This window comes from Podarcis cretensis, assembly GCF_951804945.1.
Source record: "Podarcis cretensis genome assembly, chromosome: 12".
In the NCBI taxonomy this organism is placed as follows: Eukaryota; Metazoa; Chordata; class Lepidosauria; order Squamata; family Lacertidae; genus Podarcis; species Podarcis cretensis.
This window is the reverse complement of record NC_137181.1, coordinates 44688856-44820057: the sequence shown is the minus strand read 5'-3', so window position 1 is coordinate 44820057 and position 131202 is coordinate 44688856. Positions and strand designations below refer to the sequence as shown.

Sequence of the window (131202 nt, the reverse complement as noted above, 5' to 3'; positions counted from 1 at the left end):
ACTAACACTCTGTAAGGTGAGTGAGGCTGAGAGACTTCAGAGAAGTGTGACTGGCCCAAGGTCACCCAGCAGCTGCATGTGGAGGAACGGAGACGCGAACCCGGTTCACCAGATTACAAGTCTACCGCTCTTAACCACTACACCACCTTGGTGTAGGGACAGATCAGCAGGGATGACCCAAGACATTTTGGCACCTGAGGCCAATCACAAAATGGCATTGCCAGGCAAGAAGAGGTAAGTGACTATCTACATCAGGAACAAGGGTGGGAGAAGACCAACAGCACAGTCACAAAGGGGCCAATGTAGAGGAGGAATAGTGAATCTGCTGCCCCTTTGGATCCTGCCGCCTGAGGCAGCCACCTTGCCTTGCCTCATGGATGGGCAGGCCCTACAAATCAGCATAAGCTAGTTCTCTAGAGGCGATGCTTCCATAAGTGGAATAACTCACTCTGCTCACCTGACGTTCTAAGCAGGAAGTGTCAAGCTGCCCTTTGGTAGCTAAGAGTTGCATTTGGTGCCTATAGTGGCATCTAGACCAAAGTCTTGTTGCGGTTAGCGTGCACCTATGGGAAATGAACATAGCTTAGAATGCTTAATTCTGCTGCCAATTCAAAAACAAAAAGATAAATAAACAATGTCAATTTAAATGTAAGTACATGCAGCTTAAAGAGTGCATGCAATTTCTTCTCCATTACTTCCGGCTGTCAATTAACATAGTCATTGAAACAGAATTCATACGAGAAACATGGGGCGGGAGATGGAATTACTAATGTATGCAGATTTTGCTCAGTATTGCCTTTAATGCGCTCCCGCAAAATAATTACTAGTGAAGTTTGCGGCTCTGCAGGCCACGCTATGATTGCTGCAGGAGCTGCTGTGATTATAAAATCCATTACCATAATTAATACAATAATTAGTTTACTGAGAATCATGTTTAGAAAAGAAACGGAACCCGCTGTATTTATATATTATTTTATTAAAACACATAACTCTGTCTCATCAGAGCCAGCTTTCAAAAGGAACCAATACACCAATAGGAAACTAGTCATCAGAAAGCTGTCAAACTGACCCCTAAATCATAAAAAAGCAATAAAAGAAACCACGAACAGCTACCAGCAAACAGCAAGTCTTCAAAAACTGCCCAACATAAAAGTGCTGGAGTGGAAAGCAGGGAGGTAAACACTAGGTGGCGCCAGAGCTAACGAATGATAGTTTTGCCCCCATTCTCCACCCTGCTGAGTTTTGCAATGACTACACCAAGACTTACGAGCGGGTTTTTAAGTAGAAAAGGGGCAGATTGGGACTAGCTGAGGGCAAACAGAGGTTGGCAGTGCAGTACCCTATTTGTCCAAATACACCAGCCTTGCCCTTTGCAATTTCATTGTACACGGGTTGTACATTGACAATAAAGGTATTAATATTGCCCCAGGAAATTGAACAGAAGTAGGCTTCTCGTCACTAAAGATCATGCCAACTTCACTGGTTGCTAAGCAACACCTCCCTTCCTCCGCCTCCTCTTGGTTAGCTGCCTGACCAATAACAGAGTTGACCCTTGTTACAAACTGAATGATTCTTGCTGTCAAACTTCCAATATAAAGTATGATTTGCACACACAAATCTCAGGTGCAATACATTTCCAGTCAAAAGGATCAGGCAATGTGAAAGATCTCTGCCCAAGATACAGTGGTACCTCGGGTTAAGTACTTAATTCGTTCCAGAGGTCTGTACTTAACCTGAAACTGTTCTTAACCTGAAGCACCACTTTAGCTAATGGGGCCTCCTGCTGCTGCCGCTCCGCCGGAGCACGATTTCTGTTCTCATCCTGAAGCAAAGTTCTTAACCTGAAGCACTATTTCTGGGTTAGCAGAGTCTGTAACCTGAAGCGTATGTAACCTGAAGCATATGTAACCAGAGGTACCACTGTATCTGGAGAGCCACTGCCAGTATAACTAGATGGGCAAACAGTTTGACCTGTTGGGAGGTAGCTTCTTAATGGTAATAATGAGTTAGGAAGAAAGTTTTCCATCACATTAAAAGTAGTTTGCCATTTCCCACAACTTTATGCTAGTGAGCCTCGCTTTATGCTATCGGGGGGGGGGGGAAGATTCTTAAACTGCAGTTGTGATTGACACACTAATTAAAGGCTGCCGGCAAAAAAAAGGTATGGAATACATCTATAGGATGACAACGGCATGCAACCAAGTTGATTGGAAAATGTGTTGGAGATATTGCTCTACCTTCTTTTCAAGGCCAAAAGAGCTTGCAGGTTTATTCCCCAAGCCTGGTCTTAACATGCCTTCATTCGTTGTGACAACACTTGTTTACCTTGTGATGTCAAAAGAGTCTGACAGTAATCCATTGTAATGAGTCTAACACCCGATATGTGCCTTTGAAAATCATTGTGCATTTTTCATGTTAGCCTATATATATCCAAACACTTCTTATAGGGAGGATTACTGTGATGACTGAGCAGCGAAAAGAATAAGCAAATCCGAACATGATCTGAATATATATTTGGTACAGCCTAAGATAGGGGGACGCAGGTGGCGCTGTGGGTTAAAGCCTCAGCGCCTAGGGCTTGCCGATCGAAAGGTCGGCGGTTCGAATCCCTGCGGCGGGGTGCGCTCCCGCTGCTCGGTCCCAGCGCCTGCCAACCTAGCAGTTCGAAAGCACCTCCGGGTGCAAGTAGATAAACCAGCGGGAAGGTAAACGGCGTTTCCGTGTGCGGCTCTGGCTCGCCAGAGCAGCGATGTCACGCTGGCCACGTGACCCGGAAGTGTCTCCGGACAGCACTGGCCCCTGGCCTCTTAAGTGAGATGGGCGCACAACCCCAGAGTCTGTCAAGACTGGCCCGTACGGGCAGGGGTACCTTTACCTTTTACCTTTAAGATAGGTGTGCCTTGCATATCTTACTAGTTTAAAGGGGCTCTCCCAAGAGTTGCTTTGGCCATCGGAAACCTTCACAGTTCTCCAGAGATGTCCCCCTCTGGGGGTTATTTGGGGGCTGGAATGAAATCTCCCTTCTTTCCCCTCTGTATGGAAAACCAGCAATGATGTTAAAATGTATGAATGGATTTCATGTGGCTGGGCTTTTTTTTAAAAAAAATTAAATTAAATTAAGACTCCTCCACTCCCCTTTTTCTATATATGAAGGTCCTTATGACCTTTTACACCTTTTTAAATCAATTTCTACAGGTTGCAGTAGAGCCTTTCACCAACTCTTACTTTTTTATTTTTTAAGATGCATGTTTACCGCCAAGTTCATGCCTTCTTACAAATAATAATAATAATAATAATAATAATAATAATAATTTATTTATATCCCGCCCATCTGGCTGAGCTTCCCCAGCCACTCTGGGCGGCTTCCAATTGAGTGTTAAAAATACAGCATTAAATATTAAAAACTTCCCTAAACACGGCTGCCTTCAGATGTCTTTTAAAGAGAAGATAGCTGCTTCTTTCCTTCACATCTGGTGGGAGGGCGTTCCACAGGGTGGGTGCCACTACCGAGAAGGCCCTCTGTCTGGTTCCCTGTAACCTCATTTCTCGCAGTGAGGGAACCACCAGAAGGCCCTCAGAACTGGACCTCAGTGTCTGGGCAGAACGATGGGGGTGGGGACGCTCCTTCAGGTATACAGGACCCAGGCCGTTTAGGGCTTTAAAGGTCAGCACCAATACTTTGAATTGTGCTCGGAAACGTACTGGGAGCCAATGCAAATCTCTCAGGACGGGTGTTATGAGAGTTACCAACACTCTCATTTGTTGTTTCTGCCACAAGGCATAAACCAAGCAAGAATGAAATCATTCAAACATAAGCAGCAGAACACAAATAGGGACACAGGAAATCCATTTATACTCTCCCAGGCCACTGGTCCATTTAACTCAGAAGGATTTCAGGCCAACCTGGACATGCCTGGGATTTAACCTGCATGCAAACAGATGCTCTTACCACTGAGCTACAGCCATCCAACGAGATCTTAACAAGCAAAGAGTGACTATTTTAAATGCCCTCTGTGTGGAAGAGGGATTCCTTTGGAATCCATGAAAAATTGAACCAAATAAAGCCGTATCAGTTTCCCCCCAATGCTGAAACCAACACACCAATGCATGAATGGATCCAACTTTTCACTGCTCCCAGTTCACTGGAGCCAGTGTGGTGTAGTGGTTAAGAGCAGTAGACTCGTAATCTGGGGAACCAGGTTCGCATCTCTGCTCCTCCACATGCAGCTGCTGGGTGACCTTGGGCCAGTCACACTTCTCTGAGGTCTCTCAGCCCCACTCACCTCACAGAGTGTTTGTTGTGGGGGAGGAAGGGAAAGGAGATTCTTAGACGCTTTGAGGCTCCTTCGGGTAGTGATAAAGCGGGATATCAAATCCAATCTCTTCTTCTTCTTCTTCCCACTTGTACCCATTCATTCCTGTCTTTCATGCCATTCAATGGCAGCAGAGGTCTTTTCCGTGGCTGCCTCAACTTTAGCTTCCTGCCACTCCAAGTTTCAGCATTTCTTTTGGGCTCGGGATGGGTTCACCAATGCCCATATTGCAGCCCTAGAGAAGACCTCTGCTGCCATAGCAAGCAGCACCAAAACACTTAAAGCAGGACTACACAAGCACTACGACAACACAAATGTAATGAGGCAAATGTGGTTTATGGAGAACAGCAAAACAGATGTGATTATTTTTTTTAAGAGATCCTAGCAGAGTAACAGGACAAAACTGCTTTTCTTTCACTTCCCAAGTGTGGAACTGATTTAACATCTCCTTGGTAGCTCCTGCAAGCACAGCAGTGTGGTCTACCCCTCCTTTACATCACACTCAAGTCCTTCAACATCTGTACTGTACTATGATCCAAGTCCTAAATAACTTGGGCACGACAGAACTCGGGAGCACAACTTCACTACAACCGAGGAGGAGTCTGAAAGCATTTTCACAGTCTACTCCCTCCCAAAAACCCTGGGAGTTGCAGTTTTGCAACAGCACTACGAAATCGGGACTGGTGAGCTTTCCACAAAAACATGTTTCCTCAAACCCTTCTTAGCTCATAGTTTTGACAAGCCGTCAGAGTCAAAACACAGTTTAAGACACAAAAGAAAAGAAATAGTACCCATGTGGTCTGTGCACTTGTAATTATGTGTTTTCCCCCCCATCTTTCAATCAAGAATACCGTATTTTTCGCCCCATAGGACGCACTTTTTCCCCTCCAAAAATGAAGGGGAAATCTGTGTGCGTCCTATGGGGCGAATGCAGGCTTTCGCTGAAGCTTGGAGAGCAAGAGGGGTCGGTGCGCACCGACCCCTCTCGCTCTCCAGGCTTCAGGAAGACATCCGCAGCCTGGGCAGCCCTGCAGGAAGTCCGGATAGCAGCCTGCTTCCCGGAGCGTCGGGCACCCTGAAAGCAGAGCGCCCGGCGCTTCGGGAGCACATCTGCAGCCTGGGCAGCCCTGTGAGAGTTCTCCGCAGGGCTCCCCACGCTGCAGATAGCAGCCTGCCACCCGGCGGGTGGAGCGCCCTGAAGCAGAGCGCCCCGCGCGCCGGGCAGACATCCGCAGTGTGGGGAGCCCTGCAGGAGTTCCCTGCAGGGCTCCCCACGCTGCGGATAGCAGCCTGCCGCCTGAGGCAGACATCGGCCAGCCCCACAAGCTCAGGGAGGCGCAGCGCCGTTCCTCGACCTGGTTTGGTTTTCCCGACCTGCTTTTGGGGGGGAAATAAAGGAAAAAAAAAATTCCTTTATTTCCCCCCCAAAAAACTAGGTGCGTCCTATGGGACGGAGCATCCTATGGGACGAAAAATACGGTATATCCAAAAGAGTTGAAACCATATAAAATATATTTTCTCTCTCTCTGATATTCCTAAAATGGGATGCTGTAATACACACTTTCACCAATTAGGCAGCCCCACTAGTTAGATTTACCTGATTGTGTTATCTATATAATCCAGAAGAACAAAACAGTATATAATGCAATTCTCTCTGTGTGTAGTGTTATTAACTTCTTTCATTCAGCTTTCATACAAACCATCTCCTTGCTGAGTTTGCCCTTGAAATCTTTTCTGCACCCCCCCCCCCTAAAAGTACCATACCTAAAATGAGAACACGCCGGGAGCGAGCGTAGTCATCAGGGTAGTCATCAAAAGTTATTGACCTTACACGACCTTCCCTGTACAGGGGACCCAGCGAATTGTTTGAAACCAGACTCCGAAGCAGACTCTCTGACACCACAGTTTCCAAATGAAAGGACTGAAGGGCTTGTATGTGTAAATTATTCATCCCGATAATGACCCCATGCATAATGTATACCTAGAATTCCCATTTTGCAGATGGCGGGATCAGAACCTGACACACAATTACTGCCCCGAGACCACATAGTGCACTTTTTTATTATTAAAAAAAGCTGTGCGAGTTATTTAGAACTTCAGCGTTCCTTGTCGATGTTTAACCCAGGTAGATAGTCGTGTTGGTCTGACGCAGTCAAAACATATAAAAAAAATTTTAAAAATTGTCCAGTAGCACCTTGTTGTTGTTGTTTAGTCGTTTAGTCGTGTCCGACTCTTCATGACCCCATGGACCAGAGCACGCCAGGCACTCCTGTCTTCCACTGCCTTCCGCAGTTTGGTCAAACTTGTGTTGGTAGCTTCAAGAACACTGTCCAACCATCTCGTCCTCTGTCGTCCCCTTCTCCTTGTGCCCTCCATTTTCCCCAACATCAGGGTCTTTTCCAGGGAGTCTTCTCTTCTCATGAGGTGGCCAAAGTATTGGAGCCTCAGCTTCATGATCTGTCCTTCCAGTGAGCACTCAGGGCTGATTTCCTTAAGAATGGAGAGGTTTGATCTTCTTGCAGTCCATGGGACTCTCAAGAGTCTCCTCCAGCACCATAATTCAAAAGCATCAATTCTTTGGCGATCAGCCTTCTTTATAGAAACATAGAGTTGGAAGAGACCACAAGGGCCATCGAGTCCAACCCCCTGCCAAGCAGGAAACACCATCAGAGCACTCCTGACATATGGTTGTCAAGCCTCTGCTTAAAGACCTCCAAAGAAGGAGACTCCACCACACTCCTTGGCAGCAAATTCCACTGTCGAACAGCTCTTACTGTCAGGAAGTTCTTCCTAATGTTTAGGTGGAATCTTCTTTCTTGTAGTTTGGATCCATTGCTCCGTGTCCGCTTCTCTGGAGCAGCAGAAAACAACCTTTCTCCCTCCTCTATGTGACAACCTTTTATATATTTGAACATGGCTATCATATCACCCCTTAACCTCCTCTTCTCCAGGCTAAACATGCCCAGCTCCCTTAGCCGTTCCTCATAAGGCATCGTTTCCAGGCCTTTGACCATTTTGGTTGCCCTCCTCTGGACACGTTCCAGTTTGTCAGTGTCCTTCTTGAAGTGTGGTGCCCAGAACTGGACACAGTACTCCAGGTGAGGTCTGACCAGAGCAGAATACAGTGGCACTATTACTTCCCTTGATCTAGATGCTATACTCCTATTGATGCAGCCCAGAATTGCATTGGCTTTTTTAGCTGCCGCGTCACACTGTTGGCTCATGTCAAGTTTGTGGTCAACCAAGACTCCTAGATCCTTTTCACATGTACTGCTCTCAAGCCAGGTGTCACCCATCTTGTATTTGTGCCTCTCATTTTTTTTGCCCAAGTGCAATACTTTACATTTCTCCCTGTTAAAATTCATCTTGTTTGTTTTGGCCCAGTTCTCTAATCTGTCAAGGTCGTTTTGAAGTGTGATCCTGTCCTCTGGGGTGTTAGCCATCCCTCCCAGTTTGGTGTCATCTGCAAATTTGATCAGGATGCCCTTGAGTCCATCATCCAAGTTGTTGATAAAGATGTTGAATAAGACCGGGCCCAAGACAGAACCCTGTGGCACCCCACTAGTCACTCTTCTCCAGGATGAAGAGGAACCATTGATGCGCACCCTTTGGGTTCAGTCAGTCAGCCAGTTACAAATCCACTGAGTGGTAGCATAGTCAAGACCGCATTTTACCAGCTTATTTACAAGAATATCATGGGGCACCTTGTCAAATGCCTTGCTGAAATCAAGGTAGGCTACATCCACTGCGTTCCCTTCATCTACCAGGGTTGTAATTCTGTCAAAAAACAAGATCAGGTTAGTCTGACATGACTTATTTTTCAGAAATCCATGCTGACTATTGGTGATCACAGCATTCCTTTCTAGGTGCTCACACTGTTTGCTTAATGATCTGCTCCAGAATCTTCCCTGGTATTGATGTCAGACTGACTGGGTGGTAATTATTTGGGTTCTCTTTTCCCCTTTTTGAAAATAGGGACAACATTTGCCCTCCTCCAGTCTGCCAGGACTTCGCCTGTTCTCCAGGAATTCTCAAAGATGACTGCCAGTGGTTCTGAGATCACATCTGCCAGTTCTTTTAATACTCTTGGATGCAGTTCATCTGGCCCAGGAGACTTGAATACATCTAAACTAGCCAAGTATTCTTGTACTATCTCCTTAGTTATTCTGGGCTGTGTTTCCTCTGCTGAATCATTTGCTCCAAATTCTTCAGGTCGGGCATTGTTTTCTTTATCGGAGAAGACTGAAGCAAAGAAGGCATTGAGGAGTTCAGCCCTTTCTGTGTCCCCTGTTTGCATTTCACCATCTTCTCCTCTGAGTGACCCCACTGTTTCTTTGTTCTTCCTTTTGCTACGGACATACCCATAAAAGCCTTTTTTGTTGCTTTTAACCTCTCTAGCAAGCCTGAGTTCATTCTGTGCTTTTCTGACTTTGTGTCTACACGTGCTGGCTATTTGTTTGAATTCCTCTTTGGTGGTTTCCCCCCTTTTCCATTTTTTGTACACATCCTTTTTTAATCTTAACTCAGTTAAAAGTTCTTTAGATAGCCACCCTGGCTTCTTTAGGCACCTTCCATGTTTCCGTCTTATTGGTATTGCCTGAAGTTGTGCTTTTACTATCTCCCTCTTAACAAGCTCTCAGCCATCATGAACTCCCTTTCCTTTTAGTATTACTGTCCATGGGATCTCACCCAGCACTTCCCTAAGTTTTATGAAGTCGGCTTTCTTAAAGTCAAGAAATTGAGTCCTAGTATGCTTGGCTGCTCCTTTCCTCCTTTCTTCTTTCTTCAGAAGAGCATGATCACTCGCGCCTAATGATCCTTCCACTTCTACCCCACTAACCAGGTCATCCACATTGGTTAGGACCAGATCTAAAATGGCTGTTCCTCTTGTTGCTTCTCCCACTTTCTGGACAATGAAGTTGTCTGCAAGGCCAGTGAGGAATCTGTTTGACCTAATGCTCTTGGCTGAGTTTGACATCCAACAAATATCCGGGTAATTGAAGTCCCCCATTACTACTATCTCCCTTCCTTTTGCATGCTTGGCCATCTGTTCCAGCTCTCACTTCCATACATCACCACTGGGAAAACCATAGCTTTTACTATACGGGCCTTTGTTGGCAAGGTGATGTCTCTGCTTTTTAAGATGCTGTCTAGGGTTTGTCATCACTTTTCTCCCAAGAAGCAGGCGTCTTTTAATTTCGTGACTGCTGTTCACCATCTGCAGTGATCAATGGGTATGGTAAACCTGTTTATCATAGTAATTGCAGTCATTAACTAATAACTATTTGCAGTTATTAACGGTAGTCAACAGGTTTACCATACCCATTGAGTCAATCAAAGATATCCTACTACCCTCCTGAGAAAAACCCCACCCCACCCTCCCACTATATATAAGGGTCTGGTGACTTCTGTTTCTTTGTATCTGAAGAAGTGTGCATGCACATGAAAGCTTATACCCAGAACAAACTTAGTTTGTCTCTAAGGTGCTACTGGACAATTTTTATTTTTTTATATGTTTCAATGTTTAACCCAGCCAATCCTCTTAATCACAGAGGCTGTTATGTGCAGAACGGGTATGAAATGAACAGAACACAGAAAAGGGATACTAGTCTCTTCATTTGGACTGCTGGAGAGAAATCTGATGACCGAGTCCACCTGATGACCGCTCCTCCTCTGAAAAGAAACTTATAAAGGTTTTTTTTTAAAAAAAAAAAAACAGATAAGGGCCATTTAAAACAAAACCATAACCTCATTTAATCTAAAACATTTTATTTATACAAAAATACGGTAAGTGCTCGAGACGCTCGAATAAACAAGGTTATATACGTTCACATTCCTATTTTCATACAGTGAAAGCGTTCCGTGGAAGAATGGGGGAAAAAAATCCCTTTACATGTAAATAGTACAAAAGAAAGTTAAAAGAGTTGCCAGGAGCTACTGGGCGCTCTCTTAGTGTTTTCCGCTGCGTGACAAATATCAGGCACAACGCACACAGCGGAGACCCAGGGGCAAGTCTACGCTGCCAATTTAAACCAGTACTGAATCAGTTTGAGCCTTGTCTCGGCAAGTGACGTTCTGGGACAAACTTGCCTCTGAACCTGGGAACTAGCCTACAGCCATGAGGACCAGTAGGCTGTTCATAGCCTTTTATCTCATGTGTTTGTCTAACCTTCTTCTGAAACCATCTCAAAGTAAGCTTCCACCATTTTCAGTTCAGGAACTCTGGGAACTTACTCTAAGCCAGAGTTGTGGTTATGGAGGAAGGCCTGAAAGTTATGCCAGTTCTGAAACTAGTGGTTTAGATCTGTAAAGCAGGTGGCACCCTAACTTTCCGGTTTGTGGGGCAAAGCTCCTCCTCTTCCTTTCCTAGCGTAGCAGTTTTTCAGTGGGAAACCCCACTAGATGTCACTCGCCCCCACATCTGCTTAGGAATATGATCCCAGTATAAACCCGTCTTTCCAGTAGCTCCACAGTTCAGTACATAGCCTGTTGCTATTAAACCTCGACTCCGTTTTAATTATTGAGCTCCTGCCCCACTTAATGCTTAAATATTTCTTTAAAAATTAATATAAAAGCAGATGTAAAAAGCTTTTAAAAATAAATATTTCCCCCTATAAATTTATAATTCCTATGTGAATATACTTCTCTCTCCCCCCCCTCCCCAATTTCCCTATTATTGGATACACAATAGAGAGAAAAAAGAAATGTATCTGTGACCTGTATGATAAAAGCATTGCACTTGTAATACTTTTCTGGAGCAAATCCCTGTTAGAAAACAACATCGAGGCACAGAAGGTGCCTGAAGTCGACTGCGAAGGCCCTCAAAACCACGACACAATTTGAGCAGCTCCGATGATCTCGTATGAAAATACTGACGGTCAAAATTCCATCATTTAAAAATTCCTGGTGAGGCCAGCTCCAAAGCTAAATATTTTGGAAGACTAAAAGAATGTAAGTCATGCCTGTGGGGATCAGTTTAGGAATGTGCTCTTATTTGCCAGAGTTCTGGATGACTGCAGGCAAGGGTTGCTCACAATGGCGAGTTAAGGAGGACCGAAAGCGCTGCATGTCTCCAGAGCGGGGCAAATCTTTTTCCAAGGCATCGCAGACACCCAGACACTCGGGGAAAGGAGTCCACGTCCTGTTCCTCCTTTTGCGCCGGGCACGAAATCAAATGTGAACTTAAGGGCTCAAGGAACGAGACATGATGTTACCAATCCCAGAAAAGGAGGGAGGGAGGGGGAAGTCTACTTTGTGTCAGAAGGCACGGCAAATGCAAAACATCTGTTTCGATTATAATTGGGCCCTGCCTGATTTCAGAGAGCGAGGCTGGGGAGGGGTTGGGGAACCTGCCCTCTCCCCAAAGCAGGCTACTAACGGGAACGGCAAAGTTCAAAGAAAGGGACGGGCAGAGGACTTAATGGTCTTTCGCACAGGCATGAAGGTTGAGTGGGTGGGGACAACTTTCCAGATTCAAGGAGAAGGGTGGGGGAAGAGGAGGAGGAGGGGAAGAATCAGACCAGTAAGATCCACTGAATCAACGCATCATAAACATACAAGAACCAGCTGAACAACCATTGCATAGTTACATGTTAAAAGAGGCACTAATATGGTCCAAATTCTCCCCCCCCCCCCCAACTGCAGAAATATTGTTTTTAAGGCTCCGGTGGGATGAATAAGGCACTTTTTCTGCCAGCATAACAGCAGGCGTCTTGCATACGATTCCTGGTAGGATTTTCCTATCTATACCTAAGTTTCCTGGCAGTAGCACCTTAAAGACCAACTAAGTTAGTTCTTGGTATGAGCTTTCGTGTGCATGCACACTTCTTCAGATACCAAGCATGCACACGAAAGCTCATACCAAGAACTAACTTAGCTGGTCTTTAAGGTGCTACTGGAAGGAATTTTTTTATTTTGTTTTGACTATGGCAGACCAACACGGCTACTTATCTGTAAGTTTCCTGGAAGACTCTTTGCAGAGATTTGCTGAGTGTGTGTGTGTGTGTGTGTGTGTGTGTGTGTGTGTTTTTATATACATACATACCTCTCTCTCTCTCTCTACATACATAAAGTTGCTCTTTGATAGTTATCTACAGGCATCGATAAAGTGCAAACATTCTTGGCATTTTGTACAGTCTCATGTTCTCAGGAAGCAATGGCGTCGTTCCTCCTATGACACGGCGAAGGACGCCGCTTTGCCCTCTCTGGAGCTGCGGGATGGAGGGAGAGGCAGGAACCTCAGTGACACAGGAAGTGCATCCGAGATTAATCGCCTCTTCCTGTTCCACTCATGTGCACATGGAACACAAGAGCAGCTCCTCTCTCTTTCTCTCTCTCTTTGGTTTCGTGGAAGTTTTGTCTTGTAGCAGGCTGTTACTTGGCACTGTTCACAGAGCTCTCTTCGGGGATCTTTTCTTCCGAACTGCTTCTTCCGGAGAGCGTGTCCTGGTACTCAAAATCATTGAACCGCTCAGCTACGCACTGCGCAGTGAGACGCGCCTCAGGGTCGTGGTCCCAGCACTCGACAAGCGTCTCGCAAACCTTCTGGATGCCCTGAAATGCGCAGCAGAAACAGTGAACACATTTTAAAACACCTGTACGTCAAAGCACTCAGCTAACATAAGGCAACCAACTCGCAAGAGGTGAACATTTATGCAGAATCTCCTCACACAGTATTGGTGCTACTGCGCTGAAAGAAGGCTTAGTGATGCTTAAGAAATTACGGTGCACTAAACTTACACCATATGTAAGGCAATTATTCCAGAACGAGAATCCCACTGTTGGGGCCCTATCCTCTAATCAAAGGGTTAATCCCAGCCTCGTTAAGTCTGGATGTACTGCTGGCCTTAATGACACGAGCACTTGTATAGTTGCTTCCCTCTGGCTCAGACATATTAATTCATTAATAGGAACGGCAACGCTATCTGGCCTTTTATTTCAATGGAAGGGAAGATGTAGCAAAAAGCAAAAACCAAGAAAGAGAATGGTTCTTCCCTTGGTGATGTGATAAGCAACATTAGAACCGGGTTAGAATGAAATCTACTATCCTCTTTTCATGTGGTTTCTTTAAAAAAGAAGAAGAAAAAGCTTCACAACGTTCTGCATTAACTGCATAATTTAATGGTTGATGTTGACCAATGTCAACAGCACATCCAATATTGAAAATATTAATTTTCTTGGTAATTTTCATATTAAGGACATTCAAGCTAAGTTAAATATTAAAAGGATTAACTTGAAGACAGTAGTGCAGCAAATTTCATTCAGGAGGAGGAAGAGGAGGAGGAGGAGGAACGCTCTGTAAAATCCATTTTGGAATTTCATTTTATGAATAATGGGTGCGTACACAAAAATGCAACTGCGGAGGAAGAAGATGGATATGGAAGAGCTACTACAGCACACACAGAAAAGTCCTGTGGGTTTTGAAGCTTTGCAAAAAGTACCAAGAGTCTTAAGGGACAATAAGCAAATACCAAAGATCAATTCACAGTGTAATTTTGACATACCCAGTCACTAAACTGACTGGATACCCCTGGTTGCCGCAGGTTGCCTAAATATGCACTGCGTTTTAATGTAGTTAAGTAAAGCTCAATAAGAAAATGCAAAGTGGGAGGAGGGGATATCATCAGGAGACACAGAGCTGTTGCCGACAATCCTGTCACCCTTCAGTAGGATTGGAGCCACCAAATACAAGCCAATATGCCAGGCAAAAAGGACCTGCTCTCTTACCTGATGGTTGAGCCATGAGTTAGGAATCTCTGGCCGTCCCCTGTCCCTCAATACGTTATCCTTCATGCTTTCCACACAAGGATGCTCCCGTACTTTAGAACCAAACGGTGGCTCATAGTCTTTCACCTCTGTCAAGAGAAGGAAAGGAAAGAGACGACATTTAGACTTGAAGGCCAAGATTCTGGTGGAGCCAAGTTTTGTTCTCCTTCACATAAGTGGAATCTGACGACGTCTTATACTTTGTCGTTTGCCCAGCACCACACAAACACAGGATTGTAGCTCTCTATTTCCTCTAGTCCTATTTTCTTCACTTCCAAGATCTGCCTAGCTGCCTTTTAGTAAGGTAAAGGTAAAGGGACCCCTGACTGTTAAGTCCAGTCGCAGACGACTCTGCAGTTGTGCGCTCATCTCACTCTATAGGCCGAGGGAGCCAGTGTTTGTCCGCAGACAACTTCCGGGTCATGTGGCCAGCCTGACTGAGCCACTTCTGGCGAACCAGAGCAGCGCATGGAAACACCGTTTACCTTCCTGCCGGAGTGGTACCTATTTATCTACTTGCACTTTGACGTGCTTTCAAACTGCTAGGTTGGCAGGAGCAGGGACCGAGCAACGGGAGCTCACCCTGTCGTGGGGATTCGAACCGCCGACCTTCTGATCGGCAAGCCCTAGGCTCTGTGGTTTAGACCACAGCCCCACCCGCATCCCTTTTAGTAATATCTACCTAAAAGAGATCTATATGGACCTGGGCGGCTTCACCTCCAGTTCAAAACCGAGTTTGAAAAGTCAAAGATTCTGTCGATCAATATTTGAGCAAGGCACATCCAGGCCAGATAAGCAGCCAGGGATCAAGTCTTGTTTCTGTTTGCTGGGGGATGAGAATTGACTTTGGCAATGAGAAACAACAAATAAAACTAAAATCAGAAAACCAAACAAGCCAAGGCAAAAATCACAGGATCCTGACAAGATTTAAGTCCCAACTATCTCCATGTGCATGTATAACTAAGGCCCAGCTCAAAACGGGAGGTCTTGCAGTACTTCAGGTAAATGCTAAATCTGGGTATTTTTTTTTTTTTTTGAGATTTTGCCAAGAAGAAGGGGTCCCACAGCTGTGGAACAGATTGAGGACAAAGAGAGGGACTGGGGTGGCGGCATGTTTTAATTTTGTTATTCAGGGTGTTGTGTACTTCAAGTGGAAAAGTGCTATCATCAGATCTACTGTTATGTAAAAACTATGTTAACCACTCAAACATTCATCTGAAGAGGAGCAATTGCAGTTGATTTCCATATAATGTAGGAATTGTTGTGCTTTTTTTGTAATGTATGTAGAATTTACTCACAAGCTGAATTAATCTCTTGCACTGGAACCAAGAGATTCGTCTTTTCTGCTGCTTCCCCAACGCCACGCCCCACCCCAAGTAAGCACTGGGGGAAGCTGGGAAAACAATACTACTAATAATGCAAGTTTAAGAAATGTAGCTAAGCTGTAACGACAACCAAGTCTGAAACCCTGAAGTAATTTGAACTGGCCAAGTCACACTAGCCCTGCATTCAAAGTAACTAACATTATTGTGCTGGTTTTACTGGTTGCTAACACTTCTATTCCCATTTCATGTACCTTCTTGTGTTACAGAACTGTGGGTTTTGTTTTTAAATCAACTTATTACAGGTTGAGCTAAATTTTAAATGGTGGGGAAACAACTGTATTCCGATATACCGCTTCAAATTTTGTCAACACGAAACTCCTGCAATTTCCTGAGCTGGCGATGTTGCAAATGGATGTTTTACGGAGACGCTAACATGGAAATGAGCGAAAACTTCCGGTAGATTCCACTAGATTTCCAGAAGTGGCTTTTGCATCACACAAAAACGTGGACATGAACAGGTAAGGAGACATAAAGAAGATGGAATAAAGTGCTGCCTGAATGGAAAGTCTTTGCCTCCACAACTGAGCTACAGCCCTTCCTTAGCTACAGCTACAGCAATTATGACAAAACATACCTACAGCACATCAGTAGCATTAAGCACGACTACTGTAGCACATGAAAACACCCCACAAAACGTAGCCACAATGATAGCTTGGTTAGATAAGAAACCTATTTTGGGTCTGCTTTGTTTTCTCTAAGTAGCTAAATACTTTCCAGTCAACCAATAAACTGAAGTAAAATACTTAGGGGCCCTCAGACAAAGCGACTGTCCCATTCTGGCTTCTGTCAGAACTGGCACCTGTGATTTCTGCACCTTTGCATGAGAAAGTATAGATTGGGTTCTATTCCAATGGACACCGTACAGTCACCAAACACACAATTTGCTTCTGAGCACTGATAGCCTACATATATATCAGGCAGGCTGGGCGAGATAATTCTCCACTATCTATTTTTGACATGAAAGGATTCAGGACAGAACTGAAGCACAGACAAAAAACAGACACAAACCCTATTTCCTGGAGCCAGCCTAAGGAAGCAAGTGTGACTCAAAGCACAATAAAGGGCATTTTTAAAAGTGCCAAGCTTACTTCTGACAAAAGGGAGGAAGCTAATAACTTTGTTAAAACAACAACAACCACCCCTTGCATATGGTTGTTACTTCTGTGTAACGCCTATTCAGAAGTCAACAAGGCATATCTAACCGGGGGGGGGGGGGGGGGGAGAATTGGAGTTGATGCACTTAATTTTCTTTTACAGGAAGACAGTTTGTTTTAAAAGCATCACGTTTCAGAAATATAATTGGAATTGTGGAAATACAGTGGTCATGCTTCCTCTCAAGTCTTCTCCATAATTTTAATTAAGTGTTGAAACTAAAATTTACATACATTGGCTTTTTCTTCTTTTGTCATTTCCACAAAGGTTTGCTGTGTGTATTCCTGATTAAAAGCACACGAATCTCAAGTTATGGTAGACAATACAGGCTGGTAGCTCCCTCTTCTCCACAGAAATCTGACCCAATGCTTCATACAGGCAATAACAAACTGACCACAGATTTATGCTCCAACACCAGAAGCTTTTAAAATGAAGTGCAGAACTAGTGCTTTTCAAAAATATTGAGCCTCAAAACTCCAGAGCTCTTTCCCGCAATCAGCTGTGTACCATTTTTCTGTACATTTACGCTTTAACCAAAAGCAGTGTTTCAGTCAAGCCAGCAAATCTTTCAGGCAGTGCACAATTACTTAGAGCAGCTCAAGGAACAGAGGCCATTTTGAAAGGTATTTTCCAGATTATTCCCTGGTAACCTTGCTGATTCTGACTGATGTCATATGCTGGCAACAAAGGACTTGAAAATAAGCAGCTCTTAGAGGGCCTGTCAGATCACTTAACTCTCCCCGTGCTTTTCTTTCTCACAGTATCCATGTCGGCTGCAAGGGCAAAATGCTTGGATGGAAATTATATTTCTCACAAAGCGTAACATCTGGTACACAGCTGTTGTGCTGACTGAAATGCCAAGCTAAAAGGGTAGTGGAGCAGTTCGAACTTTTCCCCAAAGCAGAGTTGCTGAGTTTCTAAATATGACTTCTAAATTATATGCCGGCAAAACATCAAGCAAACTGTACCCGTTTCCCACACTTCAGCTCCTCAGCAAGTAACAGAGGGGCCTTCTTCTTAGGCTGATTCTTCACCTTCAGCGACACTGCTATTTATAGTGTCAGCATACAGATTAAACGCCATGTGTGTTTTCTGTTTAAAGTCAACACTAGGTATGGAGGGCTGGGACACTCCAAAAACTGCATTCGGCAAAATCTTCACTTTGCCACCCAGGCTTTGCAAAGAAAAGAAATGTACCTGCACCATTTCACAATTTCATTCCCAGCCCAGATACAGAACCCCTTTGTTGTATGGGGTTTAACGCACCATCTAAAAAGTAATACTGCTTCACTAACCAAGCACATTGCTTTTTCTTTCTTCTCCCACAAAAATCCACCTCCCTGCCTTTTATGAACACTCCCAAGGGTCAGTTTACGGATTTGCCGGGTAAGGGGATAGGATTAGGCCAGGTGCAAGGGTCTGAGTCATTGCAGGGGAAAGTGTCAAGTGTCCTGGGTTAGCAAGCTTAATGGCTGCGGTGACAAAATGGAGGCCAGTGGAGGATGCATGGCTCAACTGGGTGAACGTATTTGGAATCCAAGATGCTATTGGGATTACACTTGTATTATGAGACCAGACCACACTTGGAATACTGCGTCCAATTCTGGGCACCACAATTTAAGAAGGATGTTTACAAGCTGGAAGGTGTGCAGAGGAGGGCAACCAAGATGATAAAGCATCTGGAAACCAAGCCTTATGAGGAGCGGTTGAAGGAGCTGGGTATGTTTAGCCTGGAAAAAACTGAGAGGAGATACGATAACCATCTTCTAGTATCTCAAGGGTTGTCACATGAAAGAGGGTTATTACTGCTAGATGTGGAGCTTCAGCCCGTCTACGATACCAAACTGTACTCACCAACAATCAGCTTGGGGGAGAACATGTTTGGGGGAGAAATTAATGGCACAGCCATGGGCAGTCATGTGGCTCAACAGACGCCAACACATTCATAGCTGACTTGCAAAACTTTCTCAGCTTCTGTCCCTAACAAGCCTCCTATGTCTAAGGTACATAGATGGCATTGTTATCACCTGAATTTGTGGACAAGAGACACTGGATCAGTTCCACCAGGACTTCAATAACTTTCATCCCATCGTAAACCTGAGCCTAGACCAGTCCATGCAAAAGGTTCACTTTCTGGAAGCCATCTGACCACAATGTGTATTTACAGTGGTGCCTCGCAAGACGAAAAGAATCTGTTCCGCGAGTCTCTTCGTCTTGCGGTTTTTTCGTCTTGCGAAGCAAGCCCATTAGCGGCTTAGCGGATCAGCTGATAAGCGGCTTAGCGGCTCAGCTGATAAGCGGCTTAGCGGCTCAGTTGATAAGCAGGTTAGCGGATCAGCTGATAAGCGGCTTAGCGGATCAGCTGATAAGCGGCTTAGCGGATCAGCTGATAAGCGGCTTAGCGGCTTAGCGGCTTAGAAAAAGGGGGGGAGGGGAAAAAACCCGCAGGAACTCGCAAGACATTTTCGTCTTGCGAAGCAAGCCCATAGGAAATTCACTTTGCGAAGCACCTCCAAAACGGAAAACCCTTTCGTCTAGTGGGTTTTCCGTCTTGCGGGGCACCACTGTATGTGCTTCCAGCTTCTACCCAGAACACACCACAAAATCCATTGCCTATAAGTCAATCCTTGAAACACAACTGTATCCGTTGAGACTTACAACTTAGGAATTTAAAACAGAGGCTCACAACTTGGAGAACTTAAGACAGAACCCCATCTTAAGAATTTGTGTCAGATGCTCCTCAGGCTACAATATCAACCCAACGAAGTGCCATAGCAGAACAAAGGGCAGAACAGCACTGAGGAATAATGTACTAAAGAACAGAAGAACAAGAAGAGAAAATGATAGAATGCTACTTGCTGCCATTTATAGCTCCCAGCTGAAACCACTCCAACCATCAATGATCCACAGCCCACATTGGACAATGATGCTTCCCTCTCTCACTGGCCTTGAATGGTAGGGCTTGCTCCTTCTTATAGAACACCCCCTGCCAAAATAAACAACAATCCCAAACCCTAACACAACTACTCACTAGCAACAACAGGCCCTCCATAACAGAGGTTTGGACACAGGGCCCAGCCCTCTGTGGCAGATTCAGATGACAACTCTGTTCCCATGTCTACTATGGCAACACCATACCTTTTTTTATTATTTCAGGGCCTAACAATTTAATCTGCAACATCTGGGCTTCAGTCACCTGTTCCTCTTCTAGGTGTGATATACGCCATTATCCACCAGCAATGCCCTTTTGCATTCTACACAAGACAAGGAAGGCTGTCTCTATGCAAGAATACATAAATGAGTACAAATCTGCCATCAGAAATAGCAATACACTGGTACCTCCAGTTGCAAACGGGATCCGTTCCGGAGCTCTGGTCGCATCCCGAGGAATTTGCAATCGGACCTGCCACTTCTGCGCATGCATGCGGCGTGGTTTAGTGCTTTTGCACATGCGCACGCAGTGGAACCCAGAAAAATACTCTGGGTTTGCCATGTATGTATCCCAAAGGATGCATCACCAGAGGTGAAGAGAACTAGAGGTACCACTGTAGTCCAAATCCCATGGGGAAACACTTCAACCTCACAAGAAGCTATTGACTTGGTTCACACATCAGAAGAAGCTAAACGATGGCTTGCCAGGACCATGTGAATGTCCTGGCTCCTGGAGAAGGGCTAACACATACTTTGCTCCTCCCCAGTCTTTTTAACTTGAACCTGTAACTAAGCCAAGACTGGCTTTGCATGTTGTCTGAGCAACAGATCTTGGTTAAGTTGTCTCTCTTCCTTAACTGTGTTAGAAACTGAAATATGAAAGCTGGGAGCTAAATGGCACCTTAAACAGAGGTTATGGGCGCAACAACAGAATGTCTAGGGGTGCTTTTTTTATAACAAGAATGCAAAGCTGAAAATGAACGAACTGCAGCTAAAATATTATGTTTGTTTTTCACATGGTCTAAGTCCTTCCCCTGCCCACCCCTCTAATATTCGTAAGCGAGTCTCTTCTCCAGTCTCTGAGTAGCTGGAAGTAGGGAGGCAGAAAAAGGTCCCTCTTTCCTTCCACTCTGCTGTTTTAATCCGAAATCTTAGGCTCAGTACTGCGCCCAGAGCTCAATAACTGCTGGCGCCAATGAAATTCCCTGTCACAAAATGAGCCTAGAACAATGGGAGTTTCGAACACTGTTCCTTAGCCATGATCTGTAGCCAAGAAGAAACTCTGGCTTGGTGTCATGGGTAAGCACAGTGACTTTAGCATTGCCTTCCTGGGGTAAAGGAATTTCAAAGGGAAACTGCAACATGCTTAAATTACAATACAAGAGGTTTGACGCTCTCTCTTGTGGACTGAACCAAGGCAAAGGATTTTTAACACATTATGTGTAATCATTGGCTTATCAATGCCAGGATGCCTGTGTTAACAACTGTTTTGTGAATTACCACAGATAATTAGGTACGTATGACTGTCTGTAGCTTTCGGCATTTTGTTTCCCTCTGACCTCATTGTTAACGTTCCCCTCCCTCCCGCCGGTTTCCTCAAGCCATGCGTACGCATTCCTGTAACTCAAGGATAACACACATGCTTTAGAGGAAGTGGACTATAATCTCGAAAGTTTATGCCATAATAAATGTGCCAAAAAAGGAGCCACAAGGCACTTCATAGCTTTTGCTGCAAGAGACTAACTATGCCATCCTTCTAGGGAAATACATTTTCTACAAACATTATAGTCTAGAAGAGATGCATTTCCTGAGAGTCTGCCACGTAAACTGTTCCATACATATATCCCATCAAAAAAGTGAACGGTCGGTCTATTTATACCTGCATACTTTCCTGTCTTACTGCAGGTGCATAACGTTTCACAGTTTGTATGCTTACAGTTGTTATAATTTTATATTGTTACTATTCTACCATTACAGTTAAGGTGTTGTTACTAGAATAGAGGGATGCGGGTGGCGCTGTGGGTTAAACCACAGAGCCTAGGGCTTGCCGATCAGAAGGTCGGCGGTTCGAATCCCCGCCACAGGGTGAGCTCCCGTTGTTTGGTCCCTGCTCCTGAAAACCTAGCAGTTTGAAAGCATGTCAAAGTGCAAGTAGATAAATAGGTACCGCTTCAGCGGGAAGGTAAACGGTGTTTCTGGGCACTGCTCTGGTTAGCCAGAAGCAGTTTAGTCATGCTGGCCACATGACCCAGAAGCTGTACACTGGCTCCCTCAGCCAATAAAGCAAGATGAGTGCCGTAACCACAGAGTCATCCGCGACTGGACCTAATGGTCAGGGGTCCCTTTACCTTTACTAGAATAGAGTGCCCTATATCGCTTGGGACCCAAGTACCTAAAAACAGCATGTCTCCCAATAGCATCCATCTCAGGTCTTGTGATTGGCAGGGGAAGCTCTGTTGGTGGTGTCTCTGGGTGGCTATCGACCAATAGACATGGACCAATGACAGTGGCTTCTTAGTGGTAGCTCCCTGTTTGTGAAATGCCTTCCCTGGTGAAGTGTGCTTGCCTCCCTTCATCATTACAGAGCAGAAGAAATTTAAACACATTTCTGCCTACCCAGGCATTTCCACTACATTTTTAATTGCTTTATTTTAACTTTTTTGAGGGTTTGCTGCCCTGAGCATCTCTGGGAGGAATACATGTAATAAAAATAAATACATAAGATTGCAGGGAACGGCCACACTTTGCACCTTTTCGGGGAAATCCACACTGCTTTATCTCATTTAGCAAAGCTGCCCTAGTTTTATTTCTCGTATGGGTATAATATCGATCATCATAATAGCTTATTTTGGCTGGCTGGCAAGGTTATTTTATCAGGAACGTGCAATTCCGTGATTATTAATTCCCCAGCACTGCCCCGTTTGGCACAGGTATTGCACTCTCGTTTGCTGCAACGTGATGTCTTATCATCTAAAAATGAATCCTTTTTAATGTTTTTTTTTAACGTTTTTCTCTTTTTTTAGGAGGGAAATTTATAAGGGACTTAGATAAAGTAGCACACACTTCCCCACCCCCCAATCTTTCCTGGCAAAAGCCCGATTATTTTAATTTCAGGCAGCTCTGCAACTTCCTGAGTGGAGCACTGCTGGGAGAGTGCTTTTCTTTCCCTAGGCATTATTCCAGAGTCCTCAAACAGAAACAGGAAGCGTCATCAGGCATCAACAAGGATGAAAGAGTCTTCCTCAACAAACAGAACATCCATGCCATAAAAGGAGCATTCTGTAGAATGCTGCAAGCCCAAACGCTAAGGAAGGAAAGTAATAATAATGATGATGAAAAGTATCTTACCAGCTTTTCTGTTTCCTCATGAAACAAAAACAAAACACAAAGCAGCAGCAGCAGTAGTGGCGAAGGTCAAACCAGAAACTTAGAACTGACCTTTGGAAGACCTAAAAGTGTGTCTCCGTCTGAAGAATTTTAAAACCTACCTTCCTCCCAGCCTTGTCAGCATGGAACACCTGTGCTCAGAGACCTGTACAGGTTGCCGATTTGCAACTGAGCTGAGTTCAGAGTGCGACTAACAGCATATACAGCCCTCAGCAGCTTGGAACCAGTTGGCTTGTGAAACAGTCTGATTTCATAATAATAATACAGCCGTACTTTTGAAGTCGAAATGAATCTCTTCTGGAAGTCCATTCGTCTTCCAAAACATTCGGAAACCAAATTGTTCGTTCTGATTGGCTGCAGGAAGCTCCTGCAGCCAATCAGAAGCCATGCCGGATGTTCGGCTTCCAAAGAACGTTCGCAAACTGGAACAGTCACTTCCGGGTTTCGATCGTTTGGGAGCAAAAACGTTAGAGAACTAGGCTGTTCGAAAACCAAGGTATGACTGTAATGATAATGATAATTATTATATTTCTACCCCACCCATCTGGCTGGGCAGCTTACTGGTTCAGCAGTTTTAAGAAATCTTTATATATATATATATATATATATATAAAACACACACTTTGGAATCTCTGCCTATTGATACTCTTTTCAGTGCTTCCTAAAAACATTTAGGTTTTAAGAAGTGGTGCTCAGTGGTTCTAGAAATGGTTTCGAATACGAATACAGATCTAGCCCAGGAAGCTGTATGACAGATCACCTGTGTGAATCACACACTACTACTCCAGGCTTCTTGAAAGAAAAGAGAAGGGCTCATGTTAAGTAAATTAATAGTATTTTGGGGGTGGGGTGGGGAGGATTCCTACAACCTTTAAAGCTAAGTAGCATGTAAACACATAAAAATACAACTCCACAAAGGAGCACATGAAACAAACCTCCAACGCTGTTGCAGCGAGATGTCATTTCCCACAGAACCAAAGCCATGGAATATACGTCAGTTTGTTTGAAGGACTCGACGTTATCCAAGTTCATTCTGGATTCCAGGACTTCGGGAGCCATGTACCTTGCTGTGCCAACCTGTTAGCATTCACAAAATGGTTAAAAAATTATTTTTGATGGAGTAACCCGTTTGACTGTACACGTTGAGCTTTCTGTGCTTGTTTTTTTATTATTAAAACCTGCGATCGCAAGGTTTAACCACTACCCTTAATGATATTTCAACGTCTTGTAAGCACGAGTAGTTGACAGACATTCATAAATGGAAAACAAGAGTAAGGAGTAAAGAGTCACATTTTGTGGACGCTATTAGGGTACGGAGCAAAACCTATCCCTGCATCCTGAAAATTGAGATTTTGCTGACAAAGATCATGCGCTGCAGGGGGTTGGACTAAATGGCCCCTGGGGTTCCTTCAACTCTATGAATCCATGCAGGGGAGAAGGATGTGTGTCCCTTGCAATAATTAATTGTACAAACCCTCCCCTCCAAACACATTCAAGCCATCACAGTACAGTGGTACCTTGTTATTATTAATTATTATTAGTAGTAGTATTAAATTTTATTTATACCCCGCCCTCCCCAGGCTCAGGGCAGCTAACACCGGTATAAAAACAATTGATTGAAATACAACTTAAAAACAAAATTAAAATACAACATTAAAATGCAGCCTGATTTCAGTAGGAACTCAAATCAAAAACTTTTTTGGGGATGAAAACGTCAAGTCTTCACCAAGGCCAACTATCCAGACTGGTCCTACGTGGGCCAGAAAAAAGCCAGGGAAGTCCCCAAATAGGAGTTCCATCACAGAAGGAAAAAGGAAGAGGGGGAGGGGAACAATTTGATTCCAAGCCAAAGGCCAGGCGGAACAACTCTGTCTTACAGGCCCTGCAGAAAGAAATCAGACCCCACAGGGCCCTGGTCTCATGCGACAGAGCGTTCCACCAGGCCGGAGCCAGTGTTGAAAAGGCCCTGGGCTCTGGTTGAGGCTAATGTGACTTCCTTAGGGCCTGGGACCTCTAGGGTGTTACTATTTATAGACCTTAAGGTCCTCCGTGGGGCATACCGGTTCGACTTCCAAAACGTTTGGGAACCAAATTGCAGCTTCTGATTGGCTGCAGGAAGCTCCTGAAGCCAATTGAAAGCCGCAGAAGTCGCGTCGGACATTCGGGTTCCAAAGAACGTCCGAAAACCAGAACAATCACTTCCGGTTTCCGATCGTTCAGGAGCCAAAACATCAAGACTCCCAAGCCATTTGAAAACCAAGGTACGACTGTAGTGGACATTTTTGCCAAGCCCTGTTTTAAATCCTCCAGCTTTGGCTCTTGCCTTGCTCCTCCCCTCTGCCCCTGTCGTACAGCTCACCTGCCCACTGTTTGCCAGGTCATCTACGGAGAGGGTGGGATCCAGCCGCAGCGACAGCCCAAAGTCACAGAGGCAGCAGGTCAAATCGTTCTTCACCAGGATATTGGAGCTCTTGAGGTCTCTGTGGACAATGGGCGTCTTGGGTCGGCCGCAAGGTGTGTGATCGCTGTGAAGATGGGCGATCCCTCGGGCCAAAGACCCGCCCAGCTTCCAGAGGTCCTCCCAGCTAATGATGTGCTTTATAAGGTACTCCTGCAAATTCCCCCTTGCGTGGAAGGCAGTGATCAGCCAGTACTGTTTGCCTACATCCGTCTTGCGCTCCTCGGCCGTGAGGAACTGCAGGATATTTTCGTGCTTCAGGTTTATGTCAGAGAATATGTCTTTCTCTGTCTTCCAGGAGACGTACTCTTCGTAGGAGAAGATCTTGACCGCCACGGTTTCAAACTGCTCCGATGTGTTCTGTTTCAGTTTAGCCTTGTAGACTTCAGCAAAGCGCCCTTTCCCCACCAGGGTGTCCAGCTCAATGGGCAGGAGCTCAGTATTGTGGTTGATGTTATTGGCGCAAGTGGAGCTGATGTCAGAGCAGTCGTCGTCCAGCATGATGGCGCAAACATCGCTGCAGTCTTTATGCTTCCTGGACTTCACGTTCTTCTCCCATGCCTTGTTCAGCTTCCTCCTCCTCTGGATACGGTAGCAGTAAAAGATAAGGATCACGGCTTTGGCAATCACCAGCAGTGGGACGAGGCTTATCAGCGCAACTTTGGAAATCACACTGACCACGTCTTCGTCTGGTATTTCAGTGATATCTGGTAGAAAGAGATAAATAATATTGCTGAAGCGTTGATAAAAGATGCTATGGCAATAGAGGCATTTTACTGTTAGTTAATACTGTAGTTCACTTTAACCTACTACCAGAATCAGCGAAAACTTCGCAATTCTAGAAACCCCAAAGGGGGTAAAACGTCTGTTTCTCAGGCATCATTCAACGGTGCCACTCAAATCCCACTGAATACATACCAAATGGGGTCCTTTGTACATACAGTGGCAAAAAACAAACAAACCACCAGTTCAGGCAATACTGTTGTTACTTTTTCTCCTCTATTTGGGTAAAAATAGATTTGGGCAAAACAAGGTAAAGGTAAAGGGACCCCTGACCATTAGGTCCAGTCGTGACTAACTCTGGGGTTGCGGCGCTCATCTCGCTTTATTGGCCAAGGGAGCCAGCGTACAGCTTCTGGGTCATGTGGCCAGCATGACTAAGCCGCTTCTGGCGAACCAGAGCAGCGCATGGAAACGCCATTTACCTTCCCACCAGAGTGGTACCTATTTATCTACTTGCACTTTGATGAGCTTTCGAACTGCTAGGTTGGCAGGAGCAGGGACTGAACAACAGGAGCTCACCCCGTCACGGGGATTCAAACCGCCAACCTTCTGATCAGCAAGTCCTAGGCTCTGTGGTTTAACCCGCAGCGCCACCCGCATCCCGGACAAAACAAAGGGAAAGGGCAAGTTTTGCTTACTTGAGCATTTTGTGTGCTTACATTTATATGCAGAATGTGGGTCTGGACCATTTTCTCACTGCCGCAAGACTGGCGAAAAGTGATTCTAGCCAGAACCTGTACAGAGATTGTAATTCCTTGTCGCTATCGGTATGTGACAGTATTTAGAAAAAGAGGAAGCTGTCACAGAAAGACTTTGTTTCATAAGCCCCTTGTTAAAAAATAACAATAAAAAGCTGTAAGAAGTTTAGTCTAGACTAAAGGATGTGTCATCATTATTGTTATGACCAAGTTAGTTTAGCAAGCAAGATGTATACTTTGGAGATTATGGCGCGTGTGTGTTTGTGTGCATGCAAAACTCTCTCTCAACAGCTGAAAATCTAGTCTGAGTAAGAGGCACAATGGAACTTTCAACCACAGTGGAATGAGCAGCTTGTGTCATCACATACTTGCGTTTTCTATCCAGCAATTCAGTTCGCAGCAGAAATTTCAACTATTTTGAGGGTGGGGGAGCCAAAATGCTTAGGGGAATACCACAGAGGCATTTGACTATTTTATTTTACTGTATTAAAATATTAAACATTTTTTCCCCAGTAAACTAAAATGTAATCAAGAGAGGAGATGCTGAAACAAATGAACACATGCATAAATGAGAATAAAAGCTTTTTTAAAAAATAATAATAATAATAACAAGTCAGCAGTTTCCTACAAAATGACACAAGGAAGTGAAATTTTTTTAATGAAGATTCAAACTAGGGCTGAACTACATGTTACATGTTTTAAAAAACAACCCATAGCCTGGCACACACCCTTTTTTTTGTACAAGAAAAACTGCTTGGAGAACGGTTATTAGAAGCAAAAAAAGGAAATGGAGTGTTTAACACCCCCTCTTGCTGGAATTGTCTGAAATTAAAGAAAGATTTGCAGTCCCTGGGATGATGGGTTCAGCATAGACAAACACTTACTGGGGGTTTTCCTGGGTTATTTAATGTCACCCAAAATGTATGACTACTCCACATTTAGTGGCCTAGCGAAAATATTCAAACGCTTTAAATGGGGTCTCAGATGGAAAGCTTCATTCATCTCAACTAGGCTTCACAGGATTTCAGCATGCCAGCTGCTGGATAACTGCCCACTCGGGCTTTTATGAACCACTTTCATGGCATTTGCCAAGCAGCAGATGCACCACAATACACACTTAGCTTGTTGCATGTAGCCCAGGAACTGTTTTGTCCTCTAGGCTGAATTCTGGACATCACATTGGGATTGTGGGAGAGAAGGGGCATTTGTTGCCAGCTCTGGGTACTCCCATTGCCCCATGATGACTGACCCTGCTTCTTTGCACAGAATAATACACCGGAATTTGCCACTAATGCATCATTTTCAGCAGCGAGTCACAAAACAAGCAAAGTCCAGATTCATCTCTAAATGGCTCCTGTGAATATCTGTCACTTTAAGAGAAGAAAGATATCATACAGGAAGTGAGGACTAGAGGTGGAAAAGTGACAGAAAGCAGCAAGCAAAGAGAAAGAGAGAAAACTACAGTAGTTTGTGACTGAAGCAACTAAGCAGTTTTCTTGAGCAACAGAAGAACATCACACCTGTCCTGCTTTGAAGATCTTCAGGGCTACTTGATTAATGATGTATTGCCTTGGCGGTGGCCTTTTAAAAAGGAAGTTATTGGCTCTAAGCCAGCTTTTAAGTCTGCTGGTTGACTGGTTTACATACATACAGTGGTAAGGTAAAGGTAAAGGTACCCCTACCCGTACGGGCCAGTCTTGCCAGACTCTAGGGTTGTGCGCTCATCTCACTTTATAGGCCGGGAGCCAGCGCTGTCCGCAGACACTTCCAGGTCACGTGGCCAGCGTGACAAGCTGCATCTGGTGAGCCAGCGCAGCACACCGAACGCCGTTTACCTTCCCGCTGGTAAGCGGTCCCTATTTATCTACTTGCACCCAGAGGTGCTTTCGAACTGCTAGGTTGGCAGGCGCTGGGACTGAATGACGGGAGCGCACCCCGCCGCGGGGATTCAATCCGCCGACCATGTGATTGGCAAGTCCTAGGCGCTGAGGTTTTACCCACAGCGCCACCCTCGTCCCCATACAGTGGTACCTCAGGTTAATTACTTAATTCATTCCGGAGGTCCGTACTTAACCTGAAACTGTTCTTAACCTGAAGCACCACTTTAGCTAATGGGGCCTCCCACTGCTGCCGCACTGCCAGAGCACGATTTCTGTTCTCATCCTGAAGCAAAGCTCTTAACCTGAGGTAATATTTCTGGGTTAGCGGAGTCTGTAACCTGAAGCGTATGTAGCCCGAAGCATATGTAACCCGAGGTACCACTGTACAAGCATAATTTTATTTGTATGATGCCATTCCATGGTTAAAACCATGCTCAAGGTGGCTTTCAACGTGGAAAAAAATTACACAAAGATGCAAACGTAACAAAAGTAGTCATAAAAAATAAATAAATGGAACATTGAAAAGTACACAAACAAATAAAACCATTTCCACATGAATCTAAAACAAAGGTCTAAAACAAAGATACAAAGATTTAGGACCACAAATTTAGCAACAAAATCCCTAAAGAAAACCCAAGAGTCTGTTCAGCAGCCTCAGCTTTTGTAGCTAGAGTCAGTCAGGACCCCTCCCTCCCAGGCCAGGTGGGAAAAGGCCTGCAACGCAGGGAGCAAGTCTTCCAGGGCTCAAACCCTTGATTTAGGACACAGGAGGGGAAGCTCTCAGCCCCGGGTCTAACCAGGCATCTGACTTTGTCATTTGGGGCAAGCCACACCACCCAGTGCCAGATTTATATATAAGCTAAACAAGCTATAGCTTAGGTCCCCACTCTCTTGGGGTCCCCACAAAAAAATTAAAGGAAAAAAACTAAGATAAGTTCAACAATTACTTTGATAAAATACCGTATTTTTCGCCCTATAGGACGCACTTTTCCCCCTCCAAAAATGAAGGGGAAATCTGGGTGCATCCTATGGGGCGAATGCAGGCTTTCGCTGAAGCTTGGAGGAAGACATCCGCAGCGTGGGGAGCCCTGTGGGAGTTCCCCGCAGGGCTCCCCACGCTGCGGATAGCAGCCTGCCGCCCGGCGCGAAGAGCACCCTGAAGAAGAGCGCCCCTCGCGCCGGGCAGACATCCGCAGCGTGGGGAGCCCTGCCGGAGTTCACCGCAGGGCTCCCCACAAGCTTGGGGGACAGCAGGGAGGCGCAGCGCCGCCATCCCGCTGTTCCTCAACCTGGTTCGGTTTCCCCGACCTGGTTTTGGGGGGGAAATTAGGGGAAAATTTTTTCCTTTATTTCCCCCCCAAAAAACTAGGAGCATCCTATGGGACGAAAAATACGGTACGTATTTTGTTATGTGCAAATGGCTTTAGATATCTATTAGGTCCATAAATTACCATATATTCAACACAAAAAACAGCAACAATTTGTTGTTGACAAAGGACAGCTGGGCATATAAAGGGCCCCATTACCTTCAGTAGCTTAGGGCATGGGTAGGCAAACTAAGGCCCGGGGACCAGATCTGGCCCAATCGCCTTCTAAATCCGGCCCACGGACGGTCCGGGAATCACCGTGTTTTTACATGAGTAGAATGTGTGTTTTTCCTTAAAATGCCTCTCTGGGTTATTTGTGGGGCATAGGAATTCATTCATTTCCGCCCCCCGCCCCCCCCAAAAAATATATATAGTCCATCCCCCCACAAGGTCTGAGAGACAGTGGACTGGCCCCCTGCTGAAAAAGTTTGCTGACCCCTGGCTTAGGGCCTCATCAAACCTAAATCCAGCCCTGACACCACCTGTCGGTTATCTAACACCAGGCACAAGAATCTGGTATCTTCAATCTAAGCACTAATTGTCAAAATCAGAGATCTCTCGTCTTCGTTTTTAGCATTAAGAACCCCAGTGCTACACTCAGAGAGGCTTATCTTGGATACAAGTCTCAGCTGCTGGCTTTTACTGAAAAACCACAGGCAGGCTGAAATCGGAATCATCTGTCAAAAATGGCCCACAGAGGGTGGGTTAGTACTAGATCTGGCCTTTTGGCTGAAAAAGACTCCCTAGCCGTAATTTAGGATATGGAGTTAGATGCAGACTTTGGCCGCAATCCTAAATCCACGTATATGGGACTTTCTTCACTGAATTCAACAGGTGGCAGCCTTATTCATACACAAAGTAGACTCATTGAAATCAAAGGGACTTGAGTTTATGCTTCTGTTCACTTCGCCACTTTCCCCCAAGAAAACCCATGGTTTAGCGCTGAACAGGAAGAAACAGAAATCAGATTCTCTGCCGATAGCTATTTGTTCCGATTTAGTACTAAAGAGCGAGTTTTCTAGGGGAAAGCAGTGGGGGTAAAACTGCCCAGACCAGAGCCTAGAAAGCACGGGACAAGCAGAAAACGGTTCGGATCCATGCTTTGAAAGAACAAGACAAGCAGAAGTGTGGATAAGCTCAGAGTCTAATGAAGTATGGCGGAATCTGGATCAAAGCCATTGTTTCTAATGAACAGTTGCTGGGAATCCCAAGCACAGCGGAATGATGAGGAGTACGTGCCACATACTCTATATTATTTTACTTTATTTACACTTCAAAGCTGGTAGATTACAGAGAAACATCTTGCCTCTGCCGGAGCAGAGAAAGCATCCTCTCTCCTCTGAAGCACGGAGAGAAACACTGTGTGAACAGTGAAAAACAGGAAACCAGTGTACGTCACATCCAGTCTCCTTTCCCGTGAGAAACTCCAACAGCAATTGACTGTGGAATGTAAACACCTGTCTCGTGACAAGCACTTTCGCTGCACAGTGAAGAGAGCAGAAACCAACATCCTCCCCCTTTCTGTGAACATCACTGGGCAGCGTGTTCGTACAATATCAGTACAAACCCAACTTCTGCACATAGGTACAGTGTTGATCCCTTGATACAATCTTGGACAATACATCAGCAGGAATTTCATTACCTGGCATATAGGACACCGTTATGAGTCCCTTCTGAATACGTTCCCTAGCATGTTGCAACTTCAATTGCAAGTGCTTCGTGCTTTGCTTACAACCTTCAGAATTCAGCAAAGCCAAACATGCTTTGTTGTCCTGGTAAACCTGGATTGGACATTTGACAGGAATTTTCATGTCTTTGCACAATTGTAACAACCATTCACAATCTTTGAGTGAGTAAGACAGTGCATTCAGTTCAGCTTCACAAGTACTTAAGCTAACTGTTGTTTGCTTCTTGCATGACCAATCAAATAGACCCTGATTGTACATGTAGCAAACTCCAGACGTGCTTTTCCTGTCTGTAGTGTCACTTCCAAAACTTGCATCTGCAAATATCTCAAGACCACCAGACTTCTGATTGTTAAATCTCAGTCTGTAATGCATAGTGCCTTTCAAATACCGCGCTATGCGTATCAGAGCTTTCCAATCCTTAACACTAGGATTGTTGACTTGTCTGCTTAGCAAATTACAGCTAACAGCAATGTCTGGTCTTGAACATCTGGCAATGAAGTTTAGCTTGCCTAGCACACTTCTGTACAGTGTAGTGTCAGAAAATGCTTCTTCAGTGTCATCTACCTGATAACCTGTTGTCATCGGTGTGTCTACAGGGTTAGCATCCATCAGGTTTAGTCTGCTTAACACATCAGCAATTTTCCGTGACTGGTGTACTAGAATGTTACCATCTTGATCTCTCTCTATTTCCAGAGATAGGTAATTGTTTACCTCACCAAGATCTTTCATGTCAAAGTGCTTTTTCAGTTGAGCTAGGGCGTTATTGTACATTGTGACATCCTTCCAAAAGAATAAAAGATCATCAACATAAAACAAACAATACAGTTTCTTTTGCCCCTCCTCTTTGACAAATACACATGGATCAGCTTTCCCTTGCTTAAAACCTAGAGAAAACAATACTTCAGTGAGTTTTGTGGGCAAACATCGTGCACTTTGTTTGAGACCATAAAGGGACTTCTTCAGAGCACAAACATATCCCTGTTTTACCTGTACGCCATCAGGTGGAAGCATATAAAGAGATTCACCTAGAGATCCGTACAGAAAAGCTGTATTCACATCATGGTGACTAATGTGTAGATTCTCCTCTGCAGCTAGCTTGAGCATAAGTCTAATGCTCTCATACCTCACTGTGGGTGAGTAGGTCTCGTGATAGTCTTCACCTGGTACCTGTGCAAAACCTCTGGCTACCAATCTGGCTTTGTGTCTGACTATCTTGCCATTTTGATCAGTCTTCGCTTTGAAGACCCATTTGCTTCCAAGCAGTTTCATTCCTGGAACTACTGGAACAAGTTCCCATGTTTTGTTCCTTTCCAAGGAATCAAGCTCAGCCTTCATGGCATTTAACCATGGCTCAGCTTCCTTTGAATCCAAATCCTGGATTTCTTGGAAACTTGAAGGTTCAAATACCTTCTTGGCGCTTTTAACAGCTGTTACTGCTATCTTAGCAAACTCATCAGCAAATCTCTTTGGAGGTCTGCCTTTTGTTGCTCTTTGTGACCTGCGAATTAGCCTTAAGTCTTCAACACTCTCCTCTTCCTTCTTAGGAGAAAAGTGACCTATTGTGAACAATGGTTCTTCCAATTCCTGATCAGAGCTTTCAGAGGGTCGCATAGAGGCTTTCGCACTCTTGAAATCCTCTGAATCACCCGATTCAGTTTCAGACTCAGAATCAGAACCTTCATCAGTGGGTGTGGGTTGTTGCGGTTGCTTTTGACTATCCTCAGTCTCATCACTTACATCAGGATAACATTGGAAAATTCCCACATTCTCCCCCCACTTGGCATTGTACTCAACACTTCTTGTGAGCTTAATTGTCTTAGAGTCAGTCATCATTATTCTGTAAGAACCTTTCTGATAACCTAGAAAGATACCATGCAAACCACGCTTGTCTAACTTGGAGTTTTGTGGTGAGTGAACCCACATGTCAGAACCAAATGTATGGCTTCTTGCCAAACATCTTCTCATAGGGGGTACAACCAATCGCTGAAGATAACCTGTGATTATAACTGTAAACAAAACACGAGAGAGATTCGGCCCAATAACTCTCTGGAAGATTGGCATCATGCAGCAAGGTTTTTAACCCTTGAAGCAATGTTTGATTTGCCCTCTCGCAAAGTCCATTCTGCCATGGCGAGCGAGGACTAGACAAATCATGTTGAATTCCTTTCTCAGTCAGAAAAGCTTCAAACTGCTGAGAAGTGAATTCCCCCCCACGATCAGTGAAAAGAATTTTTATCTTCTTACCATGCACATTTTCCAACCAAGCACAGAATTCCTTGATCCTTGGAAAAGCCTCTGATTTCTGCTTGAGATTGTACACATAAATATACCTGGAAAATGCATCAATGAGAACCATGAAGTACCTATTTCCACCCAAAGAGGGCGCTAGTGGTCCAACCAAATCAGCATGAACAATTTGGTATGGTTCTGTAGCTTGCCTACTAGACACCTTACCTTTCGCAGCCATTTTCACCTTGTTTGCTGCGCATGCCTTGCACTTCATGTGGTACCTGCAGGGTTTAATAGTCATACCTTCAACCAAGGCAGGCATTTTAGATACTGCCTCAAAATTCAAATGACCAAATTTTCGATGAAAATCATGAATACATTCTGCATGCAAACTTTTGTTAGTACCTGCAATGCAACAAGTTTCATCCTGCACAACATCATCATAATACAAAACATACAAACGATCAACATATTCAGCATGCAATACATAATCATTTTTCTTTGTGATGATGCACCTTTTGTTCTTAAAGGAAACGTCAATTTTCCGCTCATTCAGCTGTCCAACGCTGAGCAGATTATGTTTGGCATCTGGTACGTAAAGCACATCCTGTATCGATAAGTCCAAACTGTGAAGAACAACAGTTCCGTAGCCTTTACTGGGGATTGTGTGGTCATCCGCCTGGTGAACTGCACCTTCCTGCGGTGTAAAAGACATGAACAGTCGCTTATCGTTGCACATGTGATGGGTTGCAGCCGAATCAACAACGAAGAAAGATCTAGACGTCTTCTGGACCTTTGCAACCTTTGGAGTGAAGCGTGAGACCATTGCCTTGTGCTGCGTTGTCCTGGACACCGGACCTTTGCCTTTGCTCTGGCCTTTTCCACACGATGAGCTTCCGCTGCGCTGCTCTGTCTTGGCCCTGGGATATCTGCATTCCCTTTTCATATGGCTTAGACGTCCACACGAGTAGCATTTCACTGCCTTCAAAGCTTTGGCGCCATCTGGTGGTTCCACTGCACTCTGGGATGACGGCTGTGAAGACTCCCCCTTACCCATGCAGCTATCACCCTGGCGGTCTGCTTTTTTCTGAATCATGGCAGTATCACAAGCTACTCTGAGCTGAGCATGTGGCTGATTGGCATCAGATTCCCCATTTGCATCAGCCAGCCTTCTGCAGCTAGCCATCATGACTCTGGCATTAGCCTTCTGCATCATCTCTGCTGCATTAAATCAAGCTGCTTTATACAAGCTGTGTCTGTGCTGCTTCAAACCTCAATCCAAAGGCAAATTCAAAAGTGCTTTCTCTTTGCTGCCTTAAATCAAGCTGCGTCACTGTTTTCTGCAGCTGCTTTATTCCAAAAGCACTTTGAAAAGTTACTTTCAGTTTCCCCCAGCATAGGAGATTGTTCCTTTGAGCCTTTGCCTGTGCCCAGCAAAATGGCCATAAAAGTTCAGAGTCCAGCCATAAAGCCATTAATTAGAAGCTGGCAGGCTGCCCGGAGCATGAGCACATACCTCATCAATCATCTTGACGGCAGATACCGTCCGATCCGTCCCTCTGCATTCCGATCCTTTTGCCGGCATTCAGATGACTGCGTCTTTCTTCTGGGCCCATAACCAGAATGTTGAATTTGCAGTGTCCCAAGCACAGCGGAATGATGAGGAGTACGTGCCACATACTCTATATTATTTTACTTTATTTACACTTCAAAGCTGGTAGATTACAGAGAAACATCTTGCCTCTGCCGGAGCAGAGAAAGCATCCTCTCTCCTCTGAAGCACGGAGAGAATCACTGTGTGAACAGTGAAAAACAGGAAACCAGTGTACGTCACATCCAGTCTCCTTTCCCGTGAGAAACTCCAACAGCAATTGACTGTGGAATGTAAACACCTGTCTCGTGACAAGCACTTTCACTGCACAGTGAAGAGAGCAGAAACCAACAATGGGGACTCAGGTCCTGCTTGCATGGTGAGGCCCCAGCCCCCCTAGCTCCCCCCGAAATAAATACACAAACACAAGTATTGGGATAAATAAGGCCACAACTTTATTGGTTAAAGTTGTGAGCGGTTTGGCTTAGGCAGTTGGGTGAAGCAAGACTATATCCTGACTCCTGTCCGACTGCAGGAAGTTTCTTAAGGGTCAACCACCAGAAGGGGGATCCCTATGATGTACATCAATTGAGCACCCCCATGGTCACCGTTGGGGTCATGGCATGGCCCTAGCCCACGCCCAGGCTTCGGACAGGAACCATACCCCCACTTTGACGTGCTTTCGAACTGCTAGGTTGGCAGAAGCAGGGACCGAGCAACGGGAGCTCACCCCGTCGCGGGGATTCGAACCGCCGACCTTCTGATCAGCAAGTCCTAGGCCCTATGGTTTAACACACAGCGCCACCCGCATCTCTATAATAAGACTTACCCAATGCCTAACCACCAATCAAGCCAAAGGCTCGCTGCCAACACCCTCACACCTACAACCAACAATGCCCTCCATCATATTGGCCTGCCAAAAATCAATGCCCATGTCCGAAAGGTGAACGCCATTGTTACGAAGCAGGGCCTTCTGGTCAAACGTGATGGCGGGGTGCTGGGAGACATGGGTTTTTGTCATTATCACACACCCCTTCCAACATTGTTCCTTATGTAATCTCCTGTCTGTCATCTTCCACTTTGGTATAGCAATTGCCCCTGACCCAGGGGTAGACATCCTAAGGCCCAGGGGCCAGATGCGGCCCAATCGCCTTCTCAATCCAGCCCATGAATGGTCTGGGAATCAGTGTGTTTTTACTTGACTATTTAAAATGCATCTCTGGGTTATTTGTGGGGCCTGCCTGGTGTTTTTACATGAGCAGAATGTGTGCTTTTATTTAAAATGCAACTCTGGCTTATTTGTGGGGCATAGGAATTCGTTCATTCTTATTTTTTCAAAATGTAGTCCGGCCCACCACATGGTCTGAGGGATGGTGGACCGGACCACGGCTGAAAAAGTTTGCTGACCCCTGCCCTTGACCCTCCAACACAGTCCAGCAGCAAAGGAAGCATTCCTCCCAAAAAGTGGTGGTAGTAAAAAAATCTCTCATCTCCCCCACCCTCCAATATGCAAAGCTGAAACAGTAATGCAAGTCATTCTTAATCACGTTAAGTATGCCTATGCAAATGACACAGTGTCCAGAATTCAAGCCCAAGCCACTCAAATGCATGTACTTTTGTTTAAATAACAAAAGACTCCTTTTCGACAGCTTTAGATGGGTGTAACTGAACATCAGGCGAGAAGGAAAAGAAAACGATGGAACAAAAATAGCTCTGTTGGACTTCCCTGCCTTCAGTTCAGGTGTGTACAAAGACAGCCATCACACTTGCCTGTTCCGATTCTCAATGTGCTGCAAACTGGCATGTGTTTGAAAAGCTTACTAGGCAAGTATATTTAGAAACTGTAGCCTCCGTGTCAACATCGCGCTACAGATCCTCTTGCTTCTGGGGTTTTTGTGAGTTTTAGGGTAGGGGTTGCCCCTAGAGGCAGGGAATCTTGGGGATAGTGGATCATACTGGTACTCTGACAATAACTGTACACTCATGGACTATTATAACAAATGGACCTATCGTGGCAGAGTATAAACCAGTTGCAAGCAGATGTTAAAACTGCCACAGATTATTAAAGTATCCAAGGCTGTTTTGTTGAGTGCTGATGAATTATTAAGAAACAAGACGATATATATAATGTATCCTCTAACTCAGTGTTTCCCAACCTTGGACCTCCAGCTGTTTTTGAACTACAACTCCCATCATCCCTGACTAGCAAGACCAGTGGCAAGGGATGATGGGAATTGTAGTCCAAAAACAGCTGGATGCCCAAGGTTGGGAAACACTGCTCTAACTTGTATAACTAGTATCCTTCAACTTGTATACGTTTAGCGTTATCTGTTACTGTTTGCTAATAATTTTCTGGAACGAATCGATCACTCCAGACTGGCTACATTTCCCCAGATGATGCACATTAACCTCCATTATTATAATCACCTCTGGTTTGATCCTGCGCAAGTTGCTGAAATTACTGTTTTGCCAGTGTTAGTTACACCTTAGATCCACCTGCAATTAGCAATCCACCTGTCTTAGCAGTGCAAATTCTATCACGTGCGTCAGCCAGGGGAAGATTATTTCATTTTATAGAATTCAGTACCAAGATTGGCAAAGCTCGCTTTTTCAAAGGATGAGAGTTATCCTCATAAATAAGATTCCTCTTTCCACTCTCCCATTTCAGTATTTTGAAAAACGAAAAACAAAACACAGAGGTACATTAGATGACCTGATCCACCAAAGTCCTTCTTATGGGGCGTGCATTGGATAATTGATTAAGAAAATGTATACATCGCTTTAACATTTTTGGTAGATTCCCCCAATCCTTACCATTTGTAGAAACTTAAAAAAATCAGAATACAATACAAACAAATAAAATAATACAAATAAAGACCAGAATGCAATAAGTGCTTTGCTCCATAAATTCAAATGGCACCTAAACAGGAGAGCACCCTCAATCATCAAAATAGGCCTAGGAGAGCAACTGGATTCTTAGAAGACATTTGGAGCTTCAGAAAGAGCTTCCTGGATTTCTTTTGGGAGAGTATTCCAGAGAGTTAGCACTGCAGCTGAAAAGGCCTATTTCCAGGGTGTTTCCAAACATGGCGATCTACTGGCCACCATATGGCTAGCAGAGTCCCTTCCGATTATGGTAAACGTCAGTCTGACCTACAGTTACATACTGTTGAGGATGTTTTAATGCCATTGGTGCAAAGCTTATAAACAGAACCGAGAACTATATAAAACAAACACACACACACACACACAAACCCCCAAATGAGCAGACTCGTTGTACAAGTAAGAGGCTGCAACCCTTTTAACACTTGAGGTTTAACGTAGTACTTCTTGGAATGACGTTAAGTGAATTAATACTGTAAATTCCAGCTCTAAAGGAAATTACACTGCGCTTACGATCCACCCTTAAAAATAATCAAGAGCACAGTTTCCCAAGTTCCCAACAGCCAAAGCACACTTTTTTTTATTTGAATTAAAACTGATGATACAATTCAGAGCAAAAATGAATAATATTTACTTTGGGAGATGTAAAGGCAAGTGCCACCCACGTTCCAAGGGGCCATGGCCTGTTTTCCAGCAGAAACTGCCGATGTTGGATGTATCCTGTATCCCTTGGAAGTGGGCGGCATCTTGTAGGATACAGCCATAATGACTAGGAACCATTCATAGTCCTGTTCTCCATTATGGTTTAAAGGTAAAGGTAAAGGTACCCCTGCCCGTACGGGCCAGTCTTGACAGACTCTGGGGTTGTGCGCCCATCTCACTTAAGAGGCTGGGAGCCAGCGCTGTCCGCAGACACTTCCAGGTCACGTGACCAGCGTGACAAGCTGCATCTGGTGAGCCAGCGCAGCACACCGAACGCCGTTTACCTTCCCGCTGGTAAGCGGTCCCTATTTATCTACTTGCACCCAGAGGTGCTTTCGAACTGCTAGGTTGGCAGGCGCTGGGACTGAATGACGGGAGCGCACCCCGCCGCAGGGATTCAATCCGCCGACCATGTGATTGGCAAGTCCTAGGCGCTGAGGTTTTACCCACAGCGCCACCCTCGTCCCCATACAGTGGTAAAGGTAAAGGTAAAGGTACCCCTGCCCATACGGGCCAGTCTTGACAGACTCTGGGGTTGTGCGCCCATCTCACTTAAGAGGCCAGGGGCCAGCGCTGTCCGGAGACACTTCCGGGTCACGTGGCCAGCGTGACATCGCTGCTCTGGCGAGCCAGAGCCGCACACGGAAACGCCGTTTACCTTCCCGCTGGTAAGCGGTCCCTATTTATCTACTTGCACCCGGAGGTGCTTTCGAACTGCTAGGTTGGCAGGCGCTGGGACCGAGCAGCGGGAGCGCACCCCGCCGCAGGGATTCGAACCGCCGACCTTTCGATCGGCAAGTCCTAGGCGCTGAGGCTTTAACCCACAGCGCCACCTGCGTCCCTCCATTATGGTTTAGTGACCATCAATCCTAATGGTGCGCAAGAAGATACAGTTGATGATAACTCAGCCCACCTTCCAAAATACAACAAACACCATATTTTTCCGTGTATAAGACGGTGGTTTATTAAAGAATGTTAAAAATTGGGGGTCATCTGAATACTCATTGCAAAGCATTGGAAGGCGCAAGACCTACCCACCTTGGAAGAATGGCAGATGCAAGTAATGGACTACATGGAAATGGCGGAAATGACTGGCAGAATCCGAGACCAGGGAGAAGAGTTAGTGGAAGAAGATTGGAAGAAATTTAAAGTCTACTTACAGAAACATTGTAAAATTTCTGAATGTTGATGACATTGAAATGAAATGAAGGGGTTCTGGTAATAAGGTAAAGATTATGTAAGAATGGACTGATTCTAGAAGAAAGCTCGAAGTTAATGAATTTGCTGAACTAATTTTTAAGTGGAATACAAAAAAGGGAGACGTGAGGAAGTCAGGAAAATAAGTTAATCAAAGAGGAGAAGATAAAAAAGAGGGATTACTGTTTTTTTTCTTTATACTTGTTTTTTTTTCATGTTAATTGCCTGTATTTTTTGTATTCTTGTATTTTTGTGTTTTTGTATTTTTTCTTGTGTCTCTTTATCGTCTGTTTTATAATCTTTTTATTGTTAAAACTTAATAAAATATCATTTTTAAAAAATTGGGGGTCGTCTTACACATGGATAGTGCGGGGGGGGGTGATTGGTGGCAGCCCGTGGCAGCCACGAGCAGGACATCGTAACCGGCGATTGGGCAGGTGATTGGTGGCTGTGGCAAGGCCTGCTGGCGATTGGCTGCTGCTGCAGTAACTGGGCAGGCGATTGGTGGCTGCTGGTGGTGAGTGGGCAGATGATTGGTGGCTTTGTTGAGGCGTGCGATTGGCAGTTGGCAGTGGCGGTCAGGAGGGTGAATGATTGTCAGTAATCCACCCCCCCAAAAAAAGCTCGACAACTCTGGGCAATCCCCCCCCCCCATTTCCTTAATTTGGAGTCCCCAAAAATAGGGGTCATCTTATACACAGGGGTATACACCTGGAAAAAATATGGTATTCACACCACCAATTTATTGTGCCCCCTCATTTGTCACTGCCAGGACACCACCTTTCTCAAACATCATATACCTCTCTGTTTTGGGGGGCATTATTCAGTCTAGAATTCTTGTGCATGTATAGGCGCATGAATGCATTGATGTGCTCTGGATATTCCAATCCTCTCTGCTCATTAACACTTACATGGTAAGGTTAAACTGAAATCTAAGGGTGGCCTCATAAGCAAGCTACAGTGCTAAGTTCGTACACAGGAAATTATTTAAATTCCTTTCCTATTGCCCCTTGCTTGTGAAATGTTTCCCCTGCTTTTTACCTTCCCATACTCCTTTCGAGCATCTAAAGCCTTAGTAGTTCACCTTAGTTGTTTCTGAAGCTTACATAATCCCATAAATGGGTGAGAGAGGGGAGATCACGTCGCTCCAAGAACAAATGTGTTCTTCAGAATTACAGTAAATCAGTACACCTGCAATGATTTGTTTAGCCAAATTGCCCGACAACTACAAATGACGAACATTTGGGCAAATTATTTTTAGCGTGTAGGCAATTTGCATGACAATCCAACACACTGTTTTAAAAAAGTAACTTTTCCGGCTCAGCTGAGGTGCCTGTAAAGTCAGTTTCTAAGCAACGCTCCTGACAGGTTAAGACTTCAAACTAAGCTACGTGTTCAGAGAAGTCACAAGAGAAGGCAGGCCCTTCTCAAAAGGGAAGCAATTCAGAGAGATGATGGGAAATCACATGTCTGAATGCTCAGCACCTCACCCTGCCAGAAATATACAGAAAACGAAGAAATAAGCTAAGGAGGCTAGGGAACTATTCCCCAACACATGCTGCCCACATTTGTAATGTAACGGTCAACCACTGTTTGCAACAGGAGACGGGTGAAACAGAAGTTAGTGACTCAGCAGTGCACACCAACTATGGATAAACCACAAGAAGCCGTGTGAATGCAGCCAGGGAAGCAGCCCCCCATTCATTGTGAACTGGTTAAGTTTTAAAGAGACTTGATTTTTTTATAGGCTTTGGTTATGCAGGAATGCAAATATATATATCTGCAGCAGAGGCGTGTGGTTTTTTTTTTGAGAAACCCATCAATAATAATGATAATAATAATAATAAATAAACACAAGATTATAAATTCCTCCCGGAAAATTATGCAATACTTGTTCTTTAATTCAAGATAGTAGCTGGACACACAGGACAAAGAGAGTAAAAAAGAAACTCTAGCTGGATGGGATGTGGGTGGCGCTGTGGTCTAAACCACTGAGCCTCTTGGGCTTGCTGATCACAAGGTTGGCGGTTCGAATCTCTGCGACGGAATGAGCTCCCGTTGCTCTGTCCCAGCTCCTGCCAACATAGCAGTTTGAAAGCACGCCAGTGCAAGTAGATAAATAGGTACCACTGTGATGGGAAAGTAAATGGTGTTTCCGTGAGCTCTGTTTTTGTCACAGTGTTCCTGTTGCGCCAGAAGCGGTTTAGTCATGCTGGCCACATGACCCGGAAAGCTGTCTGTGGACAAATGCCGGCTCCCTTGGCCTGAAAGCAAGATGAACGCCACGACCCCATAGTCGCCTTTGACTGGACATAACCATCCAGGGGTCCTTTACCTTTTACCTCTAGCTGGAGCTAGAATGAGGCATGGTGATATGGGTGCCTCTACTGATGGACCAGAAGAACAGATTGCACCCTCTTACTCATAGGGCTTCTCACCTGCTGCTATTGCTGCCGCTGTTACTGTTACCTACTAGCCATGGAGCAACCCGTGGTGCTCAACAGGACTTCCCAGGCCCACCCCACCCCAATCTAAGAAAGGGGTCCCTCCTCAGAGCAAGCCACTGTGGCTGAGTTGGCCACTGAGGGTGCTTGCACCGCTACTGTAAGGTAAAGGTAAAGGGACCCCTGACCATTAGGTCTAGTTGTGGCCGGCTCTGGGGTTGTGGCGCTCATCTCGCTTTATTGGCTAAGGGAGCCGGCGTACAGCTTCCGGGTCATGTGGCCAGCATGACTAAGCCGCTTCTGGCGAACCAGAGCAGCGCACGGAAATGCCGTTTACCTTCCCGACGGAGTGGTACCTATTTATCTACTTGCACTTTGATGTGCTTTCAAACTGCTAGGTGGGCAGGAGCAGGGACCGAGCAACGGGAGCTCACCCCGTTGCGGGGATTCGAACCGCCAACCTTCTGATCGGAAAATCCTAGGCTCTGTGGTTTAACCCACAGCACCACCCGCGTCCCGCACTGCTACTGTAGCAAAACACAAAAAACTTAAGGTTCAATGTTGTTAAGCTTTAAAAAGGTATTTGCTGCAGCGGGAGCAGTGCGCTCTTTGTGGCCACTTGCATCCCTCGCTCTGAGGAAGGACCCTTTGCTTAGAGTAAAATGTTAAGAGGATGGCCTCAGAAATATTGTAAGTGGCAGCAGAGGAAGTAAGAGCAATGGCCGAGGGAGGGGGGCAGAGACAAGCAGGATTAGCTGGGGAAGGGAGAGAAGTGAAATCCAGCAGTGCAGAAAGGCAGCAGAAGCAACGTTGCTGCAAATGGCACACAAGAGGCCCTGAAAATGGCCGACCAGTTTAGGCAAAATAAATGCAGGGTTCTTTTTTTTTATACATAAAGACAATAAATTGCATTTACGTGCATGAGAAGTGTAGCTTTCATCTCTTTCAGATGGATGTCACCAGCTAACAACCTATTTCAGTTAAAATTCATAGAATCATAGAATTGTAGCGTTGGAAGGGACCGTGAGGATCATCTAATCCATTGGTTCCCAACCTGTGGGTCCCCAGATGTTGTTGGACTACAACTCCCATCACCCCTAGCTAGCAAGGCCAGAGCTCAGGGATGATGGGAGTTGTAGTCCAACAACATCTGGGGACCCACAGGTTGAGAACAGCTGATTCTAATCCAAAGATATGCAAGAACATGCAATTGTCCTATACAGTGGTACCTCCAGTTGCAAACAGGATCCGTTCCAGAGGTCCAGCCGCATCCTGAGGAATTCGCAACCAGAGGTGCTGCTTCTGCGCATGCGTGGTTTAGCACTTCTGCGCATACACACAGGGTGCGGTTTAGCGCTTCTACGCATGTGTGTGCAGCAAAACCCAGGAAAATACTTCCAGGTTTTTCGCATATGTATCCTGAAGGATACATAACTGGAGGTGAACGCAACTAGAGGTACCACTGTACAGGGACTGAACCTGCAACCTTCACATTATCAGCACCATGCTCTAACCAACTGAGCTATCCAGCTGGGAATTCTTTCTTTCGGCATGCCACATAGAATCTCACACCTTAATTTCTACTTTTTGCTGCTCCCCAGTCCCCATTTTGGAAAGAAATGTTCTCTCTTAGCCTTTCCTTCCAAAATCGGGGTGTTTCTTTGAAAAGAGTTATATAAAGAGCTACTAAAAGCACATTGGCATTATACTTTGCTTTTGAAGACAAAGTTTTCCACTGTAATACCACCACGCTCAAAGTTCCAGTTTGTGCAGGTCGTCTGCCAGACTGACACAATTTGGTTTGGCAAAGGAAGCCCATAACCTAAACCAACAGATACCACTCAGTCTCAAATCTGTTTCCCCATGAAAGTCCCTCACCACAGCTCCACATCTCTGTATAACATTTAACAACATGGGATTGTGCAAGCTTAAAAGAGCATCAAACTGACTCACAGAGTGTGGTTAAAAGTTGCCTTTATCAAAATGAATCACATCCATTTCAGCACATGCCGAGTTCCCATTTTCCCGCCCACCCAAAAAGTGTCAGTTTAAAAATAAAAATATACGAGACATGCAGTCTTTAGATTTAATTCTACCCATTGCAAATATTTTCAAATGACAAGTTGCTTGGGGGCTCTCAATAACTACTATTACTGACAATCGTATTTAAACATGGAGAAATGTGCCTTTAGAGAGACTGGGGTTAGAAATCTCAGCTTCCACAAGATTAAGGATGGCAGTTCCTTTGTAACTCACCAGTTGTTAGGAGTTATTTAATTAAAAAGGAGTGCCTAGCATCTTTGAGAAATTAGAACCTGTTTCTGCACTCATGATTTTTTGTCTCTTCGCAACAAGCATACACACCTTTCTCCTTATTTAGACATAAGCAAGCGTTTCAGTACATCTTTAACTGTTTGGCATTTCAAGCTGATAGTAAGCTTTTAAGGAAAACCAAACAGTGGTACCTTGGTTCTTGAATGGCTTATTTGTCGAACAAATCGGCTCCAATGCCACAAACCCAGAAGCAGGTGTTTCAGTTTGCGAACGCTTTTCAGAAGCCAAACGTCCAGCGCGGCTTCCGATTGGCTGCAGGACATTCCTACAGCCAACTGGAAGACTTGCCTTGGTTTCTGAATGGATTTGGGAGTCAAACCGACTCCCTAAATGGATTAAGTTCGAGAACAAAGGTACCACTGTATACTTATATATACACATACAGTGGTGCCTCGGGTTAAGTACTTAATTCGTTCCAGAGGTCTGTTCTTAACCTGAAACTGTTCTTAACCTGAAGCACCACTTTAGCTAATGGGGCCTCCTGCTGCTGCTGCTGCCGCGCCGCCAGAGCACGATTTCTGTTCTCAGCAAAGTTCTTAACCCGAGGTACTATTTCTGGGTTAGCAGAGTCTGTAATCTGAAGCGTCTGTAACCTGAAGTGTATGTAACCTGAGGTACCACTGTACACACAAACAGTTGGGGGAGGAGGGAAGCTGGGGGCAAAATCCCCAACCAAACAAAATGCTTTCAAAGACCACTCACATGAGGGGAACTCACTTTGCTGGTATTGACAAACCAGTAGTTGTTTAAATCCAGCTCTCGTCAGACTCAGCCAACATGGATGATGGATGTTGCAATCCAACATATGGGATGGGTCCCCTACCTTGGCTATAGATAAAACGCATGGCCCAATCTTATCTGAATTAAATACAGCAGAAAGTCTATGCAGGGAAATGCACGCCCCACTATAGCAGCAAGAGCACACATGCACAAGACAAGAGTCACATGAAGGGTACATCTGGATGACAGTCCAAAAGACAAAATTATTACAGGCTATTATCCAGTTGTCTGGAGGAGCAGAGGACCAGCTGGCCACAATGTTCTGCTCAGAGTTAAACACAGACAGGAAACCGCATGTCTGATACTGTAAAAATCGTTTGTCTTCCTGCCATGGCTAACCAGGCAAGCAACCCAAAGGGGCTGTTTCCATTTAAGAGGAACACTAATCCACAACAATAAAAGCGGGATGACAACGTGCCAGTTGTCTTATGGAGGGAGTGCAAGTGCTGCAAAAGGAAGTTTGGGATTTCATCTGAGCACGCTCTTAAGTAGCCAAGCTCTGCTCTGGAGGCACAAACACCCTGCACTAAATCTGGAGAGGCTCTCTTGAATACTTCCTAGAGGAACGTTCCCTATAACATCCAAAACACCAGCCGTTGAAGGCAGCACCAAAGCTCAAAACGTCTCGAGGCTAGAGCTGGAGGGCAGAACAAGGTATATTAGTTTGGGGGCGATAAGAAACAGGTTTGCCTTTTTGCTGGGAGGAGAGAGAAAGGGGAGAAAGAGAACCAGAGCATGAAGAAGAAGAAGAAGAAGAAGAAGAAGAAGAAGAAGAAGAAGAAGAGTTTGGATTTGGTATCCTGCTTTATCACTACCCAAAGGAGTCTCAAAGCGGCTAACATTCTCCTTTCCCTTCCTCCCCACAACAAACACTCTGTGAGGTGAGTGAGGCTGAGAGACTTCAGAGAAGTGTGACTAGCCCAAGGTCACCCAGCAGCTGCATGTGGAGGAGTGGAGACGCGAACCCGGTTCACCAGATTACGAGTCCTCTGCTCTTAATCACTACACCACACTGGCTCTCATGCAGAAGTAGGTGATATGGAATATGGCTGGGTGGTATCTGGTTTTCAACAACGTGATATATCACCTAACTAAACATTGCAATATATCACGATGTCTGAAATAAGGATGGAGGCATGTAGAGGCATTGGCTGGCTTCATGGTTTTCCTCACATTGTGATTTCTGCATAGTGTGCACGCACACGCGCGCACGCACGCACACACACCATGATTTGTGATATATTGCCAGGTCAAAAATTATGAAACTGATATCACAATATGGACCTCAAACCAGCAATGGACAATATATCGCCCAGCCCTAGTAAGGAAGATCTCCTGGAATTGCCAGCCAAACTACAGAATACTGCTATTTCCCCCTGAACATTACATATCCAGGATGAAGACTGCCCTGGTGTTGGAAAAGCTGGTCAATTCTAATTCATCTTGGGCCATTTCTAGATGACTACCAAACCTAAGCACACTCAAACCAACCCCTCCGTCCCAATTAAATGTAAAGCCACCGCTTTTCCTGCTCAGTTAACATCTGTTGAGTTAGGGACTGCACTCTAAACCAGGGGCAGGCAACCTAAGGCCCATGGGCCGGATGCGGCCCAATCGCCTTCTCAATCCAGCCCACGGACGGTCCGGGAATCAGCGTATTTTTACATGAGTAGAATGTGTCCTTTTATTTAAAATGCATCCCTGGGTTATTTGTGGGGCACAGGAATTCATTCATCCCCCCCAAAAAAATATAGTCCGGGCCACCACATGGTCTGAGGGACGGTGGACCAGCCCACAGCTGAAAAAGGTTGCTGACCCCTGCTCTAAACACATTTGTTGGTTCTCTCCTTGTGGGTTTGTGAAGAAAAATGTTGCAGGATTGAGCATTTGAGACACTTTCATAGAGTATCAGTCTTTTAATGGTAGAGGTGCATTAGATGATTGATTGACTAAAGTCTTTCCAGGAAGCAATGTAGGTTATCCTTTTCAGAGCAACAGGAACTACTCCAAGGGAGTTTTGCAAAACACAACAGCCTTACTAGAAATGAGAACACAACTTTTGGTGTATTTCTGGGGCAAATTTTGCAAGCACCGAGACAGGAAATAACTCCAACAAGCCGACTGTACCGGGTTTGTGTAGTTTAAGCAGAAAACAAGTACGATCTGACTAATCTGTAAGAAGCCAGCCAAAATCTACAAGGGTGTGTTGGTTGGCTTGGGAATGCAGATCTCATAGCACTGACATATGATTAAAATTACTATTAGTCAAGTGAAACAGAGATGACTCACAGCAATAAGCACAGCCGGACTATGTGTTTCATAATTTGTTACACATTAGAAGCTATCAGTCTCTGCTGCACATATGAAAGGGAAGTGTGAGCATCTGACATGCTCTACACACAGCATACACAATAAACAGATGTAGAGAGCATGCCACAAATTTCAGCCACAAGCTCAACCCACGGAGAAAGCAAAAACAACAACTGAGGTTTACTGCAGGGATACATGGGTGGTACAATTCCCAATCCATCTGGGAGAAAATAGGAGTGGCACTGATCCCACCCATGCTAAAGAAGTAAGAAGAATGTACATTATATTTGGGGCACTGTTATGTACTGAAGTTCTCACCCTGGCCAGCAGGGGGATACTGCAGATAGTTCAGGTCCACATATGCAAATAAGGGATCAAAAGTGACGTTCAGTGATTGGATAGTTACAGAAAGCTGTTACAGTTACGTTGTACTGGAGCTCTATATAAGCAGGCTGGCTGAACCCTTCAGTTCAGTTCTGTTCTGGCCTGTGAATAAACAAGAGCTGTTTGAAGAATTGCTGTGTCGTCTGATATGTTCACCCACAACTTAACAGGCACCATCAGTGAAGAAGAGATGCTGTTTGGCTTGTCAAAGTACTGCGTGTGTGTGTCCAGTTGAGAGCTTATTCATTTAGAATTTAATTGCTTCTTCCCCCACCCCTCTCAAAATGCTTAAAGCAATGTGCAAAAATAGCACAAGTTACAAATAAAATAAAATCACCACTCACTTCATCATTAAAGCCAATGGGCAGCATTCAACTCCATTTTGGGGTTATCACAAGTATTAGTGCAGGCATAAGCAAACTCAGCCCTCCAGGTGTTTTGAAACTACAATTCCCATCATCCCTGACCACTGGTCCTGTTAGCCAGGGATGATGGGAGTTGTAGTCCCAAAACATCTAGAGGGCCGAGTTTGCCTATGCCTGGATTAGTGCTACCACAAAGGGTGGTAGCCTTGTGCCATCTCCAAATCCATTCTGGAGGATGGGGGGGGGGACCTAGAACAGATTTAGGGAGTGCACAGGGGCAGCAGAGGGAGAGATTGCTCTGTCAGTGCATGGAATTCCCCTTGCACAGCAGAACAATCTGTGTAGTGCTACATTTAATACAACCCAACATCATAAGGTAAAGCTAAAGGGACCCCTGATCATTAGGTCCAGTCATGGCCGACTCTGAGGTTGCGGCACTCATCTTGCTTTATTGGCCGAGGGAACCGGTGTTTGTCCACAGACAGCTTCTGGGTCATGTGGCCAGCATGACTAAGCCACTTCTGGCGAACACGGAAACGCCGTTTACCTTCCCACCAGAGTGGTACCTATTTATCTACTTGCACTGGCATGCTTTCAAACTGCTAAGTGGGCAAGAGCAGGGACCGAGCAACGGGAGCTCACCCCGTCGTGGGGATTTGAACCGCCAACCTTCTGATCAGCAAGCCCTAGGCTCAGTGTTTTAGACCACAGCACCACCCGCGTGCCACAACCCAACATCATAAAAACTACTAAAAAGCACCAACATACAGCAGTGGCAACAGTTACACCTAGTTAGTTAGCTCTGAGGTTTAATACTGCATTTCAGGCTGCATAGCTCAGATGGTAGAGCACAAGGCTCTTAATCTCAGGGTCATGGGTTTGACCCCCACAGTGGGCAAAAATTCCCGAATTGTGAGGGGTTGGACTAGATGATCCTCATGGTCCCTTCCAACTCGACAATTCTATGGCTCTCATCAGAGGTCCTCTGTGTCTCGCCACCACTACTGCATTGCCACCATGAAGGTGGCCAACAAAGCCATGCAAAGGTGTTGCAAAATTCCTGTTTAATTCTCATACATTTCTATAAAGTACCTTCCAGGTGGTTTTCTTCTACAGAGATGGGGAAACAGAGATGCTAATGAAATCATTAAAGTCAGCTACTAGCACATTATCTGCCTGACTGCCCTGCCAGCACCGAGATAATGCACTTCATTAAATAAGGCAGACAAGATAAAAAAATGCAAGTTTAAAAATTTGGCCCAACGGGGCTCCTAATCTGGCCTATGAAGCCGTTCTATGCAAGTCATTCCTGGTAGTCCCACACTGGATGCAACGTCAGGGACTCACGCGGCTACAAAGCACGACTGAGGAGGCTGGCGCACGTGTTGTGCTCACGTCATGTACACAAGCCAGGCGGAGTGCAACACGTCACATGGCATGTGGTGCCCACATCACACAGCATGCATGCGTAACACTAACACTGCAGACCTTAAAGTGACAAAATAGCTCCTCATTTCTGATTCCTGCTGAAACACCTCTGGCCTTTTCTACTGTGACAAAGGTTAGGATGTTTCACAACAGGAAATTCTATTATGAGAGGATATCCTAAAAAGAACACACACACACCCCACAAACACCACACCCGACAGCATAACGGGAAGGGGGTAAGGGGAGGAAAGCAAATTAAAAGACCAATGCATATTCAAAACGAAACCTTTACACACACACACACATAAAGGCTTACCTGAAAAAATAAGCTCGTTGTTGCATTCTTCCTCTTTGCAGGAGCACATGAACAGCAAACCACCATCTCCCTTCATCTCTTTCATTATACACTTATCCGAATTGTAGTCACTCAAAATGTGCCCGTGCAGCTTTTGTGCGGGATTATGACATATTGTTTCCAAGGTTATGTTTTCATCATTCTTCCTCCTGTAAAAGAACAGGATTTTTTAAACAGCAGCAGCAGAAATAATCAAAACAATGGCAACATGAAATTGTGTGGCTATTCCCTCCCCCCCACAGGTGGAATAAATGAAGACAACGGACACAGAGTTTTAGGTTAATGGGCGAAAAATGGCCACAACTTTATTGATTACAGGAAAGAAGGGTATTGGCTTTAGGCATTGGCCCTAACCGACTATCCGGTCTGACCGGGAAGGGTTAAACACCAACAGGGGGAGCCACCCGAGATGCATATCCCTAGGCGCTCCCCAAGGGGTTACCGCTCGGGGGCGCGCTTTAGGCCCTAGCCTCCGTAGGTTTCGGACGAGGCGTCGCCCCTCGGAGTCCTTTAACGAACTACCCTTCAAGCATTGGGGGAGGTGATGGCATTCCTCCCCCCCAACCTCATCTGCATGATAATACCCCGGCCAATGCCTACCGCCAAAACCGAGGGAGTTGTGACGATTTGCTACGAGGTAGGCGAAAAAACCAAGTGGCTCACAAAACCAGCCAATTAGCCAAATGGAAAAACTCCTACCAGGCCCCTTGCGGCGACCAGCCGAAGCCCATAGCAAGGTCAGTGGCAAAACCTAAAGGGCGGGTGGGTGGGAAACTGCGTCGTCTCCAGGGAAGAAAGGGGGTGAGCCAGGGGCTGCCCTGACCTTAAGTGGCCCTAGGAAGGCCCGCCCCTGCCGCCAGCCAATTGGCTGGCGCCACAGGGTATGCTAATTGGGTGAATCCCTGTCTCCTGCGAGGCTGACACCAGCCTCGCAGAGTGTGGGCGGGGTCGTGATCCCACAACCCCCCCTCCTCCTGAAGGTCGGAAGGGGCACTGAAGGTAGAGGGTAGAGGCATTCAAGGTAAAGCTAGCCAGTTGTCGAGTCTCATATAAACTTTGACAATATCGCAGCTACAACTTCTCCATAACTTATGCTGGGTTAGTTTTGGTGCCGCTGCTTGGGGGCAAATGGTTCGAAATGCATCTTTCCAGAGTGACAGTGCTATCCTTCACCAGAGTGAACTTAATTCTTTCCAAGATTTGTCAGCATGGAGTTTTGTGCCTGTAAGTCATCTTGGGAACCAATTTGGATGAAAGGTGAGACACAGGGAAGAATAAAAACAACGAAAACAAAAATGCCCTGCATTCCGCCTGTTCATCGCATAATTCAGACTTGTACAACATGTGTCGCACTAAGATAAATGCCATGTACTGAGGTCTACGTGATGTTTGCCCTCTCTCTTTCTCTTGCAATCTCAGACAGGTGTTCTAGGGAGCCTTGTCTAGTTGTTTTGTCCAACATGATGGATCATGGCTGATATAACCTAGAGATGCAAAAATCCCTAGGGTGTACATCTCAGATGTGCCCAACATCAGCCTGACATATGAAGCTGGCCAACTAGCAACAGGACCACAGTTCAAGGTAACTTTCAGCTGATTTTTAAGTCAGTGAAAGCCAACTGCCCGATAGGAATACAGAAATTTCAGAGGTGGCGTTTCCTGGGTCTGCACAAATGGTTGCAAAGTTGCTCCAGACACAGGGGGCAACATTTTATGACCCATGAAACCAACCACTAGTACAACGGAAATGTGTGATTTTGTGATATCATAGGATTCATGCAGGGATGTAAGAAGACATCCCTGTTTCCATTCTGCTGCAGTTCAGCTTCCAGCAAATCCAGTATTCTCCCCCATCTTGCTGTCCACTGTGGTGGAATTCACGTCCTTAATTATCAGTATGTTATTCTACGCCAGTCATGCCAATGCAAAGGAAACACAACACAAACTGGAGTGTGTGTGTTTGTGTGTTGTCAATTACTGGTATGTATTGTTTGCAGACAGAAAACGGCAGTAGTAAATACCAATCATATTCATTTAACTGATTTCTCTTGCAGAGATGGGACCATTGAGCGAGCATTGGCAATTTCCTCTCCCATTTCCGTTGGAATTATCCGGCATCCCCGGATATAGGTGTTTGCAAGATATAGATGATCATTGTTTCATCCTTCTCCTATTCTTCAGGAAGAATAAACTAACCTAGTTTATTTATAGCATCTGATGTCTCTGCATCTGTGTGTTTGAACTTTTAGTAGGAGGAAGTCTGGCACTCCTCCAACAGTGCCACACCCTAGGACCAAACCTTTCTTCCGAATAAGATAAACAGGCTCTGGAAGAACCAATACCATCTCCAAAGCCTCACCCCTTCCTCCCTACTTCCTATGCAAAGGCGAACACTACAGCAGTGACTAGGCTGTTCCCCATTGGGGCTTCTGCCAGCCACAGAGCATGGCAAAGGCGACATCAAGTGGTTAGCTGTGTTCTTCGTGGGAAGTCAGGAAGGTACCTGGTCTTCAAGTAACTTCCCAATCTGCCTTTCCTCGCAGTGCTGGATTTACGTATAAGCTAAACAAGCTACAGCTTAGGGCCCCACTCTCTTGGGGGGCCTCCGAAAAAATTAAAGGAGGGAAAAAACTGGATGTATATTTCCAAAATATAAGATAAAAAACAAATGAAATAAAACCTACATACAGCAACAGTGTTTTGTGTTGTGTAGGCTCCTATGATGTAACTAATGGGCCCTGCCTGCTAGCCTGCTCCCTAAAACATCATTGGTTTGTTCGTTTCAATATATAGAGTGCCTACATTCTGCATGGACCGACTGCATGGCAACATGTGCAAATGGCTTTAGATACCTTAGCTGGGTCTGGGTCAGGGTCAGGGTCAGGGTCTTAACCCGAGGTACTATTTCTGGGTTAGTGGAGTCTGTAACCTGAAGCGTATGTAACCCGAGGTACCACTGTACTGCAGTTTGTTCTTTCCTTTGGCTTGTGAAGGCAGGTTTTCAGGCAACTTGTATTTTATATATAATTTTGCACAGCTGGATGTGTAACTTTGTTCCAATGTTTCTAATGCTGACATTCTATAGCATGTTATCAAGGACAGAATTATATATTTTAGAAAGGAATTTAAATATAAAGAAGGATCTGGCGCCTTTGAAGAATGACACTTCATCGCTGAAACGGTGATTGGTACAATGCTCATTTTTAATCTTGTATCCGTTTGGAAAATTATCATGCTGCCGATCTTTTATATTAGTATAATATAGACGTTGCCAGTATGTATCTTAGTTTGTGCAGATTTTGCACATGTACCAGACATCTTCTTTGACTAGACACAAAGGTAAAAGGTAAAAAGGTAAAGGACTCCTGTACAGTGAAGTCCAGTCAAAGACAACTATGGGGTTGTGGTGCTCATCTTGCTTTCAGGCCGAGGGAGCTGGCGTTTGTCCACAGGCAGCTTTTCGGGTCATGTGGCCAGCATGACTAAACCACTTCTGGCGCACAGAACACCGTGATGGAAACCAGAGCGCACAAAAACGCCATTTACATTCCCACTGCAGCTATACCTATTTATCTACTTGCACTGGTGTGCTTTTGAACCGCTAGGTTGGCAGGAGCTAGGACAGAGCAACGGGAGCTCACTCCGTCATGGGGATTCTGACCTGCTGATCGGCAAGCCCAAGAGGCTCAGTGGTTTAGACCAGTGTTTCCCAACCTTGGGCCTCCAGCTGTTTTTGAACTACAATTCCCATCATCCCTGACCACTGGTCTTGCTAGCTAGGGATGATGGGAGTTGTAGTCCAAAAACAGCCGGAGGCCCAAGGTTGGGAAACACTGGTTTAGACCTTAGTGCCACCCGCGTCCCTACTAGACACAAACGCAGTGTCAGCAAAGTAATGTCATCACTTTTATCTATGCAGGACCTGGTAAAATTTACTACAGTGGTACCTCGGGTTACATACGCTTCAGGTTACATACGCTTCAGGTTACAGACTCCGCTAACCCAGAAATAGTACCTCGGGTTAAGAATTTTGCTTCAGGATGAGAACAGAAATCGTGCGGCAGCAACGGGAGGCCCCATTAGCTAAAGTGGTGCTTCAGGTTAAGAACAGTATCAGGGTAAGAATGGACCTCCGGAACGAATAAAGTATGTAACCAGAGGTACCACTGTATTAGGGAACATCTTATGATTTGATTCCATGACCTATCCCGGTTAGAAACATCAGATTGCAGTTTTGACAGATTTCACAACTCCATTAAGGTGTGTGCCTGAAATCAAGAGTCACCACTCCATTCCAAGGAATTCTGATACTCTCAAAGCAAGAATAATTCATAAGACTATAAGAAGAGCCTGCTGGATGAGAACAAGGTCCCATCTAACCCAGAATCCTGTTTTCACAGTGGCCAACAAGATACCCCAATCTCTTTTGAGACAAGGAAAATAAAAAACTTGGCAAGCGTGGCATTTTCGTTAGTAGAGTGGTACTTCGGGTTAAGTACTTAATTCATTCCGGAGGTCCGTTCTTAACCTGAAACTGTTCTTAACCTGAAGACCACTTTAACTAATGGGGCCTCCTGCTGCTGCCGCGCCGCCGGAGCACAATTTCTGTTCTCATCCTGAAGCAAAGTTCTTAACCCGAAGCACTATTTCTGGGTTAACGGAGTCTGTAACCTGAAGCGGATGTAACCTGAAGCCTACGTAACCTGAAGTGTATGTAACCCGAGGTACCACTGTACTAGAATGCAAGTATATCACTACTAATCTTGCACATCCTTATTTTGGAATGAAGAATCACGCGCTAAGGCTATATGCATATAATGCTTTACTGAGAACCAAAATAATGATTAGTTGCCATCAGTCTCTAGACCTTTTGACCAAGTATCAAATTACAAACACGTATATTACGGATCCAACGCTATTTGAATGGTGGAAACATGGAATTGAAGAAAGCCCTGACTTCACAAGTTCTGAACAACATTTAATTTATACTTTTGCAGGTTAAGAAAACTATAGACCAAATGCACATGCTTGTAGATAGCCAGAGTGAACTTACCAGACAGCAGCACAAACTTCATTCTTATCCGCACATATAGAAGTGATGTTACAGCCACTCATGCAATGGCCCTCATTCACGCAGCTGGTTGGTATCACGTCACAAAACTTGCAAAGTGCTGCCATTTTGAATTTGCCATCAAGCATTTTGGATAAATGATCATCAGCTGCGGACAAGAAAAGAATGCTTTATTTAACGTGACAAATTTACATTTGTTCCAAACATTTACTTTGTTCCTACATACAAACCAGGTACGGAAGCAAAGCTTTCCTGAAGGAAACTGGGGTTGCTTTTTCAAGATAAACGGTGATAACTGAGCATAGCTATTCATTTTCATTCATTTATTGACTTTATATACCGCCCTATACCCGGGATGCAGGTGGCACTGTGGGTTAAACAACAGAGCCTAGGACTTGCCGATCAGAAGGTTGGCGGTTCGAATCCCCGCGACGGGGTGAGCTCCCGTTGCTCGGTCCCTGTTCCTGCCAACCTAGCAGTTTGAAAGCATGAAGTGCAAGTAGATAAATAGGTACCGCTCCGGCGGGAAGGTAAACGGTGTTTCCGTGCGCTGCTCTGGTTCGCCAGATGCGGCTTAGCCATGCTGGCCACGTGACTGTACGCCGGCTCCCTCAGCCAATAAAGCAAGATGAGCGCCACAACCCCATCATGACTGGACCTAATGGTCAGGGGTCCCTTTACCTATACCCAGAGGTCTCGGGGCAGTTCACAAAAAAAATCACAAGATATAAAATAAAAATAAAAACAATAATAACACCCCCCAAAAAAGGAGACACATTTTAAAGGGCATAGGATGTTGATTAGGTCCGCTTGGCCTGGTTAAAAAGGAAAGTTTTTGCCTGGTGTCTAAAGGTATCTAATGAAGGCGTCAGGCGAACTTCCCTGGGGAGAGCATTCCACAGACGGGGAGCCACTACAGAGAAGGCCCCGTTCTTGTGTTGCCACCCTCCGGACCTCTCAAGGGGGAGGCACATGAAGAAGGGCCTCAAAAGATGATTTCAGGGTCCGCATAGGTTCATATGGAAAGATGCGGTCCTTGAGGTTTGCGGTCCTGAGCCGTTTAGTTGTGCTTGATAACACAACTATTGCCACCCAGAGATCTACAAACATTGGATCAGACTTTTAGCGCAATATCCAACATTAATCATACACAGCAGACGTTTAGGTCCATTAATTTCAATGGGTCTTTTGAGTATAATACATTTGAATACAATCCTTAGAAATGAAATAATTCTTCACATCTTAAGTCACCGGGAGTAAATCACCCTTCTGCAAGTCAAAACCACATACTGTCTTGCGGCACCTAGAAGGCTGACCATTTTATTATGGCATAACCTTTAATCAACATACCTCAGGCAAAACTTTTAATAATAATAATAATAAAAATACTAAACAAAAACTAAAATAAGCTGCAGAGCTTTCTCTGGCAAGGCGGTGGCCTTGGAACATATATCTAAAAAAAAAACTATAACCTTTAGTGGACAAAAGTCCATTTTATCAGATTTGTGAAATGTAATCCTTCATTGCAGGTATAAAGGGAGGGAGGGAGGGAGAAGCCGTTCCAAATTTGATCAGCAGAGAAACAAGCAATTTAACACTGTTTTCGGAGAAAAAGGGATACATCAAGAAACTGATCTTTATCACAAGCAATTCCTAAAAGTATTGCAAGTGGGAAGTAGAAGCAAGCATTGATCGTCTTAGGCCTGCTTGCTTACCAACTCTACCCGTTTGGAAGGCAGGTTACAATCATTAAAAGTAAAGGTAAAGGTACCCCTGCCCGTACGGGCCAGTCTTGACAGACTCTGGGGTTGTGCGCCCATCTCACTTAAGAGGCATGGGGCCAGCGCTGTCCGGAGACACTTCCGGGTCACGTGGCCAGCGTGACATCGCTGCTCTGGCGAGCCGGAGCCGCACACGGAAACGCCGTTTACCTTCCCGCTGGTAAGCGGTCCCTATTTATCTACTTGCACCTGGAGGTGCTTTCGAACCCACCTCCACCTCTCCAAACACACTTTTGAATGTTATTGATCACTAATCAGAGTGCCTGGGGAAACCTAGCCAGATGGGCGGGGTATAAATAATAAATTATTATTATTATTTCTTCTCAGAAGGTTATCAAAGGCTAACACCCATATACATCATCATCAATCTTTATTACGGTCCAGAGACCCAACAAATCATTACAAAACAATACATCCAGCCTACCTCCAGGTTAAACAAGCATTTTGTTTAGAATATAGGGTTCATTTGATCTTGCAACCACCAATAAAAACTTTGCCACTGCTAATGTTCTAACATTTGTCCGGTCTTCCAGTAGGAACCTGACATAGTGAGCCTCTGATTTTCCTGGGAATGGTACCAGCAAGGGTAGTATCAGTTCAGCCCTGGCTTGCTCATATTTTGCACAATGCAACAAAATATGTTTTATGGAATCGATGTCTTGAGCACATGAGCAAAGTCTGTCCTGGTAAGGAACTCTAACACCCATATACAACTGAGGCTTCCTGAACAATATGACTGGCTGAGAACATGGCACTTGAGGACCTTCTGCAATCTTCTATTGCCCAGGCTCTTTTGTTTTGGTTTATCCAGAGAAAAACAATTGCATGAGCTACGTGTCACTCTAATTAATCCACAAAGCTTCTCAAGAAGATGGTTGTCCAACAGTGTTTCTACAGGCCCATCAACTTCACATGGAGGTGAAGAAGATGGAAGACAGACCAGCCTTCCAAAATGTGGTAGACCATTGGCTGCATTCTGAAGGATTTGTTTTGAGGACAGTGAGTGCGAGTATAAACCACTTCCGGGTTTATACAGAAGCTGGGTCTGTGTTCACTCCATACAGCAGGAGTTCAAAAAGTTCCAAGCACTGCTATAGTGATTAAACAGCCATCATGCAAGTGCATAGATTTGATGGAGACTCATAGAGCAAATCAGATCCTCCAAGTGTCCTATTTTCCAGGGACAGTCCCAGATTTACAGAAGCCATCCCTAGTTTCTGATCTGATCCCAGAATGTCCCACTTTTCCTTAGGATGTACCTACAGTGGTGCCCCGCAAGACTAACGCCTCGCAAGACGGAAAACCCGCTAGACGAAAGGGTTTTCCGTTTTGGAGGCGCTTCGCAAAACGAATTTCCTATGGGCTTGCTTCGCAAGACGAAAATGTCTTGCAAGTTCCTGCGGGTTTTTTTCCCTTCCCCCCTTTTTCTAAGCCGCTAAGCTGCTTATCCGATAAGCCGCTAAGCCGCTAAAAGCCGCTAAGCCGCTAATAGCACTAATCCGCTAAGCCGTCAATGGGCTTGCATCGCAAGACGAAAAAACCGCTAGACGAAGAGACTTGCGGAACGGATTCTTTTCGTCTTGTGAGGCACCACTGTATTTTTAATGGAGAAATGTTAGAGGGCATGGAGCTATCTGACCCCAGAGCCAAGGAGATAAGTAACTATACAACCTAGAAGATATCTGAAGGCAGCCGTGCTTAGGGAAGTTTCTTAATGTTTAATGTTTTATTATGTTTTATGTATGTTGGAAGCTGCTCAGAGTGGCTGGGGTAACCCAGTCAGAAGGGTGGGGTATAAATGTTGTTGTTGTTGTTGTTGTTGTTGAATAGGATGTACCTATTTTAATCAGCGAAATGTTGGAGGGTATGAGATGTGGCAGGTTTTCCATTATGGTGCAATATTAAAAATTCACAGCACCTTCCAGCAAAATGATTGCATAATGAAGGAGTATTTTTTTTTAAAAAAAAGTCACTAGCTACTGGGGAAAAATGTTTTTCTCTTATGCTTAAGTCATTATGACCTCATATACTTCAGCATGAATAAATACTTCAGAATGACCAAGTACAAAAAGGTCACCTGGAGGTTAAAGCCACAGATCATGAGGCAATTTGAGGATTACCAAGTCTGTTTTTATCTGGTAATGTTAATGCAGAGGATTTGTGAATGTGAGGGAGGTAATCGACCCTTCCCTCTCCCCAAAGAGTCTTTCCTGACAACACCTTTCTCCATTTCTCCCCATCCAGGATCCAAAACAGTGTTATAAGAATTTTAAGGCCATATATATATATTTATATATATATATTCATAAATATACCAAACAAACACATACAAATATGTAAACCACATGTCTGAAACCCACAGAAAAGTCCTGAAACCATTTTCTCTCTCCCAAAAAGACCTTAAATATTTCTCTGCAAGGTCGAAGGAAATGGGAAATCTCCCCATTGTCTCTGTGCTCACAAATCCTGCCTTAAGGGCACATTTAAGGTGTGAATGGGACTCTGGTGGCACTGTGGGTTAAATAACAGAGCCTAGGGCTTGCCGATCAGAAGGTTGGCGGTTCGAATCCCCGCGACGGGATGAGCTCCCGTTGCTCGGTCCCTGCTCCTGCCAACCTAGCAGTTCAAAAGCACACCAGTGCAAGTAGATAAATATGTACTGCTCCGGTGGGAAGGTAAACGGTGTTTCCGTGCGCTGCTCTGGTTCGCCAGAAGCAGCTTAGTCATGCTGGCCACATGACCCAGAAACTGTACGCCGGCTCCCTCGTCCAATAAAGCGAGATGAGTGCCACAACCCCAGAGTCGTCCACGACTGGACCTAATGGTCACGGGTCCCTTTACCTTTACTAAGGTGTGAATAGGGTGAGCCTGTGACCTGGATTCAGGAATTAGGTAGTTATAACAACAACAGAGTGGCCAAAACCCAGATAATTCAATCAGGTAAATGGCAGACAGGAGATAAACAACACACTCAGGATTCTGTTTGAGACTGCCCCCTGTGATGTATGTATGATGTATTGGGGGAGGTGGTCCTGGGCTGCACCCCTTCTGTGATGTATGTATGATGTTTCTGGAGTTTGAGGGTGGGCAGTTTCAAAGTCTATATAAGGGCGGGCACACCTTTGTTCTGGGTCCCTCGCCCCCTCCTCTGTGTGGTGGGGGGGAGCACCCTGTTGCAACAGCTTTAATAAAGATCAGGCTTACTAGCTGCTTTGCTTCTCAATATTCTCTGGTTGGTCTCTATTATTTTCTCCTAATGATAGAGAACCTACAAAAGGACTCCATATGGGCTCTTGGGTACCCCGTAAGGGAAAAGGAGCAGTTTTTTTTCTCATAACAACAGGATTCAAGGCCTTTGGCAGGCGAACTGGCCTTGCAGAGTGGGCACCCCCTCACCTCAGAAACATTGCAAATGCCTCCTCTGCAAACGTATTATTACCCAAAAAAACACAGGTTATGAAGCAAAAGCATCTGCCAAGGTAATGTCTAGTTCTTGCTTTGAAATCTTGAATGCAAGGCAGAATTCTTGGAATTATTTCAGCGGGAGTATGAAATTATTTCAGCAAAAATGTTTTCCCAGAAACTCCATAATCAAGGTTCTAGAGTCATGCCAGAACTTGCTTACTGTTCCTTTTCCTGGATAATTCATGCGGATTTTCAATTCTGATGCAAAGGTTTTGCATGTGTCCTTAAATCACTGCAATTATTTTCCCCATGGAGGAAAATAGGATTGTCAGAAAAGCCTTTCGATTTGCAATTTTGGTTTGTCACTTGTATCAGAAGTTGTCACACTTTTACAGATTCAACAACAACATCTAGTGACAGGACTGCTATCTGGATTCAGCAGAAAATGGGCACACGTAATTAGGATGTACTATGAAGTAGCAATTAGCTAAATATAGTACAAATTGACAGTTAGCATTCTTTGAGAATTTGAGGACAAGCTAAGAGGGCAAGAATTTTGTCTGTTTTTACTCGAGAGGGTGCATAGTCTTTTGCAGAAGTGGGGCGGGGGGGGGGGGGGAGAGAGAGAGAGAGAGAGAGAGAGAGAGAGAGAGAGGGAGAAACTCTTCAAGCAACCACAGAAAGAGTCATCCATTTTATCACAATGCCCAGAGGGAAAGTGAATCATCTCTTTGGAAACTGGCCACCAGCCGCCTTTGTCTGTGAACTTCTGAACACAAACAAGCAACACAGATGAGTTCCTTGGATACTGCATACATATTCTGAATGTTTACATCGCTCTCTTTTGCAATGGGATGTTTGCAAGCACACATTTCTCATCCTAAATTCCATTAAGAGGAAACGTTAACTGAATCTATATGCTGATATTATTATTATTATTATTATTATATACTATTCTAATGATTGTTGAATGTTACTTTTTTGATGTAGGTTGCTTATTTTAAAGTTATGTTTTATTATCACATTTTTGTATTGCATTACATTGTTATAAGATGTACATTTTTTTGTTTCTTCAACCTGTAAACCGCCTCGAGTATTGTAAGATAGAAAGATGGTATACAAATTAAAAATGATGATGAATGATCTGTCCAATATTCGTTAGGTAATCTCAGCTCTATATTCAAGCACAAGCCTGGTAGCCACAGGTGGCAATGAATTACACACAGGTGAGTGAGCAGGCTGGCCAAGGAGAGACAAGTGCTCCATCCCTCTTTACGAACCAAACGGATTGCAGAGATAAAGGTAAAAGTAAAGGACCCCTGGACGGTTAAGTCCAGTCAAAGGCGACTATGGGGTTGCAGCATTCATCTCACTTTCAGGCTGACGGAGCCGGCGTTTGTCCACAGACAGCTTTCCGGGCCATGTGGTCAGCATGACTAAACCGCTTCTGGCGCAATGGAACACCATGAAAGAAGCCATAGCGCATGGGAACTCCATTTATCTTCCCGCCACAGTGGTACCTATTTATCCACTTGCACTGGCATGCTTTCGAACCAAAAGGTTGGCAGGAGCTGGGTCCAAGCAACTGGAGCTCACCCTGTCACAGGGATTCGAACCGCCGACCTTCTGATAAGCAAACCCAAAAGGCTCGGATTGCAGAGGAGGGAAACTGCAGCACTAAAATTCAGTAGGTCGACGCAAGAGGGATGGAGCGCTTATCTCTCCTCTTGCAGTCCCAAGGACTATCTGTTTTTAAAGATTCATCACTTTTATGAATTTATTGACAAGGTTGATTTGTATCTGAGATATCAGCAGCATACTAAAACTGCCCCCCACCCAACGAGATCAACTGGAGAAGTCCTGCTAAGAGTTGTAAATGAAAATTAGAGGCAGTGTAAGTTTTCCCCAGTGGTGTGGGGAGAGGGATCTTATCTGTGCTTATCCCTTTATTGTTGAAGGCATTGCCTGGCAAACCTAACTGCTTCAGAGTCTTCAGCTCCTTGGTAAACAAAATTATTGATTCCTTTTTGGATTGGCATCTTATAGTGGGCATGAGCAGAGATATAATGGAGAAGATTTTGATTGTGGGAGGTGGTAATTATTTTTATCACCACACATAGGAAGGCTCATTATATCTATAGCGGTGAGTTCATTTATTGATTTGACGGATTTGTTCCTGCAAGTTTAGAAAAGATGGAATGGAAACATGTAAGTAAAACAAGCAGGGAAAACTGCCTTTGCTCCAAAGATGTGTTGTGGTAAGATTAAAGAGCCAGAAGCATCTTCCATTGATGACTGGGTATCTTTTATTTAGGGAAAGACAAAGGTAAAAGTCCTGCTGTAGCAATGAGGCTTACTGAATAGGAGTACTTTTTTTTAATAAAAAAAAAATGTTTGATTGTAAACACTTTGAAATCAGGCTTATGTTGATTTGATATTTGAGAGAATAACCGTGAAAATAAAGAAAACCAGAAAAGCACTTCATACACTAAGAGTCTCTAGAGCTGTAAGACTTTCATTTTAAAATCAGTAACATACCGTAACATAAAAGATTTGGCTCTCACTATAACATCCCAAAGAGCCAAATATGTTACAACAATGTATGTGCCAAAGGTGATGCAATCAGAGGTCTGGCCAAAATGTATAAATAATGAACACCACACCATTTTTAAAGGAACCAGGCTGGTGCCAGGCATATTGCCAGTTACAATACAAAACACAATGAGGACCCCTATGCAAAACGCACAAGGAACAACAAGACCCACATATGTACAAATGTACCTGCAAAACACTTCATGTGTGTATTTCGCTCAAATACACACAGAGATTAGCCTTAAGTAACACTTAACACAAAACTAAATGGAAAAGAAACTGAAAAGAAATGTTTCACTCACACCAACCCAGCCCTGCTGAAGGTGGGATGTCAGCCTTAACGCTAAATTTCCTGCCTTTTGTTGCAAACATCATGTCAGCTACATGGGTTTAAGCCTCATTTCCTGTTAGGGTGTTTTTCTTTCTAAAAGCATTCATGCAAGTTCATAGCACATGTGATTTACAGTTCTGAGCAACAAAAAAGTAAAGAAAGTGGTTGGACTTTTTTCTCCCTACAGTCTCATGAGAAATTTGTGTTGTATGTATAAAAACAGCTACTGCAACTATCTGTGTAAAAAAAAATCAGGCAAATTACCGTATTTTTCGCTCTATAACATGCACCCGACCATAACACGCACGTAGTTTTTAGAGGAGGAAAATCCGTAGGCATGCCACCCGTAGGCATTCCCTCCATTACACGCACAGACATTTCCCCTTACTTTCTAGGGGGGGGGGGGAAGTGGGTGTTATGGTGCAAAAAATACGGTACTTAACCCTGTTAAATCAGGAAAGGGGTATATTTGTCACATTTTTGCTGGACTACAGCTGCCATCCTTCCTGACTACTGCATATGTTGGCTAGTGGAATGATGGGAGCTGGGAAGGGAGGAGAGAGGGAAAGGCCCATTGTATAGGTGGGAGACATTGCAAATAAACGGCTCAGGACCACAAACCTCAAGGACCGCCTCTTTACATATAAACCTATCCAGACCCCGATATCATCCTCTGAGGCCCTTCTTTGTGTGCCTCATCCTCGAGAGGTCCGGAGGGTGGCAACACAAGAACAGGGCCTTCTCTGCAGTGGCTCCCCATCTGTGGAATGCTCTCCCCAGGGAAGTTTGCCTGGCGCCTTCGTTATACACCTTTAGGCACCAGGCAAAAACATTCTGTTTAAACCAGGCCTTTTGTTGACATCCTATACCCTTTTACAATGCGGCTCTTTTGTGCGTGGGGGGGTATTATTGGGTTATTATTCTTATTTTGATTTTATATATTGTGATCTTTTCTGTGAACCACCCTGAGACCTCCGGGTATAGGGCAGTATATAAATTCAATAAATAAATAAAATAAATAAATGCTGCTCTATTGCACTGCAATGGCTACCTGTAAGCTACTAGACCCAAGTTGTTGGTAACAGTTTATAAAGTCCTAAGTGGCACAGGAAGGGACGCGGGTGGCACTGTGGGTTAAACCACAGAGCCTAGGACTTGCCGATCAGAAGGTCGGCGGTTCAAATCGCCGTGATGGGGTGAGCTTGCGTTGCTCGGTCCCTGCTCCTGCAAACCTAGCAGTTCGAAAGCATGTCAAACTGCAAGTAGAGAAATAGGTACCACTCCGGCGGGAAGGTAAACAGCGTTTCCGTGCACTGCTCTGGTTCACCAGAAGCAGCTTAGTCATGCTGGCCACATGACCCGGAAGCTGTACGCTGGCTCCCTCGGCCAATAAAGTGAGATGAGCGCCGCAACCCCAGAGTCGGCCACGACTGGACCTAATGGTCAGGGGTCCCTTTACCTTTACCTAAGTGGCACAGGACACAAGTATCTGTCTGCTCCAATACCAAATGGCTCAATCCTGCTTGGTAGAATAACCTTCCCATTTGTGCTTGCTCCCTTCATTGTTGGGATTTAAACCTCAGCTAAGGACACTTGCTTAACCACACCTTTTCAGTCTGATATGTTTCCCCCGAAAAGCAAGGGGTGGATAGTTTTTTCCCCCATTAGTGTGACTTTATGAATATTTTAGTTTTATTCCTTGGTGTAATTTTATTGTTTATCCTTTGACATACATCTCCCTGGGCTCTGTTCAACAAAGGGTGATTCATAAATAACATAAATAAAGCCACTCTGAAGTCAGCACATTTTAATGTTCTTCTGTATAGGTCTGCTAGTTAATATGCCCCCCCTCCCCACTTAAGAGAATTGTTTCCGAGTGTTAAAAAATAATATTTGGAGTTAAGACTTTAATTAGTTTAAGTTGGTTTACAGGGAGGGAAAAATATGTGCCGTTATCTTATTATTAAAAAATCACAACTCAATATTTTGGGACAAGAATGGATCGGAATATTTTGGGGGTTTCAAAAGCCATGCGATATTTGTCATACATTTCCTGATGCGAGGCAAAAATGAACAGATTTTTAAAGCCCTTGGGATTTGCTTCCTTGATAGATGTTGCCATCTGAAATAAATGAAAGTCTATGTAGGCAAAAACAGAAGAGCAGAACTTTTTAAATGACTTAAATTACTCTTAGCAGAATGTTGCACAAATATACTTATTTCGAAGCTTTAAGTGTCCCTGAGAGACTTTTAAATACAGTATGATGCTACAGTATGCCCAATATCATGGGGGGGGGGGAGTGAAAGCAGCATTTTATCTACCATATGTTTGGTTACCAGCAAACCTATTTTATGCCTCATTGGTCCCATCAGAAATTTCCTTTTCCTGTTGTTTAAAAGCCAGCCCTCTGAGCAATATGCCAGAACTTGAATCATCGTTGTCAAACAGACAGAAAGCACAGAGAGCAAGCCTCAACTTCATCCGTAATAATGGGCACCTGTCAATCAACTACATATATACAGGGAAATATAGATGAGCATTATTCCCTGGTGGAAACCATTATTCCCTGGTGGAAACCAATTCATTGCACTGTGATTCAACTGTGCTGTAGTAAAGAGAAAATTCAGACAATCAATGGGTGTGTGGGGATGCTCATCTCAAATCCCATTCTACATGTCAGCTCCTTGCCTAGAGCTATCCAATCCCAGGCAGCTAGCACCATGCACAGAATCAGCTTTTTTATACCTTCTGACAAACGTTCAAAAACTCCTACTCTGGAGACAAGCACAAAGCTTAACTCTACATGTGATGATAGCTGGCTGACAAACAGCAGGATGTCAGTATATGTATACATTTGAAGCGGCTCACTGTGTACAGTAGCTATGTAGATTATTATCACTGCAGCTTCTTTTTCTAAGGCAAAAAACCAGATTTAGTATTTAAAGCAATCTGGAGACAGAAGATCGACAGCAGTCCAGGCTTACTTCACAGAAGATAAATCCAGTGTTTCGTATTAATGGCTTGTTCCTACAAGGAGGAGACTGCAAATGCTTTGACATCTGGACAGTGTTTGAAATTAGCCAGGAGCCAGGCGCATTTTGCACCTGACTGCTGGCCACTTGCGACCCAGTGAGCATGCCTGACATCTCTGCTATCTGGAGGTGCATGCCCATAGCTGTCAACGTTTCCCTTTTTTTAAGGGAAATTCCATATTAGTTTTTTTAACATATCATTTTCAACAGTAATTAAACATACTTTTACATCTTATTCAAATTTTTGACTTCCATCAATCCATCAATTTTCCAATCTAATCTCTCAGCATGCATTTCTTATCTTCCCTATTACATTTCAAACTCATAACCAATATCTCTATCTTTTTCTACTTTCTAACACTTCATATATTTCTCCTTACAAAACTTCTTGTAGTCCTACTAGTGTAATTTGTTGATTACAGTTGCTCTTCAAATAATTCATATACTTCTTCCAATCTTCTGTAAATCTCTGGTCCCGCAGGTTTCAAATCCTTCCTGTCATTTTGTCCAATTCTGCATAGTCCATTAATTTCGTCTGCCATTCTTCTTTCGTCGGAATTTCCCTTATTCCAAATAGGATTCCTCACAAGAAAAGGGAAAAGTTGACAGCTATATGCATGCCTGGGGATCACTGGATCTGGTCTGCTTTCACACACTAATACTCCATCCTGTAGAATTCTATCAGTTATATTTTATCTGCACATTCAGAATGAATTTCTGGAACCAACATGCTTTTTCTGTGCAGCCTGAGAAGCAGTCACCATTAAGAAAAAGAGGTCGGAATAAGACTGTCCTTGGATCAAGCAACTTTTCTTCTTTAAGTTCTCAAGGCTCTTAACCTAGCTCAAGGTTGTCATCTGAACTACCCAGATGCTTAACTGAGAATCAATCAGACAGTCAATCACTTGAAAAGTAAGACTTACTCCAAAATGGCAACTAGACATTCCATTTTTCGTGATGGTAACCTTGCTTTAAGGAGCCATTTGGTGCCTAGCTGATATATCTGAGTTTCTAACACTGCATCCTGGGCCATCACATCACTTGATTCTCATTATCCTGTAGGGCAGCCATCACCCACCAGCTACTTTATAGATGATGCTAGACTACAACTGCTATCATTCCCTGCCATGGGCCTCGCTGGCTCTAACAATATCCGCATGGCATTACCTAAACCACAACAGTTGCCACTGAAAGCCTGAGCAGTATTTAGAAAACTTGGGTGCCAGATGTTTAGAATCATGCCAAGGAGGGGGCCATTAGTTTACTCCGTTTTGCAGCTCTTCTCAAAGAAGGGGGTACTTTATTTACTCTGTAACTACATGCCTGCAGATGTTTCCAGGGCTGGTAATTAAATCTAGGCTACTTCCACACAAAGCATTGTGCACACTCGTAATATACTTTGAAATATTACTGCAATCTAAGTCACTGTTATTAGTGCTATTAAATGTATTTTGCTTCCATTTCCCCACCCCGGCGTACAGCTTCCGGGTCATGTGGCCAGCATGACTAAGCCGCTTCTGGTGAACCAGAGCAGCACACGGAAACGCCGTTTACCTTCCCTCTGGAGCGGTACCTATTTATCTACTTGCACTTTGACGTGCTTTCGAACTGCTAGGTTGGCAGGAGCAGGGTCCAAGCAACGGGAGCTCACCCCGTTGCGGGGATTCGAACCGCTGACCTGCTGATCAGCAATTCCTAGGCTCTGTGGTTTAACCCACAGCGCCACCCGCACACAAACACACACTTTAAACCCATGCACTTCTGTGCAGTGTTAGAAACTCAGATATATAACCTAGCTCCTTAAACCAAGATTACAGTCGCCAAAATGGAACAGCTAGTTGAATTTGGGGGTAAGACGGCTCTAAAGTCTTACTTTTCAAATGGAGGACTTGACTGTGATTGATTCTCAGTTAAACATCTGGCTAGTTCAGATGACAACCTTGAGCTAGGTTAAGAGCTTTGAGAACTTAAAGAAGCAAAGTCACTTGATCCAACCAGGGACAGTCCACATATATATATTGGTCTATTCTGACCTCTTTTTCTTAATGGTGACTGCTCCTGCTCAGGCTGCACAGGGAAAAAATGCAATTTGTTTCCAGAAATTCATTCTGATTGTGCAGATAAAATATAACTGATAGAATTCTGCAGGATGGGGTACTAGTGTGTGAAAACATCCCAGATCCAATGACCCCAGATGGTTATGATAAATGATATCCTGGCACCCAAGCATCTTCAGTTGGTCGCCAGTGGTCAAAAGCCAGGTGCAAAATGCTCCTGGCGCCTGGCTAATTTCAAACACTGCTTCTGTGCCCAAGAACCTGAGGCCTCATATGCCTATTCTATACCAAACTCCTTCCCTATCTGAGACATTCTGTTTCTGCATATCACAAACCACAGGAGGGGAGTGTGCCCTTGTGCTCTGGTCCAGCAAAAATGGGATGCTGGCCTAGGTGGGCCACTGGCCTGATCCAGCACACTGTTCTTATGTTCCTACACTAGGTAAAGGTAAAGGGACCCCTGACCATTAGGTCCAGTCGTGGCCAACTCTGGGGTTGCGGTGCTCATCTCGCTTTATTGCCGAGGGAGCCGGTGTACAGCTTCCGGGTCATGTTGCCAGCATGACTAAGCCGCTTCTGGCAAACCAGAGCAGCACACGGAAACGCTGTTTACCTTCCCGCCGGAGTGGTACCTATTTCTCTACTTGCAGTTTGACGTGCTTTTGAACTGCTAGGTTGGCAGGAGCAGGGACTGAGCAACGGGAGCTCACCCCGTCGCGGGGATTCGAACCGCCAACCTTCTGATCAGCAAGTTCTGATCGGTTTAACCCACAGCGCCACCCGCGTCCCTATTCCTACACTAGAGTCTGGTGTTAAATAGAAAAGTCCTAATACAACTCTAAAATGGCTAAGCACACAGTGCCAACTTTTACAAACGAGCCTCAGTTGAAATTGCAGCTCGGATTTTAAACTCTGCTCAGTAGAATAACAAACAGTTATGCTGCTAACAGTCGGCTGCTAACAAGCCCTCCGAACGGATATTTCAGATGTTTGCGGGCTATAAAGTTTTGCATCTGAGAAATTTCAAAAATGTCCGCCTTCCTGTGGAATGCCTGCTTTTGGCATAAACCAAGGCATTACTGAATGCAGGAAGCTCAGCTTTTCTTCTTAAATTTTGCAAGTCCTTTCTGTTTCTATTTTAAATTTAATTAAATGAAGTGTTGGGGGGAAGTTTCAAGGTGGAAAGCTCCAGATTCTCACTAGGAAAGAGAACTGCTGATTTTTCTCCAAGGGTGACCAAAGAAATCCAAGAGAGTTTGCAAGGGACAGTGAGAAGGAATTGGATTAATTCCCAATGTTTGCATAACGGACCAGTAATTCCAGTCTCCACATGCCCTAAAGGAAGTGTTGCATCACTTTCTGGGACGAAGAGGATGGGCCCCATCCTTTCCTTCAACACTAGAGCAGTTGGAGGGAACAGGATCTCATCTCTACAGTCATGCTATGCTCCAAGTACAGTACATTCACATCTTACGTGGGGGTTATGATCTGGATACACAAGCTGCGTATACTCAAACCAGTGTCAGAAACTCAGATATACAGTGGTAAAAGTGTGTGGGTCATCTCTCAGGAGCAGCACTAGTCCTGAGGTGGTCACAGGAGGACTTTAGAAGCCCAACAATGAAGCTGAACGTTGAAAGATCCAGGACCGATAAAAGACCTCTTCATGCATTGCATAGTCAAAACTACTTGCCCCCTCAAGAGGGGTAATGACCACCAACTTGGATGGCTTTAAAAGAGGATTAGACAAAATCATGGAGGAGGGGTCTATCAATGGCTACTAGCCATGACGGCTAGGCTCTACCTCCATAGATGGAGGTAGCAATGCTTTGAAATATCAGATGCTGGAAACTACCAGAGGGGAAAGTGCTCATGTTCTGCTCCCTAGCTTCCCACAGGCATCTGGTTGGCCACTGTGAAAACAGGATGCTGGAATAGATGTTCCATTGGCCTGATTCAGCAGGCTATTCTTATGTTCAAAACCACAGGGATAGCAACTTGATAACTCAGAGTGTGGTGCTGATAACGCCAAGGTTGTGGGTTTGAACCCAGCTGCATGTTAGTTTCTAGATGGTTCTGGGTTATTTCCAACTCAATGATTCTAGGCGTGGTTCCCTTTTCAGCTCAAAGCTCAAGAAGAGGGCTAAGGCTTCCTATTTTCACACTCCACACTCCAAAGTGTTTGGATTGCAACTTGCTCCAAAGAACAGCAAGACTATGGGAATAATCCCCTGTTCCCTTGCCCTACTCCAGGGGTTGAGGGGAAATCTGGGAAGGCCTGGAGCTGGAAAAAGGAGCAAGGGATTCACTGAGTTTTAGAGGTGCAGCATGAGGTCAGGAATATGCAGGATCTTGCCCATCCAATATTTGGCTGGCTACCAAAGATACCCCAAAACGCTATCATTAGAAGTAGAAATGGCTGCTATGGATTAATAGGCCTGGCTGGTATTTATTGGTATAGACTTGATACATAGCTCACTAGGTAGCTCATGAAATGTGGTCAGGTAAATATTAGCAATTCATATATGTAGCATGTTTATTTATCTATACAAAACATTCCTTTCCCACCCACTGGCTACAACTTGGAACCTAGGGTGGCTAACAGGAATAGATAAAACAGCCTTACAAATTCACACATAGGGTTGTTTTTTTAAAAAAATCACAATATATTAAAACTATTGTAAGTGCAGCAATAATAAAATGCACAGAATTTCATCTTGATATGTGCTTTAATGCATATTTAATACATGTTCAACAAACTAATGTAATCTTGAGAATAAAATGTAATAGTTGGGGAGTTAACAGCTGGCATTTTTTTGTGTGTGTCACATATTGCCGTTGTCAGGGAACTGCCATCGGAGCGCAGGGTGGTGGAGAAGCTCTCGGACGCTGGGGAGGGAACCAGCAGGGAAAGAGGGAGATCTTCCGCTGAGGAAGAAGGGAAGGAGGAGGAGTCGGAGGGAAGGCGCAGGGACGCTTCCAGCGAGACCAGTGGAGAGAGTTCAGGACCTCCCCTGGGGACGCCCACTCTGCGCAAAAAGCTGTCGCGCAGGGAATCCAGGAGGAGACTTTCTGTCAAGGAGCTCTTATGTTGGAAGAAGTTCAGGAAACGCCCACTGACGGATACTGCCAGTGATTAAGGCAGCCACGAAGTAAGGGCTGTCCGGTCAGGGGAGGTTTTAGCCAACTACTCAGCTTGGAGCGGTTTTGGCGCTTACGCACAAGCAACCCCTAATCCCTTTACAGCCGTAATTAGTTCACATATGCAATCTTGCCTTCTGAAGACTTTCTGTGCACGCTCTTTCTCTTTGGAAAAAAATCTCTTCCTCATTTACACTAACAGGGTTGTTGGCTTATGGAATACAGTGGTACCTCGGGTTACAGACGCTTCAGGTTACAGACGCTTCAGGTTACAGACTCCGCTAACCCAGAAATAGTACCTTGGGTTAAGAACTTTGCTTCAGGATGAGAACAGAAATCGTGCTCTGGCGGCACGGCGGCAGCAGCAGGCCCCCTTAGCTAAAGTGGTGCTTCAGGTTAAGAACAGTTTCAGGTTAAGCACGGACCTCAGGAACGAATTAAGTACTTAACCCGAGGTACCACTGTACCTGCTGAACCACAACAAACTGAATGGTGAGTGTCTGTCTAAACCATATGCTGCAAAAAAAGAGGGTCACAAGAAAATGTTGTGGGCAACAGAAAGTACCCATTTCACAGGGTGTGTGCGGAATATTGACGGTGCTCAGAATTCAACAAAACAGGTGAAATACCTACACACAAAATAAAATACAGACAAAAATGCCAGCTATTCTCCCCCTATTAAAAATGCAAACTTGCCAACCAAAGTGGTGGGGGATGACACAAATAAAATATCCATTTTTTAAATTAAAATTTAAAAGCTGGTAGAGGGTCTTAGCCAAGGGGGTGGTTCTTATGGTGCACACAGGTCCTATATTTGGGGTCCTACTTGTAAATACAGACCATTCTGCCTGCCAATTACAATTTGTTGATAATTTAAAAGTACAGACATGTGCTTCTTCTGGTAACAATTCCGCTCACACGTAGCTCCGAGGCTGTAATCAGAGCTGAACTATTTCCCTGGCTTGTGCAATACTATAACGAGAAGATTCCATCTCCAGCCCTGTTTAATTAGCTACCTCGTGCTAATTAGGAGCTGCATCATGTGAGAAGGTAAGAAATTGCTAGAATTGCAACTAAAAGAGCAACCCAAAAAACCAGAAAGCTCTGGCTATTCTGTCCACCTAACACATATTTTCATGACGAGACAATTTGAGGAACTGAAGATTTTTATTTTTTTGTTCTTCTAAGATTTTCCCAAATGTTCAGCTGTTTCAGTTTACAATTACAGCAATCTGAGGCAGACATCTGATTTTCAAAAAGTGACAACATGTCTTTTTTTGGACATCCCCTTTCTAAATGAGAGGCAGAGCTTTCCCCTGAAAAATAAAGAAAAAACAGCAGGAATAGAGATACTAAAGTCTACAGAAACGTCTAATGCCTGTTTCCCACCCCACCCACCTTTTTTATTTTCTTTCTTCAAATTTAGAGGTTTCATTTATTTGTGAAATGCTGTCTGCCATAAGCCTTCAGAGGAGGGAGAATCTATCAGATTCCTTCATCTTTTACCAACTAGTCATAGCAGAACTCTTAACAACTGCTGCACAGTTTCAAGATGTGATCACGGCACTAAGCAGAGCAGGCCTTCAGCACGCTTCCTGAAGGCCAAGCTACAATAGACATTAAATACTCAAATTCACAGATGCATAGTCACTTTTTAAAAAACACTGCAAATAACAGCCGCTTGGAGTCAAGTAAGAATCGGGATCATGCACTGAAGGATGGGGCAGTGGGAGTTAATCTTTTCTTATCATGCCATTGTCCTAATTAAAACTGCCCCTGCAAGAGAAAGTTCTCCACTGGCTATTCCTTGAGTCAAAACACAGCAGGGTGGACATTGTCTTTCACTGAGACCATGGTGGGTAGGAAGGCTGAACTATTCCTCCCACCACAGTGCTGATATTCACTGGGAGCCAGAGGCCACCGTGGGCCGAAGATGGTGTAGCCAGCAACCCGCCGTCCACGTGACACTTGTCGCACACCTGTGATGTCACACATGCATCATCAGGAGGAGGCGCATAGTCAGGAGGTGGTCCTTGAGAGGTCATTTCCCCCCTAGAGTTGACACGCCTGTTGGGAGCCCAGAAGCAACCACATTCAGTGAAAAATTTAAAGGTTCATGCAGCTGTGCATTAATGTAATGTGTAGTTTGGTTCCGAGTCTTCCTTATTAAGGTGGGAAGGGAACTCTACAGCCCAAGGTCACATGAAACTAACCACAATTACCTTGAATTTCTGCTTAACCCTCAAGAAAGAAGGGCATTTTCGCTGGCCAGGTTTAATTCAAATCCATCAAACCTCCTTTGGGGAAGGTTCTCAGGCAGGGTGGAAAGAGAAAGAACTTGCCCATGTGAAGAACACCTGGTGGAAACCCTTATACATATGGTTCTTAATTGTAAACTATTGTAAACTATTGTAAACTATCTCAGTCAGCAATTTCTAGATCAATTCTGTATCCCCAAATGGAAACCAGAGTTGGAGGTCATACATTTTCTATTACTGGGGAATGATCAGGAGCTCACCAAGTTAGTGGGTAAATATCTCTATTTGGTTTTTTGTCGTCGAAATACAATGCAGACGTCTGATCTCCCAGGAGACCTAGAGATGTGATGATAGACTGCTCTGCCATTCTTTTAGCAAATGTTTTGTGCTATTGGGGAAGTGGTAATTCTTTATTGATTTGTTTTGGATGTTTGGATGTGATGCCAATAAAAGGTTTGATGATGATGATGATGATGATGATGATGATGATGATATAGCCCAAGGTAACATTCTGGCAACCCCATCAGGCTTGGTAGGTACGGAGCTATGGAACCGAGTTTCCTTTGTGTGGCAGCATGTTATGTTATCTCTGAAAGATCTGTATATTTACAGACATACAAGCAGAGAACGAAGCGTAGCCAAAGTGCTGCTACAGGTAGATCCCCAGAGAAGGGCCGTAGTTCAGTGGCGGAACAGGAATCAGGTTCGATTCCTGACATGTCCAGGGAGAGCCAGAAATATCCTGCCTGAAATTCTGGAGAGCCATTGCCAATCAGTGTAGACAGTACTAGGCTAGATAGACCATTGTTCTGACTTCGTATAAGGCAGCTCTCTATGTTCTAACCCCCAAAGATAGCACTAACCTCCCCCCTCAAAAAAAAAGTGCTCCCACCCAAAGTTTCAGCAAATTTTTAACTAGAGACACTAAGCCAGCAGTCTCTGTCTTTCTCTGCCCCTTCAAACTACACATGGAGTGTTTTCCTTAAGGATTGAACCTTCTGTTCTGCACACCAACAAGCATCCATTCCTCCACCACCACCAAATATGCATTTGGTGTACATGTACAGAAAGTGATGTACTTTGGGTATTTCATGTTACTAAGATTTTTGCCAGCAGTCTTCCGCTAACAGGGAGTGGTTTGTTTTTATCTACTTCAACGGAGGTTACCCAGGGATACAAGCCAGGAAAAAGCTAGCTCTGCCAAATCTCCTGCCCAAGAAAGAATCCCTTTTCACTCACTCACTCCAAGTCAGCCAAAGCAAAATGCAATCCTATGCATGCTACTCAGGAGTAAATAGGTTCAGGGAGGGCAAACCGCTCAGCAGTGCAACCTGGGAGACAGAGGGTATGTTACTGAAAGCAGGCATAATTCAACAGTACAAAACAAAATTTAAAAAGCAGGATATATATTCAGAAGGGAGCAATATCAATGTCCGGTTTCCCCCATTTATTTATTTATTTATTTATTTATTGTGATGTTAGTACTATATCATGCAAGTTATATTTGGCAAACTGCATCCTTGTCCGAGAACTTTCTTCATGTGCAAAAAGCTGTGTTTTCCACAGCTGCATGTCTTCATCATACTGACTGATAAAGAGATAAACTTGGCAGATATCCCTTGTGTTGTATGTACTATGTGTGTACAGGAAAATGTGCTTTTCAAAAAAGAAATAATTGGCTTTGAGTAATTAGGTCATTGGTCTTAAACCTGAGAATGCCCATTAGAGATTAAGTAATAAAAATAAAAGCATTGTCATTCCGAATACACCAAGGTAATTATAATCGAACTATTCATGGTCGTATGAAGAGGGATCATTAGCAGCACACAGATTTGAGCAGGAAGAAGCCTTGGGCTTGCACACACTATCTCCCCTCCTGCCCTGTGTTCAAGGGGGGTTTTGGAGCTTTTGCATCTGCTTTTAGCCAATCACAGCTTCCCATACCCTCCAAAACCAGGAACTGTGGCTGACATGGAGTACGGTTTGTTTAAGGGACACAGCTTCAGAAACCATGGTTAGGCGCTGGCCTGTTTGAAACTCGTCATAAATTAACATGAACCACAAAGTTTGCCAGTCCAGACGACATGACAATGTCGTTTACTGGGACATGTGAACATAGCTATAGTGATAAAGGCAATGCCATTTAATTGTGAAAGGAAGAAATCACAAGGAAAGTATGCATATTTAGCCAAGAGTCCCTTTGGGACTGTGAATATGGCAAACGGATCCTGCTTGCAGGGCCACACAAACAGGAGTTTCTGGGCCTGTATACAGTTTGGATGTCTTGGACAAAAACTTTTATCCTCTTTCAGCCTAAGATATAACACAGCAGAAGTAAAACCCAGAGATAAAGCCAAGTTGTTATACAAGGTCACCACTCTTAATGATTGTGCTAGCTCTCAGATAACACTGGTCACGACCCAAACAGCCGTGTATAAATGCAGAAAGTGCTACTGCTGTCTCGGCTCCTGCTCTAGAACAGCCTCCCCAGGCTGGTACTCTCCAGATGTTTTACTGTTCCCATCAACCCTACCCATCAAGTGCATTAGGTTGAGGAAAGCTGTTCTAGAGCAGGCATCCCCAAACTCAGCCCTCCAGATGTTTTGGGACTACAGTTCCCATCAACCCTGACCACTAGTCCTGTTAGCTAGGGATGATGGGAGTTGTAGTTCCAAAACAGCTGGAGGGCTGAGTTTGGGGATGCCTGCTCTAGAAGATCCCCTTACAGTGGTGCCTCGGTTTAAGAACAGCCCTGTTTACAAACTATTTGGTATACGAACTCCGCAAAACCGGAAGTAGTGTTCCGGTTAGCAAACTTTACCTCAGTCTACGAACGGAAGCTGAATGGTGGAAAGGCACCGGCAGCAGGAGGCCTCATTAGGGAAAGTGCACCTCGGTTTAAGAACAGTTTCAGTTTAGGAACGGACTTCCGGAACTGATTAAGTTCATAAGCCGATCTACCACTATTCCTTCAAGAGATGCAAAGACTTGCATTGGAAAGGAGACAAGGAGAATTTCTAACGTGAGTACTTATTCCAAGCGTACGTTCTTCTCTATCGTACAAGTTTTATATTACAGTACAGGAACATTCCATTATTATCATAATCTGCAACTGGACCTAACCTTTCAGCAAATGCACAGATATTGCTAACACTTTGCATGGTACTCAGCTATGCAAGTGTTTGCAGGATCTTTACATAAAACGCTACAAATGCTGTACTGTGACATAGCTAAACTGATTTTACGCATGCTAAGTAAGTAAAACATTTTAAATCAACAGTTTGTTTGTTTTTAAAAGCATGCTGCATATTTATGCTTAATATCACTATAGGTAGCTATTTGAATGGTAAGATGCTAACCTTAATATACAGGTTTCCTTTCCAGCACTGTATTTTTACCTCTCCTTTCCCCCCACTAACCATCATTTTGCAAACAATACAAAAGCATCACCCTGTTTGTTATGTTACTATGGGATGGCTTTTTAAAAAAGAAAGAAAGAAAGAAAGAAAGAAAGAAAGAAAGAAAGAAAGAAAGTATACAGGGAAGTAGTCCTTAGTAAATCTGCCAGTGGACATTATACAGTGGTAAAGGTAAAGGTAAAGGTACCCCTGCCCGTACGGGCCAGTCTTGACAGACTCTGGGGTTGTGCGCCCATCTCACTTAAGAGGCCAGGGGCCAGCGCTGTCCGGAGACACTTCCGGGTCACGTGGCCAGCGTGACATCGCTGCTCTGGCCTGAGCCAGAGCCAGAGCCGCACACGGAAATGCCGTTTACCTTCCCGCTGGTAAGCGGTCCCTATTTATCTACTTGCACCCGGAGGTGCTTTCGAACTGCTAGGTTGGCAGGCGCTGGGACCGAGCAGCGGGAGCGCACCCCGCCGCAGGGATTCGAACCGCCGACCTTTCGATCGGCAAGCCCTAGGCGCTGAGGCTTTAACCCACAGCGCCACCTGCGTCCAGTGGTACCTCGGGTTAAATAGGCTTCAGGTTACATACTCCGCTAACCCAGAAATAGTGCTTCAGGTTAAGAACTTTGCTTCAGGATAAGAACAGAAATCGGGCTCCAGCGGCACAACAGCAGCAGGAGGCCCCATTAGCTAAAGTGGTGCTTCAGGTTAAAAACAGTTTCAGGTTAAGAACAGACCTCCGGAATGAATTAAGTACTGAACCTGAGGTACCACTGTACTTCGTACGGTACCAACAATGTTCATGTCACTTTCCATCATTAACAATAAGTGAAAATGGCAAGTCCCCATCCCACAGAGCTTTACATTCTAGAGGAGAACAAGTGCAAGGGAATTGGGAATGAATATGCTCAAATATAGTTATGTATCCTTACGCTTCAAGTGGGTTTTGAGGAAGGATCCGTAAGGATAGAGGTAGTTCCGGGAATAAGAGACCAAAAGCGAGAGGGAAGTGGCAGTACATTTTAAAAGAGCATGAGATTTCTGGGCAGCTGCTCTTGGCAAAAAGTACAGATCACAGCTGGGGAACATTTGGCCCTCCAGATGTTGCCACACTACAACTCCCATCATTCCTAACCACTGGCTGTGCTGGCCCAGGCTGATGGGAACTGAGGGCCAAAATATGTGCCTAAAGCCTTGAGTACAACCTTGTACTACGTAAACAGACTACCTAAAAATAGAACATACAGGACGACCAAAAGTTAAAATAAAAAAGGTGTGCTGTGCCCCATCAGGAATGTGATGAGAGAAGTTAAGCTGTGTGTTAACGTTCGAGAAGCTTAGCTATTCTGATTATATCGTCAGTTGACAGCACTGGTACCCATAATAACCAGTGAAAAGGATTTTGCAGTAAAAGGGCTTTGCACATCAGTCCTCAGTGTGGTGGTTGTTGCTGTTGCTACTTAACAGTCTGCACTGAAGCGTGTTAAATGACTGAAGAGCTCCACACTTGAACAAGGCGGAAAGCAAAATGAAGAACACAAGGAGTCATGAGACAACTTAAAACCTGGACACAAAACACTGATCAAGTGACTTGGAAAGACACTGCTTCCCTCTACAGATGCTTAGCGTAGCGGTTTTTAAAATGAAGTTGCCACCATACTACTGCAAACTGTGTACAACCACATGCTTACACTCCGAACAGCTTTAACCCAGCTGAAGGAAGAAACAAAGGTGCAGGATTTTTTAAAAGCACTCTAGGGACAGGCCACACGGCCGCTTTACCCTTAAGTTTGTAACGAGGGAGTTCTTATGTCTCTTGGCGCACTTGGGTTATAGTTGCAAAATTAAGGGAACTGGCGTTCTGGAATTTGGATCCTTTACTTTCTGGGGAACTGTGACTCAGAAAACATCAGCGCATGACTCACTTCCCCTATTTCTAGGGATTTGTACCCCAAACCCTCATGTGCATTGCCAATAGCCCTGCCATCATGCCAGGAGCAAACAACCCACCAATTTCACAGCTGCAAGCAGCTCTTCCTAGGCCAGATGTGGCGACTACGGGTGCATCTGCAAGACACAAGGCAGCTGTTCCTTGCCAGATATCCAGAGTTCAGGATGAAAACTTCTGCACCACACCTCAAGCAAGAACAGAAGTTGGAGGGGGGGGGAGAAGCATGCTTTCCTCCAAAACAACACTCTTTTCAAGAGGAAAGAAGAAAAACCATTCCAAAAGTTTTAACTTTTTTTGGGAGGGAGATCAACACCCCAACCCCAGAAACACAACACAGCTCAGTCGGTAGAACATGAGACTCTCAACCTCAGGATCGTGGGTTCGAAGGAAAGATTCCTGCATTGCTGGGGGTTGGGCTAGATGACCCTGGGGGAACCCTTTGCAATTCTGTGGTAAAGGTAAAGGGACCCCTGACCATTAGGTCCAGTCGTAGCCGACTCTAGGGTTGTGGCGCTCATCTCGCTTTATTGGCCGAGGGAGCCGGCGTACAGCTTCCGGGTCATGTGGCCAGCGTGACTTCTGGCGAACCAGAGCAGTGCACCGAAGCGTCGTTTACATTCCCGCCGGAGCGGTACCTATTTATCTACTTGCACTGGCATGCTTTCAGACTGCTAGGTTGGCAGGAGCAGGGACCGAGCAACGGGAGCTCACCCCGTTGCGGGGATTCGAACCGCCAACCTTCTGATCGGCAAGCCCAAGACTCAGTGGTTTAACCCACAGTGCCACCCGTGTCCCTTTACAATTCTGTCGTGCTCCTTTGCAATTCTGTGGTGCTATGAACCTGGCCAATAATAATAATAATAATAATAATAATAATAATGGGCTTCTGGTGCCTTGTTCACAAGCTCGACCTTGGCGGGGAAGCGTCTGAAGCCCAGAGACCAGGGAGCGAAGCGAAGGCGAGGCTTACCTGTACCCCGAGCCAGCGGGCAAGCCGCGCAGTGCAAGAGAGTCCACAGCAAAACGTGCTTGGGCGCCCCGCTCATTGTCCAGCTCCCTCGGGGCGCTGGGCTGCTCGGCGGCGGAGGAGAGGCGGGCGCGGGGCGCGCGGGGCGCGGCGAGGGGCTCCTCCGGAGGCGAAGGCGGGTCCCTCGAGGCGGAAAGCGGGCGAGCGGGCGAGCGAGCGAGGCCCCGGCAGAGGCAGCAGCAGCCGCAGCAGCCGCGGCTCTCGGCTGCTTGCTCGGAGGGCGTGTGCGACTCACCCCCGCCCGCCTTCCCCGCTTCAGCCCTGCCTTGCAGAGGAAACAGGAAATCTTAAAAAGTTCGCAAACAGCTGGGCAGGACTTTCTTAACTCTCGCAGTCAGTTCCTTCTCCGGCCCACCCTCCCTCCCGGGCTCGCTTCGGAGCTGCCTGTCAATCAAGGGCCTGAGGCCAAACCTCCCTCGCCCTCAGGTTGCTCTTTTTCTCACACAAGCTGAGGCAAAAAGAAAAAGAATAGTGCCCAGAGAGAGGCGGCTGGGCATCATCGCACGTCCCCCGCTTGTTTCCTGGAAGGGGACTTCCTTCATCATCTCTGTGGCACGCGCCGTGGCTTTTTTATTTTTATTCGTGGGCGTGGACTGAACCCACCCACCCCCCATCAAGTAAATAAATATACTTAGAATCATAGAATTGTGAGGATCATCTAGTCCAGTGGTTCCCAAACTTTTTTTTTTTTTTTGTCATGCCCCACCTAACCATGGTTACTTTTTTAAAAATAACTTTTTCTCTCTCTTTTTTTCTTTGAAAAAAATCTGGTAACCTTAACCTTAGCGTCTCTAAAATCCTGATCCCCTCCCCCCGCCCGACATATAATTCTAATTATTCAAAAAGTGAACTCCTGTAACTCATTCTCGAATTGACCCCCTTAAAAATCAAATAGCGCCCCCCCCGTAGGCCGTGTGCCCCACATTGGGAACCACGGAATTCTGGTCCAACCCCCTGCAAAGCAAGAATTTGCAGCCATCCCATGTGGGGATCAAGCCTGCAACCTTGGCATTGAATGCCCTCCAACATTTCTTTGATGAAAATAGGGATATCCTATTCCATATTATTATTATTACCAAGCCACCTGAGTGAGTTGCCCCAGCTACTCTGGGCCGATTACAACATATATAAACAAAAAACATTAAACATTTTAAAAAACTTCCCTATACAGGGCTGCCTTCAGACGGTTCAGGGGTCAGATAACTCCATACCATCCAACATTTCTCCGATGGAAATAGGGACATCCTACCTTACCATCCGGGACGCAGGTGGCGCTGTGGGTTAAAGCCTCAGCGCCTAGGACTTGCCGATCGAAAGGTCGGCGGTTCGAATCCCTGCGGCAGGGTGCGCTCCCGCTGCTCGGTCCCAGCGCCTGCCAACCTAGCAGTTCGAAAGCACCTCCGGGTGCAAGTAGATAAATAGGGACCGCTTACCAGCGGGAAGGTAAACGGCGTTTCCGTGTGCGGCTCTGGCTCGCCAGAGCAGCGATGTCACGCTGGCCACGTGACCCGGAAGTGTCTCCGGACAGCGCTGGCCCCTGGCCTCTTAAGTGAGATGGGCGCACAACCCCAGAGTCTGTCAAGACTGGCCCGTACGGGCAGGGGTACCTTTACCTTTACCTTTTACCTTACCATCCAACATTTCTCCAATGATAGGGAAAGCAGGACATTCTGGCATGAAATCAGAAACCAGGAGAGCTTCTGCAAATCCAGGGCTGTCCCTGGAAAATAGGAAGACTTGGAGGGTCTGGCATTATCAGCACCACACTCTAACCAACTGAGCCATCTTGCTTAACTAAAAAGCAGAAATAATATTTGAAATTGAAATGCACACTGAGGTCACTTGGATGATGTTGTGGCGCATTCCAGTGATGCAACTGGCAACCTGACTGGGACCTCTCTTTTTTTCCCTAGAAGAAAAGCCGTGGTTAAAAGTGTGGCACTTACTGAAACAACTTCACGGTGAGTAATGGCACCTTTTTTCCACAAGAAAAGCACTGGCTGTGCCCATGTTTGTATTGTTTGTACTTCTCACATCAGCAATGCAAATGCTAAGAAGAAGGAGGATTTTATTTTTTGCAGGGTGCTATAGACACGTCTGGGGACGCGGGTGGCGCTGTGGGTTAAACCACAGAGCCTAGGACTTGCCGATCAGAAGGTTGGCGGTTCGTATCCCCGTGACGGGTTGAGCTCCCGTTGCTTGGTCCCTGCTCCTGCCAACCTAGCAGTTTGAAAGAACACCAGTGCAAGTAGATAAATAGGTACCGCTCCAGCGGGAAGGTAAACGGTGTTTCCATGCGCTGCTCTGATTCGCCAGAAGCGGCTTAGTCATGCTGGCCACATGACCTGGAAGCTGTACGCCGGCTCCCTCAGCCTGTAAAGCGAGATGAACGTTGCAACCCCAGAGTCGGTCATGACTGGACCTAATGGTCAGGGCTTCCTGTACCTTTATAGACAGGTCCACGCACTTCAAGGCACACACTGGGTCAGCATCCTGTTCTCACAGTTGCCAACCAGATGCCTGTAGGAAACTCGCAAGCCAGATTTGAGCCCAAGAGCACTCTCCAGGGGTGGAGCTTGGTAATATGGTGCCCTGAGCGAGGGCACAATTTGGTTATTGAGCTTTCATCCTGATTTGTTTGTGGAGAGGTTGTGTCAAAACAAGTGTTATCCCACACTTCCCATTGCATTTGACTGATGCTTTTCCTAATTTCAAAAAGTCTGATCTTTGGGGAAGCAGGTTTGTTGCATAAGTCCCCCCCTATCAATTATAATTGTGCGATTTGAATTTCCTGATGTCTGAATCCCACCCAAAAGTAGTGACCCTCTGAAAGTACCCTAAGCCTACAGTGGGCTAGTTTGGGAAATATTTTCAGCTTTTGTCCTGGCCTTATGCATGGAGCCAGCAAGTCAATTCTGCCTTCACCAGTCCAACTCAGCCAGTCCGAATGATGTCTATTCGTGTGCAATCTTACCTATGTGGGGCAAAATCGCATAGTGTATTCCCCAAGCTTCTGGAAAACTGACTACCCTATTTTGGTCCACACAAATTGTTTGATGCATGGGCCCAATTATGATGATATGACAGGTGGCCCAGACAAAAAAATTCAACCAAAAAACATACCTGAAAGCTGTTTACACCAATAGGGGGGAAATACCAAAGAAAAAATTATTAACTCCTTCTGAGAATGCACTTGAAAGGGATGATTTTCTGACCATTTAAAGTGGTATAATCTCAAGTTTCAACAATACTGTCTCCAGGATTTACAGCTTCATTTCATCTTGATTCTCATTCATTTTCCTAACTACTATTTATCCACTATTCGTCTTTAATTACTCAGTTCCAAAAAATCACTATGCCTGGTTACAATGCATACAATGAAGTCTGCAAAATGTGTTATAGAAGGCATCCAATATGCATATCGATGCAAATATAGAAGTAAAGCAAGTATACTATACACATGCTAAAGGTTAAGGTACTCTGACAGTTAAGTCTAGTCACAAACATCTCTGGGGTTGCGGCGCTCATCTTGCTTTACTGGCCGAGGGAGCCGACGTTTGTCCGCAGACAGTTTTTCCGGGTCATGTGGCCAGCATGACTAAGCCGCTTCTGGCGAACCAGAGCAGCGCACGGAAACGCCGTTTACCTTCCCACCGGAGTGGTACCTATTTATCTACTTGCACTGGCGTGCTTTCGAACTGCTAGATTGGCAGGAGCAGGGACCGAGCAACGGGAGCTCACCCCATCATGGGGATTCAAACCGCCAACCTTCCAATCGGCAAGCCCAAGGCTCAGTGGTTTACACTACAGCGCCACCCGCATCCTAAAGTGTAACCGGAGAATGCTAAACACTTGTAAATGGTTTTCATGATCAATACATTATACTACCATAGCAATTAGGAATTTCAGCACATCACTTTTTTGCCCTTTGCGTAATCACTTCCACTAGTTCAGACTCGTTCTTAGGAATTCATTCATTGCTGTAAAAAATGTTTAGCCTCAAGGAAGGGCATTTACAAAACGTTACCTGCCAACAGATTTTATAAGAGTCCGAACTCAAATTGTCAGGAGGGTATCCTGCATTATGCTTATTTCCTTGACATAACTAACTTGGATTATCTGTTGCGCATAATTAACAAGAGTATTATCAGTTCCTCTGTACAGAAACCAAATTGTTACATTCCATATTCGTTTAATAATTCATTTATGTTGAACAGAATTCCTGAGATATAAATTTTATATTTATGTATACAATGAGAAAGGTGGGCAGTGACAGAATCACCTTCCCCACATTTCATCCATTAAAATGCATGTCTGCACCATGCACTGGTGCATATATAAGCTTGAAGGCGATTGCAGAGCCTTGTGTGATCAAGTATCCTGCTTTTTCATGATTGACGGGGAGTTCCACCTACTTTGTAGGCTTGTACTTAAGGGCAGTAATTCTAGACACAGGCATGGAGGATAAAGCTATAAATGGCCACCAGCCATGACAGCCATTTTCTGTCTCCACTGTCTGATTCGATAAGCCTCTGAATACCAGTTTCCGGAAATCACAAGTAGGAGAGAATGATCTTCCTCTCAGGTTATGCTTGCAGGCTTCCTATGGACATCTGGTTGGTCTCTGTGAGAATGGGATGCTGAAGTAGATGGGTCATTGGCTGTACCACCAGCAGGCTCTTATGTTCTTATATGTATGTTTGCAGAACATAACACTGCCCACTGTCATCATATGTGTGGAGATGTGCCCTAAAGTGTGAAAAGTGAAGTTTGCAAATGCCAGAGATTATCATTAAAACTAACCTTGTATTTCCTCCTTGGCACGTACAGTCATACCTCATGTTATGTCCGCTTCATGTTACGCTCTTTCAGGTTATGTCCCACGGCGACCCGGAAGTACCGGAAAGTGTTACTTCCGGGTTTCGCAGCTTGCGCATGCGCAGAAGCACAAAATGACATCATGTGCAGAAGCAGTGAATCGCAACCTGCGCGTGCGCAGACACGCCGCTGCGGGTTGCGTTCTTTTCATGTTGCGAATGGGCCTCCGGAACGGATCCCATTCGCAACCAGAGGTACCACTGGACAGTGGTTCCTCGCAAGACGAAATTAATCCATTCCGCGAGTCTCTTCGTCTAGCGGTTTTTTCGTCTTGCGAAGCAAGCCCATTGACGGCTTAGCGGATTAGCGCTATTAGCGGCTTTTAGCGGCTTATCGGCTTAGCGGATAAGCACATAAGCGGCTTAGCGGCTTAGAAAAGGGGGGGAGGGGAAAAACCCTGCAGGAACTCGCAAGACATTTTCGTCTTGCGAAGCAAGCCCATAGGAAATTCGTTTTGCGAAGCACCTCCAAAATGGAAAACCCTTTCGTCTAGCGGGTTTTCCGTCTTGCGAGGCATTCGTCTTGCGGGGCACCACTGTATATATAAACTTCCTATGCCTTCTCTAGTTAATCTTCTGATTTGCAGCATTAGGGTACATGTGGAACTCCAGATCGAGTTGATGGTGACCAGGAGCAAGTATTGCCAACCAAAATACTCTTTGGTTAGATTTCAACTTGGCGGGAATCATTTCAAACCACTTTACTACAATGCTCTTTGAATGAAGCTTCTTTTGATCGCTGCCCAGGGTTAGAAGCCAGTTCAAAATGTGGTGATCTGGCCCATAGCGTTGTTGACATTACAGATATGCTCCAGGTCTTCCTTGATAAGAGATGTTAAAAATGTAAATAAACATGCAAGCGACAATTCAGTCTGAACGTACACTGGGATTTCTCAAGATTTCCAGCATTTCTTCATTCATTTGTGTCATCTGTACCCAACAACTGAAAATAGTACATACATGCTCGCCTTTAAAAATATCTCTGGGTCAGTCAACATCAGGAAGTACCCATAATTATACAACAGAATGTTATCAAAAAGTTCTTATACAACTTGGCAGAAGCCAGACATTCAGAAGACTACTAGGTCCCTGAAGTACTGTTTACTGTAGTTACCACTATTGTATTTGAAGGTTACTGTTGATAAATACAATATTGGTTACTGGTCTGCATTTGTTTGTTTTTATTATGTATTTTGTATTCTCGTTTTGTATTTTTCTTTTGTGAACTGCCCTGGGATCTTCGGACGATGGGCAGTATACAAATTTAATTAATAATGATCAAAAATGGTTAGAGGGCTGGGCTATGACTTGGGAGACCAGGGTTTGAATTACAACTCAGCCCTGAAATTCACTGGGTGACCTTGGGCCAGTCACCATCTCTTAGCCTAACCTACCTTACAGTGTTGTTGTGAGGACGAAATGGGGGGGAGGAGAACCATGGACACAACCTTCAGATGCTTGGAAAATAAAGGAGGTGTATAAATGTAATAAAGAAATAAAATAAATCTCACAGTATTATTTCCTGCTATTACCACCAGTTATTGTAGATCTTGAGTGAAAAGTGCGTTGAGCTTTGCAAAACTAGCAGCAGAAGTGTGTTTTTACTTTTGTGCACATCTATATTCCAGGAATAGGTGTGAAATAATATAAATAGATGGGTTGCAGACGCAGGTATTCTTCTCTGCTGCATATATTCTGTCCTTCGAGAGTTGTTCAAGAAAAACACGGCTCCGTAGATAGATGGCAAAATTTGCCGTGTGTCAGAGCCTAGTCCCATATCAAATGTAGCAACCACAGTGGTATACTTATTTTTAAAATCATCATTCCACATATGGACAACATTGAAGATAATCTTCAAATAGGTTTTCAAGGCTTTTGAAAATGAATTAACTTGCCCTCTCCCCTCCCTCCCCGGCCTCCCAGCTTATGCGCCGATTAGAACGCAAGAGAATTTGTTCTTCAGCACACCCAGTCCAGTAACCTGTTTCTTGCTGTAGCCTCTGGAAACAGTGGTGGAGGAAGAGGAGTGCGGGGGGAGCGCACAGCCCCTGGCAGCGTGATCCCGGTGGGGTGCCATCGCGGCTGCCCCCCCGCCTGTGCTGGGCACCACGCCCCCACAGGCAGCATGCCATGCCCACAGGACGCACACCACACCCCTGTGGGTGGCGTGCCATGCCCCCAGGACGAGCACCAGTCCCGCCCCACCTGCTCTCCGCTCCCTGGTGCCACAGCATGAAGCTCCGCCACTGTCTAGAAAGCCTCACAAACAGGATGTACAGTGGTACCTCTGCTTGCAAACAGGATCCGTTCTGGAGGTCTGTTTGCAACATGAAAAGAGCACGTCTGTGCACGCGCTGGTTGCGATTTGCCGCTTTTGTGCATGCATGTGATGTCATTTTGCGCTTCTGCGCATGCGCGAGCGGCAAAACCCGGAAGTAACCCTTTCCGGTACTTCCAGGTCACCGCAGGACGTAACCTGAAAGAACGTAACATGAAGTAAACGTAACATGAGGTATGACTGTAGGCACAACTGTTGCTCCCTGTCAGCTGGTAGTCGGAGCAGGCGTATCACTCCTGTTATCCGAAGGTTACCCATAGCCATCTTGACGAATAGCCATAGATAAACTTTTTCCTTCATGAATGTGTCTAATCCTCTTTCAAGACCACCCAAGCAAAGTGATTGTCACACCACACGGAAATTCCATACATTAATTACGTGCTGTGTGAACTACAGTATTCCCCCCACCCCCAATACTCGTTCAGGCAGGAGGCTAGGAACCTCAGAATGGGTCCCTCTATTACCTGTTCTACCTGTCTATTTGTGATAGATAGATAAGTAAATAAAGGCATTGTAAGTTTCCAGCCAACATAGGTTGTGTGAGGTCCCTTCTCCTGCCCTTTCTTCTTCCAAGCAGTGAAAAGTTTTGGGTTGCCTTTACAGCAGGGGTGGTGAACTGTTACCCAATGAAGGGCCATTGACCCATTGGAAAAGTCAGTCAGGGGACAGAGCCAATCATGGGCTGGGTCAGAACCAAAAGTGGACAGAGAGATTGTCAAGTACAGTGGTACCTCGGGTTGCATACGCTTCAGGTTACATACGCTTCAGGTTACACACTCCGCTAACCCAGAAATTGTACCTCGGGTTAGGAACTTTGCTTCAGGATGAGAACAGAAATCGTGCTCCGGCGGCACGGCGGCAGCAGGAGGCCCCATTAGCTAAAGTGGTGCTTCAGGTTAAGAACAGTTTCAGGTTAAGAACAGACCTCCGGAACGAATTAAGTACTTAACCCGAGGTACCACTATACAGTATGCAGGCTCTGGGTGTGTTTGTTTTTTCCAAAGAAGTGTGTCTCAGAAACATTAATACGCAGTTCTACATCTGATCCAGAACAATATTTGTTCATTTTCCCCAAGTTCCCCACTCAGCTCTTTCTCTAGACCAGAGGTTCCCAAATTTATTTGGCCTATTGTCCCCTTTTCAGGGGGGGGGGGAATACTCAGTGCCTCCTGGAAACCTACCTTCTTTAAGCAAACGAAACAATCGCTACAACTTTAACTCCATGTTACGTCCGAAAGCATCAATACACAACAGATGAAACATGTGCAAACGGTTTTTCAAAAATTTCTTCTTTCTTTATGCTTCTACTGCAGTCCAGATCAAAACTGAGGTCCTCTCTCTGGCAGTGGTGATAGCGACTTTTGCTCTAAGTCAGTGTTTCCCAACCTTGGGCCTCCAGCTGTTTTTGAACAACAATTCCCATCATGCCTGACCAGTGGCGTAGCGTGGGTTGTCAGCACCCGGGGCAAGGCAAGTAATTTGCGCCCCCTAACCCGTGGATTTGCGCCCCCTAACCCGTGGATTTGCCCTAACCCCAGATGTTGCGCCCGGTGCGGCCGGCCCCCCCTGCACCCCCCACGCTACGCCACTGTGCCTGACCTCTGGTCTTGCTAGCTATGGATGATGGGAGTTGTAGTCCAAAAAACAGCTGGAGGCCCAAGGTTGGAAACACTGCCTAAGTGACTACCCCATGAGTGGCCATGGTGAGAGACCAAGTCACCTCCAACTTGTAGAGCCTTGCACTATAAGACTGCATGTTTTACAGCAACCTGTATGCCGCCTAGCACAATTGATTCCTGTTTCGTAGCTTGCAGCTCTCGCTGCAAATAGTATCTTTAGCAAACCAGGCATGGGTAATCATTAAAATGTTCTAACATGATGTATGGGAGAGTTTCTCTTTAGTCCCTTTTCAATTAATGGGAGCTGTTACAGTGATGGATTTGAAAGGATATCTCCTTAATGCTGGTGTAAAGCTGTCTTTGTACTTTAATTACATGTCTCCCAACATCTCAGGGCTGTTGTCTCATCTTGCCCCTTGCTCACTGGTGAATGAAGCAGAGAGTGGTGATGCTATCCTGACTCATGTAGCTGGGATTAATGATCTCATTTCATGGCTTGGGATACAAAGATACACTTTTAATACAATGGTTGTTTGTCGAAGCATGGATCCAGGGGTGCTAGTTAAGATGGCGTGCGGGAGAGATCGTAGTAGTGAAGGAAAGCAATTCAACAAAATCCAAAGTTTTGTTTTTGGAAACGTTCAAGGTTAAATTACTTTAAACTCTGTGCCAAGGCCATCTCTTAATACCTTATAAAACTATAGCACTTTTTTCCCCCAACAGACATATTGCATCACCCACCCCACCCCAGCTAAAGGGGTGTGCAACTTTGGCATTTCATTACATCACTGTTTATAACAATAGCTGGTATGTTAAACCAGTGAACTGAGCAGTTAGATATGAGTGCCTGAGGGAAATCATAGTAAAGGTAAAGGGCCATTAGGTCCAGTCGTGGCCGACTCTGTGGTTGCGGCGCTCATCTTGCTTTATTGGCCGAGGGAGCCGGCGTACAGCTTCTGGGTCATGTGGCCAGCATGACTAAGCCGCTTCTGGCGAACCAGAGCAGCGCATGGAAACGCCGTTTACCTTCCCGCCAGAGCAGTACATATTTATCTACTTTGACGTGCTTCCGAACTGCTAGGTTGGCAGGAGCAGGGACCGAGCAACGGGAGCTCACCCCGTCGCGGGGATTCGAACCGCCAACCTTCTGATCGGCAAGTCCTAGGCTCTGTGGTTTAACCCACAGCGCCACCCATGTCCCATGAGGGAAATCATACTGGACTTGAAAAACAGGGGTGCTTGTGCGTCCTGCTCCACCCGTGACCTCCTTTACAAGTTTCTGTAACTTTTATTTTATATTTTGTCCACATGTTTGGAACTGAATTTTAATTTGTGGCAACTGGAACCCATAGAATGGTCAGGGAACCCCTGATGCTATAGTCCTGATAAAATAAGTAGGTCTCTGGACTTGAACAGGGAACTACTGTTCTGGGAGACCCATGTAACATGTCTGTCTGTCTGTCTGTCTGTCTGTCTGTCTGTCTGTCTGTCTGTTGGTGCTCTATAGGTGTTAGAGATATATTTTGTTACATGGTGTCCTAGTGTTGTATGTGTGTATCAAGCGTAACCAAATGTTTGAAGAATTAACTGTCCTTTCTGCATATTTATAACTCTATGCATTGGTTTAGTTTCTCACGTTTTGCTTCCACAACTTACAATCCCAACACTTTTCTTTGTTCCTTTAACAAAAGAGAACGAATACAAGCCTCGCGTTGTTGAAGATGCGCAATCTACAAAGATCCTTTTCTGAAGCAGCAAGATAGAGATTTCGTTGCTGATAACTAGCAGGCACTGCTGAAAACATACTTCAGAATGAAAAGGTCCTTTTAGCGGCTTATCTGCATGTTGCTTCCCTTGTGTGAGAACTGTGTGTAAGGCCTGTTCCTAGTCACGGGGGGGGGGGAGGCTGTGTGTGCAGCCAGGCACCCTATGCACATTTATTCAGAAATCAGTCCCATCGCATTCAGTGGGATTTTCTTCTCTTAGGTGGAACTCCAGCCACAAGTCATTTTGCAAGACTGTTGTGTATACAGGGGTGGGCAACTCCCAAGACACTGTGATCTACCTCATAGAGTTAAAAACTGGCAGTGATCTACCCTCTTTTTGGGGGTTCAGGTCAAAGTTGTTTCCTTTAAGAAGGAAAGCCCTGTTTCGGGGGGGGGGTGTGCAGGCCAACACTGTTGAACTTTTTTTAGGGGAACCAAAGTTGTTGAGCTTGTTTGGGGGGAGCCAGTGATCTACCACAGACATCAAGTGATCTACCGGTAGTTCACAATCTACCTGTTGGATGTGCCTGGTGTATAACATGAAATTGTAAACACACACACACACACACCCCGCCAGCCCTGAATCTGAATTAACCTTCATCCTCTTGAGAAGGAGAGGGTAGAAATCAGAAGCTGCATTCTTTCGCAAAGAACAGTCAAGTACCACTAACTTACTGTCAGGGAACTGCCATCGGCTCAGGGGCGAGAGGGGCAAAGCCGGATGGATTACAGAGAGCCCCCAAAGATCGTGGGAAGCAGCTCCTCCTCAGCGGAGGAGAGTAACCACGCCTCCAGTGGAGAGGAGCTTCAGGGCTCGGAGGAGGCGAGGCAGTGCCAGGACACCTTGCCTGGGCAAAGCGGGGAGGAGAGAGGTCCTCCATTACCCACGCCCTCCTTGCGCAGTAGGCTTCTGTGCAGCGAGGGGAAGCGCAGACTGGGCATCAAGAAACTACTCTGCTGGGGGAAGGTTTAAGGACAGCCCACTCATGGATTCTGCCAGTGAATGAGCCAGCCACGGGAGAGAGGCGCTCTGGACAGATAAAGTTTATTTTGGCATCAAAAGCAAGGCATCACAGCCGAGCAGGGAGGCATTTCCCTGCTTGCTCTCAAGCAACCCCTTGGAACCATAACACTTACCAACAACAGTATGTACTCGGGTGCTTCTGGGACATCTACCTGGTACTGTATGGGATATTTAGACTAAAATCAGGGTGGGGATTTCGTAATGGTCTGTGAATCGAAAAAGGAATTTTTCTCCTAGAATAATCTTGTGTTGGATACACCAATGGGTATGAGATGTATTCAGTCATGAAACCAGAGGTATGGGATGTGTTTTCTGACTACAGCTCCCATCATCCCTGATGATCCCAGCCATGTTACCTGGGGCTGATTGGCACTAGAGTCCAAAAACATCTTGACAGCTACAAGTTATTCATCGCTGCATTAAATACCATCAATGTGACCTCAGAGTGCCCATCTACAGAGCGAGAGACCTGTTGTGTCTCCAAATAAGTAACTTGGACTTGCTTCCTTATCAACCAGACTATTAGAGGGCAAGTGGAACTTTTTCCCATTGGAACAATTCATCCCCATGTCAGATCAAACTACTTTTTTTAAACTTCCCTTATTTTCAACAGTGGTTTGCCAAGCAGAAGGGAGTGGGGCTGCTGTTATTTAAAAAAAAAAAAAAAAAAGTTTAAAGCTTCCATTGGCTTATGAAACTCATCCCATGGTTCTTTGGATCCAGGAATATGTGCTATGCTTCCTTCTTTTCCAAGATTTGGTCATTTGTGACCTCACACTAAAGAGCATTCCGATAAAATATGGCAAAATCAATCTGCTTTAAAATAATCTTCGTGGGGGTGAGGAGCTACAAAACTGTAACTAAACACTCAGTCTTGAGCATCTACGTGTTTGTCAGTTGATTAGAGAATTTTTGTTAATTAACATATTAATTGAATAATTAATTGTTAGCTTATTAATTGTTAAATTAATGGAGCAATTGCATACTCGTGCATTTTTCAACCCCTTCCTATAGGTGCCTTCCAACAAATAGATCTAGCTGACACATTTAGCTGATGATGATGATGATGATGATGACGATGATTTATTATTTATACCCCGCCCATCTGGCTGGGTCTCCCCAGCCACTCTGGGCAGCTCCCAACAGAATATTAAAAACACAATAAAATATCAAACATTAAAAACTTCACTAAACAGGGCTGCCTTCAGATGTCTTCTAAAAGTGAGATAGTTGTTTATTTCCTTGACATCTGATGGGAGGGCGTTCCACAGGGCGGGCGCCACTACTGAGAAGGCCCTGTACCCTGTAACCTCACTTCTCGCAGGGAGAGAACTGCCAGAAGGCCCTCGGAGCTGGACCTCAGTGTCCAGGTCGAACGATGGGGGTGGAGACTCTCCTTCAGGTATACTGGGTGGGCCAAGGCCATTTAGGGCTTTAAAGGTCAGCACCAACACTTTGAATTGTGCTCAGAAACATCCTGGGAGCCAATGAAGGTCTTTCGGGACTGGTGTTATATGGTCTCAACGGCCACTCCCAGTCACCAGTCTAGCTGGCACATTCTGGATTAGTTCAAGTTTTTGAATCACCTTCAAAGGTAGTCCCACGTAGAGCACATTGCAGTAGTCCAAGCGGGAGATAACTAGAGCATGCACCACTTAATAATAATAATAATAATAATAATAATAATTTATTATTTATACCCTACCCATCTGGGCACCACTACCAAGAAGGCCCTTTGCATGTATGCATGCAGACTTTTGGAAGGGATTGATTGCTGTTTTGCAGTGCTGCATCAATTCAAGGGCTAACAAACAAAGTACCGGTATAACTCTATAAAATATAATCCTGTTGAGGAAAGTTGACCACATTCTCACTGTGGATTAAAAGCACTCTTGTTCTGCTTTACGAGTCATGACTTCTCCCAAAAGAATCCTAGGAACTATAGCTTGTTAAGGCTCTCCTGACAACTCTCAGCAACCTTAATTAACTACAGTGGAGAAGCTGTGACTCTTCAAGGGAAATAAGAGTGCTTCCCATTTCTTGGGGAGAGAATGGTCACATTCGTAGCATAGCGTATGGACAGAACCATCCTCTCCCAAACAAATGTTCGTTAAAGGCAATGTCAGCCCAGGTTGCAAAGGATATCAGGGAAATGGAGCCTGAAACTGTAGAGCATGGGTAGGCAAACTAAGGCCCGGGGCTAGGATCCAGCCCAATCGCCTTCTAAATCCAGCCTGTGGACGGTCCAGGAATCAGTGTGTTTTTACGTGAATAGAATGTGTGTTTTTATTTAAAATGCACCTCTGGGTTATTTGTGGGGCATAGGAATTCGTTCATTTCCCCCCCCCCCAAAAAAAAAATATAGTCCGGCCCCCCAGAAGGTCTGAGGAAGAGTGGACCGGCCTCCTGCTGAAAAAGTTTGCTGACCCCTGCTGTAGAGTAACAGCACAAAAACTCCCTGCCCTCTTCCCAGTTTCTGTTCTGTAGGACAAAAAAGTCACAATAGAATTGCAGTGGTACCTCGGGTTACATACGCTTCAGGTTACATACGCTTCAGGTTACAGACTCCGCTAACCCAGAAATAGTACCTCAGGTTAAGAACTTTGCTTCAGGATGAGAACAGAAATTGTGCTCCAGCGGCGCGGCGGCATCGCAAGGCCCCATTAGCTAAAGTGGTGCTTCAGGTTAAGAACAGTTTCAGGTTAAGAACGGGCCTCCAGAACGAATTAAGTACTTAACCCGAGGTACTACTGTACAGTTGTTGGTCCAGAACATCAAAGATGTGCACCAGCTCTGATATTCTTGGCTTCTTGGCTGCGGGGGAGCAGTAAGGTAAAAGGTAAAGGGACCCTTGACCATTAGGTCCAGTCGTGGCCGACTCTGTGGTTGCGGCGCTCATCTTGCTTTATTGGCCGAGGGAGCCGGCGTACAGCTTCTGGGTCATGTGGCCAGCATGACTAAGCCGCTTCTGGCGAACCAGAGCAGCGCACGGAAACGCCGTTTACCTTCCCACTGGAGCGGTACCTATTTATCTACTTGCACTTTGACGTGCTTTCGAACTCCTAGGTTGGCAGGAGCAGGGGGTTCGAACTGTCGACCATCTGATCGGCAAGTCCTAGTCAGTGGTTTAGACCACAGCGCCACCTGTGTCCCTTGCGGGGGAGCAGTAACTGTGCCCTATTGTACTGTCCTAAGGCAGAGGGTCTCTATTGTCATGCTTTTGCTGCAGATGCTGCCTCTTGGGGTCTTGTGCAGAGCACAGCCTGCCCCCAAGTACTTGGCTTTTATAGTATAATGCAGTACAGTACTGTAGCATGAATCCCTATTTTGGCTTCCCGTGCTGGATGGAAATACAATTTGTGGAAAGAGAGGCATTAACAAAGCATCAGTGTTGTGTAAGAGTGGTTGAACTGCTAGTGTGATTTGCATAGTGTATGGCTTCCCTTTGGGGATGTTTTTACAATTAGGGAAGAGAGACAGAGTGGGTGAATTTGATACCTAAATACGATAGGATATTATTAGACAAGTTTAAAACGTCTCTGCATGCTTTCAAGCCACACAGGTGTTTTTCATCTGGTGTAGGTGTTTTGTCCAAGGCAGAGCTTTAAGATATAAATTCAATATGGTTGGAAATGCAAGTCTTGTGTCTTGTTAACTTCCAGATGTGAAGGTGGCTAAATTCATTCCAGGAAATGTGGAATGAACGCAGCAGTCCCTTTCCCCTTGTCTTATACTTACTGATTTTATACTTCATGAAATCAGCCCTCGGTGGACTCCAGGAAGTACAAAGAGAGCAGTCCAGCAGAAGTCAGAGATGCTGAAGCCTTGCTGAGATGAGTGGGATCAAGAAAGCGTTCAACTATATGCACTGTATTTTTCGCTCTATAAGACGCACCAGACCACAAGACGCACCTAGTTTTGGGAGGAGGAAAACAAAACAAAAAAATATTCTGAATCTCAGAAGCCAGAAGAGCAAGAGGGATCACTGTGCAGTGAAAGCAGCAATCCCTCTTGCTGTTCTGACTTCTGGGATAGCTGCACAGCCTGCATTCGCTCCATAACACGCACATTTTTAGGAGGGGAAAAGTGAGTCTTATAGAGCAAAAAATACAGTATTTCCTAAGTTTCTTCGAAGTGCTCCTGGGGCCTGGTGCTGTTGAATGAAGTGGCACTGGATGTTTCCCTAATGAAAACAATGCTTCAAAATAAGGAGCTTATGGTGCGGTGACTTACAACAACCCATTTAAGGGGAACTGGTTCTTCTGCAACAGACTTTGGAAGGCATGCAGAATGTGTTCCAGCTGGAGCCAGAGGCTGAACGGAAGTTGGAGTGGACTGGATGCCACTGTGAACAATAGGGCCTCTTGCTGCTCTCCCTTAATTGTTTTGTTGTTCATTTATTTCCTTTGCTCTTGGTATTTGGAACCAATTACATACACAGCGATTAATTTAAACAGCATGATTAGCAGATTGGATTTGGGCAAACGTTCGAACTGCGATGTTTCCGACTGTCACTATCAATCTGATCCATTTAAGGTCGAAGTGCGCGCTCTCCGATCCCAGAGATTGTCGCTGAAAAACAAAGACTGTTGAAAAACTCACAACACTTTACTTATTGCTGCTTTTTATCACTGCGGCAATCTCTAACGTGCCTGATGCTGAGGACGCGGGGCTGAGGAGGGCATACCTATCGAGGAATCTCTAGCCTCGTGATTGCTCATCTCAAATGCACAATTCAAAGTGTTGGTAAAGCCCTAAACGGCCTCGGACCTGTATTCCTGAAGGAGCACCTCCACCTCCATTGTCCAACCCGGACACTGAGGTCCACTTCTGAGGGCCTTCTGGCAGTTCCCTCATTGCAAGAAGCAAAGCTACAGGGAACCAGGCTGGGGAGGGGGGCTTCTCGGTGGTGGCACCCATTCTGTGGAATGCCTCCCATCAGATGTTAAGGAGATGAGTAATTATATAACATTTAGGAAACATCTGAAGGCAGCCCTGTATAGGGAAGTTTTTAATGTTTGATTTATATTATGTTTTTATATGTGCTGGAAGCCATCCAGAGTGGCTGGGTCTACCCAGTCAGATGGGTGGCATATAAACAATAAAATAATAATAATAATAATAATAATAATAATAATAATAATAATAATAATAATAATTCCATTGACTTGAAAAGGAGCAATGTAATGTAACATAAGCTCTCTGTCAAGCGTCAGAGGATCCAACCCCCACGGCAGGATGCCAGGAACAGGAAGTTCTTACCAATTGCTTTTTATTCAGTGTTCACACAGAGAGGCTTAGAAAGGCAGCCTCTTGGAGTAATGGGGTTGTTCTGAGTAAATCTCCCCTCCCCTTCTCTCCCACTTCCACATTCATCATCCCTTCTATGGGTGGTGCTGAGGGCCTTTTGCTTCTGAGCCCTTTGCCCTCCTATTTTTAAGGTTCGCCGCGTTCTGGGAGATGGTGGGTATGGAATGCTTTCCAGTGATAACGTGTCAACCAGCTGCTTCAGCTCTACGTCCTCCTCCTTTCCCATTATTTCCCAGCTTTCCCCCTCATCTTCCTCTGAGCTGTGATCTCCCTCAAACCCATTGTAATTCTGAACTGCCTCCTTGTTCTCAGGCTGGGGAGGCGGTCTCCACCATTCCTCCTCTGCCCAGTCCCTGACATTGCCATGAGAACACAAGGGGCACTTCCACACTGCAGTTTTACAGTGGACTCAGTACTCTGCATGCATGCAATATTTTCCCCAGCATCTACACAGTGTGTCACCCACATCAAAATGCCATCCCAAAATGCCACTAGAGGCGGTTTTAAGGTAGCACAACCAGTGTGGTCGCGCTGGGTGCTGCACTGCAGGGGGTGCCACACCAATGCCATAAGATGCGTTTTCGGCTTCAAAACCCCCACCAAGAAAGTATAACTTGGGCCTACTTTAACACCGCAGCACAAACTTTGAAATGGGCTCCACGCAGTTAAGGGGTAGCATGCATCTCTGTGCTCTCCTCTCTTCCTCCCTTCAGAGTTTCACTCGGGCTCCCTTTGAAGCCCCATTCTTTGCAGCTGTGGTGTATATCTCATATTTTTTTCTGCTTCCTGTGCTTTCTCTATGGAGGCCATATTTCCCCCAGGTGTCCATGCAGTTTCTCTAGTCCTTTCATCTCCCTGCTTGCTCAATCTTGGGCGAACCAAGCAGAGAGGGAACCCAACAGATTCTGCAGAAGATGGAAAAACCAGCCTCTGCCACATAAGCATGGGGTTAACTATATTTATTGCACAAAAAGTGCATTAAGTTTTACGCACTTTGGATGCTTTAGACATTGGCTTGTTGCAACTATTTCTCAGCTGGACGGAGACAATGGAAACTGGTGATTTTTTTTAAAAAAGTAAGAGAATCTGCTTAATTATTAGAAGCAACAAACAAGAGTGTGATAGGTTCACCGTCAGGAGCATAACCTATCCTAGATCATCACATTGTGCTTTATCTCTCTGCAGTTGTTGAGTCGGCTGCCAAAATAAGTTCCTGACAACACAGTATCTGAAGCTCTGCACTGTCCCAACTGTGGTAAAGGAAAACACGTCCCTGCTCTGTTGCTATGTACATTGGCAGGCACACGGTCTATCCAAAAAGCTGAGCTCAAAGCCCTCCAAAAACACCTGCCAGCAGACTGTTGGGAAACGTTGCTTAAACAAATATATCTGCCAACTTTCCAGTGCTATCAATTCCTCTGTGCCAAAAAACAGGCATTATTTTAAACCAGGCATGATGGATAACAGGAATTGGGCCGGGATAGAGATGAGGCACAGAATGTGATTCAAATTGTGTCTATAATCGCCCTCAGAGTCACAACCATCTAAAGTACAGATGTCGCAGTATATAAAAGTGAATTGGGCCCAGCTTCTTCATAGAAATAGACAGTCCTCTGGAGAGAATTGTTGGACCAGGAACAAGTTGAAGTTCTAAGTTCCCTTCTTTCACCATGGGAGAGTTGTCTTATATTTTGTACTGAGTCGTCCTAGCGGTCCTTGGATAACCCCAAAGGGGGGGGGGGATTTATTTATGTATTTATTAAATATCTATACCACCCTTCATCCAAGAATCACAGGGTGGTTTACAATATAAAAACACAAAAATACAAAGCATAGTAAATAACAAACTAAAACAACAACACCCCCCACACAATGTATAAAGGGCCATAGATTGATTAATTAGACAAAGACCTGTCAAGTACAGGAGTTCACCTCTCCCTTTTGGTAGCTCACCAATAAGAATTAACAAGCATCTAGTAGATTTATAGTCTTTTTATTACAGTATCATGTTGTGAGCCCAGACCAGTATCTCTCTGCAAGGATAGCAGTTGCTCACTCTGTGTGATGGCCTGGGAGTCTGATTCAGAATCTGAACCTGAGGAGTCCCAGCCTGCACAGGAGTCCCCGCCTCCAGGGCTGGCTGAGCCGGGGCAGGGCCTTGAATCTGAAGGGCCTGCACCTGTACCGGATCCTCAGGAGCAGACACCAGATGAATCCACTCTGGCTCCGGAGGTGATTGAGGACCCATTGCCTGCAGGTGTGCCTCTCCCAGCCCTGTCAAGGGAAGGTGAAGCTGCTCCTGGGTCCAATAGCCCTCCAGCCTCTCCTGCGCTGCAGAGGCTCAGGGCACAGAGGCGCAGGGAACTAAGTTCTCTGAGGAGGAGTGCTCGCCTTAAGGCCAGGAGAGGCCTCAGAGGAGATAAAGGCCAGTTAGCCCAGTCCCAGGTTGCGGGAGCAACGACGTTGGAAACCTGTTTCTGCCAGCACCCTGACCTGTTTTTCCAGAGTTCCCGACCACACCCGGCTTCTTGCTTTGGACCCCGCTTCCCCCTTGGCGGACAGTCTCCAGACTCTCGGCCCAGGACCGGACTTTGACCACGCCTCATGGTAACCCCCCCCCCGGGACCAGCACACTCTGACTCCCCCCCCCCACTTCCGGAGCAGGAAGCACACCAACGAGGTGACCCTTTTCCTCTTCCTCTGCATCTGTTTTATTCTTTGACACGCTCGGACCTCCAGGTTTGGGGGGAGGGAGGGGTTTCCCCCCACTCTCGATTGATGTATTGCCCAGCTGCTCCCTCCCTTCTGGCTGCTTAGCTACTATCTCATATCTGGGTAACTCCTCTCTCAACTGTGCAGCTTCTGTCTCTGCCTGTCTCTCTGCTTCTGGAAACGCTGAGAATGGGGGTGGTGGTTAATATCCCCCCATCCCTTATGAACTAAGCTGATCTGCCTGCTGCTGCATTCCCCAGCCTTCGTCTTCAGAGTATTCCCTGACAAGGCCTGAGAGAAGGAGGATATTTTTGCCTGGTGCCTAAAGACAGATAAGGAAGGAGCCAAGTGAGCCTCCCTGGGGAGAGCATTCCATAAGCAGGGAGGCACCACAGAAAAGACCTGTTCTCGTGTCCCCACCCTCTGGACCTCTCACAGAGGAGAAACACAAATAAGGACCTCAGATGATGATCACAGAGTCTGGGTTGGTTCACATGGGGAGACACGGTCCTTGAGGTATTGCAGTCCTGAGGCTCCATACAAGATTAGGAGCTAGACTGGGATGGGGAACTTGTGGCCTGCCAGATGTTGCTGGACTCCCATCAGCCCCAGCCAACAAAGCTAATAGTCAGAGATAGTGGGAACTGCTGTCCAATAACATCTGGAAAGCCACAAGTTTCTCACCCCATCCCTGTTGCAAGACAGTCAGGGAACATTAATCTTCCATGCGATCTAAAATCAAAGATGCACATTTTATGCCATCAGCATAAAGCTCTTTAAACTCTGCCTATGGGGGCGGAGGTCCGTATAGTTAAAGCTATGCTTTTCCCAGTAGTGATGTATGGAAGTGAGAGCTGGACCATAAAGAAAACTGACCGCCGAAGAATTGATGCTTTTGAATTATGGTGCTGGAGGAGACTCTTGAGAGTCCCATGGACTGCAAGAAGATCAAACCTATCCATTCTGAAGGAAATCAGCCCTGAGTGCTCACTGGAAGGACAGATCCTGAAGCTGAGGCTCCAATACTTTGGCCACCTTATGAGAAGAGAAGACTCCCTGGAAAAGACCCTGATGTTGGGAAAGATGGAGGGCACAAGGAGAAGGGGACGACAGAGGACGAGATGGTTGGACAGTGTTCTCAAAGCTACCAGCATGAGTTTAACCAAACTGCGGGAGGCAGTGAAAGACAGGAGTGCCTGCCGTGCTCTGGTCAATGTGGTCACGAAGAGTCAGACACGACTAAGTGACTAAACAACAACAACAGTTCCTGGAAGAAATCTAGTTTTCCTAATCAGCATCTACAATGAAGGACACACACATATATTTTCAAAAATACAACTACTATCGCAACAAAATTGGGGCATAGTATCTTAAAATACAAATTTAACAAAGCAACACAGGGTTGCGGGTTGTTTTATTATTGTGCAAGGAAGATTCTCAGTATCTTGGTCGCTCAGCCCATCTTTTAAAAGGATATGATTCAAGAACACAAAGAACACTCTGAACTGACTGAAAAATGCGACACCTTGGGATTATTCTCAACGTTTGAAGTTAAACAGATGTTTAGGAAAACAGATGTTTGTTGAGTTAGGTTATGTGGTGGTATTTGGAGACAAGGTGAACTGGGATCTAATAACGTGCTGCAGAATTTGTAAGGGCAAGGTGCCCATGACAAAAATAACCAGAAAAAAGTCAGCATGGTTTTGTTTTGCTTGTTTGAACTGACTCATTGGATCAGTGAGGCTGAAAAGTTTAATGGATGCACCTAGAAAGACTCGCAAATGACAGTCTCTGTATTCTATGCTTGGAACAATGTTCCTTGCGCAACGACATACATGTAAATTACATCATCGTCGTTTTGGAAAACAGATTGGGGGGAAACAAAAAAACAAAGGGAAGTTTTTGGGTCTTCCCCCACCCACCCAACCTAAACTTGTGTTATTCCATTTACCACAAAGTAAGGCAAAGGCCTGGAAACGATGCCTTATGAGGAACGGCTAAGGGAGCTGGGCATGTTTAGCCAGGAGAAGAGGAGGTTAAGGGGTGATATGATAGCCATGTTCAAATATATAAAAGGATGTCACATAGAGGAGGGAGAAAGGTTGTTTTCTGCTGCTCCAGAGAAGCGGACACGGAGCAATGGCTCCAAACTACAAGAAAGAAGATTCCACCTAAACATTAGGCAGAACTTCCTGACAGTAAGAGCTGTTTGACAGTGGAATTTGCTGCCAAGGAGTGTGGTGGAGTCTCCTTCTTTGGAGGTCTTTAAGCAGAGGCTTGACAACCATATGTCAGGAGTGCTCTGATGGTGTTTCCTGCTTGGCAGGGGGTTGGACTCGATGGCCCTTGTGGTCTCTTCCAACTCTATGATTCTATGATTCTGTGATTCTACATCTGTAACCTGCATGTCTGGTTTAGAGCTTGGCTTGAATCTGTATCTTGCCTGGATTGGTCCATGCCTTCCTGTAAAATCTATCTATGGCTCTGATGGTTTATTCTGCCTCCAGCAGAACCAACTGAGCAGAAGGAGCACGTGCATGGGGGCAAGTCTATCTTGATTGCCAGCCTGATGGACAGGAGAAAATCCACATTAACCTCATTCCTTGAAGAAGGAAAATCTGATCTTAGTATCCTGACACCTGACTTTGCATCCCCCCCCCCATGTGGTTAGCCAATAGTGGAAAAAGCATTCCACACACCCTCCCCCCATTTTTCAGTTTCCTTCCTCCCATCCTTCAGCAGTTTTGAGTATATGTACCATTATTTGTAATTTAATAAAGTTTTTAAATGGGTTATTATTTACCAGCTACGGTACATAACATGAAGATGAATTGAGCTCCGTGCACAGAATGTGAAAAAACAACATGTGGCTTTTTGCAAGTATGTAATTTCATCTGGAAACGTTTAGTTCCACCCCATCCTGTCCAACAAAAATCAATAGGATTGTTGCCTCTTGACTTCAGAATAAATCTCCAGATAACCTTAAGGCTCCCACGTTCTAGCCACAGTTCCATGCTTCAGCACGAATGTAACATTATGCATAATAAGGAATCATTTGATACCTCTTCCGCCCTTTTTTAAGGGGTAAAATTGCACAGGTCAAGCCATGGCAGCATTCTTGAATCATTTTCATGGTCTCAAATAGTCTTCAGCACAAATCTGGGCAACACTTCCTTCAAGATCATCACACCATGGAACCATAGAAGCAATAGGAACAAAACCAATAGAAGGAATCTCGTTGACCTGAACAGAATAGAATCTGGGTAGCCAAAGTGGTGCCCTCTAGATGTTGTGGACTACACTTCCCATCATCTCTCATCATTGGCTCTGCGCTCTAGGACTGATGGGAACAGCAGTCCATGACTTCCAAGGACACCACATTGGCTAAGGCAAATCTAAAAAAAATGTAGTATAAACACTGACAACTGGGAAACACTGGCTTATGAGCGCTCCAGTTGGAGAACAGCCTTTACCAAAGGTGTCATGGGCTTTGAAGACACTCGAACGCAGGATGCAAGGGAGAAACGTGCTAAGAGGAAGGCACGCTTGGCAAATCCACACCGTGATCAACTCCCGCCCAGAAACCAATGTCCCCACTGTGGAAGGACGTGTGGATCCAGAATTGGCCTCCACAGTCACTTACGGACTCATTGTTAAAACCGTGTTTATGGAAGACAATCTTACTCGGCTAGGAGTGATCGCCAAAGATCCCAGCTTAGAATGTGATCCTGGTGATGTTGAATCCACGTTTTTCATATGAACACAATATGATGAAAGGAAGCCTCTTGTTTTGCTTAACAAACTGAGTATAATTTATTATTTATACCCCGCCCATCTGGCGGGGTTTCCCCAGCCACTCTGGGCAGCTTCCAACACAATATTAAAATACAATAATCTATTAAACATTAAAAGCTTCCCTAAACAGGGCTGCCTGTTCCAACAAAGCATACAATGTCCCCCAACGGGCCAGTGATATGCCGAAGAGAGAGAGAGAAATACCGTATTTTTTGCTCTATAAGACTCACTTTTTCCCTCCTAAAAAGTAAGGGGAAATCTGTGTGCGTCTTATGGAGCGAATGCAGGCTGCACAGCTATCACAGAAGCCAGAACAGCAAGAGGGATTGCTGCTTTCACCCCTAATGGTCAGGGGTCCCTTTACCTTTACCTTTACATATTTATAGTCTGTTGCTCAAAGATGATGATGATGACGCCACCCATCTGTCTGGGTGACCCCAGTCACTTTGGGCAGCTCCCAAACAAAATATTAAAAACACAATAAAACATCAACCACTAAAAGCTTCCCAGAGCTGCCTGCAGATGTCTTCTAAAAGTCAAATAGTTGTTTATCTGTTGGACATCTGATGTTCCACGGGGAGGGTGAACAAAGTAATGAGACAGCAAACAACATTTTAAAACATTAAGTGCAATAAAATAAAATAACGTTTTAAAAACAACTTGAAAGAGAGCAAAAGCCAGAAATAAAACATATTAGCAGTGTGATCCTATACACATTTAAGTCAGCAGCAACCGTAAGACCAGCAATAAAAGTAGAATCTGTTATATTCTAGGGATGACAAAAAGGATGTTTAGTTGTTACCCAGAAGCCCTGAAGGCGAGTTCCTGAAATGAAGAAGGAGGCCCATCATAGGTGGTTAACAAAAACTCCCCTCCACCCTAGCCAACATTGTCTCAGTGCTTGGAATTATGGGAGTTCAGAAGCATCTGAAAGTTCTCCAGGTGTTGTTGGACTATAACTCCCATCAGCCTGAGCCAGCTTGACCAATTATTAGGTATGATGGGAATTGCAGTCCAGTAGCATGGGGAGGGTGATGCGGGTGACGCTGTGGGTTAAACCACAGAGCCTAGGACTTGCTGATCAGAAGGTCGGCGGTTCGAATCCCCATGACGGGGTGAGCTCCTGTTGCTCAGTCCCTGCTCCTGCCAACCTAGCAGTTCAAAAGCACCTCAAAGTGCAAGTAGATAAGTTGGTACCGCTCCGGCGGGAAGGTAAACGGCGTTTCCGTGCGCTGCTCTGGTTCGCCAGAAGCGGCTTAGTCATGCTGGCCACATGACCCGGAAGCTGTACGTCTGCTCCCTCGGCCAATAAAGCAAGATGAGCGCCGCAACCCCAGAGTCAGCCATGACTGGACCTAATGGTCAAGGGTCCCTTTACCTTTAGCATTTCGGGGCTACAGGTTCCCCATCCCTGATATACTTTGTGATATATATTTGATATATATTTGTGGCATAGCCCTATTAACATCAGTGGAAGTACATTTTAAAATCTATCTAGAAATAAGCTCCTTTGAGTTCAATGGGGCTTAATCCTGGGTAAGTGGTGCAGTCTAAGATTGTAATCCTAAAAGGGAGTAATTTTGAAATATAGTCATACCTCATGTTGCGAACGCTGCCGGTTACGTCTTTTCCGGTTGCGTCGCGCGGCGACCTGGAAGTACTGGAAAGGGTTACTTCTGGGTTTCACTGCTTGCACATGCGCAGGTGCGCAAAATGACATCACGTGCATGCATAGAAGCGGCGAATCGCAACCCATGCACGCGCAGACGCAGGTTGCGTTCCTTTCAGGTTGCGAACGGGGCTCCGGAACAGATCCCGTTCTCAACCAAAGGTACCACTGTAAGCATGTCTGGGATTGATTGATTGATTGATTGATTGATTGATTGATTGATTTATTTATTTATTTTAGTTCCACTGACGTGTGCAGAGGAGGGCAGCCGAGATGATCAAGGCGTTTTGGCATCACCAAGATTACTGGCACTGTTTGTAAAGCGGCTGTTACAAAAGAAAAATCATTTTGACACCCATTGTACTAAGGCCAACATGAACAAGCCTGAAGTCCAAAGGTCTTGGTGTGCTAATCTGTGGGTACTTTATCTTGTGTGATATGCACTCCTTTGGGCTGATAGGAATGCTGCAATATCTCTGCGGGGCTATTGAGTGGCCTTGCTTTTATAGAACTGGCTGGCTGGCTGACTGCATAGAAACTCATAATGTTTACATTTCTTGTCTTAGAAAGGTGCGATATGACTTGTTATTGAACTGTGATTAATCTACTTTGATTGAAACATGCCAAAGCACACGTGTGTGTGTGTGTGTGTGTGTGTGTGTCTGTCTGTCTGTGTGTGTGTTAACACACACAAAATCACACATGTACTCTCAGTAACCAACTCTGGAGATCTCTCTACAAGGAGATCTCCATTTCAGTCTGATGACCCTATCCCTTAAACCAGGGGTCAGCCACGGGCCGGTCCACCGTCCCTCAGACCATGTGGTGGGTTGGACTATATTTTTGGGGAAGGAAATGAACGAATTCCTATGCCCCAGAGATGCATTTTAAATAAAAGGACACATTCTACTCATGTAAAAACACGCTGATTCCCGGACCGTCTGTGGGCCGGATTGAGAAGGCGATTGGGCCGCATCCGGCCCCTGGGCCTTAGGTTGCCTACCCCTGCCTTAAACAGAAGATAAATTACAGTGGTACCTCGGGTTAAGTACTTAATTCGATCTGGAGGCCTGTTCTTAACCTGAAATTGTTCTTAACCTGAAGCACCACTTTAGCTAATGGGGCCTCCTGCTGCCACTGCACTGCTGGAGCACAATTTCTGTTCTCATCCTGAAGCAAAGTTCTTAAGCTGAGGTACTATTTCTGGGTTAGCGGAGTCTGTAACCTGAAGCGTATGTAACCTGAAGCGTATGTAACCCGAGGTACCACTGTAGTTATCTCCTGCCTATATGCAAGTCTTTCTACTGATGGTCAGTGTTCATAATTATTTCTGGAGTGCTTGTTTCTTTGTGTTTAATGCTTCCTTGTGAAATTGTCTTTTGACAGGGAACACATTGCTAGCTAGCCTTTTGAAATACTGTAGCTCCTATAAAAATTTGATGATTGAAGGCCAGGGGTTATGGGAGTTTTGTTCAGCCACATATGAAGGGAACTGGGTTGAGTATCCCCATCCATAGATATTTTGCTCAGACTAAGTGGTTGTTTTGACAGGGATTGAGGATTAGGAAATGACTGCGGACAAATGTATTAAAAGGTAAATTTTGGTCTGTGGGAACTTTTCATAGGCTGAAGAAAAGGAAAATTCTGCAGCTGCTGGACAATTTACATAGATATTTAGATGGACGTTAACAGTTATGCCACAATAGACTTTCTTACCATCATCATCAACAACAAATGATCTCCATCAATATATATCTCATGTGCTCCTTGGTTTACTAATTTGGATGAAATGCAGAGATCGCTTGTCTTTTTTTAAAGGGCACACAGAGTCACACATTGAAGGGGTGGCCAAACCTCTGGGAAATCACAGGGCACAGATAGCCTTGCTGCCACAGATGCCATTTCTGTAGGCTCATCAAGAGCATTTTCAGGCCAGGACAACGATTACTTTATTGAAGCAATCCGTGTGCGACTAGGTAGCAAAGAACACTATGTGCTTAAGCAAAAAAACCAATCCCCCAATCTCATTTTTCCATAAACACGACTGGGCAACAGAGACATAACTCTTTTTAATGCTGTCTCGATGACTTCATTTGCTAAACATTCCAAAGCTCACCAGAGATCATGTGATTCACTCTGCTTCACTCAATCTGGAAACTGATCTGTCCTTTTGATTCAGTAACAGCGGAAAGGTTATTTATCAAACCTCCACGAGGAGTGCATCTATGGAGACACAACAGCCCTGAAGGCAGGTTTTGTTCTCTTCCTTATAATCCTCTCCTCTTTGCTATCCTCTCCCCTCCAGTCACTGTATCTTGCAAACAAATAGTTACATTCATATGCTTCAGCATCAAGTCCGATGATATGAATACTCTTTCTCTGTATGAATATATTAATCTGTATCATACTGATTCAGACGATGGTTCCATCTGGCTCATTATGGTCTATGCCAGAGGTCACCAACCTTTTATGGGCCCGGGGGCACATCAGAAAGTGTAAGAAACCACCAGCCATGTGAACTACAAAATTTCACACAGGGGGGAAACTGGTGATGTTTACAACCCAGCAACTCCTGCAAACAAGCAAAACACCTATACATACCATAGACAAAAAAAGCAGGTAATATCTCCCCTCTCACAACAAAAAGCCCCCCAAACCAGTGGTGTAGCATGGGTTCCCTCTCACAACAAAAAGCCCCCCAAACCAGTGGTGTAGCATGGGTTGCCTGTGCCCGGGGCCGCATGGAAAGGGAGGTGGGAGGGAGGGAAACAGACTGAGTCTGCATGCACATTCACCTGCCTAATGTCACCCAGGAGATTGCAGCCACAAATTTAAGATAAGAAGAGTTGTTCCATTGTCTGGAGAGGTCACTTCCTGGTTCGCACGGAGAAGCCATTTTCAACGGAGCCCAGCGACGGAAGTGCACAGCTATATTGAGGCAACACCGGGTGTCAGTGTTTTGTGCCCCTAACCATTTTGCGCCGGGGCAACCATCCCTGTGCCCCCCATCCCTGCAAAGCCACTGCCCAAAACTCAACTCTACAAAAAGAAATTGAAAAGTTTGGAGAGGCAGCAGCCATTGGTCAGAACCAAGCAGATGATCTGAGAGCCAGCTGAATGCCACATGCACCATGTCGAGCACTCCAGGCAGCAACTCCCTAGGTCATGGGTCGGCAAACTAAGGCCTGTGGGCCGGATCAGGCCCAATTGCCTTCTGGATCCGGCCCATGGACAGTCTGGGAATCGCCGCGCATTCTTTCCCTCCCCCTCATATGGCGGCGGCGGTGGTGCCTCCTCCCTCCCTCCTTCTCCTGACTTCTCCCCACCCTGCCTAGAGGAGAAAGGGGGCTGTGCTTTGTTGGTGCCAGCAGCAACAGCGCTCGAGCGGCTGCCATTTTAAGAGCCCCTCTCCAGAGCCCTTTTGCACACCGCTCATCGTCCCGCCGCTGCCACCGCCGGCAGCACCTGATGCTCGCAAGACACAGGTAAGCAGCCACCGGGGCTCGTGGTGCTGCTGCATCATTTTTTCTTTTCAAAATACAATGGTACCTCAGGTTAAGAACTTAATTAGTTCCGGAGGTCCATTCTTAACCTGAAACTGTTCTTAACCTGAAGCACCACTTTAGCTAATGGGGCCTCCTGCTGCCGCCGCTGCATGATTTCTGTTCTCATCCTAAAGCAAAGTTCTTAACCCGAGGTACTATTTCTGCATTAGCGGAGTCTGTAACCTGAAGCGTCTGTAACCTGAAGCGTATGTAACCTGAGGTACCACTGTATACTTCGGCCCTCCAAAAGGTCGGAGGGACAGTGGACTGGCCCCCCTGCTGAAAAAGTTTGCTGACCCCTGCCCTAGGTCGTCCAGACAGTCATCTGGTGGACTGAGCAGACATGTTGTAGAGGTAAGTGAGGGGCAGATGGGGCTCATCAGCCTGGGAAGGTAGCCCATCTAGGAGAAGGAAAACTTTGATCCTAAACCTCCACTGCCTTGAGGAATATCTTCAGGAGAGGAAAGGCCTATGGAGTAAACCCTTCACAAACCCAAAGTCAAGTCCCTAAGATGGTTGGATGGCGCCTTGTAGGCCTCCTTCTGGCAACTCCTGCAGGTGGTGGCAAACTTTTGCTCTGCTTTCCTTTGGACCACCTCAGTGAATCTGGGGGTGGTGGTGTCTTGTTGTCTGGGCATTTCAGGACCTCCATATACACTGCCCAGGTTTGTGCCCTGGAGAGGTTACTTTGGTGCTGCTAACACAGCAAAACAACAACAACTCAGGAGGCGGCAGCTATGAGTTCCGGGTCTCTACAGCCACAGCAAGTGCTGTGATTCTCCAGTGCTTTGACTTCACCTCCAGAGGTGCACTCCATTGCCCCTTGAGACAGGCAGATCATAGAATCATAGACGCATCGCATATGCACATAGACTTGTGGCATAATTGGGTTGGATAGGACAAAGTGTGCCCTCATGTTTTATTCAGCTCATGGATGCCCAAGACAAGCACATGAAAAGGGCTTGTATGAGCTAAGGATAGAAATTGTGCCATATTTAGCCACATGCTCGTCTACAGGAGAAAATGAAGGTGGTATTAAGAAGGATGCACTGTACTCGCTTATTGTAAAAAATAATAATAATGTTTTTAAAACAACAACATTCCTGCCCCACATTGCATTTTAAATGGGACATGGACCATTTGATATGAGAAATGCACAGTACAGTACTTAAAATATTCTTCCCTTTGGGCCTCCTCTAGACTGCAAAAGAGTAATAACTTCTTGAGCTTCAAAACAACTTGTGCTGGGAGTTGAATTGGGTCTGGGCCTAACAGCAGCTCCAAGTCAAACAAGCCCACCAAATGCCCAATGTACCTTTTCCTGCGGTTTTAAAAGTTGGCCCACTTTATCGTAGCTCACTTCCTCTTTCCATGCTCTCCGCTCTGAAGTCAGAAGAGGAAAGAGCAGGGCATCAAACACTTGGCAGATCTGTACAAAACAATCATACTGTTGCTAAGGCTTGGGATCTCATAAGCCCAGAAGAAGTGATCCACTTTTGGAATATTTTGCCCACTCATTCACTTAGATCTGGGGAACTGGCATTTCTGGATGGGCAACAAAGTGGTCATTTCACACTTGAAATAATTTGTTTTGAGTGGCAGCACCTATACTTTGAAACTCCCTGCCCATTTATTATGCCACAGATGCTGTTTGGGTTTTGGAGCCTGTCCCATCACCTTCTGGTAAATAGAAGGGGAAGAAATTGAGGCAGTGAGAGATTTTACTTTCTTGGGCTCCATGATCACTGCAGATGGTGACAGCAGCCACGAAATTAAAAGACGCCTGCTTTTTAGGAGAAAGGCGATGACAAACCTAGACAGCATCTTAAAAGTAGAGACATCACCTTGCCAACAAAGGTCTGTATAGTAAAAGCTATGGTTTTCCCAGTAGTGATGTATGGAAGTGAGAGGTGGACCATAAAGAAGGCTGATCGCCAAATAATTGATGCTTTTGAATTCTGGTGCTGGAGGAGACTCTTGAGAGTCCCATGGACTGCAAGAAGATCAAATCTCTCCATTCTGAAGGAAATCAGCCCTGAGTGCTCACTGGAAGGACAGATCGTAAAGCTGAGGCTCCAGTACTTTGGCCACCTCATGAGAAGAGAAGACTCCCTGGAAAAGCCCCTGATGTTGGGAAAGATGGAGGGCACAAGGAGAAGGGGACGACAGAGGACGAGATGGTTGGACAGTGTTCTCGAAGCTACCAGCATGAGTTTGACCAAACTGTGGGAGGCAGTGGAAGACAGGAGTGCCTGGCATGCTCTGGTTCATGGGGGTCACAAAGAGTCGGACACGACTAAACAACTGAACAACAACAAAAAAAAAACCCTTTTGGTTGCAGCAGGCCTACCAAGGCATGTGATTTTGACAGATGATTTCAGCAAGTTTAAAGGTTTTAAAATTTTATTTTGTATTTTAAAATGTTTGACGTAGCTTCGTTTTAATGTTTGCTTTTTTAAAATTGGTATTTTAAAATGAATATTTTGGACAACCTATTTTAGACAACCCTCAGAGGTCTTCTGTTCTACTAAGGGGTGTGTACATTTTGTTAAATAAATATGTAAATAACTCAAATAAACAGAAAGTGAAAAGAGTACCAGTGTGGCCTGTGACACAAATTGTAGCAAAGAAGAGACACAGTTGGAAGAGATTTTTGCAGACCAAACACAACCAGTCACCTGGGGAAGCAATTTCTGTGAGTGGCCAGCAGCACTTGTTTCTAATCTCCAGTTGTTGTTGTTGTTTTTTTAAAAAAAAACCTGCTCTAAATTTGCCTGAATTCAGAACAAGAATTCTAAGTAAATGCCTGCCAGTCTGAACCTGGTCTCTTCTATTACAAAATTGCCAGTGTTATCAGAAATCAGTAACCAATGTTACCTATAACTACAGTGGTGCCCCGCAAGACGAACACCTCGCAAGACGGAAAACCCGTTTTGGAGGCGCTTCGCAAAACGAATTTCTCTATGGGCTTGCTTTGCAAGACGAAAATGTCTTGCGAGTTTCTGCGGGGTTTTTTCCTTTTCCCCCCTTTTTCCTAAGCCCTAAGCCGCTTATCAGCTGATCCGCTGATAAGCCACTTATCAGCTGATCCGCTAAAAGCCACTAAACCGCTAATAGTGCTAATCTGCTAAGCTGTCAATGGGCTTGCTTCGCAAGACGAAAAAACCGCTATATGAAGAGCCTCACGGAATGGATTAATTTCGTCTTGCGAGGCACCACTGTACATAATGTTTCCCTCTCCCTCCCCACCTCTGAAATAATAATAAGAAGAAATGTTTTTTTTTTTTAAACTAAGGGTTATTTTACCAATACTGGAAGAAAATATGCTTAAAACTTCAGTCAGTCATACTTCTTCTGGGTACCAAAGTTCACAGTTTTCCTTGAGGTTCTTCTAGCTGAATTATTTTCCTTTATGGCATCAAGTTATTTAAAGGACAGAAAACCCATTCGAGTAGGAAAAGAAGTTTTAAATGGTCCCTGGTCATTTATTTCAGTGTTTAGGTAAGGAAAGTGTACTGGAAAAGGAAGGGAAAGTAGAAGGAGGGAATGGTGGACTTGAAACAAAGACATTTAGGGTTCAGGTCTTCTCATAGCTGCAGCCCTTGGAAGAATTCCAGATCACCACCCATCCAAGTGAAATTCACACACCACGAAATTCCGACAAAAGAAGAATGGCAGACAAAATTAATGGGCTATGCAGAATTGGACAAAATGACAGGAAGGATTCGAAACCTGCGGGACCAGAAGATTTACAGAAGATTGGAAGAAGTATATGAATTATTTGAAGAGCAACTGTAATCAACAAATTACTCTAGTAGGACTACAAGAAGTTTTGTAAGGAGAAATATACGAAGTTTTACAAAGCAGAAAAAGACAGAGATATTGGTTATGAGTTTGGAATGTAATAGGGAAGATAAGAAATGCATACTGAGAGATTAGGTTGGAAAGTTTTCAGACAGGATTGATGGAAGTCAAAAAATTGAATAAGATGTGAATTAATTACTGTTGAAAATGATATGTTAAAAATACTAATAAAAAAATTTATATATATATAAAATTACATACCACATTGCCATTGTAAGTATAAAATCCAATGCTGCCCACTGCCAAGTTTGTCTTCCATAAAACCTCAATAGTCCACAATTTGATTATGCAGGAGGGCATCTACCTAGCATGTATTATCAAGACCTGGGTGGATGACCTGGGCCTGGGAGATACTGATGTCTGTGTTGTGTCTACCAAAGTTCTTGCTGCAGCACCAACTTAAGTTCCGTTATTGAGGGGAGAGTTTCGGGCATGATGGCTTCATCATCTCCTATGCCAGAAGTTGCCAACCTTTGAATTCCACGGCCACCATTGGGTTTCCCAATGAATGCTGTAGGTGTCACCCCTTCTGGTTACATCTTTGCCTCCCCCCAGTGGATCAGTGCCACCCTAGATACAGAAAGAGAGAACGTGTGCATGAAAACACTTTCCCTAAGGAATCTGTGTAAAAGTTGCATCCAGTAGAATTAATCTGAACCTTGATGTTATGTACTGAGTTGAATAGGATCCAAAATGCAGCAGTCTGATTGGTCCTAGAACAATAGGATTCAGAATGCAGCAGTCTGATTGGCCCTAGAACAATAGGATTCAGAATGCAGCAGTCTGATTGGTCCTAGAACAATAGGATTCAGAATGCAGCAGTCTGATTGGTCCACAGGAGCCACCCAATCCAGCTCCAGGTGGAAGTGAATCCGCAACCTGATTGGCCTACAGGAGAATCCCGGAATTAGCCAATCACGTGGGGCCCATTGTGTAAATGATGGATATAAAGCAGACATTCTGGGGGAACTTCCATTCCTCCTCACCACTATGAGCTGAATAAAGAGCATGAAACCCACTCTCAGCTCTGAATATATTTCACTCTTCCAGCTTTGTGTACTTTTCAGTGGAGGAAAGGAAAAATAACCACCCTCATCACCTCATGACCAAGGGGACAGTAAGTGTGGGGGCTCAAGAGACAGGACTTTTCTAAATCCCTACATTAAAAGGCTAGGTGCTTTTTGTTTAATGTTCAGTTCATAGCTATGTGTAATTCTTGCTGGGCTTTTTCAGTGTACTGCTGATATGCTAAGTGGCATTATGAGTTGTGTTTTTCCTTTCTTTCCCCAAAGTGCCTGAAGATGGATTTACATTACGTGTCAGACTCTAAAGGCATCCTTGGAACACTTACATATTTTTCTTGGTGTAAATAATTGGAGTAGCGTCAATTGTGTCAGCGATCTGTTTACCCATGATACAACAAACACTGCAGGGGAACCATAACTGTCACATTACTAAGGTGCATTAATAAAATGACGTGCGTGTGTACGCTAAGTTTGTATGCTGTGGATCAAAGTTGTATTTGTGTCTTTTAAAAAAATGCTTGCCAGCCTTTGCAAAGCTTAGGCTCAGCCGGGAGGGCCGTGTGCCTTCTAGTTGAGAATCAGCTTTGGGGAACGCAAACAAGGGCAAAGCAAATGTATGTTGACAATAAGACAAATGCGGAGAGGAAATAAATAAATGTGTCAACGTGCTGCTAAAATAATGGAAAGAAATTATAAAATGCTTCTTAGTCAACATCTACAATCAGTCATGGGTGAATGCTGAGCAGTGTGGCACAGTGGTTAGTGTCAGGCTAGAACCATGGGACAGGAAACATGGGCTCAGATCCTGACTCAGTCATGAAGTGCACTGGGTGATCTTGGGCCAGTCACTCTCTATCAGCCTAAACTACAACACAGAGTTGTTGTGAGGATAAAATGGGGACTCTTTGGAGGAAGTAATAATAAATAAAGGGTTGTATCCAATTAAGTTTTCCTCTGAGTGAGGAAATGAATAAACCTCAGGTTAGTCTTGCTCATTAATTCCAGCTCTGAGCAGGACTAGCATTGAGTACAACCCAAATAAAGAACAATTAAGCAGAGAAATAACTTATTTTTTGAGTATTGTCCCAATGAAGAGAAGGAAGGCAGCGAGAGAGTGAGAGAGATAACGCTGTATATTGACAATAAGTAAAGTGGGCAGGGAGGAATTTGAAGAATGCAATTATGAAAACATTAAGACTACCTGTAGAAATGCTTTTAGATGCTTCAGAAGCAAGAAATAAACCAGGGAGGTGGCCTGACAATGAGACAAAGGTTCTGAAAGGTTATCTGAAGTATCTGAGGGATACTTCAGAGAAGTTAAAACACATTCATTACACTGATCATGACTATGGGGAAATGCTGGCCAGATACCTGAGACTTGGCAAATGTTATGTTTCTTAAGAGTGCAGAAGAAATGGTAGGAATGTAAAAGTGCCCCCTGCCCCCCATATATATGGGCCTGGGGGCAAATATGAAAATTTAAGAAACTGTCATGGGTACCGCAAAATAACCATTTCACTGAGGAGAAAACGGTGGTGCTCATAAACACCTCCCCCCAATTAGGCAAAACACCTTCTAAAGCAAATGAAACATGGAGAAGAAGAAAAAGCAGACAGCTCCCCTCCACACAAAAAACCCATGTAGGTAAAATGGTAAAAGTGAAGGACCCCTTGACTGTTAAGTCCACTCAAAGGCAGCTATGGGGTTGCAGCGCTCATCTCGCTTCAGGCCGAGGGAGGGGGCATTTGTTCACAGACAGCTTTCTGGGTCATGCAGCCAGCATGACTAAACCAACTGTGATGGAAACCAGAGCACACGGAAATGCCATTTACCTTCCCGCCAAAGTGGTACCTATTTATCTACTTGCACTGGCATGATTTCAAACTGCCTGGTTGGCAGGAGCTAGGACAGAGTAACAGGTGCTCACCCCGTTGTGGGGATTCGAACCGCTGACTTTCTGATTGGCAAGCGCAAGAGGCTCAGTGGTTTAGACCACAGCACCACCTGCATCCCTTTACCAAACAACAAATAAATATCAAATGGGGAAGGGAAAGGGACAAGGGTGGTGTCTGAGGGTGCCATGTTGGAGATCCCAGCATTAAGGAGAAGAGTAACAAACTGTACAGCCTGATTAGGTCAATAGCATCCCCAATGCTGGGCCTTAGGCATGTCCAACCAATAGCTGTCAATTTTTCCCTTTTCTTGCGAGGAATCCTATTCGGAATAAGGGAATTTCCCTTAAAAAAAAGGGAAAAGTTGACATCTATGGTCCAACTAATAGACACATTTTGTAAAATATTTTATGCAAGGAAAGAAAAAGTGTGTGTGTGTGTTTGTGTGTGTGTGTGTAGAAATTCATCACAAGCTGTTCAGCCTTACTGTGTACAAAAACCACCAGTGTGACAGATGAAGATGAATAACGCAAAAATAGAAAACCCTGAATACTGCCATTTTTAAAAGATGTAATTTAAGCCTGGGCCTTCGTATTATTTGGATGTGAATGAATTGAACTCTGTCATTCAGAGATGTAAGATGAAATTGCACTTTTAAAAAAAAGATATGAAAGAACTGGAAGGTGGGGAATTAATATTCATGTGCTCATAGACCCTAATGACAAATGATGCCTCAGATGTAGATTGAAAATTGACTTCCATTTGCTTATGATGGGTTTTGTATTTTAGGATATTGGAAAAAGGAACGAGAGAAAGGCAGGCCCTGAAATATCTGTTATTAGATGTGCTAGCGGTAATTGGAATATGTATCCATTTTCTTTACTTGTCTCTTACCAGTTTTGTGAATGACTCATAAATCACAGATGCTGAATCCAGCCGGTACTTGGGGGATTCACAACCAACCAGCTGAAACACATACCAGTGTAAAAAGTAAAGTTCAGACTGTTTCAAAGTATCTTCATTGCTGACAGCAGCCTAACGTTGCACTATGTATGCAGTAACATTGCAGAAAGAAAGACATTTGGGGTTATGGAAAGGGCAGGACAGATATTAAAATCACAGAATTGTAGAGTTGGATAGTTATGTTCTTTTAAGGCTTGCTATATCAATCACCAGTAATAGTTTAATAAGGAGGTTTTCATACCTGTCCAATTCTGTGTTCCCTTTTCCAACCTTTAATCTATTGATGATTAATGCCTATATGCAACCCTTGCATTGTATTTCTGTTAACCAATCAGCAACAAGCACATATGTGGCAATGCTGTAATATTCAATAAAAGGGACTCCCCAAGACATACTCGAGAGATGCCTCCCATATGACACTTGTCATTCGTCTGTCGTTTATTTCAACCCAACAAGAGATCCCAAGGATCGTGTAGTCAGGGGCGAATGAAGGCGTTGTGACACTGGGGCGGCAAACCACTATGTACGGCACATGTGTGGCATCGCTGTACATAACGACGCCACACATACTCTGTACATAGTGGTTTGCAGCTGGCGCAAGGATCCTCTGCTCGCGGCTGCAGCGGCACAATGGCTGCTCGCGCTGCCGCAAGCCCCTGTTGGGTGCCTTCTTGTCACCCCCCAGGCATGGCACCTGGGGCGTATCACCCCCTGTCCCCTCGTTGCGATGCCACTGTGTGTAGTCCAACCCCCCTGTGATGCAGCCAATCCATTTTAAGACTCCCTATGAGTGCTGTACCAAAATCTGCCCTGCAACTTCTCAAGTTTTATTCCACTTCAAAAAAAGCTTGCTTTTTCCCGCTCTTTTTCAGGATGCTTTACAAACTCTTTGCTTCAGGATGAGAACAGAAATCGTGCGGTGGCGGCGCAGCAGCAGCAGGAGGCCCTATTAGCTAAAGTGGTACCTCAGGTTAAGAACAGTTTCAGGTTAAGAATGGACCTCCAGAATGAATTAAGTTCTTAACCTGAGGTACCAATGTGTGTGTGTGTGTGTGTGTGTGTGTGTGTGTGTGTCTTGGCTGTGAGAGCCAACTTATTTTATCATTTCAGGGTGGCCAAGAGTGGTGTATGTCTGCTTCGTCTCCTTTCAACTGTTCTTCTACACCAGGGTTTTCCAAACTTGGGTCTCCAGCTGTTTTTAAACTACAACTCCCATCATCACTGACAACTGGGCCTGGTAGCTAGGGGTGATGGGAGTTGTAGTCAACAACAGGTGGAGACCCAAGTTTGGGAAAACCTGTTCTACACTCTAAACCTTTCCCAGTGCTTCCAGGCTCTCTGTTTTGGGGCAGGATTCAACCACATACCAGCAAATTCAGGTTGCGCAAACCAACTCCCCCCAAAGATTGGATTTTATGGGATAAGGAAAGTGGTGGGGAGATGTGAAGTAACACTGTATTCAAAATCTCCTCTGAGAGAAACAGCACATCACCCAGACCCATTACTCCCAGTTGCAGTTGCTATATCAATTGCAGACTTTGGAGCCTTACTATAACCATTCACAGCTCAGACCACCTCATGATTCCCCCCTCTTAATTTCCACATCAAAAAAATTCTGAGTGGATTTTTATTGAAAAATCCCCACATGGAAACAGGATGGAATGGACTTTAGTCCCAATCCTTGGCTTAAAAAGGATTTCGTCATTCATTGACGAAGCTCAATTCATTGTTGCTCATCCCAAGAATATATTTGGACCCCCTTAAACTCAATCCCACCCACCTGCCATGAAAGAATCCAACAAGAAATAATGAAAAACAGATATAGGAGATTGCACCCTCCTCCTGTAGATTCTCACTAATGCAGATTTATTAGTATTTCTTCACATGTGTAATTTGCGGCAATTTAATGACATTTTGGCAGCAGTTGCTCTTGTTTCTGGAGCAACTCTTTGTTTCTTCAACAGCATGTTTAATCTTTTAAGGATCATTGGATTAGATGTTTCCGGAACCATGCAAAAAAGAAATCGCCATGTTATCTGCTAACGGTCTTCTCCACAGTCAATAATTTGCGCTTTATGAGTTTATTGCACGCTGACAGAATATCTGTTCCTGTTTACCTATTATTTAAGTGAAAAAGTCAGGAAACATTCTAAAATCATATTCACTGGCACCTTTTGGAATTGGACGGCTGGCACTGCTGATGTAATGATTTTCTTTAAAATAGGGGAAAGTATAACTATAACATGCCTGCCTCCAAAACTCACACTTTCTGTGAAATTTAGGCAGCTCTCCATTTCCCCGTATATTACAGTTTTGGCTTATGCATGGTTGCAGAGTTTTGTTATTAAGTTCTTAATTCAGCCATTATTTTTCACCACTCCACAATGCAAATAAAATGGCATCAGTGAATACATTGTAGGTTCTATCCAGCTGCTCTGCCGCCCATTTCCAATTTCACCCTCCATGTGGGCTTTGTGTCATTTAGGGAGTCCATTACTGGTCTCCTCAAAATTCTCCCATTTTCTCTCCCTCCTCTTTCTACCACTAGCAATAATCACCGCAGGTGAGAATGATCCTGACCACCCTGGGGGGTAATGAGCAAAAGGTAAGCACTTTTACATGCCATGGGTTTCAGTGGGAGAGAATGCTCATTAAATCTGTTGAATTCAAAATTACTCTTTTAGTTCAGAACGTCAGGCAAGAAGCGACATGACAGAAATGTATGAAATTCTGCACAGTGGGGGGAAAGTAGACAGAAAGTACCGTATTTTTCGCTCTATAAGATGCACCAGACCAGTTTTTGGAGGAGGAAAACAAGAAAAAAATATTCTGAATCTCAGAAGCCAGAACAACAAGAGGGATTGCTGCGCACCGAAAGCAGCAATCCCTCTTGCTGTTCTGACTTCTGGGATATCTGCGCAGCCTGCATTCGCTCCATAAGACGCACACACATTTCCCCTTACTTTTTAGGAGGGAAAAAGTGAGTCTTATAGAGCAAAAAATACGGTAGTTTTTACACCTCTCTCATATAGCACTAGAAGAAAGCATTTCTTCACAGAGAGCAGAGTTTAACTATGGAATTCACTTCCCCGAGAGGCAGTAACGGCCACCAACTTTCATGGAGGACCACACAGATTCATGGAGGAAAATCTATAAATTGCTCTTAAAGAAAAAGCAATTTACAGTGGTACCTCGGGTTACATACGCTTCAGGTTACATACGCTTCAGGTTACAGACTCTGCTAACCCAATTTGGTTATAATTAGTGATAGTGATTTTTGCTGGGGGTATGTGGGGGTACGCGTACCCCTAAACATTTTGTGAAACTAATGAGAGAAGAAACTAAAATAAATAAATAATTAACACGGTGAATCGTCAGTTCCATTCCTACCCTCAATGGCAGCCTCATTTCCTGTCACGGTGTTTCCCGAGTCTCAGACTGAAGCGGGCGTTTAATGTGTGAAGTAGGAGTTGGAATCTAGCATGGTGATTGGCCAGTTTCGTTGCTACCACCTCCGATGGTGGCTTCATTTCCTTTCCCAGTGATTGTCTTGAGTCAAAATGAGAGTACAGTGGTACCTCGGGTTAAGTACTTAATTCATTCTGGAGTCTGTTCTTAACCTGAAACTGTTCTTAACCTGAAGCACCACTTTAGCTAATGGGGCCTCCTGCTGCCGCCGCACCGCCAGAGCACAATTTCTGTTCTTATCCTGAAGCAAAGTTCTTAACCTGAAGCACTATTTCTGGGTTAGCGGAGTCTGTAACCTGAAGCGTATGTAACCTGAAGCGTATGTAACCTGAGGTACCACTGTACCCCTAAACATTTTTTTAGGAAAAAAGTGCTGGTTATAATAAGGCTTACATTGGATTTTTGTAATTGAAAACTAATAAAAATTATTGCAAAAAGAGAGAGAATGAGTGTGACTTAACCGTTAAAAGGTTGAGGTGACCTGCGTTCAGATCCATTCTCAGCCAGGAAGCTCACTGGCAGAGCAATCTTATACATGTTTACACAGAAGAAAGTCCCACTAGGTTGGGTCGGCCAGTTGGTGTCGAAGAAGGATAAGAATTTCTTTTTGTACGCTACTACGGCAGCAAGGATTCTTCTAGCAAAGTATTGGAAGACACAAGAACTACCCACGTTGGAGGAATGGCAGGCGAAAGTGATTGACTTTATGGGACTGGCAGAAATGACCGGCAGAATCCGCGACCAAGAGAAAGAGACTGTGGAAGAAGATTGGAAGAAATTTAAGATGTATCTTAAGAATTATTATAAAATTGAGGAGTGTTAAAATGCTGAGGGAAAAGAAGACGTAGAATTGCAGCGATAATTGGGTTTAAATTTTATGGTGGAATAGAAAAAGAGGATGAATTTATATTTAATTGGGCAAGAAAGGTTGCTGAATAATGGTACTAAATTAAGGATGCAAAAAGGGGAAGGTATGGGGAAGTCCGGGAAAAGAGGGTTATGGAAATAAGGCTAAGAAAATATGAGCTTTTTGTTTGTTTGTTTTTATGTTGTTTTTTGTTTTTGTTAAAAAATTGGAAATCAATAAAAATCTTTATTAAAAAAAAAAAAAAAGTCCCACTAGGTTGAGTGGGTCTTCTTCCTAGCTTAGGTGTTTAGGTTTGTAGCCTGGGTAACCTTGGGCCCAATCACTGTTACACAGCCTAACCTCCCTCACAGATTTGTTGTTTTGTAAAATATGAAAACAAATCCATCACTTTTAAAACCTACATAACTGGGCATATTTAAAATAAAGTCGGCTCAAGTGTCCTCCCTCCCTCCCTCCCTCCTCTCTCTTTTACAAATGCAAAGTGAAAAAAGCAGGAAAACCTGATAACTCGTAAGGACTCCTCTGAGGAAGATTTTAAAGAACCATTAGAGCCTTAAATCACTTCAACTAGTTGGAAGAAAGTTTAAATTTCTAAATAGTAAAAAAGAAAGAAAACTATTCCAGGATCTTTTGAGTATCTTCCTGATTGCAAGGGAAAATCTATGAGCGCTTAGCAGCAATTTAAATTTGCATTTTCAGTTATCCCTGCTGAGGCCATCTAAGATGAAACAGTAGGTTTAAATGTAATTTACTGCAGGAACTACTCAAGACTGCTCTAGCTACACACACAGAACTTGCAATTATTTTTATGAATACTCCTTTGCCAATTGCCAATTTAAATTTTTTTTAGCGGGGGGGGAGGGGGACCTAACTGCTTTAAACCTTATTCCCAGTCAGCATATTAGAATAAGATGCCATGTGTTGAAAAAAGTACATATCTGACAGTTTTGCCCCCTGTAAGGCAGATGAAAAGAAAAGCACAAAATATTGTGAGGTAAACACTTTTTCCCCCAGGAAAGACAGATGCTAGCACAGTTTTTATGCTGAACAATACCTGTAGTTCTGCCCCCACCACTTCTCACACAGAGAAGTTAACTCTGTGTTGGAAAAATATTGTGTGAAAGCAGCACGAAGTCTGTAATAGTGTGGGACACCAGGGATTTCTTCTCAGGACCCTTAAAATACAGGGGACGGCATGGGAGGGGGCTATATGAGATTCTGGAGCAGAATTCGGGCTTTGTAGGCAAAACATGCCAGGTTCAATCCTTGGCAGACCTGGGAAAGAATCCAGTCACTGTGCAAAATGGACGAACAGTCCGATCTGCTACAAAGTAGGTTCCTGGTTTCCTGTTTAAGAAAAGGCCTTGGGCAGAATTAAAAAGAATAGATAGGACAGGTAGGATTATTGGCAAACACCTAAAGAATTTGTAGGGTGTGTGCACTGAATCTGTAATTCAAACCTATGCATATTTATCCAGATGCAAGTCCCATTCGACTTACTACCAGCCAGGTGTGTTTAGGATTATAGCAATGGCAGACCCTCCAAGTGTCCCTATTTTTCCAAAGACGGTCCAAGATTTACAGAAGCCATCCCGGTTTTCGATTTCATCCTGGAATGTCCCGCTTTTCCTTAGGATGTCCCAATTTTCATTGGAGAAATGTTGGTGGGTATGGAGTTATGCGAGCCCCCGGAGCCAAGGAGGTAAGTAACTATACAGCCCTTAGAAGACATCTGAAGGCAGCCCTGTATAGCAAAGTTTTAAAATGTTTAATGTTTCATTACGTTTTTATGTATGTTGGCAGCTACCCAGAGTGGAAGGGGCAACCCAGTCAGATGGGTAGGGTAATAATAATAATAATAATAATAATAATAATGATGATGATGATGGAATAGGACACCCCTATTTTTATTGGTGACACGGGTGGCGCTGTGGTCTAAACCACTGAGCCTCTTGGGCTTGCTGATCAGAAGGTCGGGGGTTCGAATCCCGCAACGGGATGAGCTCCCGTTTTTCGGTCCCTGCTCCTGCCAACTTAGCAGTTCGAAAACACGTCAAAGTGCAAGTAGATAAATAGGTACTGCTCTGGCGGGAAGGTAAATGGCATTTCCGTGCGCTGCTCTGGTTCGCCAGAAGCGGCTTAGTCATGCTGGCCACATGACCCGGAAGCTGTACGCTGGCTCCCTCGGCCAGTAAAGCGAGATGAGCGCTGCAACCCCAGAGTTGGCCACGACTGGACCTAATGGTCAGGGGTCCCTTTACCTTTACTTTTACTATCCTTAACATTCCCACAAGCAGACTCCCACATTAAAACCTGTCCCTTCATGTTTGTTTAGCTACAGTTTTCCCCCCAACCAATTGAAGGAAACATTTGGAGGTATTAAAAAGCAGAACTAGAAACTAAACAAAAGTGGCAGGATTGTCACCAAGGTCCACACTTCTGCGGGTTCTCAGCTAGGGAATCTGCCATGAATTCTGAAATATGCTGACTACTGTCAACTTCCATGCACAGCTGTTTATACAGACCTCCGTGGTTTTGTTTGGATAAGAGGCATTTGACCAAAGAAACCCCACCCCTGCCCTTTCGACAAGGCTGTTGATATAGCTCGCTCTTTCACCGCCTGCAGGAAGTCACGGGCAATGATGCATTTTAATGTTCACCATTTTGCGTCCTGCGATGAACCATAAATATTCAAGGCGCATAACATCAAGTCCAACATGAGCAACACTTTGGGATGGGAGATCTTTACCACACCTGCACTGCACGAACATGTTTCCTCTGCTTTCCATCCTATCAGATGCACATTATGAAATAGAATAAAATGTGAATTATCTAGCACCAATAAGAGATCAGAGCAGGACTGCAGGATCTGATGCCCTCTGTTGCTAGACTGCAATTCATGCAAACCCTGCCCATTAGTTATGCTGGCCAGGGTTAAAGAGGATTGACGTCTATCAACTTCGGGAGGTTTCCCATTTCTAGAACAGATGCACACCTGGCAGGGCAAAATCTGTTCTACTTTTTTGTCCTAGAATGAGTACCTATAGCATGTGATGGAGAGAACTTCCGGGTTGGCGCCTCCAGGCAATGGCGGAGTTCCTCCGATTGGGAGGAGTTTGCTCCGTGGAAATTAGGGTCTGACCGCCACGGCAAAGGCGGAGACCCGTTGAAATCACAGGTGGGAGAAGCTTGTGAACTTGGAATTCAGCTGGCACCTTTTGCGCCTCCCCTACTCGCGGGGAAACCCTGATTTGGGGATCCGGAGCGAAGTGGGGTGAGCGGCGCGGTGCTTTGAATCAACTGCTTCTTTCACGGAGTGAAGCCGCATCGCTGTTGCCGGAGAGCGCTGACTTTTTCCTGTGGACAATTTGACTTTAAACAACGACCCGTGAGTAGAACGGAAAATTGGATCTTTAAATTCATTAATTTGGCATTGAAGCGGGAAGGTTTTAAACAGGAAGTCCGCCTTCCTCTTTTGTAAATAGATTGAAGCAAAGACGTTTCAAGTTAAAGCCTTGGAAAGTATTTTGTAAAGGATTAAATCTCCATCGGTTAAAACTGTTAAAAACCCCCCTTGGAAGCAGGAGACGAGGGGGGAAAATTTGGACTTAGTGAGCCTGCAGGAGAGAGTGAAAAATTAAATTACCACTGCTCTGAACCTGGAAAAGGGCTGCCAGCAGAATTAACGTTTTGGGAGAGTTCATTGACTGTGAACGGATAGCATGTTGACAGATGGCTAAATAAGAGAAATATATTGTTTCCATTGTCCTCTTCTGCGTTCAAAAAGGAGGAAAAGTAATTGAAAATTGAAACTAACTTTATATTTTAAAATGCACATGAAAGGATCGATACAAGTGGAGACTGTTTCCCTCTAGAGGGAGCTTTTGAAACTGTTACAAGAGTGGGTTTTTTCCAGCTGCAAGATAAGAGCTGTGAGAATCAGAGATTGACCTTGGACTTTAAGAATGTTGACAGAAGGAGCTTTAGTGACTGTTTTATGTAAGATAAGCTACTCGCTGGAACAGCTTCACAAAAAGACGGATGTTATGAATCCAAACTTGAGAACTTGGAACAAAAAGTGATAAATTTGGGACAAAAAGTGACCATTAATACAGAAATTGCTCGGGATTTCATACAGGAAACTACTCTGACAGGACAAACTGGGGAGAAGAAGGAGAAAGTTGTGGTTGTTGAACCTAAAGTATTACAAGTGGAAGCCCCAGCCTTTCAGAGGCAAATCGAGGACTATAAGTGGAGGCCTCTTATGAATGAATATAGAAAAAGTCAGAATTTGAAGATTGAAGCCCTGCTTGCACTGGAGAAGGGAGGTTGGATAGACTCTTTCATGCAGGGATTTATTGACCTTTGGGTTCTGAATCTGGGTCAGGAGGTGATTGGAGTTGTGGGGGTCTTTGGATCTGGAGGAGTCTTGAAACATGAGTTGAAATATTGTATGGACCTTGGTTCTAGCTGTGGAGAGTTGGCTGGCCTGTCGAGAGGGAATGGGGGCATGGCTGGGTTGGGGCCTCCCCGAGACTTGCTCTTCAGCATTTTCAGCATCAAAGAATATGAAGAAGAATTGCAGAAGGGTCTTGGAAAAGATTTAAGAGCCTCGGACAGAAGATCTCCAGGTTGATAAACTATATGGAATGGATGGAAATGATTGGCAGAATCCGAGACCAGGGAGAAGAGATGGTGGTAGAAGATTGGGAAAGTCTAAAGTTTGTACATAGAAATATTGTAAAATTAATGAGTGTTTGAAAATTGTTGGAATGAAACTTTATGGCTTTAGCAGAAATGCTATAAGGAGTTAAGTATAAATAAGTATTTTAGTATTAATGGAAAATAAGGTTAAAAATATGTTAAGACATTCATAATGATAAAGACAGAGAAAGATGGAAAGGATTTGCTGAAACAAGTAACAAAAGTGGAATACAAAAAGGGAGGTGAGAGAAAGTCGATGAAATAAGGGAATGAAAGATAGACTAATGAAATGGTATGCTATATGTTTTTTAAATTGTTGTTGTTTTGTTTTGTTTAATTTAGTGTTAAGGTTGTGTTTTGTATTGTTTATTGTATTGTTTCTTCTTTTGTTCTTTTTTCTTGTCTGCCGTAAGTTTGAAAAGTAATAAAGATTATTTTTTTTAAAAAAAGCATGTGATGGAGAAAAATAACATGGTGTACCTGACACAGTGCCAGACATTTTGCTGATGAATGATGCCCAAATTTTGCCCCCTTCACAGAGAATGGGACTTATTTGCACTCCCACAATACGTGTGTTCATATTTTTCCATCTATATATTTCATGGGTTGTTGGGGTTTTTTAAAACATACCATTGCCTATCACATGCTTTTATATTTACATGAAGAATTCTACCTTAAGACCAAACCTGACATCACTCAGAAGCATGCCAGGTTTACTTTTAATTAATGGTTGTCATTGGCAGAGGCTGGGGGGAGGCATGGCAAACATTTTTAATTGGGATTACAAAGTGCAGAGGGGGAATATTACCTCTTCTCCCTACAGACACAATCCCAATGAAAATTTAGCTCCCTTTAATAATAATAAAAATACCTTCCTATTTACCTTCAAAAAAGGATGAATCATTATCTGGGGGAGGGCAATTTTCTCTGGGATTGTGATTGGGGAGAGAATGTTCTTCTTCCTCTCTCCATGTGCTGTAATCTAAATAAAAAACCCCACCTCCCCCATGCCTTCTATCATTTTCCAAAAAGGAGAGGTGGACCTGGTGTGCTTATTAATGGTGTGTTTAGTACAGGGCTGGATTAAGACCTTTAGAGGCCAATATATATCTAATTCAAAACTTAAACAAGAATAAAACGTAAAATGAAATTTTACTTTTCGAAATGAAACAAAACCTACAATAAGATGAAAAATAAAGTTTATTTTTGTAAACTTCCACTTTACTTATATTGGGGGGGGGGATCCTGCTTTTTCTAACTGCAGTTCTATCAGAGCCTCAAAACTAATCTTACGTAACACATCTACTTCTAAACTTAGTGGATATAAGGCATCCAGCTGGCCTTGTTGCGTAGTTGTTGCTTTGTGATTTCTAATATATTTCAACTGAGAAAATGAACACTCAGCCGAGCAATTTGGGACCATGAGTGTTAAAAATCCAGCAATGGGAAATTTCTCTGGTGTTCTCCTTCCCTTGATGCCCTAAACATGTGCTTATTTTGCTAAATGGTTAATCTAGCCCTGGTTTAGCATCATGTCTAGTTTGTCTCTTAGCAATTGTTCCTAAGTTTTAAAAAAAACCCAGCTTTGAATCTGCACTGTACAAAAGCTTCCTGTTCCCCACTTTCCCGTTCTTGTCCTCAAGCCTCTCCTTTCAGCGACGCAGCTCTCTGTGGGCTGCCGCTTCTGCACAGTTGCAGACAGGAACAGTGCCTTGCAGCTTGTGATATCCAGAAACATTCTCCCAGAGCTCATTTGCCTGGCTTCTCTGAACTCTCCACTCCTCACACCTCTGCAGGCACATCTTCTGCAGATAACGGTAAAGGACCCCTGACAGTTAAGTCCAGTCGCGAACGACTCTGGGGTTGTGGCGCTCATCTCGCTTTACTGGCCGAGGGAGCTGACGTTTGTCCGCAGACAGTTTTTCTGGGTCATGTGGCCAGCATGACTGAGCCGCTTCTGGTGAACCGGAGCAGCGCATGAAAACGCTGTTTACCTTCCCACCGGAGCGGTACCTATTTATCTACTTGCACTTTGATGTGTTTTTGAACTGCTAGGTTGGCAGGAGCTGGGACAGAGCAACAGAAGCTCACCCCGTCACTGGGATTCAAACCGCCAACCTTCCGATCGGCAAGCCTTAGGCTCAGTGGTTTACACCACAGCGCCATCTGCACCCTGGCCTTCTTCTGCAGATAAGACTACATAAATATACATCTGGCACAAGCATACATGCAAAGCAAGCATGCAAAGTAGGTGCCCACACTCCAGAACAACCCACACCAACCCCATATCCCATCTTTTCTTTGGGGGGCACAACAGCTCTCTTCCAAAAGGAAATGATACTTTAAAAAAATTATTATTAGATTTTCCATAATTATAACAAATATCACATAACAGAATGACATACAAAAACAAAAACAAAAACAAAAAGAGAACATACATCAAAAAATAAACAAAAAGGAGCAAATGAACAATGAAGACACTTACTTCTTTAAAAGTCCAACCTTATAAACATCTTAATTGACTTCCTCTAGTCCCTCCCTTCTGTGTTTCCTTATAATTGAATGTAACAACTTTCCAATATCATTATTAAACTAAAATATCTCCAATTATAATCCAAATTTTTCACTTTTCTTAGTGTTCTAAATCCCATTTATTTGATTCTATCCTAATTTAATCCTAGGCCTGTTTGGTACTTTCAAGTACTTTCTAATTTTTTATATTACAAAAGGGAAATGATACTAGTTGTGAGTCTCAGTCAAAAAAAACCCTGTTTTCCAGCCACATTTGCTCCTACTGCATACTGTTTCCCTCCAGCTTTGGGTTCTGGCCAGACTCTAAAACCCGTGCATTTCTGTCTTGATGTCTACAGTTAACTTGCATTTCTTCATTATCCTTTTGCCAGCTGGTGATATTAAAATATACCATGTCATAAGGGACTGTATCATTTACACGAGCATTAAAAAAGAAAAATCAAAGGCAAGAGCAGAGGCAGTTTTTCTCCTTTAAAAAATGAGCAAGTGCTTCTTATAAAATATTATGCTTCGTGCCCCCCTCCAAATTGTGGCTTTTTCAGATGACATATGCTGAGTACCAGTATTCCCCACAAGCTGTGCGTGCATATTGCCTGAACGTTATTTCAACGTATGGTCTGTAAAAAACAGGGGCCGGCAGGTAAGGGCTGCTCCACAAGTTAGGTGGCAGGTGAGCATGAACACATAATGTCTGAATGAGACCTGAATGTCTATATTATACATGAAAGCCGTGTCCCAAGAGCTGCCATTGGCTACAGTTCCCAAAAAAATATGTGTTTCACAGAGACTAAGCCTCTCGTTTCATAGGTAAGGGTATTCCATGGGAATGATGGGTTGAGACAAAGAGCTGTTATAAAGAAAAACAGCTCCTTTTCCCTTATGGGGTCCCCAAGATCCCATACAGAGTCCTTTTTTAGGTTCTCTATCGGTAGGAGAAAATAACAGAGGCAAATAAGAGAATATTGATAAGCAAAGCAGCTAGTAAGCCTGATCTTTATTAAAGCTGTTCCAACAGGGTGCTCCCCTCACATGCAGGAGACAGGAAGAGGACCCCGAACCATGCGCACAAGCCCTTATATAGACTTTTGAACTGCCCACCCTGGGGCCCAAGACCACCCCTCCATGCATCACAGAAGGGGTGTAGCTCAAGACCACCCCCCAATACATCATACATACATCAGAGAAGGGGCGGACCACAACAGAAATCTGAGTGTGTTGTTTTTATCCTGTTTGCCAGGTTACCTGATTGGATTAGCTGGGCATCCTGGCCACTCTCTTGTTATCATAACTACTCAATTCCTGAATCCAGGTCACAGGCTCACCCTATTCATATCTTAAATGTGCCCTTGAGACAGGATTTGTGAGCAGAGAGACAATGGGCAGGCTCCCCATTTCCTTTTTTTAAAAAATAATATTTATTACTTTTAAATCTTACAAAAAAAAGAAAAAAAGAAGAAGAAAAGAAAAAAGAGAAAAAAAGGCGAAAGAAATACAATACAATACAATATACAATGCACAACACAACATTAACACATTAAACTAAACATAAAAAAATTAAAAAACATACATCATACCGTTTCAATGCCCTATCTTTCATTCCCTCGTTTCATCAACCTCCTCTCACCTCCCTTTTTGTATTCCACTTCTATTAATTATTTCAGCAATTCCTTTCCCTCTTTCTCTATTTTCTGTCATATGATTAACTTAACTTATTTTAACCTTATCTTCCATTAATACCATAATACTTATTTATACTTAACTCCTTATAACATTTCTACTAAAGCCATATAATTTCATTCCAACATTTTTCTAACACTCATTAATTTTACCGTATTTCTATAAATAAACTTTAAACTTTTTCCAATCTTCTTCCACCATCTCTTCTCCCTGGTCTCGGATTCTGCCAGTCATTTCCATCAAATCCATATAGTCCATCAACCTGGTGATCGTCTATCCGAGGCTCCCCATTTCCTTCAACCTTGCAGAGAAATATTTGAGGTCAAATTGGAAGAGACAAAATGGTTTCAGGATTTTTCCTGTACTGATTCAGACATGTGGTTTATATATTTATGTATATGTTTGCCTGGTACATTTATTGTATATCTTAGACCTTATAATTCTTATAACAGAGCAATGCCATCTGATACATAAAGCCTGACTTGCCCCCGAAATGTGTATCAAAACCATAAGCAAAGAGTAGCCAATTTTCTTTTGACTACAACTCCCATCATCCCTGACCCTTGGCTGTGCTGGCTGGACCTGATGGGAGTTGTATTCCAACAGCATCTGAGGCCTCCCAAGTTGGCTGCCTGTGTAATAAGCTGTTGGTGAGACATTCATATGTACTGTGAAGTCTGATATCTTTCTTT

General features: G+C 44.6%; 1 protein-coding gene across 1 annotated transcript; it reads right to left on the bottom strand.

Moving 5' to 3' along the window:
- Positions 1–10062: 10062 nt before the first annotated feature.
- On the bottom strand, positions 10063–81083 carry TGFBR2 (transforming growth factor beta receptor 2). The gene is made up of 8 exons (XM_079947380.1): positions 80806–81083; positions 55863–56028; positions 50771–50958; positions 25293–26098; positions 23869–24010; positions 14040–14167; positions 12260–12866; positions 10063–12056 (listed from the first exon to the last, which is right to left on the bottom strand). The coding sequence occupies exons 1-7, from the start codon at positions 80879–80881 to the stop codon at positions 12687–12689; spliced, it is 1686 nt and encodes a 561-aa protein (XP_079803506.1). The 5' UTR covers positions 80882–81083; the 3' UTR covers positions 10063–12056; positions 12260–12686.
- Between the last annotated feature and the right edge of the window lie 50119 nt (positions 81084–131202).

Coding starts and splice junctions, on each gene's coding strand:
- TGFBR2 (XM_079947380.1), bottom strand. CDS start 80,881: ATGAGCGGGGCGCCCAAGCACGTTTTGCTGTGGACTCTCTTGCACTGC. Junction 14,168..23,868: donor TCGCTGCAACAGCGTTGGAG/GTTTGTTTCATG, acceptor TTCTCTTGACAG/AGGTGAAAGACTATGAGCCA. Junction 12,867..14,039: donor ACTCATGGCTCAACCATCAG/GTAAGAGAGCAG, acceptor TGCGCATTTCAG/GGCATCCAGAAGGTTTGCGA.